At 43.9% G+C, this 144,179-nt stretch overlaps 1 protein-coding gene across 1 annotated transcript; it reads right to left on the reverse strand.

Moving 5' to 3' along the window:
* Positions 1-5,609: 5,609 nt before the first annotated feature.
* On the reverse strand, positions 5,610-92,174 carry hprt1l (hypoxanthine phosphoribosyltransferase 1, like). Its single transcript, XM_072279962.1, has 9 exons — positions 91,966-92,174; positions 55,088-55,194; positions 43,819-44,002; positions 36,141-36,206; positions 26,934-26,951; positions 24,945-25,027; positions 22,521-22,567; positions 19,562-19,638; positions 5,610-11,298 (listed from the first exon to the last, which is right to left on the reverse strand). The coding sequence occupies exons 1-9, from the start codon at positions 91,981-91,983 to the stop codon at positions 11,251-11,253; spliced, it is 648 nt and encodes a 215-aa protein (XP_072136063.1). The 5' UTR covers positions 91,984-92,174; the 3' UTR covers positions 5,610-11,250.
* Positions 92,175-144,179: the final 52,005 nt, after the last annotated feature.

Genomic DNA, 144,179 nt, shown 5'->3' on the forward strand with positions numbered 1-144,179 from the left:
GTATAGGAGTTGGGATGTAATGTTGAATTTGTATAAGGCATTGGTAAGGCCAAATCTGGAGTATTGTGTACAGTTCTGGTCACCGAATTATAGGAAGGATGTCAATAAAATTGAGAGAGTACAGAGGTTTACTAAAATGTTGCCTGGGTTTCATCTCCGAAGTTACAGAGAAAGGTTGGACAAGTTGGGTCTTTATTCTTTGGAGCATAGAAGATTGAGGGGAGACTTGAAAGAGTTGTTTAAAATTATGAGGGGGATTGATAGAGTTGACGTGGTTAGACTTTTTCCATTGAGAGTGGGGAAGATTCAAACAAGAGGGCATGGGTTGAGAATTAGAGGACAAAAGTTTAGGGGTAACATGAGGGGGAACTTCTTTACTCAGAAAGTGGTAGCTGTGTGGAATGAGCTTCCAGCAGAAGTGGTTGAGACAGGTTCTATGTTGTCGTTCAAAGTTAAATTGGATAGATATATGGACAGGAAAGAAATGGAGGGTTATGGGCTGAGTGCAGGTCAGTGGGAATAGGATGTGGTAAGAGTTTGGCATGGACTAGAAGAGCCAAGGTGGCCTGTTTCTGTGCTGTAGTTGTTATATGGTTATAAAAGAGAAATGAAGGTGTCAGAGAACTAGATCCCCATTCTCTCAGGCCAGTCTACCATCGTTCATTCTCTACTCTTAAGGACACCCAAATCCTGGCTGCCTGTACCTCACCTCACACCAACCCCTGTCGTTTGGCACTCAGGTTCTCAAGCCTTTGTTGCTTTGCGGTCCTTATTATTGAAATACTCGGGTCTTCCAATTTTGGCTTCTGGCACCATGCTATTACAGCTCAGGTTGGCGGAGTTCAATTCTGGTATCTTCTGCAAAAAGTTTGTACATTCCTCCCCGTGAACACGTGGGTCTCCTCTGGGTGCACCAGCATGTCTCAGTCCAAAGATGTACCATTTAGTTGGTTAATTGGTCATTGTAAATAGTCTTCTGATGAGGCTAAGGTTAAATAAGTGGCTTGCTGGGCAGTGTAGCTTGTTAGGCCTACATCTTTAAATAAAAAAATTGTTTTTTATCATTGTTTGATGGAGATCTTCGATTACACTGTGTGTAAACCTCTGATGTTTTCTCCTTAGTCCTCTCCCTTTGAGACACTTGTTAAAACTTTGGTCATGTTGTAGATGTTGAATTGATTGACATGGCTCCAATGAAGTAGGATTAAATGGTGCTATATAAACACCTATGCCTGTCCTAATATGCAAATTCAGCTCTGGCAGACTGGGCGGATGAGACCAACAATGAGATCCAGTGGCTTGGAAGGTGGCACTGCAATGCTCCGCGAAGAGCGAAGGGATGACCATGACCTCTTTTGTGCCAGATGTCATGGTCATCCACGACAACCAAGGAAGACTCCAGTTTGTGATGCTGGTTCATACCATTGGACCTGGACCTCTGAGGTCGAGAGAGGGGAACTGCCCCAATGCCACTTTAAAAACTCTCCCACATGGGTTTCCTGTCATCATCAGACAACCACCATACATATAAGCACATGTTCTTAGAAAGGCACATAAATATATACAGAATAGAGGAACATGGAGCATGTGCAGACAGAATGGAAGATACTTCATTACCAAAAATTAGTTCGGCACACCTTGGGCCAGTGGGTCTGATCCTAAGCGGTACTGCTCTACGTACAATGTATGTTGACAGAACTGCTTGATGCTCCAAATACCAGTTGTTTCATTGAATCCATCTGGCAAGGGATCAGGCTATTTGACTCATCAAACTCAACACTGGATCTTTCAATAGTCAATACCATTCTCATGCTCCAAATAATCTGCTGGAGGAACTCAGCAAATTGGGAAGCATTTTTGGGAGGGAAGGAATGATCTAAACCCTGCATCAATACCATTCCTCTAATGTTTTCCTTTCAAAGCCTTGAAAAAGACTTAAAAAAGGTGAAAGCCTTAATGGTATCTCCTTAGGGGTGAAAAGATCCCGAGCAGAGGAAAACCAGAGCTTGGATTTCAAGAAGAGGAGGAGGGTTGGAGCTGGGAGAAAGGGTCATCAATGCAGGGTGAGGTGCCTTAATGGCTTTTCTGTAGATAGATATGAATGCACATACGAAACAGCGAATCTGTTTCCATCCAGGGGGTCAGTGTGGACATGGTGGAGGATTACAAATACCTGGGGATATGAATTGACAATAAACTGGATGGGTCAAAGAACACTGGGGCTGTCTACAAGAAGGGTCAGAGCTGTCCTTATTTCCTGAGGAGACTGAGGTCCTTTAACATCTGCCGGACGATGAGGATGATCTACGAGTCTATGGTGGCCAGTGCTATCATGTTTGCTGTTGTGTGCTGGGGCAGCAGGCTGAGGGTAGCAGACACCAATAGGATCAACTAACTTATTCGTAAGGCCAGTGATGTTGTGGGGATGGAACTGGACTCTCTCACGGTGGTGTCTGAAAAGAGGATGCTGTCTAAGTTGCATGCCATCTTGGTCAATGTCTCCCATCCACTACATAATGTACTGGGTGGGCACAGGAGTACATTCAGCCAGAGACTCATTCCTCCAAGATGCAGCACAGAGCGTCATAGGAAGTCATTCCTGCCTGTAGCCATCAAACTTTACAACTCCTCCCTTGGAGGGTCAGACATCCTGTGCCAATAGGCTGGTCCTGGACTTATTTCATAATTTACTGGCATAATTTACATATTATTATTTAACTATTTATGGTTCAATTACTATTTATTATTTATGGTGCAACTGTAATGAAAACTAATTTCCCCCCGGATCAATAAAGTATGACTATGACTTTGAACTACCAATTGAGTTAATGCGGAAAGTCTGGTACAGGCAGATAAATACTGACAACTACCATCTCAAGACAGAGAAACAGGGTCTGTTTCATGGCTGCCTTTGCTGCCCTGTTGCTGGGGCTTTGGGCAGCAAATGTTAAACTCATTAGCATCCCTCAGCAGTACAGTACTCAGCCTCAAGATGTTGGATACAAAAAGGGGAGCGGACAAGCTGGAATGCTGTGTTCAGTGATAATGTATGTCTGTTTATAAAGGCACAAAACATTATATCAGAGTGATAAGGAGCAGCGCACAAAAGAACATCTTTCCCCCTTTCTTTCCAGTCCTGACGAAGGGTCTCGGCCTGAAACATCAGCTCTTTATTTCTCTCCATAGATGCTGCCTGACCTGCTGAGTTCCTCCAATTATTTTGTGAGAGTCTCTCTGGATTTCCAACATCTGCAGAATCTATTGATTTTACAAAAAGTAAAACTGTTATTTCACTGTGCATCATAATCCATGTAGAGACTCCCAATTCATGGCTTGTAGCCGATCGGTAAGGACCAAGGATCAACTTTATTCACCAAAGGCGCGTCAGGAATTTACTGTGGTGTGTTGGTCAGGGTGTGATATGCAAAAAAAATCAACAACATCCAACAATTATGAAGTATAAAGAATTATATAAAAATGAAGGATAATATAAAAATTAAAAACAAAACTAATAGAAGTGAAAGGATGGTTATAAAAAGTACAAAGCAAACAATAGCATGTACTCACAGTGTAACCAGCAATATAAAACGTGGTTTAAAGCGTCTACAGTGCAGAGACGGGTAATAGATAGAGGAGAGAGGGGGGTCTAACTAGAATGGTTGAGATGGTAAGATGGCGGCACATTCGAACGCTGTGGCCGCTTGGAGACCAATCAAAGGTGTCCTTTTCTTTGTTAAACATTTTTTTATGATCGTAAAATTATACTGGACTCCAAGAGCTGTGGTACAGCAGGTCTACCTCATCAACGAGTTGCTCATGGTTGGTAGTAGTCGGACAGTGGTTCAGAGGAGCTGATCTGGGTGCAGACAGTGCTGCTACTCGGAGGCATTGGAGTTGGTGTGTGAAGGTGCCATGCAGTGAAATTGTGAGCAACTGTCTTGGACATTTCTCTTGTGATTGCCAAGACCCTGTTGGACATTGATTTCTGCTTGTTTCCTTGTTCGGTGGTGAGATGGGCGGCGAGGTACCAGCATAGCCTCGGTTGTAGTGAGGACTAAGCCTCGAGCTGTGGGATTGCCTGATGCTACAATCCAGAAGAGGAGACTAGCATGACGTCTGTGCTTGGTTGGGGCTGGCCTCTCCCATTGGTGCTTCACTCCACTGGTAGAATGGCCGCCTGGACCATCAGTAACCATCAATTTGCCGGATTTGTCATTGAGGGTCTTGGACTAAGAATGTCTTTTCTTGCGTGACTGCTTTGATTTTCCTTTCTTGCTATTTTGAATGCATGTGTATGTTTTTTCACCTTAGCCCCAGAGGAATACTGTCACGTTCATCTGTATCTATATATGGTGGAACGATAATTAAGCTGGGGGAAGAAACTTTTAAGATGGCACAAAGTTTTGGTTTGAATTCTTTTGCAGTGCTTTCCAGATGGGAGCTTTTGGAAAAGATCCTTTGCAGGGTGGGTAGTTAATAACAAGCAAACATTGTCAAGGCACTTTTTTTTTCCTGTTGCATTATTTTATTGCTGATGCATTCATTTCAGTTCATTCCAAATTAAAAATAGAATACATTATTAATCCACGATTATAGACTGACTTCAAAATAGCATATACACCATCAAAAATATACATGCGAGGTACACCATAAGGGCGTTTCTGCATTACATTCATAACTTGAATGCTTGGAGTGCAAAATTCTCTGCTTGTGGTGTCTTGGGTCTGAGCGTAGAGGCATTTGACCGGTGTGAATACATGCAGTGGCTGTAGACGGTGAACATGTGTTTTACACCCTCAACAAATGGGTATAAATAGAAGCCAAAGTAGCCAAACAAAACAAGTTGAGGGGCCAGAACAGTGTAGAATTTCCATCCTGGTAGGAGAAGGGAGGAGCAACTGTGTAATGACGACATATCCCATTCATTTGCAGGATTAAGACTCGCGTTTCCTTTCATTCCCCTGTCAGGGACACACTGAGTACTTTATGAACTGCTCTGGGGATCCTGACAGCAAATTTGCAAGATCCTACAAACGTGAAGTTGGTGGTTGACCAAATGATCCAACTTTAATGATACTGAAGAATGAATACTGGATAAATCCCTGACACTTCCTCCCTAAGACGGCACCTCCAACTCCTCAGTACACACCGGGATTTTATACTTGAGACGAGAACCTCAAAAACAGGCAAACAGAGTTTAGGTTTCTGCGGAACATGAGTGTGTGAAATCCAAGACTTCCTCTAAAAATCTGACTCTACCTGCTCCCTCATATCTCCACCATGCTTGCTAATCTAATCTGCATTTTCCGCCCTGCCGCTGGTGGATCTACTCAAGAAGGGAGAACCAGATGCACCCTTGGGATCCAGTGTGCCGGGAACTCCCCTGAGGAATGGTGCTCTGGGCGGAAGGGTCACTTTACCATCAGGCAGTTTGGAGATGGCACCAGGAGGTACCTTACGATTGAGGATGAAGTGTACTCATTTGTACTCATTTACAACACAGACTAATATGTTCTGGTGAGTGCTTAATGCCAGCTGAGTTCATACAACGAGCTGTTCTGTGATTGGTGCCATGCCAAGTGTAGACAGAGTCCATGGAAGGCGGGGGGGGGGGGGGGGGGGAATCTCAGGACTTCATGGAAACCAGCCTCCGTCTCCATGCTCCCTGCCAGCATAATCCAACACCCCACCCATCCTGGACACTCTCTGTTCTGTGCCCCCTCCTCCACCATTGGGCAGAAGATACAAAAACCCCTGAAAGCATGTTCCACCAGGCTCAAGGACAACTTCTACCACACTGTCACAAGACTATTGGATGATTCCCTAAAGGGATAAGATAGACTCTTGACCTCACAATCCACTTCGTTATGGTCCTTGCACTTTATTATCTGCCAGCACTGCACGTTCTCTGTACCTGTAACACTATTCTGCATTCTGTTGTTGTTTTCCCTGGCACTGTAACTCAGGATGTGCCACAATAACAATCCCTTCACCAATGGTCAGCAGGTGTAACCCGAGCAACTGGAGCCCCTGCACGATGACTGGACATGGCGCAGTCAGGCGGATCTAACCAAGCCATGCAATGTCCAGACTGTGATGAGTTCAAGCCAGCAAATATAATATGCTCAGCTGGAATTCCTGGATTGTGCTTCATTCAAAACCAGCAGATCTGACACAGCCAGCTAGTTCCCACCTCCCCAGAATGTAATTGGACTCTGCCCCAGAAGGTCATCTGGATCCCCTGGGCCGTGATTGGCTTGTGGCAACACAGTGGAACTAACCCTCAGCAAAGCTGCAGATCACTTCACATCCTGTCTCACCTTCTGTCCTGAAGAAGGTGTCTTGGCCTGAAATATCAACTGTTCATTTCCATAAATGCTGCCTCACCTGCTGAGTTCCTCCAGCAATTTTTGCGTTTTGCTTAGGATTTCCAGCTTCTGCAGACCCTCTTATGTTTATGCTTTATCTTCTGCTGCATTTGAGTTGATCTGTGATATACGACAAGCCTATTGTCTGTCGCTGTTTTTCACCATGACCATCTAGGACAGAGGTTCTGAAAATGGGGTCTACAGACACTTTACTTAATGGTTTGGTCCATGGCATAGAAAGGGTTGGGAACCCCTGATCTAGGACATCTTCAAAAGGATCTCCTCAAGATTGCAGCATTCATCACTAGGGGCTCTCGCCATCCAGGAAATACCCTTTTCTGATTACCATCGAGGAGAAGGTATAGAAGCCCGAAGGCCCACACTCAACATTTTAGGTTTCCAGCATCTGCAGGTTTTCTCTTGTTTGTGATTAGGTACAACTTCTTCCCCTCTGCCATCAGATTTTCTGAAGAGTCCATGACACTGCCTTATTATCTATCGTTGGCATTATTCAATTTTTTTCTAACCTAAAAGTAATTTTTATGTCTTGTACTGTGTTAATGCCACAAAACAACAAATTTCATGATAGATCAATGATAATGAACCTGATTCTCAATTTTATTCCCGAAAGGAGCAGAAACCACAAGGCAGGCCTATTCCCATCTACTTTTTCATTAAGACACAGTAGAGTATAAAACAGCAATAGGCCCTCTGGCCTACTATATCTATGCCAACCTTTTTGCCTAGCTACACTACACCTATTTGCCCACATTAGGACCATATCGGCCTATACTTTGCCCATTAAGTATTTGTCCAAGCACCTCCTAAAACATTGTAATTGTATCTGGTCCCACCACCTCCTTTGGCAGCACGATCTAGATACTAACCACACTCTGTGTGTGTAAATCTTACCCCTCTGATCCCATTTAAAACTCGCTCCACACATTTTAAACCTGAACCCTCATTGTTGATCCACCTTACCACGGGGGGAAAAAAAAATCTGAGTATCTATAAACACGAGGAAGTCTGCAGATGCTGGAAATCCAGATCAACACACACAAAATGCTGGAGGAACTCAGCAAGTCAGGCAGCATCTACGAAAAGAATAAATAGGCAATGTTTCAGACCAAGACCTTTCTTCAGGGCTGAATGTCTATGAAATTTAGTACTGAGCCAAGTCTAAGGCACATATATATATATCTAGGGTGCCTAAGACTTTTGCACAGTACGGTAGTAATTTTGTGTTTCACTGAACTGCCGCTGCCAAAAAAACATTCATGACATACGTGAGTGATGATAAATCTGATTCTGATATGGGTCTCTATTGTGGACTGAGAGTGGGAATCATGGCTGAGAAGAGGGGAAGGGAGAGGGGAGGGAGTGGGAAGTACCAGAGAAAGATTCTGTAATGATTAATAAACCAATTGTTTGGAATCAAATGACCTTGCCTGGTGTCTCACGTCCGGGTGTCTATATCCGTGCCACCCCCCCATCTCTTGGCATTCCTTTCCCCTCACCTGCCCCATACCCTTCCCTTGGCACTCCACCCCTGCCACTCCCAACAACCTTTGCTCCCACCAGATTTACTAATTCGCACTCTGCTCCACATTGACAAATACAGTACTGTGCAAAAGTCATTTTCACACAAGCTAAATACATGTGCCAAGGCTTCTGCACAGCTCTGTATGTTTCCATATGCTTATATAATTCTATCAATATCTGAATCAGGTTTAATATCACTGGCATACATCATGAAATTTGTTAACTTTGCGGCAGCAGTACAATAAACAAAATACTTAAATTAGGATAAGTACTGCAAAAACAGAAATTAATAAAAAGAAATGGGTGAGCTAGTGTTCATGGGTTCAACGTCCATTCAGAAATTGGATGGCAGAGGGAAGGAGTGGTTCCTGAATCACTGAGTGTGTGCCTTTAGGCATCTGTACCTCCTTCCTGATGGTAACAATGAGAAGAGGGCATGGCCTGGGTGGTGGGGGTCCCTGATGATGGAAGCCACTTTTCTCAGGCACTGATCCTTGAAGATGTCTTCAATGCTATGGGGGTTAGTACCTTTAATGAAACTGACTAATTTTACAACTCTCTGCGGCTTACTTCAATCCTGTGCAGTCGCACCCCCCCCCCCAATACAAGTTCTATCAGAAGATTCTTCATTACTACCACCAACAGGTTGTACAGGATGTACAGGAGCCTGAAAACACATACTCAATGTTTTATGAGCAGCTTCTTCCCTCCGCATTTGAGTAGTTCATAAACCCATGAATACCACGCTACCATTCCGTTCTCTTTTTGCAGTATTTATACATCTTCTACATTTCATATTTTAATGCATTGTACTGTACTTCTGCCACAAAACTAATTTCACAACATGTGTCTGCAATAGCAAACCGGATTCTAATTCACTCTATGGAAAACAAGCCAAACCAAAGCCATCTCTCCCAATAACTAAGGTCCTTCAGTGAAAGGAATGTGCTGGTGAATCTCCTCTGCACTCTCTCCATGGTAACTGCATCCTTTTTGTAGTATGGCAACCAGAATTGCACACCAAGTAGAGCTTAGCCGGTGTTTTCTGAAGATGCAACATAATGCTCCAACTTATATATTCTATGTCACCCTATAAAGACAAGCATGACATGTACCTTCTTCATGATCCTGTACAGAACAATGGGCTGGGCATCCTAGATCTTTTGATTCCCTCATTACTTCTTTATGCTCATCACTGTTGCCTCTAAGCTGCGTGGGTGCGCTCTCGTGCAATAACTGAAATGCTCCCATGCACATAACTTTTGTTGGCATCTAGCTGGAATTGGACGCAGCTAGAAAAAAATGCTTGAAATGTGAAAGATTTTCTTTGCTGTATTTCAATACATGCTTCAATTAATAAAATCCAAATTATGCGATTTTTTAATTTTCATTCTAAATATTCTTAGTATGCATATTACAAAAAAAAGCCATTTAACATGCCGCACAGTTTTCAGACCGTGTAAGAATTTCCTGCTCAAAGCAATGGCTGGTCTGCGCAGCTATATATATTAAAAAAATGAGAAGGAATGTTGGTGCTGCTGTTGTTTCCCAAGGAAGAAGAGTGAGAAACCCACATCAGTTTTGATTTTGTTCATTGGCATGGCACCAAAGCAGGAACAAGATTTAACTTGGCACATATACAGTCCAGAAACAGGCCCTTCTCAATGATCTCATCTCCCCCCACCAATTATATAGATTTTATTTTTTATTTTCTCTACATACTCATCATGCAGAGAATTGTGAACTCAGCCAGCTCCATCATTGGCACAGCCTCCCCACCATCGTGAACATCTTCAAAAGGCAATGACTGCATTCCTTGGAACATAGAAGATTGAACGGAGATTTTATATACAAAATTATGAAGGGTATAGATAGGCTAAATGCAAGCAGGGTTTTTCTACTGAAGTTGAATGGTCATGGGTTAAGACCATAAGACGAAGGAGCAGAATTAGGCCAGTTTGCCCTTTGAGTTGACTCTGCCATTTCATTTTGGCTTATCCATTTTTCCCTCACAGACCCAATCTCCTGCATGCTCTCTATATCCCTTCATGCCCTTACTAATCAAGAATCTATCAACCTCTGCCTTAAATATACCCAATGACTTGGCCTCCACGGCTGTGTGTGGCAATGAATTCCACAGATTCACCACTCTCTGGCTAAAGAAATTCCTTCTCATCTCCATTCTAAAAGTACACACCTCTATTCTGAGAATGTGTCCTCTGGACTTAGAGTGGATATGAAGAGGATTGTGGTCCCAGTGCAGGTGAATGGGAGTAGGCAGTTTAAATGTTTCAGCACGGACTAGATGATCAGAAGGGTCTATTTCTGTGCTGTACTTTTCAATGACTCTATGACCTAAAGAGGCAGCATCCATCGTTAAGGAACCTTGCCACCCAGGATACGCCCTCTTATCACCTCTACCATCAGGGAGGAGGTCTGAAGACATACATTCAACATCTTAGGAACAGCTGCTTCCCCTCTACCGTCAGATTTCATGAGTCTGTGAAGCTCTACCTCATCACCATTCTTGATCTCTTTTTCCCACTTCTAATTTTATATAAATTCCTTATTATAATTTATAGTATATTTTACATATTGCACTGTACTGCTGCTGCAAAACAACACATTCAACAACAGAAGTCTGTGATAATAAACCTGATTTTGATTCAATTCCCCCTCCCCCCCAATCACCTACATGCAATTGACAACAGCTTTTTCTCTGGGACGCAGGAGGAAGGCGGAACACACAAAGGAAACCCACCCAGGCACAGGGAGGACGTGCGAATTCCACATGGGCAGCAGCTAAGACCGGAATTGAACCCTGGTCTCTGGCAGAACTGAGACAACGGAATTACCAGTGCCACTCCACCCAGGCATCAAGCAGGCAGGACACGTCCATCAGAAGAACCCAGATCCAAGGAGTGCCTGTGCCTTACCTGTGGGCGCTACAGTATGTCGAAAGCCACCGTGGAGACCGCAGCCCTCGAACTGTGTGAGCTGTGCCCCGTGAAGGGCACTTTTGCCTTCAGAAAGCTTGTCACCCCTGCGCCCTTGCACAAGTAAAGCATTTGAATACAAAAATATTTTTTGCTCTCACCACTTTCAGAAGGGCTGAAGTAAAATATTACCGGATGCTTTAAATATAAAATTTTAAGCCATTTCCATCAAACACAATACAAAAATAGTGAAATAATCTGAATAATTTCCAGATATGTACATTTCCATATGGAGTCTTTTCCCCCCACATGCTGTTGCTTACAAGTAAATTGAGATGATAATGATATTTAGGAATCTACTGCGCTCAGCTCTCCGGGATATTGTGAGGGAATCAGTCCTTTCTTCAGACCTTGTATTTCTGCCTGCCTTTATCGCTGATCACACAAATGTGCTACATAGAAAAGATAAAAAGAAATAAATTCAATGACTGTGGCATTGTTTATTTTCGTTAAGTTAAATTGTACTTTAACATGTTCAGTGGAAGTCTACTCATAAAATCATCATCATTATGTACCCAGTCGTATGTCTTTTGACCATGGTTGTCCATGGCAAATTTTTCTATAGAAGTGGTTTGCCATAGCCTTCTTCTGGGCAGTGTCTTTGCAAGACAGGTGACCCCAGTCATTATCAATACTCTTCAGAGATTGTCTGCCTGACGTCACTGGTCGCATAACCAGGAATTGGGATGTGCACCAGCTGCTCATACGACCATCCACCACCTGTCTCTTCAGGCAGATGGGACTCATCAGTGGTGTTCGGCAGCTCAGGTTGGAGAAGGAAATCTGATCTCAAACTTGTTACCTTGTGGCTATACCCGCTCATGGGGAAATCTTTGGGAGAGCACCCCCCACCACCCGCGGGAAAAAAATTGAGAGCTGGAGTCCCTATGACAATCCTACATTGAGTTCAACGCTGACTGGCAACTCCCGTGACACCACTGGTGCCAATTTGTATCGATCTATGCTGTCCTTTGGCTCCATCAACTACATAGAGAGGGGGGCTGGCTACATGGGCAGCAGCTTGCTCTCCATATTGTACTGCTCTGGCTTGCGTAACATGTAGACAGCTGAGGCGCAACATCCATGGTCGACCGCAACCAACAGAGAGCCTCAAGAGTCACTCACAGCACATAGTTACGATCCAGCACATACAGTCACAAAATAATACCAGTCGTACAAGTCCCACAGTGGAACCAATTGTGTGTGGTGCAGGATGAGAGTGCGTCATGTCGTATATCTCACATGGCTGGGTCAAGCCAACTTCGTTGTTTTTTCATTCTATACTCCAACTTTAGAATTCAGACCAATGTGATAATTCATAAAAGTAGTTAACTTATTTCCAAATAGTTAGCTTGTGGAGAGAAAAATATATTAGTGAATACACAAGAGACAACAGATGCTGGAATATGGGCCAAAACACAAACTGATTGACAAAAGATTAGCGTCATTAAATTATCACTTATTCACAGGAATATCTCACATAAACATTCAAACATGCAGTGAAGTGTATTATTTTGCGTCAAATCAAATCAGTGAGGATTGTGGCAGCCCACAAACATCGCCGTGCTTCCTGTGCCAACATAGCATATCCACAACTCACTAACCCTAAACATACATCTTTGGAATGGGAGAAGAAACCCATGCAGTTACCGGGAGCATGCACAAGCTCTTTGCAGGCAGCGCTGGGAATTGCACCTCAATCGGTGATCACTGGCACTGTAAACTGATAAGCTACCATGTCGCCCTAGGGTACTCAGTGAATCAGGCAGCATCTGTGGAGGGAAATGAACAGGTGATGTATTAGGGACTGAAGGGTTCAGATTAAGAGTATCCACACAATACATTGACTGTTCGTTTCCCTCCATTGATGCTGTCTCGCCTGTCTTGAGTTCCTCCAAAAGTGTAGTCAAGGTGGCATTAATGTCCTTGAATACAACCCTGGTCAGAATTGAGCCCAGATCCTATGCCACAGCTATTGACAAGAAACACTTCACTTCCCATTCCCATTTTGACATATCCATCCATGGCCGCCTCTACTGTCACGACGAGCACACTCAGGTTGGAGGAGCAACTCCTTATATTCTGTCTGGGTAGCCTCCATCCTGATGGCATGAACATCAATTTCTCAAACTTCTGGCAATGCCCCCCCCCCACCTTCTCTATTTCCCTCTCTCACCTTATCTCCTTGTCTGCCCATCGCCTCCCTCTGGTGCTCCTCCCCCTTTTTCTTTCTTCCATGGTCTTCTGTCCTCCCCTATTAGATTCCCCTTCTCCAACCCTGTATCTCACTCAACAATCAACTTCCCAGCTCTTTACTTCGCCCTCCCACCCCCCGTTTCACCTATCACCTTGTGTTTCTTCCTCCCCTGCCCCCACCTTCTAACTCTGACTCCTCATCTTTTTTTTCCCTCCACTCCTGCTGAAGAGTCTCAGCCCAAAATGTCAACTGTACTCTTTTCCATAGATGCTGCCTGGCCTGCTGAGTTCCTCCAGCATCTTGTGTGTGTGTTGCTCACACTTCACTATACCCCTTTTCACCTACGTCAGTCCTGTTTACGGAATCAAAGAATTAAATTTAGCTGGTAATCATGGATACTTCTCCCACTCAGCATCACCCTCACTTGTGGGATGGACCATTTCAGCAACCCAGGTGGATACTCTAGAATTCTCTTCCATGCTGGGAATGACTTTGGTTGCTAACACAAACAACTCATTTCACTGTATGTTTTGATGTACGTGTCTGAATCTTAATCTGAACATACTTCTGTGCTTCCGCAATTCTATGGCCCTTTCCTGGAATGAGGGCGTGAAGTTGTGTCGGAGGTTACATCTTTCGCATTAGACACTAATGTTTCAAAACTTCTCCGAGGACCGTCACCTTGTCATGGTGGAGAGGTTTTGGAGTTCCAGAGATCGATGTTGTCCAGAGTTGGCCATCTGGAGCTTAGCTCCATGCAGGGTCACCCATGGTAGTAAGGTCAAGAGAGAAGTTCCACACAAAGAGAAATCTAACCAAGACCTCAAGGTGAAGCTGGCGGAAGACGATGACACATCACAACTGCAGCAGTGAGGTGTCCCCAGATGACGTTCATTGCATTCTACTGGACCCTGATCTTGATCTGTCAAGGACCATACAGTGGCTGCCTGTGCATTAGCCTGCCCATGTTAAACAAGTCAAGCACAGGTAATTATCATTAAGGAATCGACACTAATGTTTCAAAGAACTGCAACTGTAAGCTTTCCTTATGAATCGCTATCAGCTGAAAATGTCTAGTAAACAATAGTAATGTTTAAGAGGCACTTCAGCACAGAAATGTGGGATATAGATTATGTTCAGGCAGATGTGCAATTTAGTTTGGCATCGACACTGTGGGCTGAAGTGTCTGCTTCTGTGATTTACTGTTTCATGTTCCTTTCTTCCAACAATGTTTACATGGAGCTCAGTCTATGTAAACTGGCTGCTACTTTTCCTATCTTACATCAGAGAAGTGACCATGTTTCAGAAGTGGAGGATGGTCCCCAGGGTCTGATCATAACCTGAACAGTTTGCTGGGCAGAAATGCAGCCGAAGTTTCTGGTGCGGAGAAGATGCCACATCAGCTGACAAATCCATCCCATTAGTTGCTCAAACAACTGGTCATATGTACAGCCTCTACCGAGTCTTCATAAGTTAGAAGGAAGCTGTATGTCAGCAGTGTCAAGAGATTCCTTAGGCTATTTGGAGGTTGTGAAAAATGGCAATATAGAACATAGATCAGTACAAGCCCTTCAGCCATGATATTGTGCCAACCTTTTAACCTATTCCAAGACCAACATAACTCTTCCATTTCATATAGCCCTCAATTTTCTCTCATCCATATATCTATCTAACAGTCTCTTGAATGTCTGTAATGTACCTGCCTCTACCACTACCCCTGCCAGTGTGTTCCACACTCCCATCACTGTGTAAAAAAATTCCTCCTCTGACGTCCTCCCTATACTTTCCTCCAATCACCTTATGTCTCCTTATTTTAGCCATTTCTGCCCTGGGAAAAAGGCACTGGCTATCCATTTACTCTATGCCCTTTATCATCTGATAAATCTCCATTGTCACCTCCTTCACTCCAAAGAGAAAAGCTGTAGTTTGCTCATTCTATCCTCACAAGACATGCTCTCTAATCCAGTCAGCATCCTGATAAATCTCCTTTGCACCTTCCCTAAAGCCTCCACATCCTTCCTGTAATGAGGCAATGAATTCCTATAGAAACAATTCTTTTATTAATGCTTAAATGGTTCAATTTAATATCAAAATGTTTACAGTATACAACCTGAAATTCTTACTCTTAACACAATCAGATTGCACCCTTTCAGGTGGGTTTATTTTAAATAGGTAGATGCTTGTCAACAGGTAGTGTACAGGATGTACAGGTAGTTGAACTGAATGAATGTTATCTTGCACTGGAGAATCTAGACCAAATGAGATAAGGGATCGGTGACAAAATGGGAAGAAATTAGACTCTCAATCTTTTAAACTATCTATTATCAGATGCTGGTGAATTTTTGGAACTCTCTATTGCACATCAGCTAGGATTTTAATGAGTAGTATGTACGAGTCTGGAGTTCAAAGTCCATAATCAGCGAGTCCCGGAGTCAGTGCTGAAGATCAAAACCTAAAGGTTGTCCTGTCCATGTATGTGAGCTGGAGCGTAGGTGCGAGGGAGGAACAGGGAATGTTTTGCTGATGTCGTGCTGCTGAACATGGTGGGCATGCTATGTTGGTGCAGGAATGTGTGGTGACACTTGTGGGCTGCCCCCAGCACATCCTTAGGTTGTATTAGTTGTTTACACAAATGTTGCATTTTGCTGCATGTTTATATGTCCAATCGATTGCTGGATGCATGCATGAATGGATAAATAATTCTGAGCAGGTAATGTAGTATATCGCTGGTTGCATTTCAAATATCTGATGTGCATTCCCAAAAGTCTGTAGAAGGACCAAGTACCTTCAAAGCTAAAATCGTAAGACTTCTGAACACTAATAATTGAGAGGCATAGGATTAGGCAGGAAACAGAGTCCAGATGAAGGGTGTCTATCTTTAATGCTGTCATTTCCCTTTGGAGCTGGAGTGCAAGCTTAATGGCAGGATTCTTCGCAGTGAGGTGGATCAGGTGGATCCTGACATTCAAGTCCATGGATCCCTCAAAGTTGTCACGTAGCTTAATGGTGTGGCTACGAAGGATTATGGGGTCTGTTGGCCTTCAATAGTCAATAGGGGACTGAGATCAAGAGTAGTGAGGTAATCTCCAGCACTATAAAACAAGTTTAAACCACACTTGGAGTATTGCTTTAGTTTCTGGTGGCTTCATTAAAGTAAGGATATGGAAGCTTTGGAGAGGGTACAGAGGAGGTTTACCAGGGTGCTGTCGGGATGAGGAAAGATTAAGTGAGATTAATAACAATCTGGTAGTTTCATAGAAACATAGAAAATAGGTGCAGGAGTAGGCCATTCGGCCCTTCGAGCCTGCACCACCATTTATTATGATCATGGCTGATCATCCAACTCAGAACCCCGCCCCAGCCTTCCCTCCATACCCCCTGATCCCCGTAGCCACAAGGGCCATATCTAACTCCCTCTTAAATATAGCCAATGAACTGGCCTCAACTGTTCCCTGTGGCAGAGAATTCCACAGACTCACCACTCTCTGTGTGAAGAAGTTTTTCCTAATCTCGGTTCTAAAAGGCTTCCCCTTTATCCTCAAACTGTGACCCGTTGTTCTGGACTTCCCCAACATCGGGAACAATCTTCCTGCATCTAGCCTGTCCAATTCCTTTAGGATTTTATACGTTTCAATCAGATCCTCCCTCTATCTTCTAAATTCCAACGAGTACAAGCCCAGTTCATCCAGTCTTTCTTCATATGAAAGTCCTGTCATCCCAGGAATCAATCTGGTGAACCTTCTTTGTACTCCCTCTATGGCAAGGATGTCTTTCCTCAGATTAGGGGACCAAAACTGCACACAATACTCCAGGTGTGGTCTCACCAAGGCCTTGTACAACTGCAGTAGTACCTCCCTGCTCCTGTACTCGAATCCTCTCGCTATAAATGCCAGCATACCATTCGCCTTTTTCACCGCCTGCTGTACCTGCATGCCCACTTTCAATGACTGGTGTATAATAACACCCAGGTCTCGTTGCACCTCCCCTTTTCCTAATCGGCCACCATTCAGATAATAATCTGTTTTCCTATTTTTGCCACCAAAGTGGATAACTTCACATTTATCCACATTAAATTGCATCTGCCATGAATTTACCCACTCACCCAACCTATCCAAGTCACTCTGCATCCTCTTAGCATCCTCCTCACAGCTAACACTGCCACCCAGCTTCATGTCATCCGCAAACTTGGAGATGCTGCATTTAATTCCCTCATCCAAGTCATTAATATATATTGTAAACAACAGGGGTCCCAGCACTAAGCCTTGCGGTACCCCAGTAGTCACCGCCTGCCATTCTGAAAAGGTCCCGTTTATTCCCACTCTTTGCTTCCTGTCTGCTAAACAATTCTCCATCCACATCAATACCTTACCCCCAATACCGTGTGCTTTAAGTTTGCACATTAATCTCCTGTGTGGGACCTTGTCAAAAGCCTTTTGAAAATCCAAATATACCACATCCACTGGTTCTCCCCTATCTACTCTACTAGTTACAGCCTCAAAAAATTCTATAAGATTCGTCAGACATGATTTTCCTTTCACAAATCCATGCTGACTTTGTCCGATGATTTCACCGCTTTCCAAATGTGCTGTTATCACATCTTTGATAACTGACTCCAGCAGTTTCCCCACCACCGACGTTAGGCTAACTGGTCTATGATTCCCCGGTTTCTCTCTCCCTCTTTTTTTAAAAAGTGGGGTTACATTAGCCACCCTCCAATCCTCAGGAACTAGTCCAGAATCTAATGAGTTTTGAAAAATTATCACTAATGCATCCACTATTTCTTGGGCTACTTCCTTAAGCACTCTAGGATGCAGACCATCTGGCCCTGGGGATTTATCTGCCTTCAATCCCTTCAATTTATCTAACACCACTTACCTACTAACATGCATTTCCCTCAGTTCCTCCATCTCACTGGACCCTCTGTCCCCTACTATTTCTGGAAGATTATTTATGTCCTCCTTAGTGAAGACAGAACCAAAGTAATTATTCAATTGGTCTGCCGTGTCCTTGCTCCCCATAATCAATTCACCTGTTTCTGTCTGTAGGGGACCTACATTTGTCTTTACCAGTCTTTTCCTTTTTACATATCTATAAAAGCTTTTACAATCAGTTTTTATGTTCCCTGCCAGTTGTCTCTCATAATCTTTTTTCCCCTTCCTAATTAAGCCCTTTGTCCTCCTCTGCTGAACTCTGAATTTCTCCCAGTCCTCAGGTGAGCCATTTTCTCTGGCTAATTTGTATGCTTCTTCTTTGGAATTGATACTATCCCTAATTTCTCTTGTCAGCCACGGGTGTACTACCTTCCTTGATTTATTCTTTTGCCAAACTGGGATGAACAATTGTTGTAGTTCATCCATGCAACCTTTAATTGCTTGCCATTGCATATCCACCGTCAATCCTTTAAGTGTCATTTGCCAGTCTATCTTAGCTAATTCACGTCTCATACCTTCAAAGTTACCCCTCTTTAAGTTCAGAACCTTTGTTTCTGAATTAACTATGTCACTCTCCATCTTAATGAAGAATTCCACCATATTATGGTCACTCTTACCCAAGGGGCCTCTCACGACAAGATTGCTAATTAACCCTTCCTCATTGCTCAAAACCCAGTCCAGAATAGCCTGCTGTCTGGTTGGTTCCTCGACATGTTGGTTCAAAAAACCATCCCGCATACATTCCAAGAAATCCTCTTCCTCAGCACCTTTACCAATTTGGTTCACCCAATCTACATGTAGATTGAAGTCACCCATTATAACTGCTGTTCCTTTATTGCACACATTTCTAATTTCCTGTTTAATACCATCTCCGACCTCACTACTACTGTTAGGTGGCCTGTACACAACTCCCACCAGCGTCTTCTGCCCCTTAGTGTTACGCAGCTCTACCCATATCGATTCCACATCTTCCCGGCTTATGTCCTTCCTTTCTATTGCGTTAATCTCTTCTTTAACCAGCAACGCCACCCCACCTCCCCTTCCTTCATGTCTATCCCTCCTGAATATTGAATATCCCTGAACGTTGAGCTCCCATCCTTGGCCACCCTGGAGCCACGTCTCTGTGATCCCAACTATATCATAATCATTAATAACAATCTGCACTTTCAATTCATCCACCTTATTACGAATGCTCCTTGCATTGACACACAAAGCCTTCAGGCGCTCTTTTACAACTCTCTTAGCCTCTCTCTTGGTCTCACTACTAACACCAGCCAGGTTTTCCTTTAGAAATATTGATCCTTAATGAGGATCGGTTAATAAAATGACTTCTCTGTCTGAGATAAGGCCATAACCATAGGACATAGGAGGAGAATTAGGCCATTTCGCCCATCGAGTCTGCTCCACCAATCTATCATGGCTGATTTATTATCCCTTTCAGCCCCATTCTCCTGCCTTCTCCCTTTCAAGAATGTAACCAACTTGTAAAAGACAGCTGAAATGAAATGGGTAGCATTGGACACTTACATTCAAATCCCGAAAATGTTCATTGTAATCCAGGGCGTATCCCACCACAAATTTATCTGGAATTTCAAATCCTACAACTGTAATAGAAGGAAAATTAGCACAGTGTCTACTGGTGCACTTCTTATCACAAAGTAGGTCTTTCTTCAAATATACTCAGTCTGTTTGGACTCCAGACTTTTAACCATATTTTATTCTACCATCTTCCCACCACAGTATCCAGCTGCTGGAGGGGTGGAATACAATGAGCGATGGGAACCTCTTTCAATTGGCAGAGGGGTTCAGACTTATCGGAAAATCAAGTCAAGTTTATTGTCATTTAAATATATACATGTATATTATCAAATGAGACAATGTTTCTCTGAAGCAAGGTATAAAGCACAGTAGTACTTATAGCACACAATAACTTAGGCAAGTAGAGGTAAAATCTACAGATGAATTACACATAAATAAAGTGCATAAATTAAATAAATAGGATAAAGATGACACAAGGGAAAAGTACTTTTCTGCCACACAGCTAGCTAGCAGTTGTGATCTAGAAAACACATTCCGAAAGGTCAATTAAGATGGTTTCAGTCATTGTTTCATTATGGAATTCAACAAAGATTTGATGGAGAAAATATTCCAGGATTACGGGAAAAGAAATGTGGAATGAGTTTAACTGGGGAGTTCTTAAACAAAAAGTGCAATGAGCTTAATGGTCATTCGGCCCATCGATGTTGTATAATCTTGCATACTAGAGACATTTGAAACTAGAGGGAGAATAAGAGGTTTACATAGAACTGTAAAGCACTTAGCCTTCTGAGTTGTGCCCAATGACTCCTAACTAATCTGATTCTTTCCTACATGTTGACTGTTTTCCTCTCTTCTCTGCATATTCTCGTCCCTATTTAAGGCTCTCTTAAACACCCTATGCTACTTGCTTTTACCACAACCTCTGGAGGCACATTCCAGGCAGCCACCACCATGTAAAATAAAACTTCCCTCGTATCCTTTGTATTTTTCCCCTCTCACAAATGTTATTTAGTATTACATACTTCAGTCCTGGGAAAAATATTTTGGCTGTCTGTCTATATTCCGCATAATTCTATAAATTTAAATCAAATTCTCTTCTCAGCCTCTGCCACTGCAGACAAAACAGTCCCAGCTTGTCCAGCCTCTCTTCAGAGAGCATGTCCTCCAAACTAGTAAGGGTTAGTAAGTTATGAACATGCGCTGTTGGAGCTGGATAGGCTGCCTCCAGCATATCCTCAGACCATGGATGCAGGGCATCTGCAGAGTATTTTGTGTTTACGATTATCCTCAGACCGTGGATGCAGGGCATCTGCAAAGTATCTTGTGTTTACGATTATCCTCAGACCGTGGATGCAGGGCATCTGCAGAGTATCTTGTGTTTACGATTATCCTCAGACCGTGTTGGTCGTTGATGCAAACGGCATTTTTCACTGCTGTTTCAATATACATATGACAAATAAAACTAATCATTATCTTTAAAAGCAGGCAACATCCCGGTAAACCTCCTCTGCACCCTCTCCAAAGCCTCCACGTCCTTCCTGTAATGAGGCAACTAGAAATGAATGCAATACTCTAAAATGTGGCCAAACCAGAGATTTTAGAAGCTACAATTTATCTACCCTGCTCTTGAACTCAGTGCCTTGATTAATGAAAGCAAGGACAGCATATGCTTTATCACCCCATCAGCCGATGCAGCCAACTTGAGGGAGCCAGGTCTCTGGACCCTAAGATCCCTCTGTCCATCAATGTGGTTAAGGATCCTACCATTAACTATGTACTCCCATTTTAAACTGGATCTCCCATAGTGCAGCACCCTACACTTGTCCAGATTAAACTTCAACTGCCACTTCTCGACCCATACCTCTAACTGATGTATATCACACCATATCCACAATATCATCAGTCTTTGTATCATCTGCAAACTTACTCACCCATCTTACACATTTTCATCCAAGGCTTAGAGGGGCTCTGAGAGAGATTTTTTTCATTCACAAGGTGGTTACAGTCTGAGATGAATGCCTAGCACAGCAAACTGCCAACTCTTACAATTTGTTATTAGGTTGATTACTTGAATCATCAAGGTATGGTCCCCAACTTTAACACTACAATTATTAATACACCTCCCCCCCGGGTGCTCAGGATTCCCTCACGTTCCAAAGGGGCGCTGGCTGATTGGTTGTAGTAAATTATCCTTAGTGTAGGTGATTAGTTTGTGAACTGAGATGGAGTTCATGGGCTGGTGAGAGAGACTAGGTTACAAGGAGAAAGGAAAAGGGATTGCTGACAGTCACAATAGAATCAATGGGCTAAATGGACTCCTTCTACACAGCAAATAGGAGAATGAGAATTTAAACCAAATTAAAAAGGGACAGATAACTGAGCCAGTGAAACCCATTGGTAATAGTTGCAAAAATGTCAGCGGAGCCAACTTTGCATCAAGTCACCACTCTTCGCACTTTGAACTTTTACCTTTTTGACCATACTGCTTTGTGGGACTTTAGCAGAAGCCTTGCCTCTTCACAACTATTTCAGATCTTCAGCAGGCTAGGTCCCAAACTCTACAACACCCTTTTCTGAGCATCACTGCCCCTTTAATGCTCTCACCTCTTACAAGATGTTCCCTAAACTCAACTGTTTATTATAACATCTCTCTTCGGCAGCCATTATAATTATGATACAAGCGCCAGCTTGCTAGAATGTTCTATGCCCATCTTTGAGTACAAATGGGAAAAAAGCAAGAGGCCCAAGGGGAATCCAGAATGATATCTGGCCCCAAGTCTCACTTCTCCAAAAAGAATAATGTAGTTGTCTCAGCTCCAGGCTGAGTTAGACCCGTGAATGATGTTCCTGACTCGCACCCACTGGGTGTCACTGGTGGCATTAAAAGGGAAACTAGTACTACACTGCATCTCAGGTGTTATCCCAATGAAGAAACTGCAGTACTTACAGTCCGGTCTGTATCCTGAGCTCTGAGGAGTTCTTTTCAACAATAAGCTGTGAACAGGTTAAAATGAAAGCCATTTAACTCTTGAAATGTGCAAATAAAATAATATTGAAAACTCAAAGGTTAAAATTGATGGACTGATCTTCTGGGGAGCATATCTGAGAAACACTGAGGAGAAGCCATTTTCACTGCTTAGGGAGTCACGCGGATGAGTTAGGCAGGTTGAAAGTTACAGTTAGGCCTCTCGGGAGTGAAATACCATCAATAAAGTTCTGCAAATGCTCAGCAGGTCAGGCAGCATCAGTGAAGAGAGAATCTTTTGGGCCAGAAGTCTTATCAGAACTGGGAAAGAAAGACAAAGGACAGTTTTAAAATTGAAAAGTTGACTTGAGGGATGGATAGGATGAAGGGAATATCTGCAATAGTGTGAGGCCACGGTTGCCGTGGGGATGAGCTGCAGAGGTCATGAGTGCAGTTAGAGGGTGACAAAGAAGTGTGACGCATTGCTGGAAGTAAAAGATACCCAGCTGGGCAAGCTGTACCAAAGGAGTGAGGGGGAAAAAATAAAACCCAACATCATAGTTAGATGATTTACATCAGAAGTAGCCGGCTTGTATACAAACAGAGAGAGCAGCCTAGCTGAAGTTGGAGAATTTATAAGGCTACAACATGGCCACGTGGAAGGGAAAGTGTTGTTCATCAAGTTTGTACTGGGACTTGGCATAACAGGGAGGTGGGATGGAGACTTAAAGGAATGCAGTTGGGAAATACTTCCACAAATCTTGGAACTTTGAAGTTCCCATTAGCCATTGGCCTGGCAGCATATGTTGTGGCGTATCTAATTTTGTAAAATATTGCTTGAAATCTGAACAGCTCCAAGTAACACTTTAACTCTTTGTGAACTCACGTCTCAAGGTGTCTGTACAAGTTAAACACTGTGGGTTTGTTAAATGTTTGCTGATAGTGGCTGGAGTCTGTTTTTGGCTTCAGGCACCAGTGCCCTGAGAACTAAAAATCTTTCTGTGTGTGTCTCACTTTGCTTGTGGATTGAAACTCTTTACTGAGGCACCTTTCCTTTGGTTCTTTGCACTTCACCTAGACAAAGGAATTGCAAGCAATCGGTGCCTAGGATGGATCCAGGGTGGATCTGAATTTCCAAGTGTTGGAATTCAGAATTCCCCCAACAACAGCGACAATCAAGTCTCCTGACAACAGCAACAATCAAGTGGAGACCACGAATCATGAGCCGGAAACCTTTGTAACTTGCTATATAGTATTTAGTGTGGTTTATTTGTGCGTTCTGTTTTATGATAATAAATTAGGCTCAAGTTACTTTTATGTGGTTGTAGGCTTATTACCATATCTCCCGGAAACTTCAATTGCTTGGGTCTTTTGGGTCTGATCAATCGAGCTCAATTCACAGTATCTCCAATTTTAGGCCAGAATTTGTTAACCAAAGACAGGCGTGCGAGATCTGATCATAAATCAGCCCTGAGGTCAAGCCTATGGAAATAGGATCAGGTGTGGATTACTCACATATACAGCAGAGAGTTTCACACAAAGGCACTGCTGATCATATGTCAGCTTCCTCCTATATCCCCAAGCACCATATGGACCACATAGAGTACAAGATTTTGGCCTCCTTACCTAAGCAAAAATAAGCATTGGAGATAGTCCAGGGAGGCTTATGGAGTTCATTCCTGGAATGAAGGAGTTGTGAGAATGTCTGGGCAGTGTGAGTCTGTAATTTTGCTTTTACACATAGTGTGGTGGATGTTTGGAATGCGCTCAAGGATGGTGGTAGAGGGAGATACATTAGGCACATTTCAGAGACTCTTAGATAGAAACACGGATAATAGAAAAATAGAAGACCACTTGGGAGGGAGAAGGGTTAAATTGATCTTATAGTAGATTAAAAGGTTGACAACATCATAGGCTGAAGGACTTGCACTGTTCTGTAATGTTCTATATACTCTTTGGAATTTAGAACTGCGAGAGATGATCTTATTGAAACATGCAAGGAGGATTGACAGGGTAGATCCCGAGAAAGTGTTTTCCTGGTAAGAGAATCTAAAAGTGTTGGGGCCTAGTCATTGTAAAAGGGGTCATCTATTTAGTACAAAGGAAAGGATTGCTTTTTCCTTCTCTGAGAGTGTTGAGAATATTTTAAAGTCTCTAACCCATGGAAGGTTACAACTGTTATTGAATATACTCAAAGTCAAGATATGGACTTTTGTCCTAAGAGAGCAAGGCATTTTGTGGAATGAATTGGAAATTGGGGCCGGGGCCAAGGCCAAGATCAAATCAGCCATGTGCATTTTGAATAGTGATGAAGGCTCGAAGAGGCACGTGGCTTTCTCTTGTTTACGTTCTCCATTGTCAGCTAAGCCAAGTCATGCCAGGATGAGTGTTGGATCGTTCCCTTACCTTGCCACTTTGACCATCTGGGGCTTGTGGCTCTCCAGAAGTTTAAGGAGCTTCTTCATCGTTCTCCCAGTTTCCACAATGTCCTGGAGAGGAAACAACATGAGGTAATGGTTTATTCCAAAGTTACACAAGTTTTTTGGCAAGCTGGAGATTATATAAATTAGGGGGTGGGGGGGCGGTGGAATACAGGATATTATTTCAGAAGTCCTAGGTTATTGGTAATATATACTTGTCCCAATTGTCCCTAATCCATTGTAAATTACTCCCTCAGATTTACTCCATTAAATCATAGCCTTGGTCATAACTTCCTCTCAGGCTCAGAACATTATAACCTCACAATTCACTCCTTTGATAAAGGTCAGTTTCTTCACAAACTGACCACCCACTGATGAGCCAGGTCAGCCATTTACAAAGCCACTACCCCACGCCACGTCCAAGTTTCTTCACGTCACCAGAGCAAGTCAGTGCATCACAGAAAGAAAGGGTAGGAGGAGGGGTACCAGAGGGAGATGCTGGGCTGTGAGGAGAAATGAGGGTGGTGAGAGCAAAAGGGAAGGTGGTGAAAGGGGAATGTGAAAAATAAGAGAAGTCTTTTTTTTTCCTGAAATCTTGGAAACCAGTATTTTGGATGTTAGTGTGGGCACAGCATGCATCCTATTCATGCACATTTAGCTCATGCTGCACATCTATTTAAAGTACATAACAACCACCACCTATAGTCATGTAACATCTTCAATATAGCAACAGTTCCCAAGTGGCTTTATGTTATCAGCGATACAAACCGAGTCAGGTCTGAAGGTAGACAAATCACCTGGCTCAGACAGACTACAGCCCAGGGTTCTGAAAGGTTGTGGAGGCTGCTTAAGTTAAGAGCACAAGATATTACAGGAAAAATACTAGTATGGATAGAGCATTGGCTGATTGGCAGGACACAAAGAGTGGGAATAAAGGGAGCATTTATTGATTAGGTGCTAATGATTAGTGGTGTTCCTAGGGGCTGGGCATTGGGAACACTTCTTTTTACGTTGCATGCCAATGATTTGGCTGATGGAATTGACAGCTTTGTTGCCAAGCTTGCAGACAATACGAAGATAGGTGGAGGGCAGGTCGTCTTGAGGAAGCAGGGAGGCTGCAGAAGGACAGATTAGGAGAATGGGCAAAGAACTGACAGACTGAATACCGTGTAGGGAAGTGTATGGTCATGCATTTTGGTAGAAGGAATAAAAGAGTAGACTATTTTCTAAACGGGGAGAAAATTCAAAAATCCAAGGCGCAAAGGGATTTGGGAGTCCTCATGCAGTATTCCTTAAACATCAATTTGCAGGTTGAGTCAGTGGAGAGGAAGGCAAATGTAATGTTAGCATTCATTTTCAGAAGACTAGAATATAAAAACAAGGATGTAAACCTGGGGTTTATAAGGCTCTGCTGCCTCTCTTGGAGTGTTGTGAGCAGCTTTAAGCTCCTTAACCAAGAAAGTCTGTACTGACATTGGACAGGGTTCAAAGGAGGTTCACAAAAATGATTCCGGGAATGAAAGACTCATCATATGAGGAGTGTTTAATGGTCTGGGCCTGTATTTTCTGGAAATTAGAAGAATGGAGGGGCGGGATCTCATTGAAATCTACTGAATGTTGTAAGGCCTAGATAGAGTGGATGTGGGGACGATGTTTCCTATAATGGAAGAGTCTTGGATGCGAGGGCGCAATCTCAGAATAGAGGGACATCCATCTAGAAGGGAAATAAAGAGTAATTTCTTTAGCCAGATTTTAGTGAATCTGTAGAATTTGTTGCCACAGGCAGCTGCGGAGACCCAGTTATTGTGTGTATTTAAGGCAGAGGTTGATAGATTCTTGATTAGTCAGGGCAAGGTAAGTTTTTCCCCCTCCAAATCCCTAAAGACTTATAAATCATCACATATAAATCTTACAAATAATGCTTCCAATGAAATATTAAACAATGCTGCAATAGATTAGAATATAAGCAACTTACTTCAACTATCAAGATGTTCTGCGTCATGTGTTAGCAGTTGGGAGAGAGAAAACAAATAAAAATAATTTTAGTTTCATTTCACTTTGCATTAAATATTAAATTACCAGTTTGCACAATTTTGAGAGATAATGGTAAGTGATCTGGGCACAGGCTTTGGGCCTTGATTATGACTTATGATTATGATTATGAGGACACGCAGTCCTCTTTTATTGTCATTTGGTAATGCATGCATTAAGAAATGATAAAAATGTTTTTCCAGAATGATATCACGAAAACACATGAAAAACCGACTTAAAAACTAACAAAAATCACATAATTATAACATATAGTTACAACAGTGCAAAGCAATACCGTAATTTGATAAAAACAGACCATAGCACAGTAAAAGTCTCAGAGTCTCTAAAGTCCCATCATCTCACGCAGGTGGTAAACCTCCAGCGCCGCCAACTTGCCGATGCAGCATCCCGGAAGCATCCAACCACAGTCTGACTCCAAATTCGTCCGAAAAACTCCGAGCCTCCGACCACCTATTCGACACTGAGCACCGTCTCTACCGAGCGTTTCGACCCCGGCCCCAGCAACAGGTGATACACAAAGCCGAGGATTTGGGGCCTTCCCCTCCAGAGATTCTCGATCGCACAGTAGCAGTGGCAGCGAAGCAGGCATTTCAGAAGTTTCTCCAGATGTTCCTCTGCGCTTCATGGCTGTCCCCATCAAATCCAGATTGTGCACAGCACCTCTAGTTACACATATCGATATTCATTCAGAACGGCCGCGCGCTGCGTCGTTCCGCCATCTTCTCCTCCTTCCTGTATTATCTCATTATATTAGTCTTCACTAATCAATGTTCTTAGCCACATCTTGTCTTCTAGTCTCAACCCTCCCCCATTTCTTCTCTTGCTAAGACTGCCTTCTAGAAAGATGATTAATTCACTTAGAAGTGGGTGGCGGCGTGTAAATATGTCTCTACCAAGGAGGTGTAATGTGCTCCTTCCCTCTGCTAGCCTGCAGCAAGGTGTAGCGCCTGCTTCGACCTCTTCCCTCCCCCACCCCCGATCAGGGTCACATGAAGCCATGGGAGCAGGTGGTGGATGGTCGTGTGAGCAGCTGGTGCAGATCACAAGTCCTGGTTATGCGATCACTGACGCCAGGCCGACAGTCTCTGAAGAGGATTGATCATGGCTGGGGTCATCCATCTTGTAAAAACACAGCCCAGAAGGCAGCAATGGCAACCCGCTTCTGTAGAAAAATTTGCCAGGAACAATTATGTCATGGAAAGACCATGGTCACCCAGGTCATATGACATGGCACATAATGAGCAATTGAAAAGGACCTTCTCATCCACCCTCTAAACAACTCCAATATTCCACACTGCTAAATCCAGAAGCTATGATCTAGCATTTTAACTCCTCATAAATGGATTGAAAATATTTTGTTATGGACATTATGAAGTTATAGAGCTGTACAGCACAAAAATAGGTGCTTCAAACTCCAATGCCGACACTTTTGCCAATCTAAACTAAAATCCATTTGTCCATAGTAGATCCCTATCCTTCCATGCCTTACCTTTCTAAGTATCTGTCAAATTGCTTCGTAAACATACAGCAGTAATTGTACCAGATTTCGTCACTTCATCTAGCACCTCCACCCCTATCTGTCCTCCTAAATGCATCACTTTGGACTCGTCAGGATTAAGTTCCATCTGCCATACTTCCAACCCAATTTTCCAATCTACCTACAGCCTCAAAATTGTCCTCACTCTCAACAACATCACAAATTTTCATGTCATCCCTGGATTCAGGCTTCAGACTCCTAGTCTGTTTCGCAGATCCCTGCACAAGCAGATAATTTAATTATTATGTCACCTAGTGATGGACCATGAAGGGAGAGGTACAATATATTTTAAAACAGAGTGATTGATAGCTGGAATGCGTTGCCAGAAAAGGTGGAGGAATCAGATACAATTACCACTTTTAAGAGATATATAAACACATGAATAAGCAAGGCTAATGCAGTCAAATAGGAATTAGCGGAGATGGGTAAGAGGGTTAGCAGGGGTAATATGGGCTGAAGGGTCCATTTCTGTGGTCTATTTTTCATGACGAGGCTGGAATCTCTCATACACATTTTTTCTGCAATATTTCCTTTTTCTAAAAATTGTACATTAACCACATGAGAATTAAAGATTAATAAGTGCAGAAAAAGAATGGGCAATACAGAATAGATCACTGTTCCCTCTAAGCTGCATGGTTGCACAGCTACACAGTAACCAAAATGCTCCTGCGCACATAGCATGTGCTACCATGCAAATGGAATAAAGGTAGATGTTTACAAAATGTGGAAGTTTCTTTACTGTACTGTATTTCCATTACCCTTCAATTAATAAAATCAAAAGTATGTAATTTTTCAACTTTCATTTTCAATATTCATTGTATGTTACAAAAAGAAATTAAAGCACTGTGCACTTTTCAAGCTGTGTAAAAATTTCTTGCTGAGAGCAATGGCTGGTCCATGCAGCTGTAAAAAATATAGAGAGAGTGTTGGTGGTGCTGTTGTTTCCAAAGGAAGGAGAGCAAAAAACCCAGATTATTTTGGATTTTGCACATCGACCATGGCTCCAAAGCAGAACTAAGACTTTATTTGCCACATGGCGTGGCACGGTAGTGTAGTGGTCAGCATGACTATTTACAGTACAGGCGACCCGGGTTCAATTCCCACCGGTGCCTGTAAGGAGTTTGTACATTCTCCCCGTGACCATGTGAGTTTCCTCCCACAATCCAAAGATGTACTGGTTGGTCAGGTTGATTGGTCATTCTAATTGGCTGGTGATTAGACAAACATTAAAATGGGATTGCTGGGCAGCATGGCTCAAAGAGTTGGAAGGGCCTATTCCGTGTTGTATCTCAATAAAAAGAGTGTAGAAACAGGATCTTCGGCCCACTGAGTTGGTGTCCATCATGAACACCACACCCCCCTCACCCCCATTTATATTGATCTCCATTTTTATTCTCCCCTCACACTCATCATACAGAGGGTTGTAGACTCAGCCTGCTCCATCCCCCCCACCATCGAGAACGTCTTCAAAATGCAATGCCTCAAGATAAAAAGGGAACATTGGAACAGATGCCTTCTCTCTTCAGTTGTCCATCGAAATCCAATGACAATGTCCACTCCTTTAATGGTGAGATCTTTGATGACTATACAGTCCTATCCTGGACTCACAAGGGTGGGACATGTATATGTGGTAGTGGTGGTAACCATGGCTGCATTTCTCCTGGCTCTCTTCTGCTGTCTTCTGGTTGTTCTTTCCATCTCCAGAATACGAACCCCGTCCCTACACAGCTGTCGCCAAGTGATACGGTCAGAAACAACCTCCTCCAGGTCCTCGGGTCTGATCTTGCACTTCCTTAAAGCATTCTTCATCTGATCCTTATAGCGCTTCTTCGGCCTTCCAGCTGAGCGTCGACCATGATGTAGCTGATCGTATAACACTCTGTGGAGTAGCTGACATGGGGGGCATCCTTATCACGTGCCCCAGTCACTGCAGCCGACACTGGGTGATCATGGCCTCAATACTTCTGTAATTGGTCTTTACAAGTATTTCAGTGTGAGGCACCCGCTCACGCCAGGTAATTCCCAGGATGCGCTGGGAGCAGCTTATGTGGAGGTGCTCCGAGGACTTGATGTGACAGCTGTAGGTTACCCAAGCTTCACAGCTATAAAGGAGGGTGGTGACACAGACTGCTTGGTATACGGTGACCTTTGGGGAGGGACGAAGGCTCCTGTTCTGAAAGACTCTACGCCGAAGTCTCCCAAAGGAACAGATGTACTTAACAAAGATCAGCACAGCACAGGAATGTGCTTCAGCCCATAACGACACTGCCACGTATGACGTCAAACTAGCCCAATCCTTTCTACCTGAACACAATTCATATCCCTTGTCCCGATCTAAAAGCCTCTTTAGCACCACTATCACATCTGCGAGGTCCAGGATTGCAAGGTAGAAAATGGAAAAAAGATTATTTTTTAAAAAAATGAAGTACTCCATTTTGGTAGACGAGTATTTCAGAGACGCTGACCATCACTCCCGACCTTTAGCACAGCCACGCACAAGGACAGGAATGAATGATATGGGAAAGTATTTAATTGAATTGGCAGCAGCGTAAATTAGGTACAGATGTATTAGGAAAATGCACAGCCAAAATGGGGAGGTTATTTAGGGACCACTTGCATGGTGCTCTGGATAAACAGAGAAAGGAGGGTAGAGTAAAGGAATATCTAATCCAGAGGAAGAAAGAAGCATACTTAAGATTTGGGAAGGGAAGACCAGACACGGTCTGCAAGAGTTATAAAGTGGCCAGGAAAGAGTTAAAGAAGAGACCGAGGAGAGGTTAGAAGGGCACATGAGAAGGCTTTGGTGAATAGGAGAGTAGGATTAAGGATAACGTACATGAAAAACAGAAGGAGGGCTAAAGTAAAGGTTGGAACAATCAGGGACAAAGTTGGTGAGGTGTGATGTTATATGCCTGGAAGATGTCGGGAAGATCCTTAATGAATACTTTGCCTCAGTGTTCACCACGGAATGATGAATCTGAGACCAGTACAGAATCAACTAATGTACTGGATCATGTTGAGGTTAAGAAAGAGGGGATGCTGGAGGCTACTGAAAAAACATCTGGAAATACGTCCCTGGGGCCGGACGGGATATACCTCAGGTTACTCCAGGAAGTGAAGACATTGCTGGGGCATTGACGATGATCTCTGTGTCCAAGAGTAGTAGTACTGAGGATTGAAGGATGGCAAATAGAACACAGAACATAGTACATTAACAGCAGATTACAGGCACTTCAGCCCTTGAAGAGACACTTAAATGACACTTGGATAGGCATGTGGTTGTAAGAAAAATGAAGGGTTATGGGCTGTGTAAAATGTTGGGTTAGATTGATGGTAGTGTAGATTTATAAAGGTTGGCAGAACATCATGGCTGTCAGGCCTGTACTCTGCTCTACTCTTCTGGGTTATATTTTAATGCACTGATAATGACTATTCTATATAAAACATTAAGGAAACCACATTTGGAATACTATGTGCAATTTTGGGTTCCAAAACACAATGTTGAACCAATAGAAATAGAAGCTACTAGAATAACACCTGGTATGAAGTTGAACGACCATAAGATTCTATTTTCATTGGAACAAGAGACATTTGATGGGAGCTGATAAACAATAAGAGATGTTACAGATTAACCAGAAAAAGACAATTTCCAACAACTGAACTGTTGAAAGTTAAAGAGCAGATTTGAATTTTTCAGAAAATATCCTGTGTACATTTTAATTTACAAAGAGCTGTATAATGCTGTGAAAATGAAGAAGACTGTGTGGGTGTTGGTTAACCTGGCAGTTTTATTATGGAGACTTTGGGGAGTTAAGAATGAATGATTGGACCTGGTTGTATCTTTAAGTTTTCCAACTTAAACAAGGTGGTTCTGAAATGTCTGGAATTGCCTGGTGTTTTAAGGCAAGATAGGTTTCTATGAAAAAAAATAACAGCAATCATACAGTAGTTACTTCTGGTGGTTTCTGTAATGAATGAAGATAGAGAGACCAGTTAACTCCAGAATGGAAAGATAATGGTTTATGAGAACTGTTCTTCAAAGGGATTTAGTGAAACCAATCAAGGAGCCTTGTCTAAAAGACTTCGGTTTGAAAACCACGTGAATTTATACCTACAGATGGTTCAGGGAGAGTTGCAGATTTGGAATAAACAGTAGTGTATGGAGTTCATTCAGAAGTGTCAGTAAAAATAAAATTTGCGCAGTCTTAGCTAAGGTTGTGGTCAACTAACCTACCAACCCACACATCTTTGGGATGTGGGAAGAATTATCTCATTATTCCTTTTTTCTTTTACACTATTTATAGAGGAAATAATGTAAAATAAATATATTGTAATTATTATTAATAGTAATTTTAATGTCTTTGTACTAAACTGATCTTGCACAAAAAAAAACAAATTTCAGACATACACTTCAGTAATAATAATTGTCTAGCCCCATCTATCTGCACCTGAACCAGAGCCCCCATTACCACCCTCCCCCATCCATGTATCTATCAAATTTTTCTTAAATCCTGAAATCAAACTGGCATCCACCACTTCTACTGACAGCTCATTTCACACTCCCACCACCCTCATATCCCCCTGAAATATTTTACCTTTCACCTTTGAATCATGACCTCTAGCTCTCGTCTCACCCAAACTCAGTGGAAAAAAAACAGGAGAAAGTCTGCAGATGCTGGAAATCCAAAGCAACACACACACACACACACAATACTGGAGGAACTCGGCAGGGCAGGCAACATCTATGGGAATGAACAAGCTGTCAACTTTACGGGCCGAGATCCTTTTTCAGGACTGAGAAGAAAGGGGAAAGAAGCCAGAATAAAAATGTAACAGGCACGTCAGTGATAATAAACCCAATTTTGATTCTGAAATTGGAGCTCACAGAAGAAACGCACGCAGTCACAGGAAGAACATGCAAACTCCACATGGACAGCATCCGAGGACAGGATTAAATCTGGGTTTCTGGTGCTGTTAAGTGGGCATGTGGCTAAGTGGTTAAGGCATTGGGCTAGCTACCTGAAGGTTGTGAGTTCGAGCCCCAGCCAAGGGAACGTGTTGAGTCCTTGAGCAAGGCACTTAATGACACATCGCTCTGCGACAACACTGGTGCTAAGGTGTATGGGTCCTAATGCCCTTCCCTTGGACAACATTGGTGTCATGGAGAGGGGAGACTTGCAGCATGGGCGACTGCTGGTCTTCCATACAACCTTACCCACGCCTGGAGAGTGAAGACTTTCCAGGCGCAGATCCATGGTCTTGCAAGACTAACGGATGCCTTATAGGTGCTGTTAAGTAATAACTTGACCAGTTGCAGGGAAAATGCAAGCACAACCTTGGACTGCTGTAGAGGCAGTATTGAGAACACATTCATGTGTTCTACAGAGGACCTCCTATTGGAGGAATGACATTTAGTTAATAATTTACACAACTAAATGAAAGAATTGGATTTTACCAGGGAAAAAAAATTTGGACTTAGGCTGCCATCTAGAATAATTACCCCTGAAATTGAGAAATTCATCATATTCTGTACAGAAATAAGGCAACATGATGAAAGGCAGTCTGGGCAAGATGGCTCCATTGAGATCATTGCTTCAACTGAGTTGTTTTATTTTAAGTTCATAGGGATCGTTTTGAGGACAGAGAGGGGAGTTAGAGATCAGGTTAGGGTTTGGGGACAGGTATGTCGGGGAGTTAGTGGTCCAATTAGAGATTAGGGTCAGGGATGTACAAGAGTTATAGGTCAAGCCTGAGTCTAGGTCTCCCTTCTGTGTTCGAAGGCCAGCAACATCGATGGGTGACAAGGACATCCATGGACATCGGGCTGTCCCAGATCAGTTGGTCGCAGGAGACACCAAGGGCTGGTGAGCCGAATAAGCTAGAGATTGAGCCTGGAGTTCAGGGTCCTGTCATCAACTAGTCCAGGCGTCATAGGTTGACAGGAAGTTTGAGAGGAAATTAAAGCTTGATTGCTTAAACCTGGAGGGCTGCCCTAGATTTGGAGTGTCCATGCTTGTGGACGGGAGGGAGGGGGAGAGACAGGGCTGTTGTTGTTTTGACCTGTTGATTTTATGTTCCATGTTGCTCTACTGAGCATTGTGGGTGTGCTATGTTGTCACTGGAATGTATGGCGACACTTATGTCTGCCCACAGTGGATCCTCAGGTGTTTTGATTGCTAACACAAATGATCCATTTTACCATATGTTTTGATGTCCACATGATAAATAAATCTGAATCTGAATGGAGTCAGGAATCTGTCAAGTCCTTGCTCTGTGTGCGCTTCAAGGCATGATGGGATTGAGAGGACAGTGGCAGTGGCAATGTTTCTCCCTGTTGGAGAGTCAAGACCATCGAGGTAAAGTCTTAGGATGAAGAGTCAGCCTCCAAGGATAGAGATGAAGGGGAATTTCATGGTGAACCTTTGGTCTTCTTTGCTCCCATGAGCTGTGGTTGCTCTGGCATTGAGAATTTCAGTGCCAGAATGAGAGCAACAGACATTTGAGGAGGAACAGTGGGAATGGTGATCATTCCTTGAAGTGATTGGATGGTGGAGCAAGCTTTCTTGGTCTGCTTGACCCACTCCTGCTTTTATTTCTCATGAAGAGAGAGCACCTCCATTACAAAAGGAGGCACATCAATGAAGTTAGAGAAACAAAGTTAACGGGAAGACCAGTGGTGGAAGGTGAAGGTGGAGAGGGGAAGGAGCTCAGAATCAGAATCAGGCTTATTATCACTGACAAAGATCATGAAATTGGTTGTTTTGTGGTGACAGTACAATGCAAGACATAAAACAATTTCCAAATTTGAAATAAAAAAAATACAGGCATAGCGAGGCAGTGTTCACAGGTTGATGGACAATTCAGAAATCTGATGCCAGAGATGAAGAAGCTGTTCCTAAAACATTGAGTGTGTCTCTTCAGGCTCCTGTACCCCCTCGTGATAGTAGTAATGAGAAGAGGCTTTGTCCTGGACAGTGAGGACCCTTAATGAAGGACAGTGCCTGTTTGATGATGCCTTTTGAAGATGTCTTCAATGGTGGGAAGGGATGTGCCTGTGATGGAGCTGGCTGAGTTTACAATCGTCTGCAGGCTCTATCCATCCAGGCAGGAGGCTCCGGGGTGCAGAGACATTGGGGGACAATGCACGGGAGAGCAGAGTCAGGAGAATGGAGCAAACAGTCCAGTAAAGCAGTCTGAAGAAATTCAAAGAAAACAGGGCAACATGGTGAGGATCTGCCAACTAGGACAAGAGTTCTAACGATGTGTGGGGGTGGGTACAGGAGGTCATCAAACGGTGAGAGTAACAAGTGAAATCCACAGAAATTTCCTGCACTGGAAATGGTCACTCCATCCATCTTGTTACTTGTGAGAATGAGACTTGCATTGGTAGAGGATAGTTCAAGGATGCATTAAAAAAAAAGCCATCATGGAATTATTAAGTTGAAGGTTATCTTGTTGGAGAAAGAAGTTAACAAAACTGCTTTTACCAGCATTGTTGTATTTGGGGTACCGAATTTCTCCTAGTCTGAAGTGGTACTGACCATCAATGCTTTGCTTAAACCATTCCAGCATCAGTGAGAGAATTATACCTACCTTCCCAGTCAGTGAAGACAGATCATCCCCTCCAATAACTTTCACTTCCTCTGCAGTTTGATCGTTCTATATAATGCACAATAAAACAGTGAGAAGTAATTTTTATTGTGTCAACAACTATCAGAAGAGCTTCACCAGCAATTAATTCTGGTCTCACTTGACATCATTCCAAATCAAGGTAAACTCAGATTTCTGAATGGACAATGAACCCATGAACACCACCTCACATCTTTATTTTGCTCTCTTTTTGCACTACATACACATACATATATAGGAAATGCTCCCACAACCACGTCCAGATCCTGGCCCTCACGTGTGGTTCATCTACTAGCCTGGTGGATCCATTTCTACTACCAGAAGGGGCAAAAGTGGGTTACTGGTACCTTAAAACCAGTCACTTTGGGCAGATGGGGCCCATTTGCCATGGTTGGCAGCTCCATCCAGGATAAGGAAATCTCTGATCTCAAACCTATACGGCCTTGCAGCTGTACCCACTCATGGGGAAGGATTCAGGAGTAACCCCAGAAAAAAAAAAATTGGAGCTGGAGTCCCTAAGGCAGTCCTACATCAAATTCAACACTGACTGGCAACTCCTACCACTGCTGCCAAACTGTATCGGTCTCTGCCATTCTCTTGGATTTATCAGCTGCATGGAGCTGGAGAGCTTGCTACAAGGACAACAGTTTGCTTTCCATATCGTACTGCCCTGGTTTACATATCAAACATAAACAATATCTATATTCAACTGTGACCCATAAAGGCCTCCTGTATATTATACTATATATACTTCTTTATTGCTGCTGAAGAACAAATCTCATGACATTATAATGAACCTGATAACTGTCTCTGGCTCTAATCCACTGTGGGTATTGATACAGTTTTACAATGAGCTGTTTCTATTTTGCTTTATTCCGTTTACGGGATGTGTTGCTCCTGATAACGGCCAACATTTATCACCCGCCCCCAATCACCCACGGGGTTAAGGTGAGCCCCGCACTTGAACTGTGCAGTCCTTCAGCTGAAGGTGCTGCCATTGTGCTGTTGAGTGAGGGATTCAGGGACTCGTTATTTTCACTGAGTCAAGTGAGGAGGAGGGTAGGCAAGTTGCTGGAGAAGGCGCCTGTTTATTCAGTGGCGGTGAGAGCCTTCAGTGTGCATGGGCTGTTCATTTTGTGGATGGTCCAGCAGGGGTGGAGGGTACTGGATGCTTTGCTGGCAAAGTTGGTGACCAGTGGTGTACTTCAGGGATAGGTGTTGCCACCTTTTGTTTGTGATGTCTGGTAACGACTTGATGTGGTACATGTATCGAGTGATCAGTAAGTCTGCAGATGCCTCAAAACTCACAAAATGCTGGAGGAACTCCATAGGTCAGGCAGTATCTATGAAGGGGAATAAAGTGTCAACGTTTCAAGTCAAGACCCTTCACCAGGAATTGAAAGGAAGGGGGAAAAAGCCACAATAAGAAGGTGGGAGGAGGGGAAGACAGGTGATTGGTGAGACCAGCTTAGGAGGACATTGCGTGGGTTGGTGAGGGGGAGGGATGAAGTGAGAAGCGGTGAGGGAGGTTAAGTGGAAGAGGTAAAGGGCTGAGAAAAGAGTCTGACAGGAGGGGACCGTGGACAATGAGAGACAGGGAAAGAGAAGGGGCATCAAAAGGAGGTGATAGGCAAGTGGGGAGAAGAGAAGGGTAAGCAGGGAACTGGAATGGGGAAATGGAAAAGGGAAGAACAGGGGGGAGAATGGGGGGAAAAGAACGGGGGGAGGGGGAAGAACAGAGGGGAGGGGAAGAACAGAGGGGGAGGGGGGAAGAACAGGGTGGGGGGGGGAAGAAATTACTGGAAAGAGAAATCAATGCTTATACCATCAGATCAGAGGCTATCCAGATGAAATATGAGACATCAGTCCTCAAACCTGAGAGTAGCCTCATCATGGCAGTAGAGGAGTAATATGGGAATGGGAAGTTAAATAAAAATGGGTGGCCATCAGGAAAACCCAGCTTATCTGTTGTGGATAGGGAAAGCCACAGCATGTTGTGGATAGGGAAAGCCACAGCAGGATGTGGATCAGATGGAAAGTTTGATGGAGGTGTTCGAAAGTTTTTTTGGGTTGGAGGTATGTGGGTGTGCAGGGAAGGGTCTTGTTTGGCTATTGTTTTGCTGATTGCTGCTGCTGCTTGCATTGTTCTGCTGAACACTGTGGGCATGCTCCCTTGGTGCTGGAACGTGAGGCAACACTTACTGTCTGCCTCCAGCACATCCCCAAGTGTGATGGCTGCTAACACAAATCGACGCATTTCACTGTATGTTTCAATGTAGATGCAATAAATGAATTTGAATCAGAATCTGATTAGGTCCAGCAATGATGAAGGAATGATGTTAAGAACCTTCAGGTGTCCCCCTGTGCTTCAAGCCTCGTCTTTCTTGGTGCTGGGTCTGTGAAGGGTTTTTGACAAGCTCCCGCGGTGCATTCTGAAGAAGACACAAATTACAACCAGTGGTGGAGCAAATAAGTGTTTAAGGGGGTTGACAGGGTCCATGTTTACCCAGCATAATGTTGAGTGCTACTGGAACTATACTCATAAAAACAAGAGGCTCTGCAGATGCTGGAAATCCAGTGCAAACATACAAAATGCTGGAGGAACCTAGAAGGTCAGGCAACCTCTATGGAAAGGAATAAACAGTCAATATTTCAGGCCCAGATTCTTTATCTGAGAATATACTCATTCAGCTAAGTAGAAAACATTCCATCATGTTACTGATGTTCCTCATAGCTGCTGTAAAGGTTTTCGGGAATCAGGAGGCAAGTTATCAGCAGATTGCTGTTCACATTTCTATAGTTCCTAAAGATACATTTGGCAGTAGTCCATGTGTTCCCTCATCTATATTTAACAAGTTATTACCTCAAAACAAATGCAATATTTAAGCTAATGAATTCAAAGTTGGGCATTAATGATATCTCAAGGGCACACGTCAGCCAGATGGCTCATTTGATGGGAACCGTGTGTAAATGTGCTGTACAGACATGCAAGGCACTGGTCCATTACCCAGTCCGAACATCATCAAACAACAGGGCAAAGTAACTGCAGAAATGGTACAATTGGCCTCAAGTCATTCTGGGCCAGGGGACACAAGAACAGATGAAACAGGAGCAGGAGTTGGCCATCTGGCCCATTGAGCCTACCCTGCTATTCAATTTAATCATGGCTGATCTGGCTGTTATGCAAGCCCAATCTACCCGCCTTTTCCCCACAACTCTAAACTCCCTTGCTATGCAGAAATTTATCTAACTGTGCTTTAAGTATATTTAACGAGGTAGCCTCTGCTGCTTCTGCGTGCAGAGAATTTCACAGATTCACTACTCTCTGGGAAAAGCAATTTCTCCTCATTTCAGTACGTTGAGGTTATGCCTCTAGTTCTGGTCACATTTTTAAAGATTAGCTTTATTTGCCACACCTCTATTCAAATACACAGTGAAATGTGTTGTTGGCGTCACCGACCAACACAGCCCAAGAATGTGCTGGGAGGCTGACCTGCAAGTGTCACCAGCATAGTATGCCCACAGCACACTTACCCAAAATAGTATGCCTTTTGAATATGAGAGGAAAGTGGAGGACCCAGAGGAACCCCGTGCAAACCCCTTACAGGCAGGAGGAATTGAACCCTGATCTTAGAGCTGGTGCTGGTTTAAAGGTTTCAAGGAATCGGGAGGCAATCATGCTGACCACTCTGTTCCTGTACCATCCACTTACTAGTGGAAACAATTTTCCTTCCTCCATCTTATCTATCCCTTTCACAGAGTCATAGAACAGTACAGCACAGACACAGAGCCTTTGGCCCTTCCAGTCCATGTCAAACTATTAATCTGCCTAGTACCATTAACCTGCTCCTAGATCATAGCTCTCCATACCCCTCCCAACCATGTACCTATCCAAATTTCTCTTAAATGTTGAAATCGAATTTGCCACTTCCACTGGCAGCTCATTCCATATTCTCACTACCCTCTGAGCAAAGAGGTTCTCATCATGGTCCCCTTAAACATTTCACCCATCACCCTAAACACATCACCTCTAGTTCTAGTCTCACATAACCTCAATGGGAGAAAAAAAAAGCCTGCTTGCATTTACCCTATTTATACCCTCATAATTTTGTAAACCTCTATCAAATTTCCCTGATCTTACATTTTTATTATTTTATATAAGCTCATATGTTTTTGCAAGATTCCCTCTCATTTTTCTGAATTAACACGAGTAAGATCATAGATGACTCAAACTCTCCGTATAGGCTAACCCCCTCATCTCCAGAATCAACTCCTCTGCACTGCCAATGTATCATTCCTCAATAAGCAGATCAGAACTGCACGCAGTACTCCAGGAAAGGGAGACTTAAAAAAAAATCTTACTATGAACATTATTCAGTCACACCTCCTGGGAAATAGACGCATGATATTATCATTGTTACACTCAGTGGCCACTTTATTAGGCACACCTGCTTGTTAATGCCAATATCTAATCAGCCAATCAAGTGGCAGCAACTCAATTTTTTTTTAAAAGCATGCAGACATGGTTAAGAGGTTCAATTGTTGTTCAGACCAAACAACAGAATAGGGAAGAAATGTGATCTAAGTGACTTTGACTGTAGATGCTAGATGGGGTGGTTTGACCATCTCAGAAACTGATCTCCTGGGATTTTCATGCACAATCATCTCTAGAGCTGACAAGAGAATGGTGCAAAAATAAATCCAGCGAGCTGTAGTTCTGTGGGTGAAACATCTTGTTAATGAGAGAGGTCAGAGGAAAATGGCCAGACTGGTTCAAGCTGACAGGAAGATGACAGTAACTCAATTAACTACACGTTACAACAGTGGTGTGCAGAAGAGCATCTCTGAATGCACAACACGTCGAAGCTTGAAGTGGATGGGCTACAGCTGCAGAAAACCACACCGGGTTCCACTCCTGTACCTAATAAAGTGGCCACTGAGTGTAACATCTAGACATTTGATGTAACTGCTCCTTACAGTGCAGTAGCTTACATTTCCCGGGCACAGGTAAAGAATGGCCACCTGACCAAGGCATGCTTCCAGTATAACAACCCAACAGGTGGCCATTCAGGCCAACAGATCCATGCCAGCTCCCAGGAGAGTTCCATAAACCCTTCTGCATTTTCCCCGTGCCCCTGTGATTTATTCCCCCGATACACACCCATCTCTCCTTTTGACTCTTTGTGGCACAAACCTACAGTCACAGTGGCTAAGGAGCCCAGCAGCAGATCCTCAAGATGCAGGAGGAAGCCAGAATACCCACAAGATCACGGTATCAACTTCACAAGGTCCAGAGGTCAGGATTGAACCCGGATCCCTAGTGCTGCTGTGACAAAATTACAAAATTATGAGGGGTTTAGGCAGGGTGAATACTTGCAGATGTTTGCCTCTCAGGTTGGGTGAGAATGGAATCAGAGGTCATGGGTTTAGGGTAAAATGGGAAATATTCAAGGGGAATCTGAGGGGGATCTTCTTCACTCAGATGGTGGTGGAGCTGTCAGTGAAAGTGGTGGATATTCGGTTAATTGTAATAGTTAAGAGAAATTTGGACAAATACATGGATTGGAAGGGAATGGAGACATATGGTCCAGGTGGATATAGATTGGATAGGGAGAAGATCAGGTTGGCATGGACCAGATGGGCCGAAGGGCTGATTTTGTGCTGTAGTGCTCTACAACTATTATCCTTCTCTCCCGGCTGAAGTTCATTAACCTCTGCTCACTTACCAGTCCCCAAAACCCTAGCATCCGTCTTTGACAGATGGCCCAGATGCTACCGCAACCACTCAGGCAACACACTTAACCCCATTCTAGCACTGCATCCTGTGCTGCAGCCTCTTCCTAGGGTAGAGGAAGCAATGACTAACCATCTGACTGATTCTGGGTGGAGACCCATTGGAGAAACAAAACCACGTGACACTGGGGAAATCGGGGCACATTCGGAGCCATTCTCTCTGGTGCCGTAATGCCTGGACATCCTATTCCATTAAATATCAGGGAGCACAGTGACTAGAATCCAGATACTGGCACCTTGAGATCCATTGCCAACACTTGCTATTCCATTGTACACTGCAGCTTTGAACAGGCCACCTGCACCAATACAAAAATAGTCAGAAGCAAAGTGGACACAGTCCCTGGATTATGTAAGGGTTCGACTCCTGAGGACTGCCAGTAATCTAATTTCTCTTCAAGTCAGAAACATCCATGTTAGAGCACAGAGTTAAAAATCAATACAGCAGGAGAAAAGGGCCTTCAGCCGATCTGGTCCATGCTGATTGTAACATCCTCCCTGCTAGCCCCAGTTGCCTGCATTCGGCTCATAAACCCACCAAACCCCCTGCAATTTAAGTACCTACTGAAATGCTTCTTAGCAACTGCCTTAGCAACTTCCCTTGGCAGCTCATTCCAGGCACTCACTAACCTCAGTGTGAAGAAGTTACCTCTTGGTTTTCTTAAATCTCTCCCCTCTTATCTCATCCCTGTGCCCTCTAGTTTCGGACTCTGCAACTCTGGGGAAAAGACTGTCCACCTTATTTGTAAACCTCACAATATTATGAACTTCTACGAGGTCATCTCTCATTCCCCTGCGCTCCAGGGAATAAAGATGCAGCATAGCCAACCTCTCCCTGTAACTCAGGCCCTTGAGCACGGTAGCATAAGGGTTTAGTGTAACACTTTACAATGCCAGCAATCAGAAGATCAGGGTTCAATTCCTGACAGTGTCGGTAAGGAGTTTGTACGTTCTCCCTGTGACTGTATGTATTTCCTCCTAGTGCACCGGCTTGCTCCCACATTCCAAAAACGTATAGGTTAGTGCTGTGGGTATTCTATATCAGCGGCGGAAGTACGGTTACACTTGCGGGCTTACCCCAGCACATTCACAGACTGTGTTGGTCATTGACTCTAAAGGCACATTTTACTGTATATTTCGATGACATACAAATAAAGCTAATCTTCCCACCCCCTTGTCCCTCTCTCATGTTATCTCCTTGCCCGCCCATTGCCTCCTTCTAGTGTTCCTCCTCCCCCTCCTTTCTTATTTCTTCCATGGCCTTCTGTCTCTTTCATCAACCAACTTCCTAGCTCTTTGCCACATTCCCCTCCCCCCACCAAGTTTCAACTATTACCTGGCATTACTCTCTCCCCTCCCACCCACCTTTCAAATCTACTCCTCAGCTTTTTCCTCTCCAGTCCTGCCACAGGGTTTCAGCCCAAAATGTCGACTGTACTTCCCCCCCCCCATTGATGCTGCCTGGCCTGCTGAGTTCCTCCAGCATTTTGTGTGTGTTGCTTGGATTTCCAGCATCTGCAGACTTTCTCTGGTTTCTAATCTTTAGCCTTTCCAGGTAGCATCCTCGAAAATCTCTTCTGCATCCTTCCCAGTTTGACAATATCTTTCCTATAACAGGGTGCCCAACATTATACAACTATTTTCTATAATAACCTCTCTATATACACTGCTATAAGTCACTTCATTGTATTATTGACCCATAATCTACCTATAATTCAGTTATTAAATGAATACCATGACATATTTTTGATTACCATATTGAAAACTACTTTTCAACTGTCTGGGAGAATTTGGATAAGATCAGATGTCCGCACGCCAAGTTATTCCTAATCCAGGAAGCCGCTGTACTTACGCAGTAACTCTTCAACCTGATGAAATCAATAGTCATTGGGAGTGACTCTTCCTGGTTCCTGTTCAGAGCCTTGATGTAGTCCAACAGATCAGCAAAGAACTTGTAACCCCCCTTCAGTACACAAAGCACCACGATGTGATCGCCGCCCATATCCTTCATTATATCTCTGGCTAGCCGCTCGGTCCTTTTGCAAAGAGAAAGAACAAATAGGTAATTATTGCCAAATGGCACTGGGCCCCCATACAACACCAGCTCATGTACCAAACCTAGCTTCAGATGGTATGGTGACATGACGGTTAAATTACTGGATCAGTAAGCCAGAGGTCTATGGGTCAGAAGCAGAAGACAAGCCCACTGTTTGCTATAGTTTTGAATAAGGAGAGGTGATCGCATGGAAATCTGCAAAATGAGCAGCACGTTAGCATAATGCAATGCACGTACCAGCAATTGGGGTTCAATTCCCACCACTGTAGGGAGTTAGGATGTTCTTTCCATGACCTTATGGGTCTCCTTATTGGTACTTCAGTTTCCTCCCACATTCCAAAGACACACGGGTTAAGGTTAATAAGTTGCGTGCATGCTACGTTGGCGCCAAAAGCATGGTGACACTTGCGGGCTCCCCCCAGCACATATTTGGACTGTGATAGTCATTGACTTAAATTATATATTAAACTGTAGGCATTGACTTTATATGTAACAAATAAAGCTAATCTATAAATCTATAATTCCCACTGAGCTGTCAGAGTGAGACACTTCCCCAGAACGAGTCGTCTAGAAATTAGGATCATATTTTCAGAATACAGAGTTTGTCATTTTGACTGAGCTGAGGCGAAGATTCCTCACCCACAAAGTGGTGGAACCTTAGGTTCTCTACACTAGAGTTTCAGTTCAGTCCATCACAGATAAAGCCCTCCCCAGCATTGATCAAATCTAGATGGAGTGTTGTTGCAGGAGAGCAGCATCCATCATCAAGGACCCCCACCATCCAGGCCATGTTCTCTTCTCACTTCTGCCATCAGGGAGGAGGTACAGGAGCCTCTGGACACACACCACCAGGACAGTTATTACCCTTTAACTATCAGGCTCTTGAACCAGAGGGGATAACTTCATGCAACTTTATTCAACCCAACATTGAATTGTTCTTACCACCTATGGAATCACTTTCAAGGCCTTTTCATCTCTTGTTTTGATATTTATTGCTCATTATTTTTGTTTCTTTGTATTTTCTGTGAACAGCCACAAGTAAATGAATCTCAAGGTTGCATATGATGATTTCCTGATAGTAATGGAACGTGGGGATAATGCAGGATAATGGAGCCAAGCTGCAAGGTCAACCATGATGTTAATGAATTGTGATCAGACTCTAAGGTTTGGGTGCATGACTCATTCTCCTTATTTTTATGTCAAGACACAGAGACAATTCGTATTAAAGCAGTAGCTGGGTGAAGTTAATTAAATGAGTCTGGAATAAAAAGACAAATTTGCTTAAGAAATAATATCCAACATGCAATGAAAAAACTAATTCTATTCCTCCCCAAGGATACAGATAAGTCATTTAGCCCAAGAATATTTATATCATTTTTGACATATCAGTCAATGCACTTATTCACGCAAAATCTTGTAAGGTACTTCTCTGCTTCTGGTTTGTCACACATTGTAAGACCATAAGACAAGGGAGCAGAATTAGGCCATTCGTCCTATTGAGACCAGTCTACCATCTGATCATGACTCACTTAATTTTCCCTCTCAACCCCTTTTCCTACCTTCTCCTCATAACCTTTAATATCCTTGCGATGGTTTTTATAACATCCACCCGCACCACACCACTGCCACTGTTAGAACTAGTAATTGGTCAATTACTGTCATCAATCATAGTAGCGTAGCATAGCAATGCTATTACAGTTTAGGGTGGAGTTCAGAGTTCAATGCTGATGTCGCCTGCAAGAAGTTCATACATTCTTCCTATGACCGCATGGGTTTCCTCTGGGTGCTCTGGTTTCCTCCCACATTCCAAGGAATACCAGTTAGCAGGTTAATTGGTCATTGTAAATTATCCTGTGACTAAGCTAGGCATAAATCAGTGAGTTGCTAGGCAATGTGGTTCGTTGGTCCGGAAGAACTTGTTCTGCACTGTACCTCTAAATAAAAATGAAATAACATGTACTGAGATGTGCATGTACTGTTATGATCAGAGATTAAGGGAGCTAGGGCTTTATTCTTTGGAGAGAAGGAGGATGAGAGGAGACATGATAGAGGTGTACAAGATAATAAGAGGAATAGATAGAGTGGATAGCCAGCGCCTCTTTCCCAGGGCACCACTGCTCGATACAAGAGGATATGGCTTTAAGATAAGGGGTAGGAAGTTCAAGGGGGATATTACAGGAAGGTTTTTTACTCAGAGAGTGGTTGGTGCGTGGAATGCACTGCCTGAGTCAGTGGTGGAGGCAGATACACTAGTGAAGTTTAAGAGACTACTAGACAGGTATACGGAGGAATTTAAGGTGGGGGGTTATATGGGAGACAGGGTTTGAGGGTCGGCACAACATTGTGGGCCGAAGTGCCTGTACTGTGCTGTACTATTCTATGTTCTATGAGATGTCTGCATGCTATCCAGATAGATTCCATATTCAAGTACATCAAAGTAGTGCAAAAGGAATAAAAATGGCAGAATGTAGAAAATGCAGCGCTGATAGACAAATAAAGTGCAAATGATACAAGATAGATTGAAAGATCGAGCACTTAAGTTCAAGTTCAATTGTCGTTCAACCATACACGAGTACAGCCAAACGGAACAGTGCTTCTCCAGGGCCAAGCTGCAAAACACAGTACAAGCAGCACATAGCACATATAGTTACGATAGCAGAAAGGCAGAATCACAAAAAAAAATTAAATATCCCTGAGTGGCATGGCCTGTACATTGATGATGCATGGGGTGTTCCCTTAGTCCAGTTTGTCTTCCACCGAGCACAAGCAAACACTGGAGGGCAGCTCTGAGCAATCATACAAGAATTCCTTATAACAATGGGATAAGGCCATCCTTGATTATGCTAGCTGGTTTCCAGCGGGATATGTATACGGAGTCAATGGCAGAGCGGCCGGTGAGTGTGATAGACTGTGATGTCTGTGTTCACAGCTTTCTGTAATTTCCTGCAGCCTGGAGCAGTGGAGTTGCCAAGTCAAGCTGTGATGCAGCCATCTCCTTCAGTTCCGACTGCACATGCTTGTCCAGCTACTGCCTGCACAATTCTCAGTATAAAAGGAGTATGGAGGAGGAGAAGATGGCAGCGTGACGGCAGCGTGCACGGCCACTTCGGTGGCAATGTCTGTTATCTGTCAAGTAGGGGACCATGCACAATTCTGATTTGATGGAGACGGATGTGAGAGCACGGAGGAACATCTGGAAAACTTCCGAAATGCCTGCTTCGCTGCCGCTGCTGCTGTGTGGTAACCGGAATCTCCGGAGTAGAAGGCCCCCGAATCCTCGGCTTTGCGTGTTTCAGCGGCCGGGACGAGGTCGAAGGCGCTCGGCAGAGGATGGCGCTCGGGAGGCTGTATCGGAGAGGCTGGTCGGAGGCTCGAAGTTTTCGGACGGGTGGACTCTGTGTCGGCCGTGGTCGGCTGCTTCCAAGGCATCGGCAAGTTGACAGTGCCTGGAGGTTTACAGCAGGGAGTTTCTCCCTTTTGCCGCCTGCTATCGGGGACTCAGGAATCATCGACTCGAGGACTTTTGAGATTTTATTTACCGTGCCCATGGTTTGTTCTTCATCAAATTATGGCATTGCTTTGCACTGCTGTAACTATATGTTATAATTATGTGGTTCTGTCAGTGTGTTAGTCTTTGGTTTGTCCTGTTTTCTGTGATATCACTCCAGAGAAACATTGTATCATTTCTTTAGGCATGTATGCATTTCTAAATGACAATAAAAGAGGACTGAATGTTCTCATAATCTAACATTGCTTTAACTGCCTTTCAGAACAAACAAGAGCATTTTTCTTTGCTTCAATAAACTTCCAAGTGAAAAACATCTCCTCCAACTTCTGCCTTCAACCTACTAATGGCTTCTCTTGAGTTAATGATCCTTGTTACTGATTCACCACATCAGTGCTTCACGACCTACCCTTTCAGTGTTGGACCACTATTCAACACCATTCAGTTCTCAATTAGGGAGAATAAACACACAACAGGCTTTTCACCCCCTCCTGCCTGTTCCAGAGCTTTTATGCTTGATATTTTTCTTCCCTCATGCATTTCTTAGGTCTGTGTCTCTTAAAGCCACGGTAGAATAGCAGTTAGTACGATGCTATTACAGCTCAGTGCGTTCCAGGGTTGGGTGTTCAATTCCGGTGCCATTCCATAAGGAGTCTCCGCACATCCTCCCCGTGGAATGCATGGGTTTTCTCTGGTTTCCTCCCACAATGCAAAGACATACCGGGTAGGTTAATTGGTCATTGTCAATTGCTCTGAGATGAGGGCTTGGGTTAATCGGGATTGCTGAAGCCATGTGGCTCAAAGGACCTACTTCGTGGCATATCGCTAAATAAATAAACAAAATGAAATCCCCACTGGCAAGAATCCAATTAATTATTAATTGAATTATTAATGGTTTCAAGATGTTGGTGAGGCTACGCTTGCAATAGCGTGTTCAGCTTTAGCCATTAGGCCGGAATGAGCGGGGAGGAAGATGCTGTCCGACTTGCTGCATTCCTCCAGCATTTTCTGTGTGCGCCTTGGATTTCCAGCATCTGCAGACTTTCTCGAGGAGGTGATAGGTGAAGCCAGGGGGGGTGTGAAAGGTAAAGGACTGGAGAGGAAGGAATCTGACAGGAGAGGAGAGTGGACCTTTGAAAGGAGGAGGGGCACCAGGGGGAGGTGATAGGCAGGTAGATTAGAGATTAGAAACCAGAGTGGGGAATAGAAAAATGGAGTGGGAGGGAAATTAAGAGATTATGTAAAATCTTATCAAATTCCTCTACAATTTATTCTTTACCTCAAACATTCAAAAGGTTTACTCAGATGAGAGATATTCTTTACAGGTCATTATTGGCTCTTCCTAAGTGCCAAGAGAAATCTTAATTGCAGTCTCACCTTTACAATGGATGCCAAGCTATCAGTTGCATTATTTCCTAACTCCCCATTCTCAGGTTAACAATAAAAAAGTGGTTGTTGCAACAAGCTTGTCAAGAAGCTTCTCCTCTCACATGAATTGTTTCACTAATTCCAAGTTCCTATACTTGTTACCAAACTTTGCATCATTCCTGGCAAGCTTTGTGTGAACCTTCTGCAGGTGGCAAAAGGCTTGCAATTGTGTATAATATCTCAACTGCAGCGCAATACATTTCTTGCTGAAAGTCAACGAACAAGAGATTCTGTAGATACTGGAAATCTTGAAAAACAAACACACACACACACACACACACACACACACACACACAGTGTTGGAGTAACTCAGCAAGTCAGGCAGCCTATGGAGGGAAATAGATTAGATTATTAGATTAGATTAGATTATGAGGACATGCAGTCCTCTTTTATTGTCATTTAGTAATGCATGCATTAAGAAATGATACAATATTCTTCCGGTGTGATATCACAAAAACACAGGACAGACCAAGACTGAAAAAACCAACAAAACCACATAATTCTAACATATAGTTACAACAGCGCAACAATACCATAACTTGATGAAGAACAGTCCATGGCACAGTAAAAAGTTCAAAGTTTCTCAAAAATAAACAGTGAATCTCAGGGTTGTATACAATGATACATACAGTTGAAGTCAGAAGTTTACATACACCTTAGCCAAATACATTTAAACTCAGTTTTTCACAATTTCCAACATTTAATCCTAGAAAACATTCCCTGTCTTATTTCAGTTAGGATCACTACTTTACTATAAGAATGTGAAATGTCAGAATAATAGTAGAGAGAATGATTTATTTCAGCTCTTATTTCTTTCATCACTTTCCCAGTGGGTCAGAAGTTTACATACACTTTGTTAGTATTTGGTAGCATTGCCTTTAAATTATTTAACTTGGGTCAAACATTTTGGATGGCCTTCCACAAGCTTCTCACAGTAAGTTGCTGAAATTTTGTTCCATTCCTCCTGACAGAACTGGTGTAACTGAGTCAGGTTTGTAGGCCTCCTTGTTCGTACACGCTTTTTCAGTTCTGCCCACAAATTTTCTGTCAGATTGAGATGCTTTTTTAAGACATGCTTTAAGACATGATTGAGATGCTTTTTTAAGACATGCTTTTTTAATTTTGAATGATGCAGATTATTGGCCAATATGAAACATTTCAAATTGATAACTGGCCTCAAAACTCACAGAAACTTTATTAACGAGATGGTTGGTGCTGAACTTCTATATACTGAAAAATATGATATATTAGTAACACACATAAAATGCTGATGGAACTCAGCAGATCAGGCAGCATCGATAGAAATGAATAAACATTGATGTTTCCAATCAAGACTGGAAAAGAATGGGAAAGACTGGAAAAGAATATTTCGGATCAGGACTGGAAAAGAATGGGGAAAGTGGGTGGGGGAAGGAGGTCAAACTGGAAGATGACGGATGAAGCCAGGTGGGTGGGGGAGGGGACATGAAGCAAGAATCTAGGAAGTGATAAGTAGAAAAGACAAAAGGGCTGGAGAAGAAAGAATCTGATAGGAAAGGAGAGTAGACCATGGGAGAAAGGGAAAGAGAAGGGATATTAAAGAGGGTTATAGGCAGCTGACGAGAAGAGGTAAGAGGGCAGTGTTGGGAAATGAAAGGGGAGGGGGAAAATTACCAGAAGGTATCGATGCTCATGCCACCAGGTTGGAAGCTACCTAGACAGAATATGAGGTGTTGCTCCCCCACCTTCTTATTCTAGCATCTTCCCCCTTCCTTTCCAGTCCTGATGAAGAGTCTTGGCCCAAAACAGCAATTGTTGATTCATTTCCATTGATGCTGCCTGACTTGCTGCGTTTCTTCAGCATTTTGTCATAGTCATACTTTAGTGATCCCAGGGGAAATTGGTTAAATTTGTGTGTGTTGCTCTAGAAACTCTTGTGTTTCTGATATATTTAGTAAAGCAGCTGTACTTAGACAATCCTTGTGTTGGTTTCCCTAATCTGCACTTGGCCTCATTGTGGCAGAAAAGGAGGCTATGGCCAGACATGTCAGTGTGGGAATGGGAAGTGGAATTGAAATGGGTGGCCACCAGGAGATCCCAGCTATTGCAGCAGAAGGTGCTCGATGAAGTGATCCTCCAGTCTGCATCAAGTCTCACTGATGTGGAGGAGGCCAATTTGGGAGCATCAGATTCAATAAGTAACCCAACAACTTCGCGGGTGAAGCACCACCTCACCTGGAAGGACTGTTTAGGGCCCTGAATAGTGATGATATTCAAAACACTGCAGATACTAGAAATCTGAAATTAAATAGAATATCATGGAAATGCCAAGAGAGCTGGGAAACAGCTGTGGGAGGTGAAGCAAAGGTTAACAATTCCAGCTGAATTAAATGGAAAGAGAAGTATTCCATGCAGTCAACTGTGATGTTTTGTACTTCAGCAGGACCAGTCAGGGTAGGTTTTACACAGTGAATAGTCGGGTACTGGGGAGTGTGGTAGGACAAAGGTGTCTGGGAATACAGGTCCATAATTCGTTGAAGTGATGTCACAGGTTGATGGGGTTGGAAAGAAAGCTTTTGGCACATTAGCCTTCATAAATTAAAGTACTGAGTACAGGAGATTAGATGCTACCATGAAGTTGTACAGGAAGTTGGTGAGGCCTAATTTGGAATATTGAAAACTGTTGTGGTCACCTACCCACGGGAAAGAGGTAAAAAAGGTTGAAAGAGTACAGAGAAAATTTACAAGGATGTTGCTGGATCTGGAGGACCTGAGTTATATGGAAAGATTGAACAGGTTAGGACTTTATTTCTTGGAACGTAGAAGACCAAGAGGAGATATGACAGGGGTACAAAATTATGAGAAAGATAGATAGGGTAAATGCAAGCAAGCTTTTTCCACTGAAGTTAGGTGGGACTAAAACTAGAGATCATGGGTTAAAGGTGAAAGATGAAAGATGAAAAGTTTAAGGGAAACATGAGGGGAAGCTTCTTTACTCAGAGGGTCATGAGAGTGTGGAATAAACTGTCAGCTCAAGTGGAGCATGTGAGGTTGATTTCAAAGTTTAAGAGAAGTCTGGATAGGTACATGGATGATAGGGGAATGGAGGGATATGGTTCCAATGCAGGTCGATAGGAGTAGGCAGTTTAAACGGCTTGGCATTGACCAGGTAGGCCAAAAGATGGTTTCTGTGCTGTACTTTTCTGTGCCTATGACTTTATGAAATCCAAACAACTGCAGATACTGGAAATCTGAAAGATGAACAGATGGCTGGACATAACGCTGGAACTTTATTCCGTAAAACCATAAGGTATAGGATCAGAATTAGGCCGTGTGGCCCATCGAGTGGCTCCACCATTTCATCATGGCTGATCTATATTCCCACTCAGCCACACTATTTTGCCTTCTCCCAGTATCCCTTCATGCCCTGCCCAATCAAGAACCTATCAACCTCTGCCTTAAACCTACATGAAGACTTGACCTCCACAGCAGCCTGTGGCAAAGAATTCCACAGATTCACAATTCTCTGGTTAAAGAAATTCCTCATCTCCATTTTAAAAGGACGTACCTCTGTTCTGAGGCTGTCGCCTCTGGTTTTAGACTCTCCCATCATAGGAAACATCCTCTCCACATGCATTCTATCAAGGCCTTTCACTATTCAATAGGTTTTAATGAGGTCACCCCTCATTCTTCTAAATTCCTATCAATACAGACCAGAGCCATCAAACGCTCTTCATATGACAAGCTATTCAATCTTGGAATCATTTTCCTGTACCTCCTTTGAACCCTCTCCAGATTCAGCACATCCTTTCCGAGATAATTGACCCAAAACTGCTCACAATACTCCAAGTTGGCCTCATGATGCTTCATAAAGTCTCAACATTATATCCTTGATTTTATATTCTAGTCCTCTTGAAATGAATGCTAACATTGCATTTGCCCTCTTAGGCACAGATTGTAAATTAACCTTAAGGGAATCCTGTACAAGGACTCATAAATCCCTTTGCATCTCAGATTTTTGGATTTTTTCTCCATTTAGAATAGTTATCCCTTTCATTGCTGTTACTGAAGTTCATGACCATACACTGTATTCCATCAGCCATTTCTTTGCCCTTTCTTCTAATCTGTCTGTCCTTCTGTAGTCTTTCTGCTTCCTCAGAATTACCTGCCCCTCCAGCTATCTTCATATTGTCTGCAAATCTTTCAACAAAGCCCTCAATTCCATCATCAAAATTATTGACATATAACATAAAAAGAATCTGTCCCAACACAGAGCACTGTGGAATACCCCTAGTCACCTGCAGCCAGCCAGAAAAGGCTCCCTTTATTCCTGCTCTTTGCCTCCTGCCAGTCAGCCACTGCTTTATCTGTGCTAGAAACTTTCCTGTAATACCATGGGCTTGTAGCTTTTTAAGCATCCTCATGTGTGGGACCTTGTCAAAGGCCTTCTGAAAATCCAAGTACACAACATCAACCAATTCTCCTTTGTCTATCCTGCTTGTTACTTCAAAGAATTCCAACAGATACGTCAAACAAGATTTTCTCTTGAGGAAACCACGCTGACTATGACCTATTTTATCATGTGCTCCCAAGTGCCCTGACAACTCAACCTTAATAATCGACTCCAACATCTTCTGAACCACCGAATTCAGACTAACTGGCCTATAGTTTCCTTTCTTCTGCCTCTCTCCCTTCTTGAAGAGTGGAGTGACATTTGCAATTCTCTAGTCCATTCCGAACCATTCTGGACTCTAGTGATTCTTGAAATATCATTGCTGATGTGTCCATGATCTCTTCAGCCACCTTTCAAAACACTGGGATATACACCATCTGGTCCAGCTGACTTATCTACCTTCAGACCTTTCAGTTTCCCAAGAACCCTCTCTCTAGTTATGGTAACCTGACTCACTTCATGATCCCTAACACTTGGAACTTCCACCATACTGCTAGTGACTTCCACCATGAAGACTTATGCAAAATACATATACAGATTATCTGCCATTTCATTGTCTCCCATTACTACCTCTCCAGCATAGTTTTCCAGCAGTCCCATATCCACTCTCACCTCTCTCTTACACTTTATGTACTTGAAGAAACTCCTCCCCCCCCCCCCTCCGAAGAGTGTAGAAGAATGACAGGAGACTTGGTAGAGGTATACTAAATTATGAGGTTTGGGAAGACTCAAACTAGTGATCATGGATTAAGGTTGAAAGATAAGTTTAAGGGGAATATGAAGGGAAACTTCTTCACTCAGAGTGTTGTGGAGTGTAGAACAAGCTGCCAGCGCTAGTGAAGCATGCAAGCTCAATGTCAACATTTAAGGAAAAGTTGGATAGGTACATGGATGATAGGGGTATGAAGGGCTATGGTACAGGTGGAGGTTGATGGGAGTAGGCAGTTTAATTAGTTTCAGTCCGGACTAGGTGGGCCAAAGGGCCTGCTTACATGCTTTATTTCTCTACGACTCCATGAATCCAAGTTATTCCTCTCCCACAGATGCAGATTGACCTGCTGAGCATAGAACAGTACAGTACAGTACATGTACTTTGGCCCACAATGTTGTGCAGAACCCTTTACCTACTCCAAGATCAATCGAGCCACCCCCCCCACCCCCCCCCGTGTTCAGACAGTCCTCTTTTCCATAGATACTACATAAACTTCTGTATTCTGCACTTTAGTTTATGGAACCAATAATTCCGTATGCAGTTTGAGTAGTGTTGTCCTAAACACAAGAGATTCTGCAGATGCTGGAAATTCAGAGCAACACACACAAAATGCTGGAGGAACACGGCAGGCCAAGCCGCATCTAAGGAGAGGAATAAACAATTGACATTTCGGGCTGAGACTCTTCATCAGGAATGGAAATAAAAGGGGAAGAATCCAGAATAGGTGGGAGGAAGAGAGGGAGTATGTTGGTAGGTGATAGGTGATGCCAGATGAGGAGGAAGATGGATGACTGGGGGAGGGGAAATGAAGTGAGAAGCTAGGAGGCGATTGGCAGGAAAGGTGAAGTGTTGAAGAGGGAATTGGGTAGCACAGAGTAATTTTGTCAAAGTCTTGCTGCTTTCAGAGGAGTCAGACTGCATAAATATAACAATGCATCTCCAACAATGCCCAACTCCCAGGTACAAAACTTTAAGGAATCTCTCTTACCGATCCATAATAAGCCCATGAGGAATGAAAACTCTTTCAAGGTCTTCTTCATAGTGCTTCGGAATACAAAACAACTCTGGGTCATAACCCTTTTCATCGTCACTGATCTGCAGAGATCAAAATGTCACCATTAATTTCCAAATCACTCAAATGGAAGTATAATTGTATCTCCTTGGAAACCTAAAATTGGATCTGATTCACTCGGGCTAACTTTGCTCTTCACTAAGAATTGCTGCACTTCACAAAACTACAGCTCGCCACTGTAGTGTAATGGTTAGTGCAATGCTATTACAGCTCAGAGCATCGGAGTTTGGAGTTCAATGCCTTCCAGTGTCCTCTGTACAGGCTTGTACATTCCTTCCTGTGCGCATCGGTTTCCTCCAGATACTCTGGTTTCCTCCCACAGTCCAAAGACATGCCAGTTATTGGGTTAATTGGTCATTGTAAATTGTCCCATGATTAGGCTGGGGTTAAATCAGCGGGCTGCTGGACGCTGTGGCTCAAAAGGCCGGAAGGGAATTCTTCACGCTGTATCTCTAAATAAATAGAATAGATAATACTTTGAGGTAAGCAACACACACAGAATGTTGAGGGAACTCAGCAGGCCAGGCAGCATCTATGAAAAAGAGTATTGTCGACATTTTGGACCAAAACCTTCAGCAGGACTTTGGAGTATCGTGTTTCAGTCCTGCCAAAGAGTTTTGGCCCCGGAACGTCGACGTAACTCTTTTCTGTAGATGCTGCCTGGCCCGATGAAATCTCCCAGCATCTGCAGATTTTCTCTTGTTTGCAGCATTTTGAGGTAGTGGCTGCAGAGGGAAGCAAAGGCCTGCAGCAACATCCAAGTGCTGGAATGCGGCAGAAGAGTGAGAGAAATAGAAGAAAAGAAAGCTCATGGAGAACATTTCCAAACATTTTGCAACCATTGAAATGGTGTTATATACACACAGCAACATTTTACAAAGAACAATGAGGTAAGGACTAAATAATCCGACTAGTTAGGCAAGGATACTGACTTCTTTATACTATAACAAACAATCCACTAAACAGTTATTTTATTTATTCTGTTTGTTATTGCTTCTGAGTAAATTTATAATGAGCAAAATAACTTTCAATTTTAGACTCGTTGCTCGGAGCCAGCTTGTCACTCCAGGCCGAAAGCTCATATATCAGTGCTGAGTTGGTAGGTTGGAAAGTTTGTGTTTCAGCCCTGGGACTGGACTCCAAAACTCAGTATTATTGATGTTGGGTAGGAGATAAATTTTGCCAGGGAACCTGGGAGAACCCCGGCACGCTGGGAAACCCCCTTTCATTCTCACAAGGTAACAAGGATTTCCGAGCAGGGAACACTTCTGATTAATGCTTCCCATGGAAGGTGGCAGTTCCATTTTCCTGGAAACCCCTGAATACTGCTCAGTTCTTTGCAGATACCCACCTCTGACAGGGCAAAAATTGCCGAACCTCCCAAACCTGCACAACATACCTTAATGATCAGTTCTGATTTTCGCCTGAGATTTAGCATGAATCTGGGGCCAAAGTCCCAGTCAGCCAACGTGGAAAAAATATCACAGTTTGTTGCTACCTTCTCCATGAGGTGTCACGGTAGCGTACAGGTTAGCACAACGCTTTACAGTACCGGTGACCAGGGTTCAATTCCTACCACAGTCAGTAAGGAGTTTGTACGCTCCCCCTGTAACCACGTGGGTTTACTCTGGATGCTCTGGTTTCCCCCCCACTGTCAAAGGCGTACTGGTTAGTAGGTTAATCGGCCATTGTAAATTGTCCTGTGATTAGGCTAGCATTAAATAGGTGGGTTACCGGGCTGTGCGGCTCACTGGGCTGGAAAGGCACGTTCCATACTACATATTTGAAAAAAGGAAGAAGAAAACTACGGAGTACAAGCAATCTTGTGCAGCATTATGAAACATTCCAATTCTGTGGGACACCTTGCAAGAACAAATCAATCACAGGAAGAGTTTCACAATGAATTAGAATTCAATGTCCTTTGAGAGCATGCCTCAGTTATTGCTGTACGTTCCTTTCCATTTAATAACAAAATGATCTGACAAAATGTATGAACATTTATTTCATTAGACAGAGTGCATGCATTACCAGTTTCTGATTTGACTGACAACTCTGAACAAGGAATAAATGAATGCTTCAATTCATAAAGGATTATGTGAAATGGGGCTGAGGCTTTAGAAGGCATTGGACAGACCACATGTGAAGTATTGTGAGCAGTTTTGGGCCACATATTTAGGAAAGGATGTGCTGGCACTGAAGAGGGTCCAGGGGTTTACAAGAATAAAAGGGTTAATGTCTGAGGCATGTGTGATGTCTCTGGGTCTGTACTCACTGAAGAATAGATGGGCTGTGGGGAACTCATTGAGACTAACGAAACATTGAAACGCCTGGGCAGAATGAACATTGCAGAGAAATTACTTTAGTCAAAGGGTAGTAGATCTGTGGAATTTGTTGCCATGAGTGCTGTGGAGGCTAAGTCATTGGGTGCATTTAAGGCAGATAGGTCTTTAATTAGCCAGGGCATCAAAGGGTATGGGGAGAAGACAGGGGAGTAGGGATGACTGGAAGAGTTGAATCAGCCCATGATTGAATGGTGGAGCAGACTCAATGGGCCGAATGGCCTACTTCTGCTCCTATATCTTATGGTCTTATATGGAGAGGATATCTCCTATAGTAAGACAGTCTAGGACCAGAGAGCAGAGACACAGAATAGAAGGATGTCCCAGAGATAAGTTGGAATTTCCTTAGACAGAGTGTGGAGAATATATGAAATTCATTGCCACATATGGCTGTGGAGGCCAAGTCGTTGAGTATATTTAAAACGGAGGCTGATAGGTTCTCGATTAGTGAAGGCATCAAAGGTTATGGGAAGGTGGCAGGAGAATGGGGCTGAGGGGGAAAATAATCAGCCGTGATCAAATGGCAGAACAGACATGATGGGCAAAATGACCTAGTAGACCACATGACATAGGAGCAGAATTTGGCCATTTGGCCCATCGAGTCTGCTTCACCATTCAATCATGGCTGATCCTTTTTCCCCTGTTTAGCCCCAACCTTCTCCCTGTAACCTTTGATGCAGTAGTCAATCAAGAACCTATCAATCTCTGCCTTCAATACCCACTATGACCTGGCCTCCACAGTTTTCTGTGGTAACAAATTCCACAAAATCACCACCCTCTGGCTAAAGAAATTTCTCCACACTTCTGTTTTAAATGGACACCCTTCTAACCTGAGGCTGTGCTCTCTTGTCCGAGACTCTCCTACCATAGGAAATATCCTTTCCACATCTACTCTGTCTAGGCCTTTCAACATTCGAAAGGTTTCAATGAGATCCCCTCTCATTGTTCTAAATTCCTGTGAGTACAAGCCCTGAACTATCAAATGTTCCTCGGTATGTTAACCCTTTCGTTCCCGGAATCAACCTTGTGAACCTCCTCTGAAACCTCTCCAATGCTAGCCATCTTTTCTGAGATAAGGAGCCCCAAACTGGTCACAATACTCAACGTGATTCCTCACCAGTGCCTTATAAAGCCTTAACATCACATCCCTGGTCTTATATTCTAGTCCTCTTGAAATGAATGCTAGCACTGCATTTGCCTTCCTCACCACCGACTCTACCTGCAAGTTAACCTTTAGGGTGTTCTGCATCTCAGATCTTTGGATTTTTTTCCCCATTTAGAAAATGGTCTGAACATTTATTTCTTCTACCAAAGTGCATGACCATGCAATTTCCAACATTGTATTTCACTTGCCACTTTCTTAAAGAGTGGAGTGACATTTGCAATTTTCCAGTCCTTCTGAACCATGCCAGAGTCCAATGATTCTTGAAAGATCATTACTAATGCCTCCAGTCTCTACAGTTGCCTCTTTCAGAACCTTGGGCTGTAGTTCATCTGGTCCAGGTGACTCATGTACCTTTAGATCTTTCAGCTTTTTGAGTGCTTTCTCCCTTTTTTTAAAAAATATATAGTAACTGCACTCATTTCGCTTCCCTAACAACCTTCAACAGCTGGCACACTGCTAGTGTCTTCCACAGTGAAGACTGATGCAAAATACTCATTTAGTTCATCTGCCATCTCCTTGTCCTCCCCCCCCCCCCCCCCCCACATTATCATTTCTCTGGCCTCATTTTCTGGAGGTCATATATCCATTCTCATCTGACTTATTTTTTTAAATATATACTTGAAAAAGCTTTTTCTACCCATCTTTATATTGTATGCCATCTTGCTTTCGCATTTCATCATTTCCCTCCTAATGATTTTTTTAGTTGTTTTTTGTAGGTTTTTTAAAAAATTCCCAATCCTCTATCTTTCTGCTAGTTTTTGCTTTGTTGTATGCCCTCTCTTTTGCTTTTACGTTCACTTTGACTTCCCTTTTCAGCCACAGTTGTACTATTTTGACATCTGAGTATTTCTCTTTTTCGAGAATACATCTATCCTGCACCTTTCTCATTTTTCCAAGAAACTCAAGCCATTGCTGCCCTGCTGTCACTCCTGTCAACATCTCCTTCCAATTTACTTTGGCCAACTCGTCTTTCAAACCACTGTAATTTCCTTTACTCCACTGAAATATAGCTATGTCAGACTTTCTCCCCATTAAATTTCAAGTTGAACTCAACCATTTGATATCACTGCCTCCTAAGGGTTCCTTCATCTTAAGCTCCCCAAACGCCTCTGGTTCATTACATAACACCCAGTCCAGTATAGCTGATCCCCTAGTAGGCTCAATGACAAGCTGCTTTAAAAAGCATCTTGTAGGCATTCAACAAAGTCACTCTCTTGCAAGCCCTTACCAACCTGATTTCCCCTCAATTTACCTGCATACTTAGATCTCTCATGACTATCTTAACATTGCCCTTTTGACACATCTTTTCTATTTCCCATTAAAATCTGTAGTTCACATCCCAGCTACTGTTTGGAGGCCTATATATAACTGCCATTAGGATCCATTTACCATTGCAGTTTCTTAACTCAGCCCACAAGGATTCAACATTTTTCTAATGACTTGATGCCATTTTTGATCAGGAGAACCACACTAACCATAAACCATAGAAACCATAGAAACTACAGCACAGAAACAGGCCTTTTGGCCCTTCTTGGCTGTGCCGAACCATTTTCTGCCTAGTCCCACTGACCTGCACACGGACCATATCCCTCCATACACCTCCCATCCATGTATCTGTCCAATTTATTCTTAAATGTTAAAAAAGAACCCGCATTTACCACCTCGTCTGGCAGCTCATTCCATACTCCCACCACTCTCTGTGTGAAGAAGCCCCCCCTAATGTTCCCTTTAAACTTTTCCCCCCTCACCCTAAACCCATGTCCTCTGGTTTTTTTCTCCCCTTGCCTCAGTGGAAAAAGCCTGCTTGCATTTACTCTATCTATACTCATCATAATTTTATATACCTCTATCAAATCTCCCCTCATTCTTCTACGCTCCAGGGAATAAGGTCCCAACCGATTCAACCTTTCTCTGTAACTGAGTGTCTCAAGTCCCGGCAACATCCTTGTAAACCTTCTCTGCACTCTTTCAACCTTATTTATATCCTTCCTGTAATTTGGTGACCAAAACTGAACACAATACTCCAGATTCGGCCTCACCAATGCCTTATACAACCTCATCATAACATTCCAGCTCTTATACTCAGTACTTTGATTAATAAAGGCCAATGTACCAAAAGCTCTCTTTACGACCCTATCTACCCGTGACGACACTTTTAGGGAATTTTGTATCTGTATTCACAGATCCCTCTGTTCCACTGCACTCCTCAGTGCCTTACCATTAACCCTGTATGTTCTACCTTGGTTTGTCCTTCCAACGTGCAATACCTCACACTTGTCAGTATTAAACTCCATCTGCCATTTTTTAGCCCATTTTTCCAGCTGGTCCAAGTCCCTCTGCAGGCTCTGAAAACCTTCCTCACTGTCTACTACACCTCCAATCTTTGTATCATCAGCAAACTTGCTGATCCAATTTACCACATTATCATCCAGATCATTGATATAGATGACAAATAACAATGGACCCAGCACTGAACCCTGAGGCACACCACTAGTCACAGGCCTCCACTCAGAGAAGCAATTCTCTACCACCACTCTCTGGCTTCTTCCATCGAGCCAATGTCTAATCCAATTTACCACCTCTCCATGTATACCTAGCGACTGAATTTTCCAAACTAACCTCCCATGCGGGACCTTGTCAAAGGCCTTACTGAAGTCCATGTAGACAATATCCACTGCCTTCCCTTCATCCACTTTCCTGGTAACCTCCTCGAAAAACTCCAACAGATTGGTCAAACATGACCTACCACGCACAAAGCCATGTTGACTCTCCCTAATAAGTCCCAGTCTATCCAAATGCTTGTAGATTCTGTCTCTTAGTACTCCCTCCAATAACTTACCTACTACCGATGTTAAACTCACCGGCCTATAATTTCCCGGATTACTTTTCGATCCTTTTTTAAACAATGGGACAACATGAGCCACTCTCCAATCCTCCGGCACCTCACCTGTAGACAGCGACATTTTAAATATTTCAGCCAGGGCCCCTGCAATTTCAACACTAGTCTCCTTCAAGGTCCGAGGGAACACCCTGTCAGGTCCCGGGGATTTATCCACTTTAATTTTCCTCAAGACAGCAAGGACCTCCTCCTTTTCGATTTGTACAGTTTCCATGATCTCACTACTTGTTTCCCTTAATTCCATAGACTTCATGCTAGTTTCCTTAGTAAACACAGACGCAAAAAACCTATTTAAGATCTCCCCCATTTCCTTTGGTTCCGCACATAGCTGACCACTCTGATCTTCAAGAGGACCAATTTTATCCCTTACTATCCTTTTGCTCTTAATATACCTGTAAAAGCTCTTTGGATTATCCTTCACTTTGACTGCCAAGGCAACCTCATGTCTTCTTTTAGCCCTCCTGATTTCTTTCTTAAGTATTTTCTTGCACTTCTTATACTCCTCAAGCACCTTATTTACTCCCTGCTTCCTATACACGTCATACAACTCCCTCTTCTTCTTTATCAGAGTTGCAATATCCCTTGAGAACCAAGGTTCCTTATTCCTATTCACTTTACCTTTAATCCTGACAGGAACATACAAATTCTGCACTCTCAAAATTTCTGCTTTGAAGGCTTCCCACCTACCGATCACATCCATGCCAGAGAACAACCTGTCCCAATCCACGCTTTTTAGATCCTTTCTCATTTCTTCAAATTTGGCCTTCTTCCAGTTAAGAACCTCAACCCTAGGACCAGATCTATCCTTGTCCATGATCAAGTTGAAACTAATGGTGTTATGATCACTGGAACCAAAGTGCTCCCCTACACAGACTTCTGTCACTTGTCCTAACTCATTTCCTAACAGGAGATCCAATATTGCATCCCCTCTAGTTGGTCCCTCTATATATTGATTTAGAAAACTTTCCTGAACACATTTTACAAACTCTAAACCATCTAGACCCCTAACAGTATGGGAGACCCAATCAATATATGGAAAATTAAAATCCCCTACCACCACAACTAACCACTTTGCCTACTTTCCTATCCCTCCAATACAATGTGTAATCTTGGACATTCAGCTCCAAACTACAACCATCCTTCAGCCATGTTACAGTGATGGCCACAACATCATACCCAACAATCTGTAAAAGTGCAATAAGATCATGCACCTCAATTCTTATACTCCGTGCACTGAGATATAACACTGAGTACCGTATTTGCTATCCTTTTTGATTCTGTATCCTTGATGCACTGATATTCATCCTGCTGGCTGCAATTTTGTCCTATCATTTGTCTACCCTTCCTGACAGTCTAACTGCAAGCTATCTTTGCTTTTTTACCATCCATCTTATCCCAAGTCCCTTCACTCTGGTTCCTATCCCCCTGCCAATTTAGCTTAAACACTCCCCAACAGCTGTAATAAATCTGCCCATGAGAATATTGGTCCCGCTCGGGTTCAGGTACCACCCGTCCCTTTTATACAGGTCATACCCTCCTCCCGCCACAGAAGAGATCCCAATGATCCAAGAATCTGAAGCCCTGCTCCCTGCACCAGCTTTTCAGCCACGCACTTATCTGCCAAACCATCCAGTTTCTACCCTTTGTCCAATGTCTTATGGAGTTCTGCTCAACATTAACTCTCTGTATGGACAACATATAAAGGACATAAAATAAAAAAGGGAAGTAATAGAAATAACAGATTCTGTGCATGCTGGGAAGTTTGCACAACACACACACACACAAACACTGAATAACTCAGGAAGTCAGAAGTCAGGCATCATCTTTGGAGGGGAAGAAACTGTCAGAGATACCAACTGAGATTTGATGTGCCGAAACACTATTGGGACCCTTAAAGACAGAGAGGTCAACAGAATCATGACCCTCTGACAGAGAGAAAAAGAAACACCTCATTCCTTGTTTCAAACAGCCAATCTCTTCTATTTTTCCACACAGTGATTTCTAATTCCAGATTCTCACACAAGATGAAACATCTTCTTCAAAATCATTTATCATGATCTTACATAGTCATGGTCACTCCTGCTGTCTGTCTGCAATTCATTGTGACATTCAGAACTCTGGGGAGAAACTACATTGCATTAACACCTGATTGTAGCTGTTTACCCGCCCTTCATGTAATTTCTTCACTTTGACATTAAGCAGGAAACACACCGTGTCGACACCTTTCTTGCAGCCTCAGTGTTGTGTTGTATTTTACCTAGGCAGCTGGACTACCCTACTCCACGCCAGTTCCACGTCCAGCGGGGCGACCCGCTGAAGGGGCCTGGCACGTATTCAGAAGCACCAGCGCACTGACGCTCCCGAAGGAGTTGGGGAGCCGGTGGGTGAGTGGGGAAGTTGCAGACTCAACTCACACTCACTGCAGCTGGACTGATCCAGCTCTTAAAGCCAATCCTAATTCAGAAGTTTCAGATCTAACTTGGAGTCACAGAGCACCATTGCACAGAAACAGATCCTTCAGCCCATCTAGTCTATGCTGACCTGGATTTCTGTCTAGTCCCATCTACCTGCACCAAGACAACATCCCTCCAAACCCTCCCATCCACATACCAATCCATACCTTTCCAAACTTCTCTGTTACAATTGAATCCACATCTACTACTTCAGCTGGCAACTCATTCCTCACTCTTACCACCTTCTGAGTAAAGAAGTTCTCCCTTTCACCCTTAAACTATTACTTTTAGTTCTAATCTCACCCGGCCTGAGGGGAAAGAGTTTGATTGCATTCACCCTATCTATAACCGTTCCAATTTTGTACACCTTTCTAGGAACTTACCTCCTCCTTCTCCTGTGCCCTGGGAATAAAGTCCAAACCTATTCAACCTCTAACTCAGTTCCTCAAGTCCTGGCAACATCCTTCCTAGTTCCCTTCTCTATAGTGTTCCAATATAACAGAATATGGTCACCTTGGTGACCTGTTGCAAATATGGGTAACCCAGTGCAAGAAAGTCAGCGGATACAAGTCTGGCTATTCCAACCTTCCCTTGAGACACATGCAGCTTGGCATGGCAACTGCTTCGCCCATGACCACAAGAAACTGCAGAGAGCTGTGTCCACAGCTCAGCACATCACAGAAACTAGCCTCTTACACTCTCAGCTGCCTCATTAAAGCAGCCAGTATAATCAAAGAACCCACCCATCCTGGACATACTCTCTTCGATTGGGCAGAAGATATAAAAACCCAAAAGCACGTACCACCAAACTCAAGGAAAGTTTCCATCCCTCTGTTATCAGACTATAGAACTTAATAGGATATTATGGATGTTTGACCTCATTCTACCACATTATGATCTTGCACTTCATTGTCTATTAGTGCTTTACTTTCCCTGTCGCTGTGACACTATTATTGATTTACCATGTTCTACCTCAATGCACAGTGATCCAAAGAACAGCATGCAAGAAAAGCTTTTCACCATATCTCAGTATGTATAACAATAATAAACCAATTCTAATTCTATTCCGGATATTAGTCCAGTAAACATTCCCAGGATTACTTCGCCCATGTATTTACACATTTCCTTAAAAAAAGACTGCCAATTCTACACATAATACTACAGATATGTTTAACAATGAGACAGGGAAAGAATGGTCGGGTACAGGAACCGTGGTGTAAATCTAGTCAAGAAGAAAAGAAGAGCTTACGAAAGGTTCAGAAAACTAGGTAATGATAGAGAGCTAGAAGGTTACAAGACTAGTAGGAAAGAGCTTAAGAAAGAAATTAGGAGAGCCAGAAGGCCTTGGCAGACAGGATTAAGGAAAACCCCAAGGCATTCTACAAGTATGTGAAGAGCAAAAGGATAAGACGTGAGAGAATAGGACCAATCAAGTGTGACAGTGGAAAAGTGTGTATGGAACCAGAGGAGACAGCAGAGGTACTTAATGAATACTTTGCTTCAGTATTCACTACAGAAAAGAATCTCGGCGATTGTAGGGATGACTTACAGCAGAGTGAAAAGCTTGAGCTTTTGATGAGAGGCATTGATCATGTGGATAGTCAAGAGGCTTTTTGCAGGGGCTAAAACGGCTGGCATGAGAGGGCATAGTTTTAGGGTGCTTGGAAGTAGGTATAGCGGAGATGTCAGGGGTAAGTTTTTTTAAAAAATACGCAGAGAGTGGTGAGTGCGTGGAATGGGCTGCTGGCGACAGAGGTGGAGGCAGGTATGATAGGGTCTTCTAAGAGACTCCTGGATAGGTACATGAAGCTTAGAAAAATAGAGGGCTATGGGTAACCCTAGGTAATTTCTAAGGTAAGGACATGTTCAGCACAGCTTTGTGGGCCGAAGGGCCTGTATTGTGCTGTAAGTTTTTCTAATGCTAATTTATTAAATTAGTTATCCTTGTTTTGAACATTATTTACTGCCAAATAAATAACTCCAGTCACATTAATGCAGTCCATGAGGTTAAAGGAAATAAGAATATCATGAATCTGGTGGGAGAGTAAAGGTAAAAACATTATCATTACATTTGAGTAACATTTAGACCACTTTGGACTGAAAAGGACTTCATTTAATTTTGTTCTATTTGCATTGCTTCTTATAAAAGTTGTGTCTAATTTATATATAATTCATCACTTTGGTGAATCTTTGGAATTCTCTTCACCAGAGGCCTAAACATAGAGTTAGCTCATATAGACATTGACGTTTTTCTTGATATTAGAAGAATCAAGGAATAGGGGGATGAGCAAGAAATAATGGTATTGAGGATGACTCTTGCTTTGGCATTGCAGACTCAAGGAGTCAAATAACCAATTCCTGATCATTTCCCTTTCGATTGGACATTAATGTAGTGTTGTGGTGTTAACATATTATTGCAACCCAAGTAAGTAAGCCAACACACAAAAACAGAGCACCTCCACTGCAACCTTGAAGATATCTGTTTTTGCACAAAACAGATCACCTCTACAGCAATCCTGAAGATACACACCAATCCTGAAGGTGGTGTGTGTTCCTTGGATCTCCAGCATCTGCAGATATTCTCATTTGTGATTGGAACCCTGAAGATATCTGGATATGGATAAACACAGATCAGCTCCACAACAATCCAGAATATATCTGAATATGCATAAAATGAAACTGTGTACTCGCAGGGAGCATATAAAATAGAAACAAATTCCAACAAGAACAATGGTTGATTTGAGATCCACTATCACAAAAATCTCTTGCAACAACATATTTAATCTAAAAACAATGAAACATGAAGGCATGCTCAACATAAACACATTTGTAACTTGGAATACAAATAATTTTCAATTCAAACTACTGTTCTAGAGTCTCATTTTTGTCCAATGGACAAGTATTTCCAGAACACCAAGGGTCTGTCTTAACAAGTCATTTCTGTTTCTCCTCCTACAGATGTGGCCTGACCTACTGAGTATTTCTGACATTTTCTGCTTTCATTTCTGGTGTCCGAAGTTCTGTTTTGGTTTTCATTGGCTAAGTAGTTTACAGTACTACTTCACACAGATATACTTTTGGTTTAGCAAGTTATAAGTTCAACACGATATTTGCTCAGCCAAATGAAACACCAGCTTGACATTGCCAAACACTTCTTGAATTGATTTACCTCTGCGAATGATGCATTATCTGCCAAGCAGATCCAAGATTATATTGTTTATTCCAGATTTCAATATGCAGAGATTTGTGCTTTTCAAAAGTTACGGATCATTTAAGTCATAGAGCACTACAGCACAAAAAGAGGCCCTTTGCCAAAAGGCCAGTCCATGCCAAACCGTTATTCTGCCTAGCCCCAGACTAGCACCTGTACCACAACCCTACCATCCAAACTTCTCTTGTATGTTGAAATCAAATCCACATCCACAACTTTCACTGGCAGCTCATTCCACAATCTCACCACCCTTCAGAGTGAAGAAGCTCCTCCTCAGATATTCCATCTTTCACTCTTTTCCTACACTCTCTAGTTCCAATCTCACCCAACCTCAATGGAAAAAGCCTGCTTGCATTTACCCCATCTACACTCCTCATAATTTTGTACAACTTTAACCCTGTTTGTACCACTCATAATTTGGTACACCTTTAACCCTATCTATATCTCTTGTACATTCTGTTAGTAAATGAAAAACAGAAGAAAATACATTCAAGCTTGTTTGTAGTAACTTCCAATTTAAAAAAAAATAACAATTTTCAAAGATGAAAATCAACTTCACCTCTCCGAGATTAGCTCGACTTGCCTAGAAAGCCATTACTGTGTCATGGCATCTGTTGGATGCATCAAGCAGTACAGTATATTAATCAGGCTAAGTGCATTTGCACTTAAATCTATGAAATAAAACCTGTGATTAATAGAGCATAGATGCTCACCAGTGGTTCCGAAACCATTGCAAAGGATACAGATTCGTTGTGCTGTCTGACTGTCAGTGAATTGTAACAGCAGTAAGTGGTTGGGCTCGACTGCCAGGCCACCTTCAACTTCCCAGTGGTTAGAGCACACCTCAGGTGCTCATTCATTACCCCCATCTATCACTCCCTTTGCCTGGCAGCCACACACTTACACTGGCCCTTTGCCACCTGTCAGTTACCTTGCCACTGGGCAGCAGCACAGAAGTTTCAAGTTAGTGTTGAACTCAACATAGGACTGCCGTAGGGACCCTAGCTCCTCATTCACGCCCCCCCCCGGGGTTTTCTCAGGAAGCCTTCCCCGTGAGTGGGTAACGCTGCAAGGCAGAAGACGTACGAGTTCAGAGCTTTCGTCCTCCTGGATGAGATGCCAACCATGGCTGATGAGCTCCGTTTGCCCAAAGCGACTGCTTTTAAGGTGCCAGTAACCCGCCTTTGCCCCTTCTCTTGTCAGTAGAAACGGTTCCGCTAGCTTAGTAGCGAAGCTGCACGTGAAGGCTAGGAGCAGGACTTGAATGGCAGAGACTATATGAGATGCGCACCACATTTAACTATTTATGGTTCTATTACTATTTATTATTTATGGAGCAACTGTAACGAAAACCAATTTCCCCCGGGATCAAAGTATGACTATGGCTATGACTATGACTAGATAGTGGGAGCTTATAGTCATAGTCATACATTATTGATCCCGGGGGAAATTGGTTTTCATTACAGTTGCACCATAAATAATAAATAGTAATAAAACCATAAATAGTTAAATAGTAATATGTAAATTATGACAGTAAATTATGAAATAAGTCCAGGACCAGCCTATTGGCTCAGGGTGTCTGACCCTCCAAGGGAGGAGTTGTGAAGTTTGATAGCCACAGGCAGGAATGACTTCCTATGACACTCTGTGCTGCATCTCGGTGGAATGAGTCTCTGGCTGAATGTACTCCTGTGCCCACCCAGTACATTATGTAGTGGATGGGAGACATTGTCCAAGATGGCATGCAACTTAGACAGCATCCTCTTTTCAGACACCACCATGAGAGAGTCCAGTTCCATCCCCGCAACATCACTGGCCTTACGAATGAGTTTGTTGATTCTGTTGGTGTCTGCCACCCTCAGCCTGCTGCCCCAGCACACCACAGCAAACATGATAGCACTGGCCACCACAGACTCGTAGAACATCCTCAGCATCGTCCGGCAGATGTTAAAGGACCTCAGTCTCCTCAGGAAATAGAGACAGCTCTGACCCTTCTTGTAGACAGCCTCAGTGTTCTTTGACCAGTCCAGTTTATTGTCAATTTGTATCCCCAGGTATTTGTAATCCTCCACCATGTCCACACTGACCCCCTGGATGGAAACAGGGGTCACCGGTACCTTAGCTCTCCTCAGGTCTACCACCAGCTCCTTAGTCTTTTTTACATTAAGCTGCAGATAATTCTGCTCACACCATGTGACAAAGTTTCCTACTGTAGCCCTGTACTCAGCCTCATCTCCCTTGCTGATGCATCCAACTATGGCAGAGTCATCCGAAAACTTCCCCACTACCACCCCTGGCAACAACCTTAAGGAATGCTTTATACAGTATAGTCATTATCAGTAATGTTTTATATTTGATGTGCTGTGCTTTAAAATAGAACACAGGGGAGTAGAATATGGGCCCATCAGCCCATGATGTTGTATGCTGAACTATATAAATATATAGACCACCATCAATCTAGCCCTACCTTCCTACACAGCCCGTAAGCCTCGAATGTTCTTACATTCACATTCCTATTCAAGATTATTTAATGCCATCTCCAGCACACAAGTGTAAAGGGAATTAAATAATTGCTACTCCAGATCTGATGCAGCAAAAGAAAAAACATAAACACAATAAATACAGTGCCTATAAAAAGTATTCATCCCCCTTGGAAGTACTCATATCTTATTGCTTTACAACATTGAATCAGTGGATTTAATTTGGCTTCTTTCACACTGATCAACAGAAAAAGATTCTTTTGTGTCAAAGTGAAAACAGATCTCTACAAAATGATCTAAATTTATTACAATTATTAAACACAAGATAGTTAGTTGTATAGTTATTCACCCCCTTCAAGCCAGTATTTAGTTGATGCACCTTTGGCAGGAACTACAGCCTTGAGCCTGTATGGATAGGTCTCAATAGACAATAGGTGCAGGAGTAGGCCATTCAGCCCTTAGAGCCAGCACCACCATTCATTGTGATCATGGCTGGTCATCCACAATCAGTACCCTTTTCCTGCCTTCTCCCCATATCCCTTCACTCCGCTATCTTTAAGAGCTCTACCTAACTCTTTTTTGAAAGAATCCAGAGAATTGGCCTCCACTGCCTTCTGAGGCACAGCATTCCACAGAACCACAGCTCTCTGTGTGAAAATGTTTTTCCTCAAATCCGTTCTAAATTGTCCACCCCTTATTCTTAAACTGTGGCCTCCAGTTCTGGACTCCCCCAACATCGGGAACATGTTTCCTGCCTCTAGCATGTCCAATCCCTTAATAATCTTACATGTTTCAATCAGATTCCCTCTCATCCTTCTAAATTCCGGTGTATACAACCCCAGTCACTCCAATCTTTTAACATATGACAGTCCCGCCATCCTGGGAATTAACATCGTGAACCTACGCTGCACTCTCTCAATAGCTAGAATGTCCTTCCTCAAATTTGGAGACCAAAACTGTACACAATACTCTAGGTGTGGTCTCACCAGGGCCCTGGACAACTGTAGAAAGACCTCTTTGCTCCTATACTCAACTCCCCTTGTTATGAAGGCCAGCATGCCATTAGCTTTCTTCACTGCCTGCTGTACCTACATGCTTACTTTCAGTGAATGATGAACAAAGACACCTAGTCTCTATCAGCTTTGCACATCTGGACACTGCAATTTTTCCCTATTCTTTACAAAACTGCTCAAGCTCTGTCAGATTGCATGGGGTCATGAGTGAACAACCTTTTTCCAAGTCCAGCCACATATTCTCAGTTGGATTGAGGTCTCTACTCCAATGCAGCCACTCCAGGACATTAACCTTGTTGTTTTTAAGCCATTCCTGCGCAGCTTTGACTTTATGCTTGGAGTGATAGTCTTGCTGGAAAACAAATCGTCTCCCAAGTCACTGCTCTCTCACAGACTACATCAGGTTTTCCTCCAGGATATCCCTGTATTGTGCTGCACTCATTTTACCCTCTACTTTCACAAGCCTTCCAGTACCTGCTGCAGTGAAGCATCCCCACAGCATGATGCAGACACCACCATGCTTCACGGTACGAATGATGTGATTTTGATGATGTGCGCTTACGCCAAACATAACATTTAATCTGATGACCAAAAAGTTCAATTTTGGTTTCATCAGACCATAGAACCTTCTTCCACCTGACTTCAGAGTCTCCCACATGATTTCTGACAAACTCTAGCTGAGATTTATGTGAGGTTTTCTTTCCCCCAACAGTGGCTTTCTCTTTGCCACTTTCCCATAAAGCTGTGACTGGTAAAACACCCTTGCAACAATTACTGTATGCACAATCTCTCCTATCTCAGCCACTGAAGCGTGTAACTCCTCCAGCATTGTCATGGGTCTTTTGGTACTCTCCCTCACTAGTCCCCTTCTTATACAGTCACTCAGTTGTTGAGTTCAGCCTGCTCTAGGCATATTTATAACTGTGCCATATTCTTTCCATTTCTTGATGACTGACTTAACTGTATCCAAGGGATATTCAGTGACTTGGAAATTTTCTTTCATCCATCTCCTGACTTGTGCTTTTCAATAGTCTTCTTGTGGAGTTGCTTGGAATGTTCTTTTGTCTTCATGGTGTAGATTTTGCCCAGATACTGACTCACCAGCAGTTGGACCTTCCAGTTACAGGGACATTTTTTACTACAATCAATTGCAACACCTTGACTACACATAGGTTTATATAAAGCTAGCACATGCAGCGGTCATCTGCCTGCTGGAACAGAGCCTATACTCATTTGGAAAAGCAGGGCAGCACTCTGAGGATCATGTTTTTTTGATTTCTCAAGTGCCTTCAATACCATACAGCCCTCATTGTTGTGGGAAAAGCTCCATTAAATGCAGATTGGCACTTACATTGTATACTGGGTAATGGACTACCTGACTGGCAGACCACAGTTTGTGCGACTTTAGAGCTGTGTGTCAGACATGGCCATAAGCAGCACTGAGGCCCCACAGGGGACTGAGTTGTCTCCCTTGCTGTTTACCCTGTATACCTCAGGCTTTAAATACAACACTGAGTCATGTCATCTGCTGATATTCTCCAATAACTGAGTAATAGTTGGGTGTATAAGGGGAGGACAGGAGGATGAATACAGGACCCTGGTGGTAGACTTTGTCAAATGGCTTTGTGGCAAAGTTTGCAGATGATATGAAGATAGGTGGAGGGGTAGGTAGTGCTGAGGAAGAAATGTGATTGCAGCAGGACTTAGACAAATTGGAAGAATGGGCAAAAAAAGTGGCCGATAGAATACAGTGTTGGGAAATGTATGATAATGCTTTTTGTGAAAGGAACAATAGTGAAGACTAAATAGGGAGAAGATTCAAACATCAGAGGTGCAGAGGGCCTTAGGAGTCCCCATGCAGTTAATTTACAGGTTGAGCCTGTAGTAAAGAAGGCAAATGCAATGTTGGCATTTACTTGAAGTAGAATATAAAAGCAAGGAGGTAATGCTGAGCCTTTATAAGATACTAGTCAGGCCGCACTTAAGAGTATTGTCAACAGTTTTGGGCCCCATATCTCAGAAAGGATGTGTTGGCATTGGAGAGAGTCCAGAGATAGTTCACAAGGATGATTCAAGGAATGAAGGGGTTAACATATGAGGAGTATTTGGCAACTTTGGGCCTGTACTCACTGGAATTTAGAAGAATGTGGGGGATTTCATTGAAATCTACCAAATGTTGAAAGGACTAGATGGGGTGGATGTGGAGAGGATATTTCCTATGGGGGGGTTATCCAGAACTAGAGGGCACAGCCTTAAACTTGAAGGGTGACCCTTTAGAACAGAGGTAAGGAGGATTTTTTTTCCCAGCCAGAGTGTAGTAAATCTGTGAAATGCTATGCCACAGACTATGGTGGAAGCCAAGTCTGTGTGTATATTTAGGCAGAAGTTGATCATTTGCTGATCAGTCAGGGCATCAAAGGATATAGTGAGAAGGCAGGTGTATGAGATTGAGTGGGATCCGGGATCAGCCATGGTGGAATGGCAGAGCAGGCTTGATGGGCTGAATGGCCTATTTCTGCTCCTACGTCTTATGGTCTAATCTTCTCACCCTTCATCCTTAAGCCATGATCTCTGGTTGTAGCCTCACCTAACATCAGTGGAAAAAGCCTGCTTGCATTTCTATACCCCTCAGTTTTGTATTCCTCTGTCAAATCTTCTCTCGATCTTCTCCATTCTATAGAATACGGTCCTAACCTATTCAATCGTTCCTTTTAACTCAGGTCCTCTAGCCACAGCAAAATCCTTATAAATTTTCTCTGCACTCTTTCAACTTTGTATACATCTTTCCTGTAGGTAGGTGACCAAAACTGCACACAATACTCCAAATTAGGCCTCACAAACGTCTTGTACAACTTCAACATAACATCCCATCTCCTGTACTCAATACATCAATTTATGTAGGTCAATGTGCCAAAAGCTTCCTTTACAGCCCTATTATGATGTCACTTCCAACGAATTAGGAACCTGTATTCCCAGATCCCTTTTTCCTACCACACTTCTCAGTGCCCTATTGTTCAATGTGCAAGACCTACCCTGGTAGTTCCATGGAAGTGCATTAACTTCTCATTTATCTGCATTAAATTCCATCTGCCATTTTTCAGCCCACTTTTCCAGCTGACACAGATTTCTCTGCAAGCAATGATAGCCCTCCGCATTGTCCACTGCACCTCCAATCTTGGCGTCATCTGCAAATTTGCTGATCCAGTGAACCACATTATCATCCAGATCATTGATACAGATGACAACAACAAAGCACCCAGCACTTATCCCTGATGCACACCATTTGTCACAGGTCTCCAGTGAGAAAAGCAACCCTCTACTACAACTCTCTGGCTTCTCCGACAAAGCCAAAGTCCAATCCAATTGCCTACCTCATCCTGAATATCGAGCGAATGAACCTTCTTGACCAGCCTCACATGCAGGACCCTGTCAAGTGCCTTACTAAAGTCATTTTCAGTACTCAAAGATTGTCTGCCTGGCATCAGCAGTCGTATAACAAGGGCTTCTGATATGAAGCAGCTGTTCATACGACCATCCACCGCCTGCTCCCACAGCTTCACGTGACCCTGATCCAGGGGGCTAAGCAGGTGCTACATCTTGCCCAAGGGTGACCTGCAGGCAAGCAGAAGGAAACCTCCTTTGGTAGAGACGCACCCCCACCCTGCCCCCTATTTCTGCATTATTATATTTATTTTAGTAGTCATTATGATCATGTAACGCTAACCTTCATTTACTTAGGTAAATGTTGAAAAGTACCCTGCTTCAATAAATCCTCCCCCTGAATACTTTTTGTGTATATTATGCTTTCATTTGCTGGTTAGCTCTTTCCCTGGATGTTAAATCAGTTTTTGCACTTTATTCAAAGTTCAATTATTATCAAAGAATGGACATTCTTGCTATTGAGGGAGTGCAGCGTAGGTTCACAAGGTTAATTCTCCGGATGGTGGGACTGTCATATGTCGAAAGATTAGAGTGACTGGACTTGTATACACTGGAATTTAGAAGGCTGAGAGGGGATCTTATTGAAACATATAAGATTATTAAGGGATTGGACATGCTGGAGGCAGGAAGCATGTTCCCTCTGATGGGTGAGTCCAGAACCAGAGGCTACAGTTTAAGAATAAGGGGTAGGCCATCTAGAACGGAGTTGAGGAAAAACTTTTTCACCCAGAGAGTGGTGGATATATGGAATGCTCTGCCTCAGAAGGCTGTGGAGGCCAAGTCTCTGGATGCTTTCAAGAAAGAGATGGATGGAGCTCTTAAGGATAGTGGAATCAAAGGTTATGGGGATAAGGCAGGAACTGGATACTGATTGTGGATGATCAGCAATGATCAGTGAATGGCGGTGCTGGCTCGAAGGGCCAAATGGCCTACTCCTGCACCTATTGTCTATAACCTTGAGCTTTGTCTCCTTATAGGCATCCACAAAACAAAGAAACCCAATACAACCCATTAAAACCAAGACGACCACAAACCACCCAATGTGCAGAGAGAGACAGAGAGAGAGAGAAACAAATCATGCAAACAATAAAAGCGAGCAAACAGCATTCAGAACTGAGGTTCACAAAACCATGCGTCATTGCAGCCAATCCAGAAGTCCATAGAAGCCTGCATTGTTACTCTCTTACCTTATTCTAGTTCAATGCACTGTGTAAAGTCTGAACTGTACAATACAAGACAAGCTTCTCACTGTATCTCGGTACATGTGATAATAGTAAACCAATACTGACAAATGTCAGCTTTCTCCCCCTTCATATGATAGTGGCAGCTGCTTTGGAAAATAGACAGCGCCCGAACTGAATGTATGAAAGGCTGCAGCTCTCGCAGAACAACACTGTAGTCCTGATGAAAGGTTTCAGCCTGAAACATTTACACTTTATTCCTTTCCATAGATGCTGACCGACCTGCTGAGTTCCTCCAGCGTTTTCAATCTGTTACTCTGAATTTCCAGAATCTGAGAATTTCCTGTGTTTATGACTTACTGGCGTGCTGCCTGGGTTTATGAAGACAAGTCTCTGAAGTACTTCAGCCCACATCGTTCCATCTCAGAGGAAGGAAACTCCATTGTCTCAGCTCAGTTGAATAATCACAAAACATTCATATTTTTTTAAACTTGATGAGGCCTTTATAAAATACTGATAAAGATTCATTACTGTCTTCTGAATCTATTTATACAGTTATGTTTCTGTTGAATGGTTCTTGCTGATAAACAAGACAACTCGACAGATCAAAGCAGTTTACTTCAGGTTCTCCTGTCGCAGAGGTACCTTGTGACCGAGTGGTGTAGCTGTTGGAGTCACTGCCACGCAGCTCCAGTGAGTCAAGCTTGACCCTGACCTCTCATTCTGTCTGTGTGGAGCTTGCATGCCCTCCCTGTGACTGTGTTTCCTCTGGGTGCCCCCCATTCCTCCCAATTTCTCAATGATGTACAGGTTAATCGACCACTACACTTCAATTCGATCATTCCTACAGGTCTGATCGATAACCTCCAAAGCCTGGCCCTCTGTACCTCCCTCTGCAACTGGATCCTCAAATTTTCAACCGGAAGACCACAGTCCATGCATGCAGATTGGAAATACCATCTCCACCTCACTGACAATTAACACTGGTACACTTCAGAGATGTGTGCTGAGTCCAGTGCTCTACACTCTGTACACCTATAACTGTGTGGCTAGGCATAGCTTAAATGCCATCTATAAATTTACTGACGACACTAGTATTGTTGGCAGAATTTCACATGGTGTTGAGAAGGTGCACAGGAGTGAGGTATATCAGCTAGTTGAGTGGTGTTGCAGCAACAGCCTTGTACCCAACGTCTCTAAGACCAAAGAATTGATTATGCACTTCAGAAAGGGAAAGAAGAGGAAAAACACACCAGTCCTCATAGAGGGATCAGAAGTGGAAAGAGCAAGCAATTTCAAAGTCCTGGGTGTCAAGATCTCTGAGAACCTATCCTCTGCCCAACATATCGATGCAGTTACAAAGAAGGCACAGCAGCAGCTATATATCATTGGGAATTTATGGAGTTTAGATATATCACAATGCTGCTTAATAACAACTTTTAGGACATATGCCTTTACTTCCAGCACCTTTACTTCCTGAGAAAGCTAAAGAAATTTGGCCTGTCCCCTAAAACCCTCACTAATTTTTATAGATGCACCATAGAAAGCATTCTTGTAGGGTGCATCACAACCTAGTATGGAAGTTGTCCTGTCCAAGACCGGAAGAAGCTGTAGAAGATCGCGAACACAGCCCAGCACATCACACAAACCAATCTTCCGTCCTTGAACTCACTTTACACCGCACACTGTCGGAGCAGTGCTGCCAGGATAATCAAGGACACGACCCACCCAGCCAACACACTTTTCGTCCCTCTTCCCTCCAGGAGAAGGCTCAGGAGCTTGAAGACTCATACGGCCAGATTGGGAACAGTTTCTTTCCAACTGTGATAAGACTGCTGAACGGATCCTGACCCGGATCTGGGCCATACCCTCCAAATATCCAGACCTGCCTCTCGGTTTTTTTCCACTACCTTACTTTCCCTTTTCTATTTTCTATTTATGATTTATAATTTAAATTTTTAATATTTACTATCAATTTGTACTCCAGGGAGCATAAAGTGCAGAATCAAATATCGCTGTGATGATTGTACGTTCTAGTATCAATTGTTTGGTGACAATAAAGTATAAAGTATATGCCAGGGATATTAAACCTGACTAAAAGTTGACCCAAAACTCCACCCTGGATGGTTCCAACCCTAGCTGCAAAAGGAGGAGGGTTGGGTATGGGGCTAGTATCCCCATTCTATAAAAACCCAAAGATACAATATAGAAATGCCAACAGAAGCTCCAAAAACCTCATCTTAGGAGTGAAAGGATCTTCAACAAGAAGACACACAAAATTGCATTGTGAAAGTGGAAGCCACAAAGCCAAACAATCTTTGGCCCAGGACTGAGGACTCTGGCAAGATGCTGTTGGTGGCCTATACCTCAGTAAGAGTGATAAACTTAAGAAGTTTCAGCCCCAAATGCTAAAATGGGTATTATGGTGTGGAAGGAGTTAATGGGAACAGGAATAGAAGAAGAATACTCAGAGGGAAGATGAATGGAGTGATGGGGCTGCACTGTGAACCAGCGCAGATTTGATGGCCAAAGATGCCTCCTTTCTCTGGCATAAGGAAATATAAAAATCTTCACATCCATAAGAGACTTGGGGGGGAAAAGGGTATTATTATAAAGATTATATCAAAATAGAGTGAAATGTGTCCTTTGCATTAATGGCCAACACAGTCCAAGAATTATGCTGGGGGCAGCTCGTCATGCCTCCAGAACCAAAATAGCATGCCCATAGTTTATTAACCCGAACCAGTCTGCATTTGGAATGTGGGAGGAAAACAGAGCACCTGGAGGAGACCAACACAGCACAGAGAGAACGTACAAACTCCTTACAGACAACAGCGGGAACTGAACACCGAACACTGATGGCTGGCACTGCAAAGCCTTACCCCAACTGCTACGCTATAAAAGGAAATGTTCCAACCAGAAAAAAAAAGTCTAAACCATGAAGTCAACTCCTAGCATTTCATGACTTACCATCACTAGAGTGAGGCTCTCCATTGGTCGCGGTCAACCACGGATGTTGCATCCTAGCTGTCTATGTGATATGCAAGCTGGGGCAGTACAGTAGAGACAGCAAGCTCCTACTCTCCATGTAGCTGATGAATCCAAAGGAATGGCAGAGATCAATACAGTTTGGCACCAGCAGTGTCATGGGAATTCCCAATCAACATTGAACTCGACATAAGACAGCCTTCAGGATTCTAGCTTTCCTCAGGGTTTAGTCCCGAAGCCTTCGCCATGAGTGGGTATAGTTTCAAGACAGCGGAGCTTTGAGATCAGAGTTTTCCTAGATGAGCTGCCGACCATGTCTTATGTGCCCTATCTGCCCGAAGGTTTTAAGGCACCAGATCCTCGCCTTTGCACATTCTCTTGTCAGTAGATATGGTTCCATTGGGCTAAGTAGCTAAGCCACACATGGGAAAGACCAGAAGCTAGACTTTGTTGTCAAAGGCTATTTGAGACACATAGCATTAGGAGCTTTAGTAGGTAGTGGGAGTTTACCCCCACTACCACTTTCAGCTAGAACAACCTTAAGGAACCCAGTCCACTAGAACCTCTCACTGCCATCAGAACTAATAATGGCCCAGAGTTTGCTGGTAAACATGGTATTCTTGTTCAAATTGAAGCAACTGCAGGTCAGTTGTGCAGACATAGGCAGGTGAAGGTGTACAGAATGATACCAGAAACACTATTCCACACAACCCACCACACAATTCCCGAGAGAACAGTCAATGTCAACGAGGGGGGAGAACTAAAGGAAAACACAGACGGTAGGTCATGGCAAGTTCTGAAAGCGCAAGCCAACTTACGTCAGGAGGCTTTGTAAAAGAGCAGGGAGAACATGAAAGGAAGTGTTGAATTTTGTTTGCACTAAGCTGAAGGACATCTTCTGTCCCACTCCTCAACAGATCTCTGGTATGGTTAGACAGCCACTTGACCTCACAATCTACCTCATTATGATCTTGCATTTTATTCTCCACCTGCATTAAATTTCACTGTGTAATTATGCAAATTCTAGCTCAACTGCACTGTGGCACCACAGTATAACTTTTAACAAAACACTTTACAACAAGAGTGAGCCAGCATTCAATTCCTACTGTCTGTTATGAGGTTTTTCTATTCTCCTCCATGACGGCGTTGGTTTCCTCTGGGTGCTCTGGTTACCTCCCTCATTCCTAAAGATGTCCAGGTAACAAAAGTGAATTGTGGACATGCAATGTTGCCACTGGAAGCATGGTGCCTCCAGCACATCCTTGGACTGTGTTGGTCATTGACACAAACAACACATTTCACTGCATGTTTCAATGCACATGCGGCAAATAAAACTAATCTTGAACAATATGCAAGATGTTTTATTCTGCTATATCTTGGTACAAGTGACAATAAAAGAAACAATACCAATGTCTAACCAATACCAATTGTATCTTAACAAGAATAGGTTTATTATTAAGTCCAGGACAAGAGGACACAACCTCAGAATACAAGAGAGACGAGGAGGAATTTATTTAGCCAGAGGGTGGCAAATCTCTGGAATTCATTGCCACAGACAGCTGTGGAGGCCAAGCCGTTTGGTATATTTAAAGTGGAGGTCGATAGGTTCTTGATTATAAAGGATGTCAAAGGTTACGGGAAGGAGGCAGGAGAATAGGGCTAAGGGGGATAATATATCAGCCTGATAGAATGACAGAGCAGACACAATAGGCCAATTGTTCTTATTGTTATAATCTTAATAACAATAAGCTGCCGCTGCCACTGTGCAATCCAGAATCTTCGGAGGGGAAGGCCTCAAATCCTCAGCTTTGTCTATTGCCTGATGCTGGGGCCGGGGTCGAAGCGCTCAGCAGAGGTGGTACTCCGTGCTCAGTTTCGGAGACCTGGTCGGAGGCTCGAAGTTTTCGGACGGACCCGAGAGTTGGCTGTGGCTGGGTGCTTCCAGGGTGCTGCATCGGCAAGTTTGTGGCGCTGGAAGCTCATGGCAGGGAGAGTTTTTCTTCCTTCTCCATCTGCGTGAGATGATGGGACTTTCGAGAGACTTCGAGACTTTTTTTTTTAACCGTGCCCATGGTCTGTTCTTATCAAATTATGGCATTGCTTTGCACTGTTGTAACTATATGTTATAATTATGTGGTCTTTGTCAGTTTTTCAGTCTTGTTTGTCTTATGTTTCTGTGATATCATACCAGAGAAACATTGTATCATTTCTTAATGCATGCATTACTAAATGACAATAAAAGAGGACTGCGTGTCCTCATAATCTAATCTAATCTAATCTAATAATTGTTGGTAGTCTGTGTCCCAGGATCACTGGTCAACTACCCCTGTGCCAAGTAGTTTGTCTCAGCCTATCTTCGAGTACACTTTGTGGTAAACCATGTATATATGTTGTAACTCGGTTGCCTGTCTGGACACACCCCTCTGTTGACTGCCCCTGTGGCTCCTCCCACAGAGTCCTGTATAAAGGTGTTCGCATTGCCCTCCCCCTCAGTCCGGGGGCAGACACTCACTGTGGAGGTCGTATTGTACAGCGAATAAAATTGAAGCACCTTCAATTACTCCAAAAGACTGAGGTTTGGTAAAATATTGAAAGGCTTTTATTTGCTGTACAATACGACCTCCACAGTGAGTGTCTGCCCCCGGACTGAGGGGGAGGGGCAATGCGAACACCTTTATACAAGACTCTGTGGGAGGAGCCACAGGGGCAGTCAGCAGAGGGGTGTGTCCAGACAGGCAACCGAGTTACAACATATATACATGGTTTACCACACACTTACATAGGAATTCCACTCCCACTTCCTTCTCTGTGGTCCAGTGTAAGGCAGGAAGCCAGCGGCTCCCACTCAACAGTTTTAACAGCCAGCAAATCCCTCATCCCAGCCACTCCAGCTGTCCGTGTTATTGAGTGGAGCTACAGACTACTAGCTGGGGGAGCTCAGTAGGTCGAGCAGGAACTGTGCAGGGAGGGAATGGAACCGGTGACATTTTAGGTCAGAATCAATAGAGGAGAGGGGTAGATGTCCAGCGTAAAGAGCACAGGGAGAGTGGTGAGACAGAGGCCCCCGAGGTGCGTAGTGGACTGAGGAGGGATAAAGGATGATAGACTGGCAGGTTACACCAGGTAGGGGAGGGGAAGGGGTTTGGCATTGTGAGACAGTGGCAGGTGGGTGATAGATAGAGGTAAACAAAGAAAAATAAAGGAGTGATGTGGGAAGATGGGAAGGCGAAATCTACAGAGGGGTGCTGGGGAGAGGTAATATGGAATACTAAGACTACGTCCAGACTAGACCGGATAAACCTGTAACCGAAGCTTTTTCTCTTCGTTTTGACACTGAGATGGCGTTTTCCTCCCCCAGAAACCCCAGAAATGGAGCTTTTCTAAAATGCTCTCCAGAGTGTTTAAACCTGAAAACACTGGTTGGGCATTGTAGTGTGTATGGGGTAACCGGAGGTTTTAAAAATCTGTCGTCCCTTTCATCGGTAAAGAGACTATAGCTGTAGGAAATGTTTCCAGGGTGACCCCTCTGTTGGAGTGGGGAAGATGTTGGTGGGGCCACCCGGGGGTCTGTGTGTCCGTATGTGTAGCTATTGCAGTGGCTGTGAGGCTGGTATTGTGGTGGTGAGAAGTACTGGGGGGAAGCCATCATATTCCTCATCATTGCAAATCCCTCTGCAACAGAGTTAATCAGTTTTTCCAATGTTCGTCGTCAGCCAGGTCATACTGCCCGTGAACTCCCTGTCAGTTGCCTCCATATGCTCCAGTATTTGTTTTTTCAGTTTTAAGTCCTCCTGCGCAAGAGCCAACAGCTGTCCGTCATTTGGCAATTTCCTTGTAAGTTCTTCTAGTCTGTAACTGGACAAACGCACACCAAGTATACTGCTTCCTCTTCGCTTGTTTTCTGTAGGTGTATCCTGCGCATGCCCAGTAGGAGGAGATTCACCCAAATACCTGTTTTAATGTGGACAGAGGTATTTTCAAAACCACTGGTGTGGACACCTATTGCTTTTACATGAAACCGGCATTTTCAACATCATCTGGTTTAGTGTGGACGTAGCCTTACTACTGGAATCTGATAAAGAAAAGGAGGTGATAATGGGAACGAGTAGGGGAGGGAAGAACATTTATTTAGAGGTACAACACAGTGCAGGGGCCTTCTGGCCCAACCAGTCCATGCTCCCTATTGCACCCATGTGACTAATTACCTGCCTAATCTGTAAAATTTAGGTATGTGGGAGGAAAGTGGAGCACCTGGAGGAAACCCAAGTGGACGTGGGAGAACGTACAAACACTTTACAGATAGTGATAGGAATTGAACCCGGGTTGCTAGTTCAGTAATCAGACTACAATACCACATCACCCTAAGTGTTATTGATTGTACGTGAATGCCTTTAGCATTAGATATACAGCAAGGACCTTTTAAAATAGACCACTTAAGACACAAAAAAAATCAATTGAATCCAACTTCAGAAATCCAAATATAATCTGCTCATGAAGGAAATGGGGTCAACGTTGCCATTGGTGGTCTTATCCCAGCAAACATTCTGGAGGAAATGTCACAACTTCAGCCAATGGCAGTGAGGGAAACTGGCCCTCTCCAGTGTCCCGGACAAGATCCGGCTGTAGGTCTCTGGGGCAGGAGACCATCAGAAACAACCAGAAACATTTTAAAACATGTTCTAAGAGTCAGCAAAGCTGGAGATGGGTATTTGATGTCTGCCAAAGCTTCCAGGGGCTTTTCCATGGATAAAAGATTACATTTATTTCTCACATGTGCACTGAAACAGTGAAATCATTATTCATGTCAATAACCTACACAGTCCTAGGACGTGTAAGGGGCAGCCTGCAACTGCTGTATGCTTCCAGCACCAACATAGCATGCCCACAACTTCCCAACTCTAACCGGTACGTCTTTGGAATGTGGGAGAAAACTGGAACACCCGGAAGGATCCCACGCAGTCAAGGGGAGAATGTACAAACTCCTCACAGCCAGTGACAGAACTGAACCCCTATCGCGGGTACTGGGAAGCGTAACACTAAGCTCTATGCTACCAGAAGTTCTGACCACCTCTCAACCTCTCCCTGAAGCTCAGGTGCCTCGTGACAGGCCTGCTGAATGTGCAGCAGGTGAGGTGTAACCCCTTGTTCCTAAGCTCGCAAATGCGCAGTAAAAGCCTAGCGATTTATAGTGAGAGTTATAAAATACTAAAGCACAGAAACAGGCCCTTCGGTCCATCTAGTCCTTGCCTTGTTACATTAACCTCCACCCTGACCTTTGCCCTCCATACCCCTCCCATCCATGTACTATCCAAATTTCTCTTAAACGTGGAAATCAAACCCACATCCATCACTTCCTTGGCAACTCATTCCACACTCCCACCACCCTGAGTGAATAGGTCCCCCCCTCATGCTCCCTTTAAATATTTCACCTTTCACCCTTAACCTCAAGTTTTAGTCTCACCCATCCTCAGTGAGGGGAAAAACTGCATGCACTTACCCAACCTATATCCTTCATAACTTCAAACAAAAAAGTAAAAGGCATTTGTCTTTAGAAAGTAAAAGGTATTTGTGCTGCAATTATTACAGAGAACATGAATTGCTGAAACTAGTTTATCATTCAAGGACTTAATTTTGTACTCAAATAGTTTACCAGTGGAACATTCTCACTAAATAGTTTATTTTGGTGTTACTTAAATACGTGACGAAGGTTATCCAATTTTGCACAATAATATTATAAAGCCTTCATTTTGGATCATGCAAAACATGTTCCTCTATCTACTTGTGGGAAGGTTGCATTCCTTCCATCATTCTTTAGTGCTTTAATATTCACTGTGCTCAAGACAGGCCTGAACAGTATTTCTGCTGCCCGACCTTTACGCCATATCCATGAACCACTTCTCCAACAGAGATTGAAAGCTCCGCAATACATTTGCTCTTGGCGAGGAGCACTCCTGGTTATGCGTACCCTTCTGTCACGAACAGTTTCCTGACTTTGCTCAGAGGTTGAGCAGGACTACTGCTGCACGGTCGCGTGGTGGTCAGAACAATGTGTTACAGTACAGGCAACCCGAGTTCAGTTCCTGCTGCCTCCCGAAAGGAGTTTCTACACTTTTCCCATCACCATGTAGGTTTCTTCTGGGTGCTCCAGCTTCCTTCCACAGTCCAAAGATGTGCCGGTTAGTAGGTTAATTGAGCATTGCAAATTGTCCCATGATGAGGCCAGGATTACATCGAGGAATTGTCGAGAGCAGCGCAGCTCAAAGTGCCAGAAGGGCCAATTCCACGCTGTACCTATCTCAATAAATAAATAAATACAGTGCCTATAAAAAGTATTCACACACCGCCCCCCCCGCCCCCCGAATCACAGTGGATTTAGATTTGATCAACAGAAAAAGACTCTTCCGTGTCAACATGAAAACAGATCTCTATAAAGGATTCTAAGCTAATTACAAACATAAAACACAAAATAATTGATTGCACAAGTGTTCAACACCCCTCCCCCTTAATATGGCTCACCAATCATCACTGGTGCAGCCAACTGGTTTTAGGAGTCACATAATTAGTTAAGGTGTCCTAGTTATATATAAACTTGTGTGCAGTCAAGGTGTTTCAATTGATTGTAGTAAAAATAGAAACATCTTGACTGCACACTGGTTTATATCTGGAAGGTCCAACTGCTGGCAAGTCAGTATCCTGGCAAAAACTACACCATGAAGACAAAAGAACACTCCGAGCAACTCCACAAAAAGGTTATTCAACAGCACGAATCAGGAGATGGATACAAGAAAATTTCCCAAGTCACTGAATATCCCTTGAAGTACAATTAAGTCAATCACCAAGAAATGGAAAGAATATGGTACAGCTGTAAATCTGCCTAGAGCAGGCCATACTCAAAAACTGAGTGACCGTACAAGAAGGGGACTTGTGAGGGAAGCCCCCAAAAGACCCATGACAACTCTGGAGGAGTTACAAGCTTCAGTGGCTGAGATGGAAGAGACTGCGCATATAACTGTTACCCAGGTGCTTCACCAGTCACAGCATTATGGGAGAGTGACTAAGAGAAAGCATATGAAATCTCAGCTGGAGTTTGCCAGAAGGCATGTGAGGAGACTCAGAAGTCAACTGGAAGAAGGTTCTGTGGTCTGATGAAACCAAAATTGAGCTTTTTGGCCATCAGATTAAACACTATGTTTGGCACAAGCCAAACACCACACATTATCAAAAACATACCATCTATACCATGAAGCATGGTGGTGGCTGCATCACACTGTGGAGATGCTTCACTGCAGCAGGCCCTGGAAGGCTTGTGAAGGTAGAGGGTAAAATGAATACAGCAAAATACAAGGAAATCCTGGAGGAAAACCTGATGTAATCTGAAAGAGAACTGTAAATTGGGAGAAGATTTGTTTTCCAGCAAGACAATGACCTCAAGCATAAAGCCAGAGCTGCACAGGATTGACTTAAAAACAAACTAATATCCTGGAGTGGCCAAGTCAGAGTCCAGACTTCAAACCAATTGAGAATTTGTGGCTGGATTTAAAAAGGGCTGTTTGCTCATGATCCCCATGCAATCTGACAGAGCTTGAGCAGTTTTGTATAGAAGATTGGGGAAAAATTGCAGTGTCCAGATGTGCAAAGCTGATACAGACCTATCCACACAGACTCAAGACTGTAATTTCTGCCAAAGGTGCATACACTAATTACTGGCTTGAAGGGGGTGAGTAATTATGTAATTATTTTGTGATTAATAATTGTAATAAATTTAGATCACTTTGCAGAGATCTGTTTTCACTTTGACACTAAAGAACCTTTTTCTGTTGATCAGTGTCAAAAAAGCCAAATTAAATCCACTGTGCTTCAATGTTGTAAAACAATAAAATGTGAAAACTTCCAAAGAAAGGGCGAATACTATCTTTAGGCACTGTATGTCCCCCAGTTCCTGGTGGTGAACAAGGAAGTTCCACTAGCAGAAGCAGATTCCCTTTGGCAACCCATTCAATTCCATTTCACTGTATGTGTCCATGCATGTGGTATAAAAATATCCAAATCTGAAACAGTTTCTCTTTCTACAGATGCTGACCCCAACCCACTGAGTGATTACAGCATTTTCTGTGTTGAATCAACCTCTCCTCATAACTACACATTTCAAACCCTGGCAGCATCCTTGTGAATCTCCTCTCCTCTCCACCAGGGCTGATATTCTCAGGCTTCCTACCTCAGGTTATGAACGCCCATTGGGACACAATGGTAGCTGCAACTTGGGCAACGGAATTCAGAATTCAATTGCGGCAACCTCTGTAAGCAAATCTATGTGCTCCTTCCTGTGTGCCCATGGGTTTCCTCTCAGTGTTCTGGTTTCCTCCTACAGTCCAAAAATGTCATTGTGAATTGTCCCATGATTAGGCTAGGGTTAAATCAGCAGGTTGCAGGGCGATGTAGCTTAAAGGGCCGGAACAGCCTGTTTCTGTGGGGTATCTCTACATGACTATTCCTTCTCTCTGAGCTGCAACGATCGGGGCTGGGTGGAGCCTGACAGAGCTGGAAGTGGTGAACAGACTCACTCACCGAAACCTGTGAGGCCACCTCTTCCCATACCTGCTCACTGCTCCATCATCACTGTTTCTGTGATCCTTTCCCACACCCTGATTTCAGTTACAACTTACAAACAGTCTGGGTTACAAACATTTCTTAGGAACATTAAAGTTCAAAGTAAATTTATTATCAAAGTACATACAGTATCTGTACACTATCCTGAGATTCATTTTCTTGTAGGCATTCACAGTAGGACAAAGAAATACAATAGAACCAATGAAAAACTACCACAAAAACTGACCAATGTGCAAAAGACAAACTTACAAATACAAAAAAAAAGGTAAATAAAAGTACTGAGAACACCAGTTGTAGAGTTCTTGAAAGTGAGTCCATAAGTTGTGGAATCATTTCGGAGTTGAGGTGAGTGAAGTTATCCACACTGGTTCAGGAGGCTGATGGTTGAAGGCTAATAACTGTTTCTGAACCTGGTGGTGTGGGACCTATAGCTCCTCGACCTGCTTCCTAATGGCAGCAGTGAGGAGAGAGCATGGTCTGAATGGTGGGGGTCCTTGATGGCCATTAATGTTGCCATTCCAGCAAGGATGCCTAACTAATTGCAGACCAAAAGAGAAATTGAAATTCCCGCCAAAGGGTCTTGTCCCAAAACATCGACTGTGCTGTTTTCCATACATGCTGCCTGGCCTGCCGAGTTCCTCCAGCATTTTGTGTATGTTGATTGAAGTTCCTATCCTATGCTGTTGTCAGGGCCTCAGTGTCAGAACTGAATATTCCAAACAGATTGCAAATTAGAAAGAATCTTAAGTATATACTTATTTGAAAGACAAATCCTCCAGTCCCATGCTTTTTCACAATTTCACACTATATCTGTATACAGTGCAGAAACAGGTCTTTTACACCAGGGGATCCCAACCTTTTTGATGCCATGGACCAATACCATTAAGCAAGGGATCTACAGGTGCCAAGTTGGGAACCCCTGCTTCAGACCAACATGTCCACATTGACCAGCAAGCTCCCATTCTACACCAGGCCTATTTGCTGTACGTGCACCTGCTCCAAAGCCTACTATGTCTTGGCAATTCTAGCGCATTCCCAAATGATTCTTCAACATTGTGGAAGTCCCTACCCTCACCACCTTCTCAGGCAGTGTGTTTCACATTGCAACCACCCTCTGGGTGAAAACCTCCTAGAACAAAGAACAGACTCACAATGCTGTGCTGAACTAATTATACTAGTAACTAAGCTAATTTCTTCTGCCTACACAATGCCCACATCCTTCCATTGTCCTCACATTGAGCCTTAATCATATCCGCCTCCACAGCCATGGCCGGCAGCATGTTCCAGGCAGCCACCTCCCTGTGGGGGGAAAAGAGCTTATTTTCCACATCTCCTTTGAACTTACCCCATCTCACCTTAAATACAGGCGCTCTAATATTAGATATTTGCCCTGGGGGGAAAAAATACCAACTGTCTACTCCAGCTATACCTTTCATAATTAATTGGTCATTGTAAATTGTCTTGTGGTTAAGCTGGTGTTAAATCGGTGGGTTACTGGGCTGTGTGGCTCATTGGGCCAGAAGGACCTGTTCCATGCTGTATCTCTAAATAATCCTATAAACCTCAGCCCCGGGGACAGCAGCCAGACTTCTCTAACTTCTCCTTGTAGCACATGCCCTCTGGTCTTAAGACACTCTTCTGTGGGGAAACATTTCTTGCTAGCTTCACTTTCCTGGTCTCTCACAATACAGGAAATTCTGCAGACGCTAGAAATACAGAACAACACGCACAAAATGGTGGAGGAACTCAGCAGCTCCGGCAGCATCAACGAGAAGGAATAAAGACCATAAGACAAAGGAGCAGAAGTCAGCCATTTGGCACATCGAGTCTGCTCCGCCATTTTATCATGAGCTGATCCATTCTCCCATTTAGTCCCACTCTCCTGCCTTTTCACCATAACCTTTGATGCCCTGGCTACTCACATACTTATCAATCTCTGTCTTAAATACACCCAATGACTTGGCCTCCACTGCCGCCCGTGGCAACAAATTCCATAGATTCACCACCCTCTGGCTAAAATTCCATAATTTCACCAACCTCTGGCTAAAAATTGATGTATCAAGCCGAGGCCCTTCGTCAGGACCGGTAAGGGGGAAAGATGCCAGAATAAAAAAGTGGGAGGGGGTGGGGGAGGTAGGGTTGCTAACTGTCCCGTATTCGCTGGGACATCCCGTATATTGGGCTAAACTGGTTTGTCCCATAGGGACCGCCCTTGTTCTGTATTTCCCCCGCTAAGGTAGAGCATTCCTATGAAACCGTTCGTAAGCCGAAATGGCGTAACATCGACTTCTCTAACTTCCGCTAATGCCCCACCTCCCCCTCGTACCCCATCCGTTATTTATTTTTACACACATTCTTTCTCTCTCTCCTTTTTCTCCCTCTGTCCTTCTGATTATACCCCTTGCCCATCCTCTGGTTCCCCCCACCTTGTCTTTCTCCCCGGACCTCCTGTCCCATGATCCTCTCATATCCCCTTTGCCAATCACCTGTCCAGCTCTTGGCTCCATCCCTCCCCCTCCTATCTTCTCCTATCATTTTGGATCTCCTCCTCCCCCTCCCACTTTCAAATCTCTTACTAACTCTTCCTTCAGTTAGTCCTGACGAAGGGTCTCGGCCTGAAACGTCGACTGTACCTCTTCCTAGAGATGCTGCCTGGCCTGCTGCGTTCACCAGCAACTTTGATGTGTGTTGCTTAAATTTCCAGCATCTGCAGAATTCCTGTTGTTTGCGATGATATGATAAATACAGCCTATATAAAGTAGAAATAATGTATGTATAGTGTAGTTTCACTTAACAGAATGAGGAAGGTGAAACCAAAACCGATTTGTAGAAAAAAAATTGGCACGTACACACATGCGCACGTCACGCATGCGCACACAAGTGCCCGCGCAAGGCTTCGTGGTCGTGGTAGTCTTTCTCAGGGTAAACACAAGTGTCCTGTATTTGACTGCTACTCTTGTCCCTTATTTGGGACTGAGAAAGTTGGCAACCCTAGGGGGAGGGGAAGAAGGATAGCTGGAAGGTGATAGGTGAAGCCAGGTGGGTGGGAAAGGTAAAGGGTTGGTGAGGAAGGAATCTGATAGGAGAGGTGAGTGGACCATGAGAGAAAGTGAAGGAGGAGAGGACCCACAGGGAAGTAATAGGCAGGTGAGAAGGGGTAAGAGGCCAGAATAGGGAATAAAGAAGAGGAGACAGGAAGGGATTTTTTTTAAATGAAAGGAGAAATCAATATTCATGCCATCAGGTGGGAGGTTACTTAGATGGAACACAAGCTGTTGATCGTGGCACAAGAGCAGGCTATGGACCGACATGTCAGAATGGAAATTGGAATTGAAATTAAAAGATTGGGCCACTGAGAGATTGCACTTGTGGTGGATGGAGCAGAGGTGCTCGATAAAGCAGTCCCCCGATTTACGACAGTTCTCACCAATGTAGAATAGGCCGCATGGGGAGCACCATACACAACAGACGACTCCAGCATACTCACAGGTGGGGCACTGGCTCACTAGGAAGGACTGTTTGGGTTCCTGAATGGAGTTGAGGGAGAAGTTGTAGGGGTAGATGCAGCATTTTGGCTGCTTGCAGGGAGAAGTGCCGGGAGGGAGATCAGCGGGGAGGGATAAATGGACAAGGAATTGCAGAGCGAGTGAGCCCTGCAGAAAGGAGAGAGTGAGGGGGATGTTTGTACATCCATCTGGTTCAGTGTGGCGACTGGTAGAACCTCTACCTCACAACTCCATTCAGCCATAAGTATAGGAGCAGAACTCGGCCATTCAGCCCATTGAGTCTGCTCAGCCATTCCATCATAACTGATTTATTATCCCTCTCAACCCCATTCTCTTGCCTTTTCCCTGCAATCTTTGATAACCCTTACTAATCAAGAACCTAGCAACTTCTGCATTAAATATACCCAATGACTCAGCCTCCCCAGCCGCCTGTCGTGATGAATTCCAAACATTTACCACACTCTGGTGAAATAAATTCCTCATCTCTTTTCTAAAGGGACATTCTTGTATTCTGAGGCTGTGGCCTCTGGTCCTAGACTCCCTCACTGTAGCAAACCTCCTTCCCATGTCCACTCTATCTAGGTGTTTCTGGACCTGACCTCCACTGCTGGTTGTGTGGAGTTTACAGGGTCTTCTTGTGGCCGCATGAAGACCCCCCCCCCCCCAGTGTCCCGATGTCCCTGGTTCCTTTCCACAGTCACGTGTAGACTGGTAATTTAACTGATTGCTGTAAACTGCCCCTAAGTACATCGATGGGTAACGGGGTGGGGGCCACTGATAGGAATAATGAACGGGATTAACGTCGGATTCGTGTAAATGGGTGGTCGGAAGGATCTGTTTCCATGACTCTGTGACTTTACGAGATTCCCCTCTCTCAGCCTCATCCACTCCGGAGGGTGACAGTGTCTTGAACAGTAACCTCCCCAGTTCCTTCAGAACGGGACTGGAACCATTCCAATTCCATCTCAAGAGACCTGCTCGGCGCCGCGGGAGTCATACACTGCTGTATTCTAGGAAATAAGTGATACCCTACCAAGTGTTGATCGGAGAGAATACAGCCAGTAATTAAAATAATCCATATTCCTAAAGGGTTGCAGCAAAACGCACGCTGGAGGAATCACAACCAAAACAATCTTTTTTAGTATCTTGGAGCGTTGAAGGCAGCCAGAGCAAATTATGAGCTCCCGCATTAAATTTTATTGCTTACGAATGCCTTCAATAAATTATTCCTGGTTCCCGGACCGTTGAATGCCGAACACACACGGTAAATGGAAGGCACATAAATGTGGATTAAATACCCTTCTTCTACCACCGAGAAAAAAAAAATCACGCAATGACTAGGCATGTGAAAATAAACAGTGCGGCTCAGAGACGAGCTTGACTCGCGTAGAAAGCTGACAGTCGCGCATGACGTCTGTTGGGTGCATCAAGCGGTCTATTAATAAGGATAAATGCGTCTGCACTTAAATCTATGAAATAAAACGCGCGATTAAGACAACGTAGGTACTCACCAGCAGCCCCGAAGCCATTGCAAAGGCTGCGGATTTGTTGCGCCGTCCGGCTGGCGGTGAATTGCAACAGCGGCAAGCGCTGGTTGGCCGGTCGTCTTCGTCCCGTCACGGCGGCTTTAACAGCCGCGACCGCCGGACGAATTTCACCTTCCCGCTGGTCAGACGGCACCTGAGGTGCTCGCTCCTTCCCCCACCCCGTCAGTCACTGCCGTCGCCTGGCAACCGCGCACCTGCACGGGAGCACCCCTGTCCTGCCCGCCGCTTACTTCCCTGTCAATCACTGCCGCTGCCTTCGCAACGCGCACTGCTGTTCTGTCAATCATTGCCAGGTCCAAAGGGTTGCGGGGGAGAGGTGTAGAGATGAATTGCGGTGGAGAAATAGGCAGCTCGGCCCCTTTTACTTTATACTAGCCCCTTCCTATTACATTTGATCCTATCTACCCTGGTTGTTCACTCTTCCTCCAACCCCCTCTGGGCAGAAGCAAATCTCAGTGTGTCCTCCCCATGGAATGCCTGGGTTTTTTGGCTGCTATGCTTTCCTCTCGCAGTCTAATGATGTGCCAGTTAGTAGGTTAATCGGTCATTGTAAATTGTCTCACGAACTGGTTAGGGTTAAATTGGGGTTGTTGCGTGATGCAGCTCGAAGGACTGAAAGGACTTACTCAGCGCTCTATCACTAAATAAAATAAATAAATAAAAAGCCATCGGTGAGGCCTAGATTGGAGCATTGTGACCAACTATCTATAGGAAAGATATCAATAAAACTGAAAGAGTATAGAGAAAATTTACAAGGGTGTTGCCAGTACTTGAGAACCTTGGTTATAGGGAAAGGTTGAACAGGTTTGAACCTTATTCCCTGGAGCTGTCATAAGGGGGGCGTTGGTGATGGGCCGAAATGCAAGACACAGACACCGAAGTACTAGGAACAGGACTAGGTTTGTCAAGAAAGCAAGGGGAGTGGGGAAGAAATGATGCTGGGCATTGAAACAGGCCCCGGACGAGACAAGGATTCAGGGCCTTGGCTAAGACTTGGACAAGAGACACGGGACCTGGATGTGGAACTAGGAACGAGGAGCCTGGACTAGGACACCAAGCCAGAGACCAGACAGGGACCCAGAATCTGGGTCTTGACTCAGGCTCCGAACCTGGATCCAGGCAAGGACAAGATGTGGCTACAGGATGAGATGAGAGACTCCTGGACAGAATGAGGGAACTCCAGCCCAGGACGAGGAATCTCCAGCTGGGCGAGGCACAAGGACAGGATGAGAACATGAAGCCTTCACTTGGTCGAGGGAGACAGGAACGCAGAACACAGAGCCTTGGTCGAGGGAGACAGGAACGCAGAACACAGAGCCTTGGTCGAGGGAGGCAGGAATGCAGAACACAGAGCCAGGACCCCTCCTTAGGAACAGGACGTAGGGTCAGGACTCATACTTAGAACACAAAGCCAGGACCCCTCCTTGGGAACAGGACGTAGGGCCAGGACTCATACACAGAACACTGAATACGACAAGATGGTTTTCAACACAAGGTAGCGGCAAACGGCTGGACCTACCTAGCAGAGGCATGGACACAGAGACGGTTCCCAACACTAGGTAGCAGCAAACGGCCGGACCTACCTAGCAAAGGTGTGGACACAGAGATAGTTTCAACTCAAGGTAGCGGCAAACAGCTGGACCTACCTAGCGAAGGTGAGGACACAAAGAGACAGTTCCAAACAATGAAAGACAGTTCCTTATCTAGACACAGCAAGGCTCCAGTCTTGCTCCGGCGGTAGAACTTGACAACGAGAATAGGCGAGGACACAGGCAAGGCTTCAGGCGAAAGAAGGTAGCAGGCGAGGCTTCAGGTAAAAGGTAGCAGGCGAGGGCTATAGAAGGAAGGGGAAGGGAAGGGAACAGTCCAGCAACTGAAGCTGAATCCAGGAGCTGTTTATGTAGCCAGCCCAAAATGAGAAATATGTGCCTCAATTAAGACACCAACAAAACAAGGGAAAACTGGAAAACCTGGATTAAGGATCGATGGACCGGTCCATGAACTGGAATGCAGACTTCATGGACTGGAGCATGACAGGAGTGCAGGAGAATGAGAGGAGATGTTGACAAAAATGCAAATAGGCTTCTTTTAATAAGGTTGAAGAGACTAGAGCTAGAGTTCAAAGGTTAAGAGTGAAAGGTGAAATGGTTAAAGGGAAGCTGAAGAGAACTTCTTCACTCAGAGGGCAGTGAGAGTGTGGAACGAGCTGCCAGTGGAAATGATGAATGTGGCAAAATATTTCTCCTGTACATACTTCTTATATTCAGTGACTGAAGGTTCACAATCACGTTCAAAGCTTTTACTGCCCTTTGGGAAAATAAATTCCTCTCTTCTCCATCCTGAAGGATTAACCCTTTAATTTGAGGTTGTGATCCCAGGCTCTAGCCACTCCAGCTTGTGTAAACACTGGATTTACATGTGGTTTCTCAAAGTTGGTGAGAAGTCACATACTTCAGTTGGACTCCAACACATTCCAGGGGTTCCCAACCATTTTTTATGCCATGGACCCCTACCATTAACCAAGGGGTCTGTGGACACCAGGTTGGGAACACCAAACTGTAGAGAGCGTAAGTCATTCAACCTTTCTTTCAAAGGCATACCATCATCCCAGGGATTCTTTCATTGAATATTCCTTTTCTGTCCTGTACACGTTACTCCACTGATGTTGTAAACAGGCCCCTTCGTACCTCGAGCAACGAATCATAAACACAAATGATTCTGTAGATGTTGGAAATCTAAAGCAACACACACACACGCAAAACGCTGGAGGAACTCAATGTTCCGGTTCCGATGAAGGGCTCTGGCCCAAAATATTGACTGTTTATTCACCTCCATAGATGCAGCATGAGCTGCTGAGTTCCTCCAGCATTTCATAGGTTCATTTTATTAACAAAGTATGCATACAGAATACAACTCTGAAATGTGTCTTCTCCAGACAGCCATAGAATAGAGAAAACCACTTAAGTAATTGGAAGAAAGACATCAATCCCCCCCAAACAAAAAGAAAAAGAAACAAAACTCACAAACTCCAAACACCCCCAACCCCTCCCTCGCACAAAAATGAAAAAATGAACAGATCACCCAAAACCCCAGCCAGCCAATTGGTAACAAGAAAGAATGGATGAGAACATGAAACAAACATTGAACTGAAAGAGGCCCATATGATCTACAGTCCAATCCATAAATCTCAGAATTGCGATAACATCTGCAAGAGCATTGGGACCCAACAGCCTCCCCGAGGGCAATAACTTGAACCAGCGGCCTCTCCAAGGAAAATAACTCGAACCAGTGGCCCGTCCGACGAAAACAACTCCAAACCAGCGGCCTCTCTGACGGCAGTGACTCGACCCAGCGGCCCCTCTAACGGCAGTGACTCCACCCAACGGCCCCTCCGAGGAAAATAACTCGAACCAGCAGCCCCTCCAACGAAAACAACTCAAACCAGCGTCCCCTCCGAGGAAAACGACTCGAGCCAGCGGCCTCTCCGACGGCATTAACTCGAACCTGCGTTCTTTCTGAGGAAAACGACTTGAACCAATGGCTCCTCCGATGGCAGCGACTAGAACCTGCTGCCTCTCCAAGGAAAACAGCACAAACCAGTGGCCTCTCCAAGAAATGCTCACTCTTCTCTTCATTTACCTTGATGTTTCAATCTACCTCAATGTTCTAATCGGCAGGAACTATAGTCGACCATGGCCCCTCATCTCATCTCTGAGTTTTTCCTTGCGGTAGCTCATGCTGGCATTTCTCTAATGGAGTTTTCTCGGGGACTGCAGGGTGCTAGCTCATTCATTCGAACTGTAGACTGCAAGTCCCAAGCTCCAAGAGTATCAACAACAAAATTAAGATAAAAAGAATCAGCAGAAGACATAGAAAAACTAAAATTATTGACTATGTGGAAGATGTTGCCCGAAGAATCATTGTTTGTTGGTGTCTTCTTGATTGGAAAGTTTGTGTGTTTAACTGGAGCAAAAAGTTTTGTTCAACTCACTTCAATACACCAGCTCAACCTTGGGTCAAATGAGGAAAAGAATGACTGAAGATGTACAACTTAGATGCGGCACTAAACACAACTGATCCACTGAGGGAGCAAAGATGCCGGCTCCTCCATACTCTCTCTGTTGCTTTTCACCTTCCACCTTCTGTCACTATTCACACTCTCCCCTGTTCTCATCCGGTGCTTTTCAACTCTTGTCCAACCCATTCCCTCCACCTTTTTATACTGGCTCTCTTCCCTCTTGGAGGTGAGTCTCTACCAAACGAGGTGCAAGGCAGTCCTTCCCTCCATTAGCCTGCAGGTCACCCCTCATCAAGGGGTAACATCAGATTAGCCCCCAGTCAGGGTCACATGATGCCATGGAAGCAGGTGGTGGATGGTCGTATGAGCAGCTGATGCATATCATGTCCTGGTTACGTGACCACTGACGCCAGGCAGACAATCTCTGAAGAGTATTGATGATGGCTGGGGTCACCCGTCTTGTAAAGACACTGCCCAGAAGAAGGCAATGGCAAACCACTTCTGTAGAAAAATTTCCCAAGAACAATCATGGTCATGGATAGATCATGATCACCCATATTATACATGACACATAATATGATAAGATAAGATAAGACTTTATACTTTATAATAACTTTATACTTTATACTTTATAAATATATACTTTAAAATACAAAATGTAAGCATTGAGGAATGGAATAAATACAAAATGTGCATTAAAAAGTCATAGTGCAAATTACGGATGTGCAATGAAACCATATAGTTATATACTTGACAAGAAGGATTTGTAGAGTCTAATAGTCAGAGGGAGAAAGGATCTCCTGTGGCGTTCAGTGGTGCACCTCGGTGAAATCAGTCTGTTACTAAAGGTGCTCCTGTTTTGCCTGTCATGGAGGGGGTGAGAGGAATTACCAATCATGCTCCATAGCTTCTACAGCATCCTCCTCTCCAACACAACCACTAGGGAATCCAGTTCCACCCCAGGAACAGAACCAGCCTTCCTGACGAGCTTGTCGATCTTCTCGGCTGTCACCCTGCTGCCCCAGCGGACTACAGTGTAGAATAGAATGCTGGCCACCACTGAATCATAGAACATCTGCAGCATAGTACTGCAGACGTTGAATGACCGGAGCCTCCTCAGGAAGTACAGTCGGGTCTGTCCCTTCTTGTACAGAGCACCTGTATTTTTAGCCCAATTTATTGTCCAGGTGAGTTCTCAGGTACTTGTAGTCTCAGACGACCTCCACATCTGTTCCCTTGATGGAGATGGGAATGCAGGGTGTTTTCACCTCTTGAAGTCCACCACCAACTCCTTTGTTTTGGTGATGTTGAGCTGCAGGTGATTCAGCCCACATCACCCAACAAAGTTGTCCACCACTCCTCTGTACTCAGTCTCTTGACCTCGGCTGATGGAGCCCACAACTGCCGAGTCGTCCAAAAACTTCTGTGGGTGGCAGAACTCCAAGTTGTGTCTGAAGTCCAAGGTGTAGATGGTACACAGGAAAGTCCCCTAAGGTGCCCCTGTGCTGCTAACTGCAGTTATCTGATACACAGCTCTGCAATTTCACATCCTGTGGTCATCTGGATAGGAACTCTGTAATCTAGTACACTAGTGAGCATCCAGCTGCATCTCTGTGAGCTTACTCCCTACTAAAGCAGGTTGTATGCTGTTAAAAGCACTGGAGAAATCAAAGAACATGATTCTCACAGTGCTGCCTAGCTTGAATGAATGATCTTCCCTATATCTTTAAGTTTAAATGAAGGGTCTTGACCAGGGACATCCCTCCACTTCTCTCCATAGATGCTTCTTGACCTGCTGAATTCCTCCAGTGTTTTATACGTTTCTCCAGTATTCCCTATCTGCAGTTTCTTGTGTCTCCATCTTGCCTACTTTCTGATACTCTCAGACCATGACTACCCATAGCAGATCAGAATCAGAATCTGAATCAGGTTTATTATCATAAACATAGAGCATGTTGTGAAATGTGTTGTTTTGTGGTGGCTGTACAGTGCAATACCTAAAATTTGTTATATTGCAATAAAAATAAATAGGGCAAAAATAGAGCAAGATAATGAGGTCGCATTCATTGATTCATGAACCATTCAGAAATCTGATGACAGAGGGGACGAAGATGTTTCCAAATTGCTGAGAGAGTGTGCCTTCAGGTTCCTCGGGCAGTAATGAGAAGGGGGCATCTCCTCGATGGTAAGGGTTCTTAATGATGAATGTCGTCTTCTTGAGGCGCTGCCTTTTGAAGGTGACCCCGATAGTATGGAAGTTAATGCCCTTAATGTAGCTGGCTGTGTCGACAATTCTCTGCAGCTCTTTCCAACCCTGTGCATTAGCATCTCCGTACCAAACTGTGATGCCATCAGTCACTCCATCTGTAGAAATCTGCTACATTGTCTTTGGTGACATATGAAGCCTCCTCAAACTCCTAATGAAATGTAACCACTGGAGTGCCTACTTCATAATTGCATCAATATGTTTTTTCATAATACCCCATTATTTTGTGAATCTCACAGCAGCAATCCTCCACTTCTGCGGCTGTCCACTGAACACATGAAGCAGCTTTCCCATAAAGGATTTCCTGAAGTGGAGCAACATTGCAACTTCATGCTACCCAGGGTCAACCACAAAATTACCTTGCCTTATATTCTGTGCACCTCCACATGACACAAAGGATTATCCTTCATCTCCCCTCACTTTTATTTGTGGCATTCTACATTGTATCAAAGAGAGCACTTTACAAGTACTGAAGTGACTAATAAAATAATTGGGGGCATTATAAATTTGTAATATATGACAAAAATGTTTCTTTAATGAATATTCTTTGTCTTATTTCTTAAGTAATTGTTATTGGTATGTTGATCTAAAGATGTGTGTGTGTCTGTCTGAATGTCTGCGTGGGTGTCTATGTGTGCGTGTTTCTGTGTGTGTGTGTCTGTGCACGTGTGTGTTTCTGTGTTTATCTGTTTATGTGTGTGTGTTTAAGTGGGTGTGTGTGCTTGTGAGTGCATACATGTGTGTGTATCTGTGTGCATGTGTGTTTCTGTGTGTTTGTGTGCATGCATCTGTCTGTGTGTGTTTCTGTGTGTGTGTGTGTCTGTCTGTGTGTATAAGCATCTGTGTTTCTGTGTGTTTCTGTGTGTTTGTGTGTATGTGCATGCATCTGTGTGTTTGTGTGTGTTTCTGTCTGTGTGTGTGTGTTTGTATGTGTGTGTCTATCTGTGTATATGCACCTGTGTTTGTGTATGTTTCTATGTTTTTGTGTGTGCATGCGTGTGTGTGCTCCTGTCTGTCTGTTTGTGTGTGTGTGTGTGTGTGTGTGCATGTGTGTGTTTCTGTGTCTGTCTATCTGTGTGTGTGGCTGTGTTTGTGTTTATATGTATCTGTGTGTGTGTGTGTATACACGCATGCACATGTGTGTATTTGTGTATATATATATATGTGTGTGTTTCTGTGTGTCTGTCTGTGTCTGCGTGTGGTATGGTGTGTCCACATGCAACTGGTGAGTCAGGGTTCGACTGGGTGGGCAGGCTGGGCTCATCAGCCTTGGTTGGCCCCCAGCCTAGGAGAAGGTCAACTCCGATTCCAAACCTGGGTAGGTGGGACTCATTAGCCTTGCCGGGCAGCCTGTCTAGGAGAAGGAAAACTCCGATACTCAACCTACCTACAGTCTTGTGGTCGCCGCAGTTGTCACAGCTCGCTGTGCCATTGTGGAACGCTTCCCGGCCTAAAGAGTGGAATTGGTCCACGTGCTCTGATCCTCACTGTAAACTGATGCAGCCCAGGTGTGAAGATTCTCCTGATCTTCGCAAACGAAGAACCAGCCATCATCACCAAACATGTTCCATGTGATGTATGGTGTACTGTATAGGTTATAGAGGGAGGTAGACTGCTGTATGCCATGATGGCAAGTAGGAATAGGTGAAAAGGAATTGAATTTACTGAGGAGGGTGGAATGCTGTTGAGGTGGTCATGGCATCAGGAACGAAATCACCAGGCACTCGTAGCAGCTGCCGGTATACCATCTCAGCTGCAGCCCACTGCAGGTTCTCTGTTGGAGCTGAAGTACAGTCAAATGTGCTGTACTTCTTTTCGGGAGGATGGAGCTGCTGGCTGAAGAAGGTAGACAGCTGACACACGCCTCAGACCAACTGTTCATGGACGGCACCCACAGCATAGCCGGAAGATCAGCAGTAATGGCTATGGGTACATTGCAGATCAGGTGCGCCAGTAGGGTCACGTTTGTAAGAGTTCGTTTGGTATCATGAAATGCCCTAGTCATCCAGTCATGCACTTGATTAGAGGTATTGCCTTTAAGCCCACTAAACAGGGGGAGCATAAGTTCAGCAGCTCGCAAAATAAAACAGTGATAGAAATTCACCATGCCTTAAAGCTCTTGTAGTTTTTTAGTAGTGTGGGTTGGCGGGAAATTCATAATAGCGGCTACCTTTTGAACCTTCTGTGGTGATGCAATAGCCAAGAATCTGCACTGAGGAAAGGTCTAGCCACTTCAACCAGGACAAGGTTCTACATGTAATATCAATCTCCGAAGTAGTGTCACGCGTCGTGTCCCGTAAGTCTGGATCTTGCTGAAGCCTCCAGTGAGGTTTCGTCGGTCTTTGCCACCTCATCAGTGGGCAAAGCTGGCAGCACACCCACTTGAGCACTTGTGTCACACAGGAAACATCGCCTTGTAAGGGTGTCCGTAATGAACAGTGAACGACCTTGGCAGCTGGAACCCGTGGTGTTCACAGACCTCTGATGTCCCGATGCGCTGGCACGGTCGAAGCTGCGTGGTGGTCAGTACTTCCTAGCGTTGGCTCCAAAGCGAGCATGATAAATCGCAGGCCTGGCATTGTCTGTTTCACAGCCATGGGCATTCTCATATCGGGGGCTTTGCTAACAGGGCTTATTGAGGTAGAGAAAGGAGGAGGAATGATGCACCACTGCCTGGCTGAATGTAGACTCTCAGCCATCCTAGCAAGCTCCCTGTAGTCCTTCACGGGTGTATTAGCGAGGGCTACGCGAACTTGATCAGGCATTTGCTGCATGAAGAGTTCTTTAAAAAAAAAAGGATGGTGATATCCCAGGAGAGACAGCATGTGGTCCATTAGCCCCAAAGGCTGAGTCTCGCTGAAACCAGGTAAGGAGAGCAGCTGTTCGGTGCATTCAGACTCCGATTGTCCAAAAGTTTGTAAAGAGTGAGTTTTTAGCGATCGGTATTCATCGCGTTCAGTTGGGTGAACCACTCACAGCTGTTGAATTGCTGAGTGATGCTATCATGTAGTAAAATTTGGTGGTGTTGGGAGAGGTTTCTCGCAGAGCGAATTAGGCCTCAGGTTGTATGAACCAAGTGATGACATTTTGCTCCCTAAACTCCAGTAGTTACCAAACAGCTGCATTGGCCGACATGTTCAATAACTCTGGAATCATCCTAGAGCATCGGGGACACTAGTGTAGGTTTTCGCAAATAAAACTAAGTGAGCTGTTTCACGTTTAATGAAACCAGTAACACATTCTATTGAACTCCAAAACCTAAACACAAAATTGTGCTAAAATTCGTCACCAAGTCAGATCAACCTCTTAAAGCGAAACCCAAACTCAATGTCGATGGTTGTGAATTATGTGCATTTCTCCCAATTACGTTACCCTACAAAATAACAGTAACCAACTCACTCTCCAACCCGCACTGATGACCCCTTCTCCCGTCTTCAAGCCCCCTCCTCTTGCTGGACACCCTGCTTTGGTCTTCTGCCTGCTCTTGATCTTTCTATTTCTAACTGCTGATGGGACATCAACTGTCTTGACCTCATCACTCCTCTCTCCAATTCCAGCCTCATTCCTTCCGAATGCACAGCTCTCCACTCTCTTCCCACTAATCCTAACCTCACTATCAAACCTGCATATGGGGGGTGGTGCTGTAGTAGTCTGGAGGACTGAACTCTACCTTGTCAGACAACTCTTATTTACCCCTCGAACAGGGTCCCACTAAGGAGCACCAGGCCATTGTCTCCCACACCATCACCGATCTTATGAGCTCCAGGAATCTCCCATCACTGCCACCAACCTCTACTTCCCTGAGCTTGCACCTTCCATTTCTACCTCCTATCCAAGATCCACAAACCTGTCTGTCGAGGTAGACTCATTATTTCTGCTTGCTCCTGCCCCCCCCCACCGACTCAGTTTTATCCCCCCGGTTCATTCCCTTTCTACCTACATCTGTGACACTTCACGTGCTCTTGATCTTTTCAATAATTTCATGTTCCCTGGCTCTAATCAACTTATTTTCATTATGGATGTCCAGTCCCCATACATCTCCATTCTCCACCAGGAAGGGCTCAAAGTTCTCCATTTCTTTCTGGACACCAGGCCCAACCAGTTCCCCTCCACCACCACTCTCCTCCATCTGACAGAACTTGTCCTCACTCTCAATAATTTCTCCTTTGGCTCCTCCCACTTCCTTCAGACAAGAGGTGTAGCCATGGGCACTCACATAGGTCCCAACTATTCCTGTCTGTTTGTCTGCTATGTGTAACAGTGTACGTTCCAAGCCTACGCTGGTATCACTCCCCAACTTTTCCTATGCTACATCAGCGACTGTATTGGTGCTGCTTTCTGCACCCATGTGGAGCTCATCGACTTCATCAAGTCTACTTTCAACTTCCACCCTGCCTCAAATTTACCTGTCCATTTCTGGCACCTCCCTCCCCTTTCTTGAACTCTCTGTCTCTATCTCTGGAGGCAGCTTATCTACTGAAGTCTATTATAAACCCACAGACTCTTATACCATCCTCCCTTACACCATCTGCCCTTACACCATCCTCCCTTACACCATCCTCCCAGACACCATCCTCCCTTACACCATCTGCTCTTATACCATCCTCCGTTATACCATCCTCTCTTACACCATCCTCCCTTACAACATCCTCCCTTACACCATCTGCTCTTACACCATCCTCCGTTATACCATCCTCTCTTACACGATCCTCCCTTACACCATCTGCTCTTACACCATCCTCTGTTATACCATCCTCCCTTACACCATCCTCCCTTACAACATCCTCCCTTACACCATCTGCCCTTACACCATCCTCCCTTACACTATTCTCCCTTACACCATCCACCCTTACACCATCTGCTCTTACACCATCTGCCCTTACACCATCCTCCCTTACACCATCTGCCCTTACACCATCTGCCCTTACACAATCCTCCCTTACACCATCTGCCCTTACACCATCCTCCCTTACACTATTCTCCCTTACACCATCCACCCTTACACCATTCGTTCTTACACCATCTGCCCTTACACAATCCACCCTTACACCATGCTCCCTTACACCATCCTCCCTTACACCATCTGCCCTTACATCATCCACCCTTACATCATCCACCCTTACACCATCCTCCCTTACACCATCCTCCCTTACACCATCCTCCCTTACACCATCCTCCCTTACACCATGCTCCTGCCACCCAACCATGGATAGGTTTCCTCATCTTCACCTACCACCACACCAGCCTCTGTGTCCAGCACATAATTCTGTGTAACTTCCGCCATCTCCAGCGGGATTCCACCCCACAAAGCACATCTTTCCCTCCCCCCACACTTCCTGCTTTCCACAGGGATCACTCCCTACGTGATTTCCTTTTCCATTCATCCCTCCCCATTGATCTCCCTCCTGACACTTACCCTTGCAAACAGAACAGGTTCTACACCTGCCCCTACACCTCCTCCCTCACTACCATTCAGGGTCCCAAACAGTCCTTCCAGGTGAGGTGACACTTTACCTGCTTTACCTGTGAGTCCGTTGAGGTCATCTACTGTAATCTGTGCTCCTGGTGTGGCCTCCTGTACATCGGGGAGACCTGACGCAGACTGGGAGATCACTTCACCGAGCACCTATGCTCAGTCTGCCAGAAAAAATGGGATCTCCCATTTTAATTCCATTTCCCATTCCCATTCCAATATGTCAATCCATGGCCTCTTCTACTGTTGCGATGAGGTCACACTCATGTTGGAGGAACAACACCACCTGGGTAACCTCCGACCTGATGGCATGAACATTAATTTCTCGAACTACCCATAAAGCATCCCCCCCTTCACCATTCCCCGTTCCCATTTCCATCCCTTATCTTACCTCCTTACGAGTGTATCACCTCCCTCTGGTGTTCCTCCCCTCCTTTCCTTTCTTCCATGGCCAGTTTCCAATCTTCTCCAATCAGATTCTCCCTCCCCCAGCCCTGTGTCTCTTTCACCAATCAACTTTCCAGATCTTTACTTCATCCTTCCCCCTTCCAGTTTCACCTCTCGCCTTGTGGTTTTTCCTCCTCCTCCCCCCCCCCACTTTCTTACTGTGACTCCTCATCTTTTTATCCAGTCCTGATGAAGGGTCTCGGCCCGAAACATTAACTGCTTGCTCATTTCCACAGATGCCACCTGACCTGCTGAGTTCCTCCAGCATTTTCTGTGTGTTCCTTGGATTTCCAGCATCTGCAGATTTTCTCATTTGTGATTTCACTCTTCTGTATGTAAGGAAGACCAAACAAAGAACTTTGCCAAGTGGTTATATTGAAAATTGAATAGATAAGAGAATTATTTTCATAAGAACAGCCCATGAGGCAGTGTGATTCATACTCGTGAAACACAGGCTGCAGACAAAAACATCTATTACAGAACTAGCTATAGAGCAAATTACTGAAATAAAGAATCAAGTTTATTTATCACATGCACATTGAAACATGCAGTGAAATGCATCATTTGCATTAACATCCAATGCATTCAATGATATGCTGGGAGCAGCCCGCAAGTATTGCCACATATTCCACTGCCAACAAGAGACAAGTATTGCCACATATTCCACTGCCAACATAGGATGCCCACTATTCAGGACATTTTCAGTGACAGGTACGTAAAAAGGGCCCGAAGGATCATTGTGGGCCCGAGTCACCCCAACCACAAACTGATTCAGCTGCTACCATCTAGGAAAGGGTAGCGCAGCATTAAAACCAGGACCAATAGTCTCCAGGACAGCTTCTTCCACCAGGCTATCAGACTGATTGATTCATATTGACACAATTGTATTTCTAAGCTATATTGACTGTTCTGTTGTATATCTTACTGTAGCTACTACTTATTACAAATTACTATAATTTGCTCATTGTACATTCAGACGGAGAATTGATGTAAAGATTTTTACTCCTCATGTATGTGAAGGATGTAAGAAATAAAGTCAATTCAATTCAATTCAGTTCAATGTTTGCCAGAACAATATGGACCACAACAAGCAACAAAACTTCGGCAGTTGAACGGGGCATGACTGCACAAGTGCGTGAAAGTTGGACCATGAGGCAGCAGGAGTATTTAAAAGCGAGAAGATTAGCGGAGTGGGCGACGTTGTAGCGGGCAATGGAGAAGTGGGAGACAGAGTAGGAAGGCTTTGGCTCAAGAGGCTTCGGCGAGCAGAGGCTGAGGACGAGCTTCACTCTAAGTGAGGTAAGGTCAAGTAAGTTCCTTTAATTAATCTAATTACCTTAAGGGTAGGTAATGGAGGCAGCAGTAAGGGCAGTCAAGTGCTCTGTTTGCAGTATGTGGGAAGTCAGGGCGAGCACAATCGTCCCTGATAACTACACCTGTAAAAGGTGCATCCAGCTGCAGCTCCTGATAAACCGAGTTAGGGAACTAGAGCTGGAGCTGGATGAACTTCGGATCATTCGGAAGGCAGAGGCAGAAATAAACAGGAGTTACAGGGAGACAGTCACCCATAAGAGCCAGGAGACAGGTAGCTGGGTGACTGTCAGGAGAGGGAAGGGGAACAGACAGAATGAGCAGAGCGCCCCTGTGGCTGTTCTCACCAATAATAAGTATATCATTTTGGATACTGTTGATGGGGATGATCTACCAGGGACAAGTTGCAGTGGTTGTGTCTCTGGCACCGAGATGGGACCATCAGCTCAGAAGGGAAGGAGAGAAAAGAGCAGAGCAGTAGCGATAGGGGATTTGATAGTTAGGGGGACAGATAAGAGGTTCTGTGGAAGAGATCGAGAATCCCGGATGGTCTCTTGCCTCCCTGGTGCCAAGGTCTGTGATATCTCCGATCGAGTCTTCAGTATTCTCAAGAGGGAGGGTGAGCAGACGAATGTCCTGGTCCATATAGGGACCAATGACATGGGTAGGAAGAGTGAGGAGGTCCTGAAAGGTGACTTTAGGGAGTTAGGCGCCAAGTTAAAGGACAAGACCTCCAGGATAGCGATCTCAGGATTGCTACCAGTGCCACGTGCAGGCGGGTTCAGAAATAGTAAGGTAGCTCAGATCAACACGTAGCTGAAGACATGGTGCAGAGGGAGGGCTTCAGATTTATAGATAATTGGGCAGTTTTCCAGGGAAGGTGGGATCTGTTCCAATGGGACGGTTTACATCTGAACTAGAGGGGGAAAATATTCTTGCAGGTAGGTTTGCTAGAGAGGCTCCCATGGATTTAAACTAGATACAAGGGGGAAGGGGAACCAGAGTGTAGGAACAGATGTAGGGGAGAAGGAAGAAAAAGAAAATAGTAAAGTTGTTTACACTGTTAGTGATAAACAGAGAGTAAGAGGTGGAAAATTTCTTAAATGCATTTATTGTAATGCTAAGAGCATTATAAGAAAGGTGGATGAGCTTACAGCATGGATTGATAGTTGCAAGTATGATGTTGTAGCTATTAGTGAAACATGGTTGCAGGAGGGGTGTGCAACTAAATATTCCAGAATTTCATTGCTTCGGGTGTGATAGAATTGGAGGGACAAGAGGGGGAGGTGTTGCATTGCTTGTCAGAGAAAATATTACGGCGGTGCTCTGGCAGGATAGATTAGAGGGCTCGTCTAGGGAGGCTATTTGGGTGGAATTGAGGAATGGGAAAGGTTTAGTAACATTTATATTATATTGTATTATAGACCACCTAGTGGGGAGCGAGAAGTGGAGGAGCAAATTTGTATGGAGATAGCAGATATTTGTAGTAAGCACAAGGTTGTGATTGTGGGAGATTTTAATTTTCAACACATAGACTGGGAAGCCCATACTGGAAAAGGGCTGGATGGTTTGGAGTTTGTAAAATGTGTGCAGGATAGTTTTTTGCAGAAATACATAGAGGTACCAACTAGAGAAGGAGCAGTGTTGGATCTCCTGTTAGGGAATGAGATAGGTCAGGTGACAGAAGTATGTGTTGGGGAGCACTTCGGGTCCAGTGATCACAATGCCATTAGTTTCAATTTAATTATGGAGAAGGATAGGTCTTGACCCAGGGTTGAGATTTTTGATTGAAGAAAGGCTAACTTTGAGGAGATGCAGAAGGATTTAGAAGGAGTGGATTGGGACAAATTGTTTTATGGGAAGGATGTAATAGAGAAATGGAGGTCATTTAAAGGTGAAATTTGGAGGGTACAGAATCTTTATGAGCCTGTTAGGTTGAAATGAAAGGTTAAAAGTTTGAGAGAGCCATGGTTTTCAAGGCATATTGGAAACTTGGTTCGGAAAAAGAGAGATATCTACAATAAATATAGGCAGCATGGAGTAAATGAGGTGCTTGACGAATATAAAGAATGTAAAAAGAATCTTAAGAAAGAAATTAGAAAAGCTAAAAGAAGATACATGGTTGCTTTGGCAAGTAAGGTGAAAATAAATCCAAAGGGTTTCTACAGTTATATTAATTTCAAAAGGATAGTGAGGGATAAAATTGGTCCCTTAGAGAATCAGAGTGGACAGCTATGTGTGGAACCAAAAGAGATGGGAGAGATTTTGAGCAATTTCTTTTCTTCAGTATTTCTTCTTGTTCATCCATCATTGACGTCGATGAAGACCTCGACACCATTATGATGGTGTCGAGACTAGCGCGTGATTTGGATATAAGTGAGGGAGAGCTGTGCAGCGTCAGCCTCACTCTCTCTTCCCAATTCCCATCTGGATCCAGTGGCAAGACAGAGTCTAGACATCTGGAGATGGGACTAGGCGCAGTGGATGACCAGGACGCCTTCTGTGTCTTGTCCTGCTCTACACATTCCATGACAATTGCAGAGACCGCCTTCTTGACCGTTGGACCTTCCATTGGTCTTGTCCGCTCAAACCGCCAGAGTCTGTCTTCACATGCTGGGATAGACAACTCACTATCTCACCAAGGGTTTGAGACCTGTCGGCTACCCTCACCTGGTTTAGCCGGCTTGTCGAAGCCGTTGCCAGGGGTGTGGACGCTGTCGCATGCAAACAGCTACGGGGAGCCACAGGTGAGAGCTGAGTGCCAGGTGGAGACCAAAGGTGGACTAACCGCCCTGAAAAGGACGCAACATGTTCCCCCACCAGAGGTGCTACCCCTCCCTGACACCCCATACATCCTAGTATTTACTAAGGAGAAGGATATTGAATTGTGTAAGGTAAGGGAAATAGGTAGGGAAGTTAAGGAAACTTTGATGATTAAAGAAGAGGAAGTACTGGTGCTTTTAAGGAAGATAAAAGTGGATAAGTCTCCGGGCCCTGACAGGAAATTCCCAAGGATCTTGAGGGAAGTTATTGTGGAAATAGCAGGGGTCTGACAGAAATATTTTAAATGTTATTAGAAATGGGGATGGTGCCGGAGGATTGGCGTATTGCTCATGTTGTTCCATTGCTTAAAAAGGGTTCTAAGAGTAAACCTAGCAATTATAGGCCTGTGGGTTTGACATCAGTGGTAGGTAAGTTGATGGAAAGTATTCTTAGAGATGGTATTGTGACAAGAATACACATAGATAAGATGTTAGCTGTCCTGTGTGATCAGCAGTTGGTCTTCAAGAGAGAGATAAGGAACACAATGAAACAGCATCTGGAGATGTGTAATGAAGGGACGGGGGGAGAGAGAGAGAGCTGTCTGGAGCGGCTCCCCCTTTGAACCCCGAACTGTTTGAAGTGATGGACAGGCGATACTCCAGCAGGGGGATAAAAAGGGACAGGTTCACTAAGGCAGGACACACACGTCATCCGACTTAACGAGACCCTGGAAGCGGTGCGCCTCTCACGAGTCGGTGGGAAGTACCGGACCTTAAATGCACAGGGTGGAAAGGTACGATCAGCGGGAACCCGGTGTGTGTCCGCCCTTGCTTGGGTGCCGGGTTCACTGCAGAGGATCGACCGCATCTGGAGGAGGGGTCACAGTCGGTGACCTCAGGTGACATCACAAAGGACCCGACCGAAAGCTGCTTGTGAGCAATATCGCCGGTCTGTGAGTGGAAGCCGTTTCTGAATGATCAGTCGTTCCCGTTCTCTCTCTCTCTCCCCCCACGTTGTCCATCGCCATGGCAACGATTACTGCGAACTGAACTACTAAATTGGACTGAACTTTGTGTCACTTTGAAATTGGTCATTTATCCCTAGACAACGATAGAGCTTGATTGGTGCTGTTATCTTAATTCTGTGCACATGTGTGTTTATCATTGCTGAACTGTTGCATTTATTATCCTTTCGATTACTGTGTTGCTTGTTTCTTTAATAAAACTTTCTTAGTTCTAGTAATCCAGACTCCAACTGAGTAATCCATTTCTGCTGGTGTGGCAACCCAGTTACGGGGTACGTAACAGTATATATAATTATCTGGATAGACAGGGTCTGATTAGGAACGGTCAACATGGATTTGTGCATGGAAGGTCATGTTTGACAAATCTTATTGAATTTTTTTGAAGAGGTTACTAGGAAAGTTGATGAGGGTAAAGTGGTGGATGTTGTCTGTATGGACTTCAGTAAGGCCTTTGACAAGGTTCCACAGGGAAGGTTAGTTAGGAAGGTTCAATCGTTAGGTATTAATATTGAAGTAGTAAAATGGATTCAGCAGTGGCTGGATGGGAGTAATGGTGGATAACTGTGTGTCAGATTGGAGGCCGGTGACTAGCGGTGTGCCTCAGGGATCTTTATACTTTATACTTTATTGTCACCAAACAATTGATACTAGAACATACAATCATCATAGCGATGTTTGATTCTGTGCTTCTCGCTCCCTGGATTACAAATCAATAGTAAATATTAAAAAATTAAATTATAAATCATAAATAGAAAATAGGAAAATGGAAAGTAAGTTAGTGCAAAAAAAACGAGATGCAGGTCCGGATATTTGGAGGGTACGGCCCAGATCCGGGTCAGGATCCGTTCAGAGTCTTATCACAGTTGGAATGAAGCTGTTCCCAAATCTGGCTGTACGAGTCTTCAAGCTCCTGAGCCTTCTCCCGGAGGGAAGAGGGACGAAAAGTGTGTTGGCTGGGTGGGTCGTGTCCTTGATTATCCTGACAGCAGTGCTCTGACAGCGTGCGGTATAAAGTGAGTCCAAGGACGGAAGATTGGTTTGTGTGATGTGGATCTGTACTGAGTCCAATGTTGTTTGTCATATTTACATTAATGATCTGGATGATGGGGTAGTAAATTTGATTAGTAAGTATGCAGATGATACTAAGATAGGTGGCATTGTGGATAATGAAGTAGGTCTTCAAAGCTTGCAAAGAGATTTAGGCCAGTTAGAAGAGTGGGCTGAAAGATGGCTCAAACAGGCTTCGGTGAGAACAGGTAGAGGCCAGGGTAGGTTCTGGTAAGTTGTTTGTTCAGATTGTCTAGCATAGAGAGAATGCCAGGCAGGATGTTGGAATGCTCCTCTTGCAGGATGTGGGAAGTCAAGGAGCCCTCCGGTGTCCCTGACAACGACACCTGCAGGAAGTGCATCCAGTTGCAGCTCCTAACAAACCACGTTAGGGAACTGGAGCAGGAGCTGGATGATCTGCGGATCATTCGGGAGAATGAGGAGATTATAGACCGTAGCTACAGGGAGGTAGTTACGCCAAAGGAGCAGAGGACAGGGAATTGGGTCACTGTCAGGCGAGGGAAGAGGAAAGGGCAGGCAGAGCAGGGTTCCCCTGTGGCCATTCCCCTCAACAACAAGTATACCGCATTGGATACTGTTGGGGGGTGATGACTTACCTGGGACTAGCTGCAGTAGCCGGATCTCTGGCACTGGGTCTGGCTCTGCAGTGCAGAAGTGAGGGGGGAAAAAGAGGAGAGCGGTAGTGATAGGGGACTCAATAGTTAGAGGTGCAGATAGGAGGTTCTGTGGTCGTGACAGAGAATCCAGGATGGTTTGTTGCCTCCCAGGTGCCAGGGTCAAGGATGCCTCTGATCGATTGCATGACATTCTGAAGTGGGAGGGTGATCAGCCAGATGTCGTGGTGCACATCGGTACCAATGACATAGCAAGGAAGAGTGAGGAGGTCCTGGAGAGTGAGTATAGAGAGCTTGGAAGGAAGTTGAAAAGCAGGACCTCGAGGGTGGTAATCTCAGGATTGCTACCTGTGCTACGTGCCAGTGAGGGTAGGAATAGGATGCTCTGGAGGATGAACAAGTGGCTGAGGAACTGGTGTAGGGGGCAGGGTTTCAGATTTCAGGACAATTGGGACCTCTTCTGGGGCAGGTGGGACCTGTACAAGGGAGACGGGTTACACTTGAACTACAGGGGGACCAATATCCTTTCAGGGAGGTTTGTTAATGCTACTGGGGGGGCTTTAAACTAGATTTGCAGGGGGATGGGAACCACAGTACCAGAGCTGACAGTGTGGCTGGGGTGAAAATAAATGATGTTAAAAGTTCAAGCAAATCCACTAATAGAAAGGTTGTGAGTGGTGGTAAAAATCTTCTGAGGTGTATATATTTCAATGCTAGGAGTATTGCGGGGAAGGCGGATGAGTTGAGGGCGTGGATTGGCACGTGGAATTATGACGTTGTAGCAATTAGTGAAACTTGGCTACAGGAGGGGCAGGACTGGCAGCTTAATATTCCAGGGTTCCAATGTTTCAGATGTGATCGAGGCAGAGGAATGAAAGGTGGGGGAGTGGCATTGCTTGTTAGGGAAAACATTACAGCAGTGCTCAGGCAGGACAGATTACAGGGCTTGTCTACTGAGTCCTTGTGGGTGGAGCTGAGAAACAGGAAAGGTATGGCCACATTAGTGGGATTGTATTACAGACCACCCAATAGTCAAAGAGAATTGGAAGTGCAAATCTGCAGAGAGATAGCAGGCAACTGCAGGAAACATAAAGTTGTGGTGGTAGGGGATTTTAATTTTCCATATATTGATTGGGTCTCCCATACTGTTAGGGGTCTAGATGGTTTATAGTTTGTAAAATGTGTTCAGGAAAGTTTTCTAAATCAATATATAGAGGGACCAACTAGAGGGGATGCAATATTGGATCTCCTGTTAGGAAACGAGTTAGGACAAGTGACAGAAGTCTGTGTAGGGGAGCACTTTGGTTCCAGTAATCATAACACCATTAGTTTCAACTTGATCATGGACAAGGATAGATCTGGTTCTAGGGTTGAGGTTCTTAACTGGAAGAAGGCCAAATTTGAAGAAATGAGAAAGGATCTAAAAAGCGTGGATTGGGACAGGTTGTTCTCTGGCATGGATGTGATCGGTAGGTGGGAAGCCTTCAAAGCAGAAATTTTGAGAGTGCAGAATTTGTATGTTCCTGTCAGGATTAAAGGCAAGGTGAATAGGAATAAGGAACCTTGGTTCTCAAGGGATATTACAACTCTGATGAAGTTCTTCTTCTTTTGTATGATGTGTATAGGAAGCAGGGAGTAAATAAGGTGCTTGAGGAGTATAAGAAGTGCAAGAAAATACTTAAGAAAGAAATCAGGAGGGCTAAAAGAAGACATGAGGTTGCCTTGGCAGTCAAAGTGAAGGATAATCCAAAAAGCTTTTACAGGTATATTAAGAGCAAAAGGATTGTAAGGGATAAAATTGGTTCTCTTGAAGATCAGGGTGGTCGGCTATGTGCGGAACCAAAGGAAATGGGGGAGATCTTAAATAGGTTTTTTGCGTCTGTATTTACTAAGGAAACTGGCATGAATTCTATGGAATTAAGGGAAACAAGTAGTGAGATCATGGAAACTGTACAGATCGAAAAGGAGGAGGTCCTTGCTGTCTTGAGGAAAATTAAAGTGGATAAGTCCCCGGGACCTGACAGGGTGTTCCCTCTGACCTTGAAGGAGACTAGTGTTGAAATTGCAGGGGCCCTGGCTGAAATATTTAAAATGTCGCTGTCTACAGGTGAGGTGCCGGAGGATTGGAGAGTGGCTCATGTTGTTCCGTTGTTTAAAAAAGGATCGAAAAGTAATCCGGGAAATTATAGGCCAGTAAGTTTAATGTCGGTAGTAGGTATGTTATTGGAGGGAGTACTAAGAGACAGAATCTACAAGCATTTGGATAGACTGGGACTTATTAGGGAGAGTCAACATGGCTTTGTGCGTGGTAGGTCATGTTTGACCAATCTGTTGGAGTTTTTCGAGGAGGTTACCAGGAAAGTGGATGAAGGGAAGGCGGTGGATATTGTCTACATAGACTTCAGTAAGGCCTTTGACAAGGTCCCGCATGGGAGGTTAGTTAGGAAAATTCAGTGGCTAGGTATACATGGAGAGGTGGTAAATTGGATTAGACATTGGCTCGATGGAAGAAGCCAGAGAGTGGTGGTAGAGAATTGCTTCTCTGAGTGGAGGCCTGTGACTAGTGGTATGCCACAGGGATCAGTGCTGGGCCCATTGTTATTTGTCATCTATATCAATGATCTGGATGATAATGTGGTAAATTGGATCAGCAAGTTTGCTGATGATACAAAGATTGGAGGTGTAGTAGACAGTGAGGAAGGTTTTCAGAGCCTGCAGAGGGACTTGGACCAGCTGGAAAAATGGGCTAAAAAATGGCAGATGGAGTTTAATACTGACAAGTGTGAGGTATTGCACGTTGGAAGGACAAACCAACGTAGAACATACAGGGTTAATGGTAAGGCACTGAGGAGTGCAGTGGAACAGAGGGATCTGGGAATACAGATACAAAATTCCCTAAAAGTGTCGTCACAGGTAGATAGGGTCGTAAAGAGAGCTTTTGGTACATTGGCCTTTATTAATCAAAGTATTGAGTATAAGAGCTGGAATGTTATGGTGAGGTTGTATAAGGCATTGGTGAGGCCGAATTGGAGTATTGTGTTCAGTTTTGGTCACCAAATTACAGGAAGGATATAAATAAGGTTGAAAGAGTGCAGAGAAGGTTTACAAGGATGTTGCCGGGACTTGAGAAACTCAGTTACATTGAAAGGTTGAATAGGTTGGGACTTTATTCCCTGGAGCGTAGAAGAATGAGGGGAGATTTGATAGAGGTATATAAAATTATGATGGGTATAGATAGAGTGAATGCAAGCAGGCTTTTTCCACTGAGGCAAGGAGAGAAAAAAACCAGAGGACATGGGTTTAGGGTGAGGGGGGAAAAGTTTAAAGGGAACATTAGGGGGGGCTTCTTCACACAGAGAGTGGTGGGAGTGTGGAATGAGCTGCCAGTCAAGGTGGTAAATGCGGGTTCTTTTTTAACATTTAAGAATAAATTGTACAGATACATGGATGGGAGGTGTATGGAGGGACATGGTCCATGTGCAGGTCAGTGGGACTAGGCAGAAAATGGTTCGGCACAGCCAAGAAGGGCCAAAAGGCCTGTTTCTGTGCTGTAGTTTCTATGGTTTCTATGGAGTTTAATGCTGATAAATGTGAGGTGCTACATTTGGTAGGACTAATCAAAATAGTACATACATGGTAAATGGTAGGGCATTGAAGAATGCAGTAGAACAGAGGGATCTAGGAATAATGGTGCATAGTTCCCTGAAGGTGGAATCTCATGTGGATAGGGTGGTAAAGAAAGCTTTTGGTATGCTGGCCTTTATAAATCAGAGCATTGAGTATAGGAGTTGGGATGTAATGTTAAGATTGTACAAGGCATTGGTAAGGCCAAATTCGGAGTATTGTGTACAGTTCTGGACACCAAATTATAGGAAAGATGTCAACAAAATAGAGAGAGTACAGAGAAGATTTACTAGAATGTTACCTGGATTTCAGCGCCAAAGTTACGGAGAAAGGTTGAACAAGTTGGGTCTTTATTCTTTGGAGCATAGAAGGTTGAGGGGGGACTTGACAGAGGTACTTTAAATTATGAGGGGGATAGATAGAGTTGACATAGATAAGCTTTTTCCATTGAGGGTGGGGGAGATTCAAACAAGAGGACATGAGTTGAGAGCTAGGGGGCAAAAGTTTAGGGGTAACATGAGGGGGAACTTCTTTACTCAGGTAGTGCTGGCTGTGTGGAAACAAGCTTCCAGCAGAAGTGGTAGAGGCAGGTTCGATATTGTCATTTAAGGTAAAATAGGATAGCTATATGGACAGGAAAGGAATGGAGGGTTATGTGCTGAGTGCAGGTCTGTGGGACTAGGCGAGAGTAAGTGTTCGTCACGGACTAGGACGGTCAAGATGGCCTGTTTCCGTGCTATAATTGTTATATGGTTATATAAAACGATAGCGAAACAAGACCCTGTTCCTTCCACTCACTCACACACATTCGTAGTTCTCTAGTCTCAAGGCAGTCCATCTTCTTCAGCCTCCAACAGACCCAGTTTTAGACCCAGACTCACAGACATTTGACTGCCCCAGAACAATACACTGAACATTTACAGACTAACACATGTTTAATAATAATAATAATAATAATAAATACTTTATTGATCCCAAGTGGGAAATACTTCATTACAGCAGCAACATTTAAAAGCACACTTAACAGAGAAATCATTGTTCACACCATCAGATCGGAGGATACCCAGATGGAATATGAGGTGTCGTCCCTTCTGCCCGAGAGTGGCCTCATTATGGCAATAGAGGAGGCCGTGGACTGTCATGCTGGAATGTAAATGGGAATCGTAGATTCCAATTCATTCATAGACTCACAGATTCATGGGAGAAAGGGAAGGAGAAGGGGCACCAGAGGGAGGTCATGGGCCAGTGAGGAGAGAAGAATGAAAGCAGCAACAAGGCATGATGTGGAAACAAGGCCAAGTGTTTGCTGGATTGCAGTACAAGTAGCAAGCTTTGTACAGCGTATGATTTGGAATAGCAATCATTACTTACATTTATATATAGCTCCAGGAACATGTAAAAGCCAACGTCACAGCTGACAGAAATAGTCACCAAACCAAAGAGATATTGTTACAGAAACTGCAGAGACACAAGAGATTTTGCTGATGCTGGATCTTGAAGGGTCTTGTCCTGAAATGCAAACTGCTTATTTCTACAGATGTATCATGGAGAATTTTCTGACTTTCTGATCACCGTGTTAGATGGAGGCTCCAAATCATAGGATGGATAAAAACCGCAGAGCGTTGTAAACTCAGTCAGCTCCATTATGGACGCTAGCCTCCCCACTATTGAGGACACTTTCAAAAGGCAGTACCTCAAAAAGGCAGCATCATTAAGGACCATCACCACCCTCTTAGGAGCAAAGACTTAGGAGCCATGTATCAATTTTCTGTCTGTATTGTATTTTGTGTTGTGCATTTTTATTATGGGTTATGGTAATTTGTCATGTGGGTCTGGGTGTGGTAGACAAGTACATTCATGTATTCACTTTCTGTGCTGTTAGTTTAGTTAGAAGGGGTGAGTAGGGAATGGATATTTTTTGTTGACCGCTAATTTCGCTGTTGCTATTTTTGATTGTCTTTCCTGCTCACCTTTGCTGGTTTCGTAATAAAGGATCAAGCATACTTTTTTCATCTTGGAACTCAGTTATTTGGAAGCGTGTCACACAGTGTCAATTCCCTCACTCAGTCCCTCAGAGGTTTTGGTTTGTTATTCAAGTAGCCTCTACAATTACCATAGGGACGAGACACAGGAGCCTGAAGACACACAGTCAACACTTGGAGTATGGACGCTCTCACAGGCAGGCAGCTGAAAGACGACCCCTATCGTGCATGTGAGAATGCACACATTTCAGTCAATTGGGGTTCCTTTGTAATTGCATTTAACTCCCTTCCTTTCGTTTCAGTCTTGTCAAGCCCTGATCAAAGCGTAGCGACGACAACGCTCCCTATTTACCTTAGTCCATATACTGGGAAAGAAGATTAGTGATTTAAATACTCTCTTTTAAAGGAGGGGTATTAAACTAGTTCTAGTTACTGTTTTTGATCTGCAGTGACAGTGTGGGTTTTTAGATAGGTTGAAAGTTTTTAGTTAGCAGTCCCATTGTCCTGTACAGTTCTTAACCACTCTCAGTGACTGTTCGTCCTGTTTCAGCGTCTCCCCTGTTTCACTTGGGCCATCACTGACCTTTTGTCATTAGGATCAGCTTCTTCACCCCCACCATCAGATTTCCAAATGGTCCATGAACCTGCGAACACGGCCTCTCAATTTAGCTCTCACTTTGCACTATTTACTTACTGTTTAAATATGTTTCATGTAACTTACGGTAATTTCTTTACGTATTGCACTGTAGTGCTGCTGCAAAACACCAAATTTCACAGCATCTGTTAGTGATAATAAACCTGATTTGTGGTTCTGATGGTCCTGTAACCTTCACAGTTATAGATGGATCCTTTGATAGAGTCCTGACCTAAGGTCTCAGCCCAAAGGGTCTTCTGTTTATTCCTCTCCATAGATGCTGCCCGAACTGCTGAGCTCCTCCAGCATTTTGTGTGTTGCACATTATTAGATTATGAAGACACGTAGTCTCCTTTTATTGTCATTTAGTAATGCATGCATTAAGAAATGATGCAATATTCCTCCTGTGTGATATCACAAAACACAGGACAGACCAAGACGGAAAAAACTGACAAAACCACATAATTATAACATATAGTTACAAACAGTATAGCAATACCATAACTTGATGAAGAAAGTCCGTGAGCACAGTAAAGTTCAAAGTTTCTCAAGTGTCCCACATCTCACGCAGACGGGAGAAGGAAGAAAACTCTCCCTGCCATGCCGACCACAGTCCGACTCTGAGTCATCAGAAAGCTTCAAGCTCTGATCAGCTCTCCTACACCGAGTACTGAGTGGCATCTCTGCCGAACGATTCGACCTCCTTCTCGGTCGCCAAAAGCAGGCAAGGCCGGGGATTTTGAGGCCTACCCTCCGAAAGATTCTCGACCACACAGTAACGACAGCAGCTGACGGGCGTTTCAGAAATTTCTCCAGATGTTCCCCTGTGCTTTCACGTCCATTCTCCATCAAATCAGAATTGTCCACGGCCCCTATTTAACAGATACAATATAATTTTTCACCGGACCTGCGCACGCACGGTGCACTGCCATCTTCTCCTCCCACCGAATGCAACCTTCACTATAAATACCAGCAGTGTAACGGGCAGCAAATCGTGATTACGCAATATCACTCTTCCTTCTTGTAGGACCTTCATCACGGTAAAACGTCCCATGCTAACTAACTTAAGGTAGCAACCAGAATGGAAGTTTTGAGCAGAGTCCCGAAGGGAGAGAGAGTGGAGAAGAAGCTTAAAAATATAATTCTGTGCATTGTAACGGTGAAATGACAGGACCAGTATTACAAATCACAACTTTGAATCTACTGTGGCTGCTGAAATATTTGAAATCAGTCGATGGACCTGAAATTAAAAAGAATAATGGTGTCTGTGTAAATTAATATTATAAAAGAAAGTCTGCTTCCCTAATATGGTGAAGGGGAGGAAATCTACCTTCCACAAACAGCCTGGCCAGTATGGGGTGGTACAGAACCGTGGCGTTTAGTGTAATACTCTTACTGCACCTGTAGCCCGGATTCAGTTCCTGCCGATGTCTCTATGGATTTAGTATGTTCTCCATGAGGCTGCGTGGGTTTCCTCCGGGTGCTCCGGTTTCCTCCCAGATTCCAAAGATGTGTGGGTCAGAGGGTTAATTGGTCGCAGGGGTGTAATTGGGTGGAGTGATGTCATTGGGCTGGAAGATCCTGTTACCATGCATTATTTGCAAATAAATAAAAATAAATAAATAAATATGTGGCTCTGGGTTCGGTGGTGTGGTCACACTGAACTTCCACCGGATGTAGTGTGGCAAGGCAGGCCTGCCTGAGGCTGTGCTGGGGTAGTCAACATGTCACCATATTTCCAGTGCCACATTGCATGCCCACAACCTACTAACCCTTACTAACCCATACATTTGTGGAATGTGGGAGGAAACCAGAGCACCTGGGGGAAACCCACATGGTCATGGGGAGAACATACAAGCTCCTTACAGATGGTAGTGGGAATTGAATTCCAGTCATTGGTACTACCTTGCTACCCTGAAGTCTTACAGGACATGACATTGTCGAGAATGTTTCCCCTGACTGGGATGTCCAGAACTGTCCCAAAATAAAAGGTCCTAAAATTAAAAAAAACAGAAACACAGTCCTAAAATAAAACTTCATTCATAACAGACAAATATGATGGAAAATTCCTTTTGCAGTTGGTAAATACTTCTGATCCTAAAACACAAGGAAACATTTAATAAATTTAAAACAAATTCCTTGCTGCAGGCCTGGATTAGAAGAGCACAAGGTTATCGAAGGTTTGTACTGACAGGGAAGAGCAGAGACAAGGATAGGAGGCCCAGAGGCGGCCATTTCTGGGATTAGAGGCCTATCCGTGTGTGTGTGTGTGTGTGTGTGTGTGTGTGTGTGTGTGTGTGTGTGTGTGTGTGTGTGTGTGTGTGTGTGTGTGTGTGTGTGTATGTGTATGTGGGGGGGGGGGCAGAGGCTTGTTTTGCTGTTGTTTTTGTTGTTGCCTGTGTTGTCCTGCTGAGCATTGTGGGAGTGCTATGTTGGCACCAGAATGTTTGACCACACTTGCAGGCTGCCCCAGCACATTTATTTTATTTAGAGATACAGCGAAAAAGTCATGGGCACGTGGCCAAGTGATTAAGGCATTGGACTAGCTACCTGAAGGTCGTGAGTTCGAGCCCCAGCCAAGAGAACGTGTTGTGTCCTTGAGCAAGGCACTTAATCACACATTGCTCTGCAACGACACTGGTGCCAAGCTGTATGGGTCCTAATGCCCTTCCCTTGAACAACATTGGTGTCGTGGAGAGGGGAGACTTGCAGCATGGGCAACTGCTGGTCTTCCATACAACCTTGCTGAGGCCTGTGCCCTGGAGAGTGAAGACTTTCCAGGCGCAGATCCATGGGCTCGCAAGACTAACGGATGCCTTACAGCGAAAAACCGGCCCTTCCGGCCAAACGAGCGACCCTCCTGATCACAGCACAATTTACAATGGTCACTTAACCTACTAACAGGCACATCTTTGGACTCTGAATGAAACTGAAGCACCTGGAGGAAATGCACACGGTTCACAGGGAGAAAATGCGAACTCCTTACAGACGCCGCCAGTGATTTCTCTGTGAGCTGTGTCAGTGTCACACTAACCACTATGGATCCTGCATTTCACTATATGTTTCAATGTCCATTTGTTAAATAAATTTGAATCAAAATCTGACATGGAGGCAATTGAATGGTGTTTGGCTCTATGGACTGGGAAGCAATGTAGGTCAGTGCAAGCGGAAAATATAAAACATGGAAGAAAACTGCAGCCTAGAAAAAATGTTTGACTTCAGACACAATTTACTTATTAAAATAGTTCTCCAATTGTCTGGTCGGTATGTTGGTTAATAATAATCCTCTTTGGTTTATGGGATTAGGATCCGAAAGCAGACCAACCAGAGGCCCAGGGCTTCCAGGAATCACATCAAGGATAGAACAGGGTGGATCCTGCACGAGTCCAGGATTTTGAGGTTTTGATTATGTGCTACTCATGGAAAGAGTGGAGCACAGGCATTCCCACCAGATCACATGAGCCCTCGTTGCACGACCACAGTAGTTAGCAGCAAAGCGGAATTCCAAGCGGTCTTTCTTTCCTTATTTCTGCAGACCAGTGACTCCACCATTGCAGAGTACAATCTTTCCACATTCAATAAAGGAACATATTCATTTACACAGAATATAAAACATAGAACAGTATAGGCCCTTCGGCCCATAATCTTGTGCCAACATCCTCCAAAGAAGGACGTCCCTTTGGAACATAGATGAGGAGGAATTTCTTTTTCCCCAGAGGGTTATGAATCTCTGGAATTCACATTATTCACAAAAGACATTCAGTATGTTGAAAGCAGAAGTTGATATAGTTCTTGATTAGTAAAAGCATCAAAGGTTATAGGAAAAGGCAGGAGAAATGGGTTGAGAGGGATAGTAAATCAGCCATGGTCAAATGGTGGAGTAGTCTTGATGGACCGAATGGCCTATATCTGCTCCTACATCTTATGGACATTTTAACCTGCTGTAAAATCAGAATCAGGTTTAGTATCACCGACGTATGTTGTGAAATTTGTTAACTTAGTGGCAGCAGTACAATGAAATACATGATAATACAGAAAAAAAAGTAAATCAGTTACAGTTAATATATATCTGTATGTTAAATAGTTGAATTTAATAATGTGCAAATATGGAAATAATATAAAAAAGTGAGGTAGTATTCATGGGTTCGCTGTCCATTTGGGAATCGGATGGCACAGGGGAAAAAGCTGTTCCTGAATCGCTGAGTGTGTGGCTTCAGGCCTCTGTGCCTCCTTTCTGACCATAAAAATTAGAAGAGGGCATGTCCTGGGTGTTTGGAGTCCTTAATAATGGACTCTGCCTTTCTGAGGCACTGCTCCTTGAAGGTGTCTTGGATACTACGGAGGCTAGTACCCAAGATGGAACTGAGTAATTTAACAACTTTCTGTAGCTTCTTTTGACCCTGTGCTGTAGCATCACCCCCACCCACCCCCCCATGCCAGACAGTGATGCAGCCTGTCAGAATGCTCTTCATGGTACATCTGTAGAAATTTTTGAGTGTTTTAGGTGACAGAATAAATCTCCTCAAACTCCTAATGAAGTATAGCCATTGTCTAGGCTTCATTATCACTGCATCGATATGCTGGGCCGAGGTTAGACTGCCAGAGGTGTTGACAGCCAGGAATTTGAAATTGCTCACTCTCTCCGCTTCTGATCCCTCTATGAGGATTGGTTCATATTCCCTCATCTTACCCTTTCTGAAATCTACAATCAGCTCTTTGGTCTTACTGATGTTGAGTTCAAGGCTGTTGCTGTGACATCACTCAACTAGCTGGAATATCTCACTCCTGTACACCCTCTTGTCTCCATCTGAGATTCTACCAACAATAATTGTATCATTATCAAGTTTATAGATAGCAGTTGAGCTACACATAGCCACACAGACATTGGTATATAAAGAGTAGAGCAGTGGGCTAAGCACACACCCCTGAGGTGCACCAGTGTTGATCATCAGCGAGGAGGAGATATTATTACCAATCCACACAGATTGTGGTCTTCTGGTTACAAAGGGAGGTACAGAGGCCCAGGTTCTTGAGCTTATTGATCTGGGCTAAGGGAATGATGGCATTAAGCACTGAGCTATGGTCAACAAACAGCATCCTGATATGGGTGCTTGCATTGTCCAGGTGATCTGGGGCTGTGCGAAGAGCCATTGAGATTGCGTCTGCTGTAGACCTATTGTGGCGATAGGCAAATCAATTATTCTAACCCGTTCCTCCCACATTTCCATCCATTTTTATTTCATCCATTTGGCTATCTAAAGGTCTCTTATATGTTCCTAATGTATCCGCCTCTACCACCACCCCTTGCAGCACATTCCACACACCTTCCACTCTCCGTGTAACAAACTTACCTCTGACATACCCTCTGTATTTTCCCTGTTACATGCTCAAGGAGATCTGGGTTTTTTTGTGAGAATGATGTAATGGTCTTTTGGAGGTCACCTGATGTGATTTTCCCGCCGATGTGAAGTCATGTGATGACATGTGCACCATGGGTATATAAGGGAAGATCCCAGGTGACGCAGTTAGTTTTTTAGTTTGTAGATTTCCAGGTAGAACGTGCTGTGTCTCCGTTTCTGTTGCATGTTTGTTTTTGTGACGCAGTTTCATTTTTAAAACGGAGTTTTGTGTTCTATTGCAAGATACCATATTGTTGGACTGGAAATTTTTGCTAGATGTGCTGATTTACTCAATTCCAACAGTAGAAGGGAGAATGAAGAATTTATCGAAGTACAGGATTGAAGGATCGAGAGGAGTTGGCATCGTTTGGCAGTTTAACAAAGGATCGACCTTATTGAGTCTTCGTTGGCAGAGTAGCGACCTGCATCGAGATAACTCTTGTCAAAAAGAGCAAGGAGTTCATGCAAAGGTTTACTCTCTCTCTAAAAGAATTTAAGGTCAGTTGTCTTAAACTGTTTATTTTCGGCATCGTGAATCCTGTGGTCAGAACCAGCAGGAAAGTCGCGTCCATGAAGAAGTCCTCCTCCAGAGAAGTCTCTCCCAATTGAACGTATAAATCTGTTGGACTTTCGAATTTATCGTTTTAAGAACTATATCTGACTTTATCGCTTTAAGAATTGTTTTCGCATTTAACGCTTTAAGAAACCAGTGCCAAGTGATGATTTGTTGAACGGCTGCATAGTGGTTAACTTCCAATTAAAGTATTCATTTGTTTTTTTCCTTATCGTTTATCCATGTTTAATAAATGTTTGGTTGTTTTTATATAACCTGTCTCGATTGATATTCATTGTTGCCGGTTACGTAACATCCCTCAAACACTTAAAGTTATGCCTCTGGTTTTAGTCATTTCTGCTCTGGAAATAATGTCTCCGACTGCCTACTCGATCATTGCCTCTCACTGTCAAGTCACCTCTCATCCTCCTCTGCTCCAAAGAGGAAAGCCCTAAATCACGCTGTTTGCCATCTTTTGTTGATCATCCATAACCCAATGACCTGCTTCGGCTGAGCATGTTGTTCTTGGAAGACAACCTGAGCTCAACTGGCTCAAATCAATAGCGATTTTATAAGTGACCAGATAGTCTCTTTCAGGTAGCCAGAAATGAAAAAGTAAGGTAGTGCACATGGGTTAATTTTAAAAACAAATAATAGTATAAAGTCAAGATAGAGTTTGTTGACATATGCATAGTACTATATTTGTCAATGTGGAGTGGAGAGTGAGTTTGTAACTCTGGCGGGAGCAAAGGATATTGGGAATAGTGACAGTGGATCGCCACTGGAGTGGTGTGGGTCAGGTGGCAGAGGAGGAGTGCTGAGGCAGAGAGGGGTGTCGCGTGGGTGCAGACATACCCTGCCCTGCGACACCAAGCAAGGTAATTTGATTACAAACAATTGGTTTACTGATCATTACAGAATGTCTCTCTGGTGTTTCCTACTCCCTCCCCTCTCCCCTCCCCTTTTCCCAATCATGATTTCCCTCTTCCAGCTCCCTACCCACTCTCAGTCTACAATAGGGACCCATAGAATCAGGTTTATTGTCACTCACATATGTCGTGAAATTTGTTGGTTTTTTTTGCAGTACAGTGCAAAACATAAAATTACTACAGTATTGTGCAAAAGTCTTTGGCACCCTGGCTAAATATATGTGCCTGAGACTTTGGCACAGTACTGCACGTGTATGCACAGGTGCAATGAAAAACTTGCTTGTAGCAGCATCAAAGGCCCATAGTATCAGATAAGCAGCATTTACAAGAAAACACAATTAGAACAAAAAAAAATCCAATTTACTGCATGGTGGTCAAAGTGGCTTCTAAACTGTGGTGATTAAGGTTTTTCCATTTGGTTTAAGACCACAGTTATAAAGAAAGCACAGTGTAAGTAGGCAATAAGTCACAAGACCATAATGAGGTAGACTGTGATAGTCATAGCCATGGTCATAGTCATACTTCAGGCCTGTTGAGCAGTCCTAGTATGATAGAACTAGAAGCTAGAAGCTATTGTTGAGCTTGGTGATGAGTGCTTTCAGGCTTCTGTATCTCCTACCTGACGGAACAAGGGAGAAATGAGTTTGTCCGGTGTAGGGGGGTTTTACTGATCGTCAGCTGCAATCGCAGAACAGATGCATACAAGGTGACACTTCATCTGCAGGCTGTCTACCGTATCCTATGCTCCCAGTGCAGCTTCCTCTACATTACTGAGACCGGACATAGATTGGGAGATTGCTTTGTGGAGCTCCTTTGCCCCAACCACCACAAAAGCGAACAAGGCCTGTCGGAGCTTGTCTGCGGAGCGGCAGATCGTGGAGTGAGCTGGGGGCAGTTCCTTATGGACCCAACAGTTAGGGATTCTGTAGCCACGCAAGAGAAGCCAGGATGCTGTGTTACCTTCCAGGAGCTGGGGTCCAGGATGTCTCAAAGCAGCGGCAGAAGGTTCTCTAGAGGTAGAGTGAGCAGCCGGAGGTCGTGTTGCACATTGGTGCCAATGACATTGGTAAAAAGGGGGAAGAGGTACTGCACGATGAGTATAGGAAGTTAGGGAAAAGGCTGAAGAGTAGGACCTCCAAGGTGGTGACCTCCGGAGTACTCCCAGCTGCATATATCAGTCAGGGCAGGAACAGGCTGATAGTACAGATGAATGACTGGCTGGGTGAGTGGTGCAGAGGACAGGGTTTCAGATTTCTAGATCATTGGCATCTCTTCTGGTGAAGCTCTGACCTGTACGAAAAGGACAGGTTGCACCACAACCCAAGGGGTACCATATCCTTGAGGTCAGGTTTGTTAGAGCTTTTGGGGAGGGGTTAATTTGAGTTGGCAGGGGATGGGAACTGGAGTGATAGGACTGAGGATGGGGCAGTTAGTATATGAGTCGATGCCGTCTGTAGTCAGAGTGTGGGCAGGCAGATGATAGGGCAAAACTGCAGTCAGTAGGATGGAGTGAAGTGTAACATCGGGGCAGAATTGCAAAGGGTGATGAATACTGGACTGGTGTTATAACTGAAGGGATGCAGTATACAGAATAAGGTAGACGATCTTATGATGCAGTTAGAGATTGGCAGGTACGACATTGTGGGCATCGCCGAGTCGTTGCAAAACACAGGATAAGATGTTAATATCTTATGCCAATGGGTCGTGAGCACTTGCTCGAGACTGACTTGATGTTGGGAGTGGCACAGGGTTGACACACAGGGGTTTTCAAGTGGGCACCCTCCTTCCTCAATGTTTCAATTAGCCTACTACATCTCTGAGGGCTTGACCGTGGCTTCTGGCATCCAGAGTCACCCCCTGTTGTGCCTTCCCACTCTCTTGATGTTATCTTGGAGCCTAGGAGACGCCTTTTCCCTTGATCCAAACCCAGTGACTGCTTCTTTCCACAGCCTCTGATGTGCCTCTGATGTTTTGCCGTACAGTCTGACCATGGATCCCTAGCTCCTTCAGCTATTTGATGGTGGATGTGGCTACCAATCTCCTGAAACCCACTTCCACTGGACAAACTTTGGTTTTCCAGCCCCGTCGCTGAGCTTCAGCTGCTAGATCTGCACAGCGTAGGCCTCTTGCACTCATCTGCTTCAGCCACTGAGTCCTCCCACGGGACTGTGAGCTCCACCATGTAGACAATCTGTAATGAATTAGACTAGAGAACCAAGCCTGGCCTGTGGTTAGAGAGAGCAATTTCTGGCAGAAAGGTGAGTTGTTTATTGACGTCCACCAGCATTTTCCAGTCATGGGCCACGTTCATCTGTCCTGTTTCAGGATTAGGAGGGAGATTAGTTGGTCTTTTCCCTCTCTCCTGGACGACTGCTGCTGGTGTCAGAGCGTAGTCATTCTAGGGGGCAAGGGGTTGGTTGCTATCCTTTTGGTCTCATGTATCTGCCTTGTGTGAGGCTGGTTTTGCAGCTTGCCAGGATATGCTTGAGGGTTGCCGGAATCAGACACGGGGACAAGTTGGGTCCTCACCAAACCATTGGTCTGACTCTTCTTGTCACCACACCTCTTCGACAACCATCTTCTTTTGGTCTGGAAAAGTGGTGTTGTGCCTGGTGGGTGCACCTCCTGCCTGACCAAAGCCGCCCCCGTCCTGTTGGACCTACCCCACAATGTCTCGATGCCCAAGGGCTGCTGTTGCTTGCTGCACTGCATCAGCTGTGGTCCATTTCCATCCAGTTGACAAGGTCTGTGCAGCGTTACTGACGGTCTTGTCACGAAAGTCTTTGAGTGTCATCCGTAGACCACTTTAGAGCTCTCGAATTGCTCTGTAAGACCAGTGAAAGGTAGTTCAAGGACTCCTTTACCATAGAGTCTGACGTTGCTGATACACCGTGGGACACTGAGCCCCTTCTTTATGAACGACGAATTGGTTCTCCAGAGCTTCTTCAAGTTTATTTGTGGGACCTGATAGAGAGTGAGCTGCCGCCTCACCCGGGGTAGGAGTCCAAACTGTAAGCACCAGAGCATCAGTTTTCCAGGCAGCACGGTCTTGTCAATGTTATCCAGGCCATTGGTGAAGTGTTGCTTTAGTTGTTACACCTGCTCTTTGTCCCTGTGGTTGGCATTGTACCACCTACCGAGGTTTTTGGCAGGCTGTTCAGACACCATTGGAATTGGGTCATCACCGATGAACTTGATGTCTTTCAGCCTTCCCTTGATTATGGAGACTTCGTGACTTGCTGGGTTTGATTTTCATTCTGGCCCACTTGATGTTTTCCTGCAGCTTTCCAAGTAGCTGCTTGATGCATGCTGCGATAGTGGTCAGTGTTATTATATCGTCCATGTACGGCCTAATAGGAGGAAGACAAAGTCCAGCATTTGTTCTTTCACCGTTACCACCCATCTTAATGTCCTGATAATGACCTCCATGGCCATTGTGAAGGCCAGGGGTGATACAGTACAACCTGCCATAATGCTAACTTCCAGCCTCTGCCATGTCGTGGTAAAATCTGCTGTTGTGAAGCACAATTGTGGTCTTGAAAGTCCAACTTCACTAGCATTGTGATGGGCTCTGGTATCTGGAAGAAGTCAGATCCTTCCCAGAGGTGTGCATGGGGAATTGAGCTCAATGCGTTGGTGAGGTCCAGGAAGATCAGATAGAGATTTCTTTTGTCCTTCCTTGCAGCTTGAATGTGGTACCATTTCATGCTCGTATGTTTCGAACACCTAGTGGTCCCTGGAATTCCTGCTTTCTATACAGATGTATCAATGTACTTGCTTCTCTCCAGGTAGCTGGCCGGCCTCTGTGCTATTACAGTGAAGAAGATTTTCCCCTCAACGTTCAGAAGGCAGATGAGGGAAAACTGACTGTTGTTTTCTGCATCCTTTTCTTTTGGAATCAGGGCACTGCCAGTGCTTCGCCATGGTTTGCGTATATTTGCCTCTACCCTCATCAGCCTCCAGAGAAACTGCAAGCCATCCAGTGCGTTTCTATAAAGCCTATATGGTACTCCATTAGGCCTGGGAGAGGTGCTCCTCTTGCCCATTGGACTGCCCTCTCCACTTCTCCCCACTTTGGAGGGTCAAATTCCAGGTTGCAGTTGGACTGAATTGGTGGGATGTTGGACGCTTAGAGAGGTACACGGAGCTTAGAAAAATAGAGAGCAATGCGATAGGGAAATCCTAGGCAGTTTCTAGAGCAAGTTACATGGTCAGCACAATATTGTGGGCCGAAGGGCCTGTAATGTGCTATAAATGTCTATGTTTTAATCTTGCACTATCAGCAATGCAGATTTTGTTGATGTCAGGTATCTTTTCAATGTTACTGAGGTCAAATCATTTTAAAACATTGATCAATTGAAGAGATTAAAGATTGGATTTATTTATCACATGCTCATCGAAGCATCGCAATATACAGTGAAATGAGTCATTTGCCTCAATGACCAATACTGTCTGAGGTTGAGTGTGGGGCAGCCCGCAAGGAACATACAAACTCCTTACAGGCAGTGGCAGGAATTGAACCCCTAACTTATAGCTGTTGCTGTAAACATTACACTACTGTGCTGCCTAGACATTGTTAGCATCTGTTGGAGGAACTTCGTGGTCCAGGAGCATCTGTGGCAGTCAAGGAATTGTCAATATTTTGGTAGAAACCCCGCATTAGGATTTCTGAAAACATCAAAAGTTTAAGAGAAGTTTGGATTGGGAGATGAATGAGAGGTATGCATCTATGGTCCAGCTGCAGGGAGATGGAACTAGGCTGAACATGGGGCTGGCATGGACTAGATGGGTCAAAGGGCCTGTAGTTCTATGCTGTAGTTCTCTAATTCCTTCATTGTTCCTGATTCCAACATTTGCAATTTCTTGCATCTCTCTAAAACACTGTGGTCTTCTAAAGGAAGCTAAAATAGAACTGAGGTTATGGATTGTGGATTTTTTGGATTGCCAGAAAAATGAAGGGTGGAAATTTGCATTTTTGGCTTAAAGGCAAAGATAACACCAGCAGCTGCAGAGTGGTGGTTGTGGTAGACACCTCCCTCTAGGTATGTGGGAGATGTTTATTTCCCCAGACAGTGAATCTGCTGAGAGACTTATGCTAACCTTTCGACTTCTTCACATGCAATCCTCAGGGTTCAGAATCAGTCAGTTTTATTATAAAGGGCATAAGACATAGAATTACACCATCAGCCCATCAAGTCTGCTCCGCCATCCAATCATGGCTGCTTACTTATCCCTCTCGCCCCCATTTTCCTGACTTCTCCACATAACATTTGATGCCTGGACTAATCAGGAACCTATCAAAATCAGCTTTAAATATATCCAATGATTTGGCTTCCACAGCCGTCTATGGCAATAAATCCCTCAGATTCACCATCCTCTGGCTAAAATATCACTAACATATGTGAGGAAGCTTGTTGTTTACTGGCAGCCATACAGTGCAATACATAAAATAATTACTATAAATAAATAAATAAATAAATAAATGGATAAATCTATGTAAGTACAAAACAGGAATAGCGAGGTAGTGTTCATGGATTCATGGACTGTTCAGAAAGCAGATGGCAGAATGGAAGAACATTGATTGTGTGACTTCAGGCTCCTGTCCTCCTCCCTGATGGTAGTGATGAGAAAAGGGCATGACATGGGTGGTGAAGGTCCTTAATGGTGGACCTTCTTGAGACACCACCTTTTGAAGATGTTGATAGTGAGGAGACTTGTGTCCATGATGGTGTTGGCTGTATCTACTGCCCTCTGTGATCCTATGCATTGCAGCCTCCATACAGAGTGTTGAAGCATCAATCAGAATACTCTCCAGCATAGGTACATCTGAAGAAATTTGCTAGGGTCTTTTGTGACATACCAAATCTCCACAAACTCCTAATGAGGTATTGCCATTGGTATGCCTTCTGTGTGATTGCATCAATATATTAGATTCAATCTCTGCAATGCCGATGGATTTGAAGCTGCTCACCTTCGCACCGATAACCCTTCAGTGATGACTGGGGTTTTCTACTGACTTCACCTTCCTGAAGTCCACAGTCACCTCACTAGTCTTGTTGATGTTGAATGTGAGCTTGTTGATGTGACAGCACTCAGCCAGCCAGTCTACACAAAATGCTGGAGGAACTCAGCAGGCCAGGCAGTATCTATGGAAAAGAGGAAACAGTCAACGTTTTGGGCTGAGACCCTTCTTCAGGACCTATCTATATCCCTCAAAATTTTATGTACCTCTTTCAAATCTCCCCTCATTCTCATATGCTGCAGGGGATAAAGTCCTAACCTATTCAACCTTTCCCTATAACTCAGGTCCTCAAGACCCAGCAACACCCTTGTAAAGTTTCTCTGTATTCTTTCAATCTTATTGTTATTAGATGACCACAATACCCTATATAAGGCCTCACCAATGTCTTATACAACTTCACCATAACATCCCAACTCCTGTACTCGCTGATTGTATTTCTCAATACTTACATTTGAGCAGGTTCTGCTTTTATTTCAGATTTCCAGTATCTGCAGTGTTTTACTTAAAAGTTTTACTGTAGAAATACAATTTCTTTTTACCAGCTCCATATTTTCTTTCTAAAACCTCAATAAAATCTGCAACATCTCTTTCCAGAGTGAGAGAAAATACTCAGAGGACTGAGCTTGTTACTTCAGGATCACTGTGCCTTATTACTTAAATCTTCAATTTCAAGGATCTCTGGGTAAAAGAATTTCCCCATTGAGGTCAGAAGGAATTTGAAAAAGAGAAGATAAAAACTAAACAAGTGATTGAAGGATTCAACCCTACTTTTTAATCTGCTGGCAAAAGTAAACTGAGAAGGGATTGGATTTCTCTCAATCATTCTTCAATAAATCTAACATTGAAGCTATTAAAGTTATTGGCATTGAAGTATACGGCTCTTGAGATTATACCTCATGTTTGTGATTTGGAATTCGATACCACATTAAGTTTTCTCATTCTGTTCGTAAAGATTTTAAGTCAGGGTTCAACCGTTTTCAACCGTAACAATACCCAAAGCGTTTTGGAGTAGTTGCATCTATGAATGTACTTTGAACGTTTAGGCAAAGCAGAAATACTTAACAGTCGCACTTTCAAGGACTCTACAACTCATGTTCACTGTATTATTTATACTTATATTTGCACAATTTGTCTTCCTTTAGACATTTGTTGTTTGGCACTCTTTGTTTATGTATATTTCTTTTATTGTATTTCTTTATTTCCTTATGAATGGCTGCAAGAAAATAGATTTCTAAGTAGTATATAGTACCATCCAGTATATGTATTTTGATAATAATTTTCTGGCTATCCTCCTTCCTCTTCCCCCCACATTTTATTCCTTCCCAGTCCTGAAAAAAGGAGTTGGCACGAGATGTCAACTGTCTATTCATTTTCATAGATGCTCCCTGAGCTGCCGAGTTCCTCCAACATCCTGTGTGTGAGGCTTTGTATTTCCAGCATCTGCAGAATATCTTGTATTTGTGTTTTTAATAACTTACTTTGACTTTGAAGATATCTTAAAACAAACATAAGCTGTTCTCACTCTATCTCTACATTTTCTTCCCTGTTATTTGATTATGTACACTAGGGGGCAGCATTCCCTCACAAATTTATTCACCAAAAAAAATCATTGCTATTGTTTTAATGTTCTATGGTTTGTATTTATTGACCCATTGCTATATTTGCAATGAAAACACAATAGTTTGTTTGTAGAGTGACTTTTATTCAAATTTCAGACTTGAAGCTGATGATTGTTTGCTGGGGCATAGGACACTGACTAATTGGTTAGGTTAGGACATCATACTTGAAGATCTATGTCAGCACAGTTTCTCTAACCTGGGTTTGATCATGATCTTTGGTGCTGTCTGTGTAGAGTTTGCAGGTTTTCCCTGAGCCTGACTACGTTTCTCCTACCCCCTGGGATCAATAAAGTATGACTATGACAACCCAAAGACATTGGTGTTGGCAAGATAATTGGCCACAGTAACTTGTCTCTTGTGTGCAGAGGAGTGGTAGAATCTGGGGCCATTGATAAGAATGTGTGGAGATGTTATTGAAATTCTGAGATTTATGGATTGAATATGGGCCTCTTTCAGTTCTATGCCTTTTATCGTGTTCTCGCCCATTCTTTCTTGTTGCTGACTGGTGGGCTGGGGTTTGGGTGATCAGTTAGTTTTTGTGCGAGGGAGGGGTGGGGAGGTTTGGGGTTTGTGGGGTTTTGCTTCTTTCTCTTTTTGTGCAGGGGGGAGGGATTGAGGTCTTTCTTTCAATTATTTATGTGGTTTTCTGTATTCCATGGCTATCTGGAGAAGCCAAACCTCAGAGTTGTATTCTGACTTGGTGGTTGCAGCCATTTTATCAAGTGTTACAAGAACAAAGAACAAACACAGAAGGAATGAAGAAAAAGAAGCCATGGCCATCTCGTGCTGCGAGTAGAGATAACAATATTCCAGTGAGACAAGCAACCTGTGAAATAGCTAGATTCAGGTGTGTGACAACTTCTGCTGAAAAACTGAGAAGCTACTTGAAAAATACTGAATCAGCTATACTAGGAAAATTTACTTAACAATTACATATTTATAACTGATTATATTAAAATACAAGCAAGCATAAAAAAGTTAAACATGGAAAATGCTGGAAAAACAACAAATCAACAAATCCAACAATCTGGGTGGCAGGGTGGAGATACATCTCTACTAAATGAGGTAGAAGGCAGTCCTTCCCTCCGCTAGCCTGCAGGTCACCCTCGGGCAAGGTGTAGCACCTGCTCAGCCTCCTGATCAGGATCATGTGAAGCCTTAGGAGCAGGTGGTGGATGTTCGTATGAGCAGCTGTGCGGGATCACATGTCCTGGTTGTGCAACCACTGATGCCAGGCAGCCAGTCTCTGAAGAGTATTGATAATGGCTGGGGTCACTCATCTTATAAAGGCCCTGCCCAGAAGAAGGTAATGGTAAACCACTTCTGTAGATAAGTTTGTCAAGAACATTCATGGTCATGGAAAGACCATGATTGCCCACATCATATGACATGACACATAGCGAATATACAAATTCAACAATATTGTGTATATCTATGGCTCAGAGGGTCAGAGAACCACTGGGACTCAAACAACAGGATAGAGGTCAAATGATCTCCTTCTGCTTTGCTTCATTCAGAATAAATTTGGTTGGCATGTTCTCACCTCTCTCTCCAGTTTTTATTCCATGTACTACAAGAGTTTCTGTCTGAGGTGGAGTTACTAAGTGGGTCAATGTGCAGTTTGGTCTGTTGACTGTCCTGTAAGTGGGGCAGCAGGGAAATCTGCGGCACATTTCTGCAATGCAATTACACAGTCCCAATGACACAGGAAGGAAACACCTGAGGCTGTGGCATAAGAATCTGGAAGGTTAGAAAAAAACCTGACCAAGAAAGAGAAGTAAAATTCGCCAACCTCCATCTCACACTACCTAAAAGAGTTGGCAGTTCAGACAGAGCTCTAGTCCAAGTTAGTTCATGCAACAATAAAGAGCAAGGTGCATTGGAAGAAAGACCATAAGACTGTATGACATAGGAACAACAAAGGAACTGAATTAGGCCATTCAGCCCATCGAGTCTGCTCCACCATTTAAAGGTCGCACTTTATTGCATTGATGTCCTGGCATTATAGGAAGTCCCAGAGAGAGGACTTTTAAGAACAGAGCAGGTACAGCCATGCAGACAAATTAGATAGTGTAGATGTTACAGAATACTGCAGATCTATTTATTTATTGAGCAACATGGAATAGGCCCTTCCAGGTCTTTGAGCCACACCTTCCGGCAATCCCCCGATTTAATTCCAGCCTAAACACAGCTCAATTTACAATGACCAATTAACTTACCAACCGATACATCTTTGGACTGTGAAGGAAATTGGAGTACCTGGAAGAAACCCATGCAGTCACAGGAAGAACATACAAACCCCTTACGGGCAGTGTCAGGAATGCTGGAACCTGGAGCTGTAAACAAAATGCTGGAGGAACTCAGCAGGTCAGACACAGCTTAGAACATTGGCAGCTTAGGAGCAATTTAATGTGAGGATATACAAGAGGCCGGAGTTAGAGGAATACAGTTATTTTGGTGAGTTATAGAAATGGAAGAGATTACAGTGACAAATAGTGCAGGGATTTTAAAACATATTTGTGCACTATAAAACAGAGGCTAAGAATCTTTAGCTTTATTTGTCACATGTACATCGAAACATCAACACATCGAGTGAAATGTGTCATTGTCCTCAATGACGAACACAATGAGCCCGCAAGTATCGCTACGCTTCCGATGTTAACTTAGAATGCCCAGAACTTACTAACCCTAACCCATGCACCTTTGGAACGTGGGAGGAAACCAGAGCACCTGGAGGAAATCCATGCAGTCATGGGGAGAACGTATAAACTCCACACAGACAGCAGCAGGAATTGAAACACGATTGCTGATCACTGGCAATGTAAAGCATTACTCTAACCAATGCACTACCATGCTACCTGACTGTGGAGGGATACCAGCTACTGAGGGAGGGGTGTCTCAGTTGGAGATGAAGTCAGCACCTCAATGCACAAAAGTCCCATACAACTTCAGATTTAGAACATAAAACACAGAGCAGTACAGCACAAGAACAGGCCCTTAGGCCTATGAAACTGTGCTAAACTAATTGAGCTGAAACACAAGATCCATATTCCTCCACTCTCTGCTTATTTGTGAGCCTCTTAAACATCTCTATCATATCTGCCTCTACCACCATCCCTGGCAGTGTATCCCAGGCACCCACTCCTCCCTCTGTTACGATTTTACCCTACACATTTCCTTAGAACTATCCCCTCTTACTTGCCCTCTGGAATTAAACACTTGGATCCTGAGAATAAGAAAACTGGCTTCTGTATCAATGTCTCTCATTATTTTATAATCTTGTGGCAAACTCCAGGCTCTTGGTCAAGCAGGGGTTAATAGTTGATATGCATGGAACATTACCGGCCCTTTGGCCCACAATGTTGTGCCGACCATTTAACCTACTCTGAGATCAACCTAACACTTCTCTCCTACATGAAATAAGTTCACATTTAATATCTTTCTGAAAAATATTAAACCCGCTGTGTAATCTTCAGAACTTCAGTTGTTGAAAATGGTCCTCCATTTGTCCATCATCCTTGTATCTATCTAAGTTTCTTAAGTGTTCCTAACGCATTTGCCTCTACCACCATTCCTGGCAGCATGTTCCACATATTCACTACCCTGTGTGTGAAAACCTACCTCTGCCATCCCCCGATACTTTCCTCCAATCACTTTAAAATTATGCGCCCTCATTCATATCTCCATCCCCAAACAAAGGCAGGTAGGGCTCATGATGCACAGAAAGAGCAACTGGAGGGACTCCGTGGATCAGGCAGCATCTGTGGTGGGAACTGGATGGGCAACTTGTGAGGTCTCAGCCCAACATATCAATTATCCATTTCCATCTCTAAATGCTGCCTGAGTCACTGAGTTCTTCCAGCAGCTCTTTTTTTTTATCACTTCAGGGTTCCAGCATCTACAGTTACTTTTGTCTCCAGAATTCACATAGCTGATGCCGAGGCCGGGTGGAATCAATAAAAGTGTGGCCGCTGCTAAATCTTTGTACGAGAGTCTCTCACTTCTTAAATAACATCCTTCCCACACACAGTGGGAAGCTGGTGAAGTAATCGGAACAGTCAAGAACTGAAAACTTTCAATGATCTGATTTCCATCGCAGCGTTATAAGAAATTAAAAAAAAGCAGGAAATGTTGCAGTAGGTTCCGAGTGCTGGAATTCCCATGAGTGACTCTGTCTGGGTCCTCTGAGAGTGGAGAATGCTATCAATAGTGTCAGTCTATTCTCAGCCGCTCATCCAGGTGCTCACCAGATGTGCGAAGGTGCATCTGGAACCCTACTCTCTACCTTCCCCCAGAGGAAACAAACTGAAATTGCAGGCAGATGTGAGAAGAGCTTCATGAGGATTCCAGTTTGCTTACGTTTGCTTCAGATGGAAGCACAGAGCAGGTGCACAAAAATGTAGGAAGCTGGAGGTGGATCTAAGCTAATCGGCCCCTCAAAACTATTCTACCATTTGACAAGATCAAGACTGATCAAATCTTGGCCTCAACACCACCTTCCTCCATCTCCTCACACCCTTTGTATTTCCACATCTGTTAACTTGCACCCTGATAATAACCAATGATTCAGCCTCCACAGCTCCCTGGGAATAAGGTGACCAGTTATTCAACAACTGTACCCCAAGGTTCTGCATAATCCCACAAGGGAAAGACCCTCTCGACAATGTTACTGTGTCTGTTCTAGAATCCAAATCAGGTTTATTGTTACTGACATTCAGAATGTTGTAACATTTGTCGTTTTTGTGGCAGTACAGTAGAAGACACTAAAAAATTGGTATAAGATACAATAGAGTAAAGAAATAATGCAAATGAGCAATAGTGAGGTAGAGTTCGTGGATTCATGGACAAATCAGAAACCTGATGGCGGAGGGGAAGAACGTGTTCCTAAAACACTGAGTATGGATCTTCAGGCTCCTGTACCTCCTCCCTGATGGTAGAATTGAGATGAGGGAACATTCCAGATGGAGACGTTCCTTAGGGAAGAACGCTGTGCCTTGAGGCACCCCCGTCTGAAGACGTCCTCGATGGTCAGGAGGCAATAAGCTCACCTCAAACACAAGCGATTCTGCCAGTGCTGGAAACCTGGAGCAACACACACAAAATGTTGGAGGAACTCTGCAGGTCAGTCCTGCAGATGGGTCTCAGCCTGAAATGCCATCTGTTTATTCCCCTCCACAATGCTGCCAGACTTGCTGAGTTGCTCTAGCATTCTGTGTGTGTTGTAATAAGATTGCCTCTAGTTCTATTAAACTTCACTGAGTATGAACCTGGCCTTCCTTAGTCTCTTCATATGTCAATCTTCAACTTCAGAAATTAACCTTCTGAGATGACTCTGAATTGCCTCTGGCATAAGTATATACAAGTATACCATTCCTTTGGCGTAAATATACCATTCCCCAGGCATAAGTATACATTGTCATAGTCATACTTTATTGATCCCGGGGGAAATTGGTTTTTGTTACAGTTGCACCATAAATAATAAATAGTAATAGAATCATAAATATTTGAATAGTAATATGTAAATTATGCCAGTAAATTATGAAATAAATCCAGGACCAGCCTATTGGCTCAGGATGTCTGACCCCCCAAGGGAGGAGTTGTAAAGTTTGATGGCCACAGGCAGGAATGACTTCCTATGACGCTCTGTGTTGCATCTCGGTGGAATGAGTCTCTGGCTGAATGTACTCCTGTGCCCAACCAGTACATTATGTAGTGGATGGGAGACATTGTCCAAGATGGTATGCAACTTGGACAGCATCCTCTTTTCAGACACCAGTGAGAGAGTCCAGTTCCATCCCCACAACATCACCCCACATACCATTGCTCCTTTGTAAATATACCATTCCTTAAATGTGAGGACCTGCTACTTCTTAAGTCAACGACTCCGGATCGAGGAGGAGTTGCTTTTCCTCGGGCTTTATGGGTTCTGGGGTGATAGGTGAGGACAATGTGGAAATGGCAGACACTTCCACAGGAGGCAGATGGCAGCTGATGTAGCCAGGTGGTTTGTGACAATCAGAATCAGGTTCGTTATCACTGCAGTGAAGTTTGTTGCTTTGAGGCAGCAGTACAGTGCAATGCAGAGAAATTACTGTAGGTTGCAATAAGAAATACAAAAATAGTTGAGTTAGTGTTCATGGGTTCATGGACTGTTCGGAGATCTGATTGTAGAAGGGAAGAAGCTGTTTCTAAAACATTTAGTGTGTGTTTTCTGGCTCCTGTACTTCCTCCTGATGATAGTAATGGGTAGAGAGTATATCGAAGGTGTACTCCAGGTATGGTCTCACCAGCACATTGTGAATGGAATCAACAGTGCTCCACATGCTCCTGACAGGATAGGCGAACAACTTCCCATTAGTCTGTTATGTGCTGTGTTGTATGATGTTGGCAATCATGGTCTTTTCATGACCGTGATTGTTCTTGGTGATTTTTTAGAAAGACGTAGTATGCCATTGCCTTCTTCTGGGCAGTGCCTTTACAAGACGGGTGATGCCAGCCATTACCAATACTCTTCAGAGATTGTCTGCCTGGTGTCAGTGGTCACATAACCAGAACTTGTGACATGCACCAGCTGCTCATATGACCATCCACCACCCGCTCCCATGGTTTCGTGTGACTCTGATCGGGGGTGGGGAGGCGGGGGGTGCTAAACAGGTGCTACCGTTTGCCCAAATGTGACCTGCAGGCCAGCAGAGTGAAGGAACTCCTTACACCTCCTTTGGTCGAGATGTATCTCCACCCCACCACCATAACTTTCCATTAGTTTACTTGGTGTACTTACGTGTGAATGCTTTTTGCTTCATGTATCCCCAGATCCCTCTGCTTTGTTGACAGGATTTTTTGCATTTAACGTTATTTTTAGAGTTCCGTGCAGTGTCTGTCGAAATGATGGGGTTAAAATTCCTTCCCTTGAATTTTGAACTTTTAATTTTGAAATATTTCTTCCTACTTCCCTCCAAAGCTAATACAATGTTAGGTGTCAGATGGTTAAGTTACAAAGAACAATGAGGGAGGTTGAATCTGAGCTTAGATTGTTTGGAAAAATGGAATTGGAATTTTTAATTTTTGTTTTAATTTAGAGATACAGCAGGGTAGCAGACCCTTCTCGCCCAGAAGTTACAAGCCCACACCACCCAGTTACACTCATGTGATACAATTGACCTACTGAAAAGTATGTCTTTGGAATGTGGGAGGAAACCGGAACACCAGGAGGAAACCCCCATGGTCACAGGGAGAACATACGAACTCTTTGCAGGCCATGACAGGAATAAAATCCAGGTCGTTGGTGATGTAACAGTATTAGGCTGACTGCTACACCTCGTGCTCCCCCAAGAATTGTTTTCTTACTGTCACATGTACTGAGAGAGAGTGAAGAACACATCCTGCTTACTGTTCATACAAGTCATATCATTACACAGGTAGAACAAGATAAAACAATAACAATGCAGAATAAAGTGTAACAGCTACAGAGAAAGTGAAGTGCAGGAAGACAGTAAGTTCACAATCTACTTCATAATGAGATAAATTGTGAGACCAAGAGTCCAGTTTATCAAACTAGGGAACAATAAGCACCAGGAATACTTATTAAAGTCTAGAGGCTAAGGATACTCATTAGTGTCTAGGGATGCTTACTAGGAGCTATGGACAAGAGTTACTGGGGTCTAGGGATAGTTACTTGGTACAATATGTACTAGGGACTGGGGTAGTTACTAGGAATGGTTATGGTGGACTAGAGTTGGTTACTAGGGACTAGAGATTGTTACAGGGGATGATCTTTCACTTTAAGAGGATCAGTATCTGAGAGAGACTGGAATTAGAATCTGTTAGGCGGAGTGGGTGGGGACTACAAATTGGACTTGTGCCTTCGGGGTGAGGTTAATACAAAAAAGCACTGTGGTGGACAAACAAGCCTCCTGGTAATTATGGACTAAAATATCAAAAAGCCTGGCTTCTTGGAATTTTGCCAGGAATGCAAAGAAAAAAAAAGTTACTTAATTTCAGCAACAGATGGCTAAATTTCCAAAGACCAAAAGACTAACTCAGCACAATCAAGGTATTTACTCAGACAAAATGGACCCGCCAAACACAAGCTTTTGTTGATTTAAGCTGGTGAAGTGGTGTGTTTTTTTTAGAACAAATCACCCGGGTGAAAAGTTCCATAAGGGCTGACCTAAACCCAAGCTGAATGTCCATGTTCCGTGTTCCATGTTCTTGTTGCTCCATCACTTCTGCATCTGCTGGTGGTCTCCACTGTGATCTGGTCAATAAATTTCACTTTTTAAGTAAAACGGAATGGCTACGAGGTGAAGGAAACCAATCGGGCCCTTAAAAGGGCCAAGAGGAAAACCAGGAGACCTAAGAACAAATGGGAACCAATCACTACTACCTGTCTTTCCGATATTTCCACGGTTTCTGGAAGGATCACCAGGATCCTGAAGAAGTATCATATCAATTCTATCCATAAACCCATAAGGAAGCTCAATAACAGCATACGTGGGTGAAAGATGATCTTGGTCTCAGGCCTACTGATGTTTACAGGATTCCCTGTGAATGTGGCGCAGTGTATATTGGCCAATGGGTTGCACAGTGGGAACCTGCACCAAGGAGCACAGGAGGTGTATCCATTCGGGTTGCCAGGAGAAATCAGCAGTAGCAGAGCATTGTACTCACAATGGCCATTGGATTGACTTTGATGGCACAAAACTATTGTGCCGTGCCACTGGTTTTTGGGGCCGCCTGGAGAAGAAAGCCATTGAGATAAAACTAGAGGAAAAGAATTTTAACAAAGATGAAGGCCTCACTCTAAGTAAGAAGTAGAATTTGATTGTAAACAGGGTGGGACAGCAGAAACCTGATTGGATGAGGACTAACCAATCAGGAGGGATGGACTAGGGGGGGTATAAATATCACTGGACTAAACATGCCCAGGTATCATCCCTGATGAAGATGGCAGAGTCTGTCATCGAAACATCGGTTAAAATCGATACCTGTACTCAGCTGGAAGCCTGAGGAGAGTTTATTCATGAATATTCTAGCTTAAAATGGCACTCTGATAAGGAATATCATTACTTACAGGCAATTAGACTGACCCCATAATACTTCTAACTCTAGAATGACTTCTAAGTATCTGCACCCGGATGTATTTTGAATAACATGTGCAAAATTTGGTTAACATTCAAGCAAGTGATGGGGCATATTGTAGTAAATGTGCTAATCACCATGGCCTCTTGGTCTGCAACACAAAATAAGCAAAAACAGAGAGGGAATGGATCATCTGGAAACTTCAAATTCAGTCTATGAAGTCCCATTCTACCCGAAGCACCGAAGACATGGAACATAGAACTGTACGGTACAGGAAAAGGCCTTTCAGTCCACAATGTTTTGCTAAACTAATTAAGATTTCCAGCATCTCTTGTGCTTAAGGACAATTAGTCCCTTCTACCAGCATAGCATTAAAAAAGAAAAAGTATAACAGAGCTAAGGTGAGTGGGAAGACAGATGATTGGGAAATTTTTAAGGAGCAACAGAACTTAACTAAAAAGGCAATACAGGGAGAAAAAATGAGGTATGAACGCAAGCTAGCTAGGAATATAAAGGAGGATAGCAAAAGTTTTTTTAGGTATGTGATGAGAAGGAAGATAGTTAAGAACAATGTTGGGCCCTTGAAGAATGAATTGGGAGAAATTGTTATGGGAAACAGAGAAATGGCAGACGAATTTAATAAGTACTTTGGATCTGTCTTCACTAGGAAAGACACAAGCAATCTCCCAGATATATGGATGGACCAAGGACATAGGGTAACAGAGGAACTGAAACAGATTGACATTAGGAAGGAAACGGTGATGAGTAGACTGATGGGACTGAAGGCTAACAAATCCCCAGGTCCAGATGGTCTGCATCCTAGGGTACTAAAGGAGGTGGCTCTGGAAATTGCGGGTGCATTGGTGATTATTTTTCAATGTTCCTTAGATTCAGGATCAGTTCCTGAGGATTGGCAAATGGCTAATGTTATCCCACTTTTTAGGAAAGGAGGGAGGGAGAAAACAGAGAACTATCGCCATGTTAGCCTAACATCAATAGTGGGGAAGATGCTAGAGTCCATTATTAAAGATGAAATAGCGGCATATCTTGATAGCAGTGATAAGATTGGGCCGAGCCAGCATGGATTTACTAAGGGCAAATCATGCTTGACTAATCTATTAGAGTTTTTTGAGGATGTAACCAGGAAGATAGATGCGGGAGATCCAATGGATGTGGTGTACCTTGACTTTCAGAAGGCATTTGTTAAGGTACCACATAGGAGATTGGTGGGTAAAATCAGAGCTCATGGCATTAGGGGGAGGATATTGACATGGATAGAAAACTGGTTGGCAGATAGAAAGCAAAGGGTAGCAGTGAATGGGTGTTTCTCGGAATGGCAGGTGGTGACTAGTGGGGTGCCACAGGGCTCGGTATTGGGACCACAGCTGTTTACGATTTACGTCAATGATTTAGAGGAAGGCATTGTTAATAACATCAGCAAGTTTGCTGATGATACTAAGCTGGGTGGCAGTGTGACGTGATGAGGATGTTAGGAGAATTCAAGGTGACTTGGATAGGCTGGGTGAGTGGGCAGAAACTTGGCAGATGGCGTTTAATGTGAATAAGTGTGAGGTTATTCACTTTGGGAGCAAGAACAGGAAGGCAGATTATTATCTGAACGGTGTGGAGTTAGGTAAGTGAGAAATTCAAAGAGATCTAGGAGTACTTGTTCATCAGTCTCTGAAGGTGAATGAGCAAGTGCAGCAGGCAGTGAAGAAGGCTAATGGAATGTTGGCCTTTATTACAAAGGGAATTGAGTACAAGAGCAAGGAAATCCTTTTGCATTTGTACAGGGCCCTGGTGAGACCACACCTGGAGTATTGTGTGCAGTTTTGGTCTCCAGGGTTAAGGAAGGATATCCTGGCTGTGGAGGAGGTGCAGCGTAGGTTCAGTAGGTTAATTCCTGGGATGTCCGGACTGTCTTACGCAGAGAGGTTAGAGAGACTGGGCTTGTACACGCTGGAATTAAGGAGATTGAGGGGGGATCTGATTGAGACATATAAGATTATTAAGGGATTGGACAAGATAGAGGCAGGAAATATATTCCAGATGCTGGGAGAGTCCAGTACCAGAGGGCATGGTTTAAGAATAAGGGGTAGGTCATTTAGGACAGAGTTGAGGAGGAACTTCTTCTCCCAGAGAGTTGTGGAGGTGTGGAACGCGCTGCCTCAGAAGGCAGTGGAGGCCAATTCTCTGGATGCTTTCAAGAAGGAGCTAGATAGGTATCTTATGGATAGGGGAATCAAGGGTTATGGGGACAAGGCAGGAACCGGGTATTGATAGTAGATGATCAGCCATGATCTCAGAATGGCGGTGCAGGCTCGAAGGGCCGAATGGTCTACTTCTGTACCTATTGTCTATTGTCATATGTGACAGGGTGGAGATATGTCTTCACTAAAGGCGGTGTAAGGTGCTTCCTCCTCCTGCTAGGCTGCAGTTCACCCTTGGGCAAGGTGTAGCACCTGGTGGATGGTCGTATGAACAGCTGGTGCATATCACAAGGCCTGTTTCTGCAACCACTGACACCAGGCAAACAATCTCTGAAGAGTATCGATAATGACTGGGGTCACCCGTCTTGTAAAGGCTCAAAAGAAGGCAATGGCAAACCACTTCTGAAGAAAAATTTGTCAAGAACAATCATGGTTATGGAAAGACCACGGTCACCCACGACAGGGCACATTACTAATGAATGAGATGGCATTTGATACATTCTCTGCATATTCATGTGTCTAATAAAAAGTATTTTAAATGCCTCTATTGCATCTGCCTTCACCACGAAACATGATAGCATTTTCCAGGCACCTGTAAGAGTCTGTTTTAAAAAAAATTCCCTGTACCTCTCCTTTGAACCTACCACATCTCATCTTAACTGCATACCCTGTAGTATTTGATGTTTCCACCCTGAAAAGAGATTCTGTCTATCTATGCCTCCCTTATAACTTTATACATTTCTGTTACACTTCCTCTCAGCCTCCACCACTCCAGAGAAAACAACCCAAATTTGTTCTACATCTCTTTATTACACGTTCCGTACCTTCTAAACCAGGCAGCATCTTGGTTAGCCTCTTCTGTACCCTCTCCATAACATCCACATCATTTCTAATGTGGAAATTCGTCATCCCATGATAAATATCTGCATCCAACTGGTTAAGTGAAATTGCAACAGAATGTTCCCATTATTTTATCTCAGATCATTCCTCTTACATTGCGTTAGGAACTTTCCATGACTTTATCTAGAGGTGGGACTGAAAGAGAATAGCAGAGAAGGGTTGGACTGTGAGCTAAGGTTGAGTGAACCAGAGATGTGAGTTCAAATCTGGAAACAGCTGCTTAATTAAACTTATTTAGTTA

This window comes from Mobula birostris, chromosome 15 (assembly GCF_030028105.1).
Source record: "Mobula birostris isolate sMobBir1 chromosome 15, sMobBir1.hap1, whole genome shotgun sequence".
In the NCBI taxonomy this organism is placed as follows: Eukaryota; Metazoa; Chordata; class Chondrichthyes; order Myliobatiformes; family Myliobatidae; genus Mobula; species Mobula birostris.

Coding starts and splice junctions, on each gene's coding strand:
- hprt1l (XM_072279962.1), bottom strand. Junction 44,003..55,087: donor CATGGGCTTATTATGGATCG/GTAAGAGAGATT, acceptor TCTTTGCAAAAG/GACCGAGCGGCTAGCCAGAG. Junction 19,639..22,520: donor CTCAGGATACAGACCGGACT/GTAAGTACTGCA, acceptor CTTCTATTACAG/TTGTAGGATTTGAAATTCCA.